Source organism: Muntiacus reevesi, chromosome 14 (genome assembly GCF_963930625.1).
Source record: "Muntiacus reevesi chromosome 14, mMunRee1.1, whole genome shotgun sequence".
Taxonomy (NCBI): Eukaryota; Metazoa; Chordata; class Mammalia; order Artiodactyla; family Cervidae; genus Muntiacus; species Muntiacus reevesi.
The window spans coordinates 34,004,984-34,126,879 of NC_089262.1; the positions used below are offsets into that span (position 1 = coordinate 34,004,984).

At 35.0% G+C, this 121,896-nt stretch overlaps 1 protein-coding gene across 5 annotated transcripts; it reads right to left on the reverse strand.

Moving 5' to 3' along the window:
* Positions 1–2,286: 2,286 nt before the first annotated feature.
* Positions 2,287–121,195, reverse strand: RICTOR (RPTOR independent companion of MTOR complex 2). 5 transcript variants are annotated; one of them, XM_065905121.1, is made up of 39 exons: positions 121,113–121,195; positions 120,894–120,941; positions 86,863–86,960; positions 66,853–66,917; positions 65,977–66,108; positions 64,329–64,392; positions 58,636–58,762; positions 56,030–56,199; positions 51,627–51,694; positions 48,324–48,391; positions 44,718–44,800; positions 43,148–43,235; positions 42,423–42,513; positions 42,244–42,310; positions 42,033–42,113; positions 40,330–40,430; positions 38,407–38,572; positions 38,017–38,118; positions 37,848–37,894; positions 36,265–36,400; positions 35,674–35,873; positions 34,380–34,506; positions 33,820–33,984; positions 33,571–33,647; positions 33,059–33,137; positions 28,848–28,957; positions 28,324–28,411; positions 26,998–27,090; positions 26,295–26,401; positions 25,598–25,827; positions 23,159–24,167; positions 22,811–22,882; positions 19,290–19,467; positions 18,325–18,409; positions 17,384–17,503; positions 8,935–9,090; positions 8,475–8,598; positions 6,904–7,042; positions 2,287–6,777 (listed from the first exon to the last, which is right to left on the reverse strand). In XM_065905121.1, exons 1-39 carry the CDS (start codon positions 121,159–121,161, stop codon positions 6,703–6,705), a joined length of 5,085 nt encoding a protein of 1,694 aa, XP_065761193.1. In that variant the 5' UTR covers positions 121,162–121,195; the 3' UTR covers positions 2,287–6,702. The 5 variants fall into 5 exon arrangements, with proteins under 5 accessions (XP_065761193.1, XP_065761191.1, XP_065761195.1 ...); XM_065905119.1 differs by having other exon boundaries at positions 17,384–17,617; XM_065905123.1 differs by lacking the exon at positions 22,811–22,882.
* Between the last annotated feature and the right edge of the window lie 701 nt (positions 121,196–121,896).

A 121,896-nucleotide genomic window follows, 5' to 3' on the forward strand; every position in this document is an offset into this window, starting at 1 on the left:
TCAGCCTGGTCCTCAGCTGCAGGTAGGTAGATGGGAAGCAGGGAACCAGTCACACAGTTCTAGTATCTAGTAGTCACACAGGGTTAACTAGCATTACAGTGATATTGATATGGAATATTACTAGGTTTTAGATGTGATTTTAATTTAAAAAATTTTTATATTGGAGTTTATTGACAATATTGTGTTAGTTTTCAGGTGTACAGCTAAGTGATTCAGATATACATATATCCATGGACCTGCTGGAAGTGCCTGCTGACATTCCAACACCTGACCCATACTAAGTCTAGTGAAACTTTCTCCACTAGAATGTCATTTATTAAGAAAATCAGGTTGTATTAGACAATATCTAGTATTTCTTCTAAGAACTCTGTGGAGACCAGCTGGCTTTCATCTCAAAGAATTTACAAAACATGCTAAGCATTTTGCATAAAATAGGAATTTTAAAACCTTCAAAGAGGGACTTCCCTGGTGGTTCAGTGGTTGAGACTCCGTGATTCCGCTGCTGGGGCCGTGGTTCAATCCCAGGTAGGGGAAGCAGGATCCAGCAAGGCATGGCCAAAACATGACAACCTTCAAAAAGATATAACTGAAAATATAAAGCCTTCAAAATTAGTAGTTAAAATAGTATGTACAATAACATATTCCCATTTAAAAGACATTTGCTACATTTAAGCAAATGTAGTTATCTTTGTCCTCTAAGCATTAGAGAAAGTTTTCATATATATATATATATTTTTAATCAATGCAGAATTAGTTGCTATGGTCTGAATGATCAACTCCCTCCCCAAATTCCTACATTGAAATCCTAACACCCAGGGATGATGGTATTAGTAGATGAAGGTCTTAGGGAGGTCACTCTCATGAGTGGGACTGATGTTCTTATAAGAGACACTACAGTTTCCTAGTCCCATCAAGCCATCGAGGACAGAAGACAAGAGAAGTTTGGGACATGAAGAGGGCCTTCACCCAAATATGTTCACACTCTAATTTCAGATTTTCAGCCAAAGAATTGTGAGAAATAAATTTGTTATTTATAAACTGTCCAGTCTTTGGTATTTTGCTATTATTGTTGTTCAGTCGCTATGTCCAACTCTTGGCGACCCCATGGACTGTAGCATGCCAGGCTTCCCCTGTCTTTCACTATCTCCTGGAGTACTTTATACACCAGAGAGTTTTAAAAAATGAAACTTTCTGAAGCTCAGCTATATTGTCAGTTTTAAAAATGAGCTGTGTGATGATGATTAAGTGTGCTTTTTAATTTGAGGGCCAACTACATTTTTGTTGAAAAACATATATAGAGAAGGCAATATGAAAATGATACACATAAATGTTTAAAAACCAAACTATCCAAAATAAATCTATTTCTGAATACATTTTACCATATTCAACCAATGATAACAGACCCTAACTTTGACACTGAATTTTATTCTCCAGGATTGACCATTTATTTCCCTTGTGGTATTTTCTTTTGCCACTAGGTGGCTGTTGGCTAGCTTACCTGATCCAGTTTCTGTGAAAGTGAAAGTCGCTCAGGCATGTCAGACTCTTTTGCGACTCCATGGACTCTACAGTCCATGGAGTTCTCCAGGCCAGAATACTGGAACGGGTAGCCTTTCCCTTCTCCAGGGGATATTCCCAACCCAGGGATCAAACCCAGGTCTCCCGCATTGCAGGCAGATTCTTTACCAGCTGAGCCACAAGGGAAAGCTGAGTGAAATCGAATAGCTTACACAGAAAAGTTACCACCATACCATCATTGCTCATTTTATATATTAATCACTAAAGTCAGAATTGTTCTGAAGATAGATCTACATTATCAAACCTTTCACAATAACCTGAGATTAAAAAATAATAACTGTAAAGACATTTGATTAGATTATGAAGTATTCAGAAAGTATAAATACCTATTTTAAAACATTTGGGACAAGTCACTACTCATTTGAAAAGACACTGATGCTGAGAAAGACTGAAGGTGGGAGGAAGGGGACGACAGAGGATGAGATGGTTGGATGGCATCACCGACTCAATGGGCATGAGTCTGAGTAAACTCTGGGAGTTGGTGATGGACAGGGAGGCCTGGCATGCTGCAGTCCGTGGGGTCGCAAAGAGTTGGGACAGGACAGAGTGACTGAACTGAACTGAACTGTTACTGAACCAGATTCTTATCTGTGGTATCTAAAACTCACTTTTACCTAGAGTTACATGTAACAGCCTCAGTGGTACATAAATCAACAATGATGTTTTTAAAATTTGAAATAGAATAATGACACAAGTTTAAGAATTTTTAAGTACATTTTATTAAGAATGTATCCCTTTGATAAGATTATGCTTCAGGAGGCTTTTAATGCCCTTGACATAAACTGTACACATTATACAAAAACAAGAAAACCACGAAAAAAAAATCAAGGTGAGCAAAACCATTTAGGGACAAACCTTATTTAAATTATACACAACTCAATGAAATATTCTTACGGAAAATATATAAATACTTTTCTTTCTATGTTACAGTTATACAATATAAATCAGATTTCAATGTCTGTTCAGTGACCTACAAACACCAGAACCTCCAAATATGTAGCAGCGTATTACTAAATAAAAAAGAAGAAAATTATGTGGTTAGGGAGCATTAAGTCTGAGATTTTTTTCACAGTCCCTTACCACTTTTCAAAACTAATTTACATCATTTGTTTTACAATGCAGCTTTAGAGTTTCTGACAGGCCAATAATGGAACATTTTTCAACTATCATCTATGAAAGTTTTAAATCTCCCCCCTCCTCTTCCCAAAGACTTTGCATTTTGTGCTAAATCAATCTATTAGTGGCAAAATTACAAGATACACTTTTTTGGCATAAATTATATTTTTCAAATTAAATATTTTATAAAGAAAGTCAAACAAAATGTGCAATTTATGCGTGCAGTGGCATAGCTATCCGCCTACGTTACAAAAATACTCTAAAGGGGAGAAAATCCACATTCATTAAAGAAACCTACTATGAATGAAAACTACCCTGGGAACCTAGAACTAAAAGAAAAAACAAATGCTCCTAGAAAGATTCTCACAGATGTTAATATTGTCTGATAAGCACTGCTATTAATTTTACTGGTATGCTTTTATAATCAAACTCTCACTGTAGTGACAGTCTTGAAATGAAGCTGGTAATAATGTAGTTCCTAAATGGAGAGACAAGGGAGATCTTTCCCAACTGACATTTTGGAAGATCTGAAATGTTCTTTTTATTCCAACAGCTCTTATCAAACTCTCTCAATTAACTTTCTTTTTTCCCCTAATTTAATGGATTGTTGAATCTGAGACAAAACTGGAAACATAGGATAAAAGGGGAAAAACCTTATTTCCAAAGGACCTTTCCCAAGGTAGTTAACACAACTCCTCTCACACAAAATTAGCACCTCACTCTCACCATGCAAAGTAATTGCAGTTATAATTTGGATGACAATTTGATTGCTTTTTATTGCTTAGTGATCTGTGCTTTAATGTGGGGATAAAAGGCATCCTCTGAATGGAATGAAAAAAATTTTTTATATAAATAGCAGTAGACTAGTCAAAATAAGCATTCACACCTCACTGTTGAACACTTTGCATCTGTAATATGCCCTGAAAAACACAGCTTTAATTACTTCAAGCTCTGGATAAAAGAGCTGAAAACTATTAAAGCCACACCATTTCAAAAGGTCTTATACATATGATGTTAGAGTAACTAGTAAAATAAAGTATATACCTCCAAAGAGCCTCTTTTAATGTCAATGTCTTACAGAATGCCCTTATGCTACCAATATTTATTAGAAAATTTTTTATTAGGGAAAAAAGACTTTTTCCCCCTTCAAATCTACCTAAGCATAAACAGGAAGTAAAAGTATAAGAAATTTTAGACCATGTTTAATTACAAATACTAATTTCTAATTTCCTTATTTATCAGTATTTACTTAGTATGTGAAGCTGAAATCTGTTCTTGAAAAAAATTTCAATTAGAAACAACAATTCACTTTACAATTAGAAATTCACAGTTTATAACCAGCACAACTGCCCAAATTCCTCCAAATTATTAAATAATTACCAGTAGTACAAATTTATATGGACTAAGATTAATTCTAAAATCTTGAAAAACTACAGTATTGACATTATTTTGGTATTTTATAGTCTGGTAATATCTATTACATATAGATGCTTTTCTCAATTATTTCTATTACCACTGACAACATCCCTAATCTTTTCTGCTATAATTTAACATTTTAAACACCTAAGTAAATCACTTGGCACTGCATGTGAGCATTTTTCATCGTAAAAGTCTACTTTTATACAAATAAGTACTTAAAGAAAACGTATTAGACCTGTCAGTGAAACATGGATAAACCAAATAGCACTATACACTTAATATAGACATCTTTTTTTTAGATTACTGAGAACCACAAAGCTCTGTCTCCCCAAACTAAGTGCTAAAGGCAAATATTATGATATATACATACATATCTTTCAAAGTAATAATCCAAAAAACTGTTCAGGCTAATAGTAATAACAAAGACTTCATTTCAGGTTGGATGAGTGAGGTGGGGTCCAGGGATGAAGGGGTGTGTGTGTGTCACAAAAAAGAATTTACTGTTAAACTTTTGAGGGATTAAACCACAGATTTTATACTCTATATTAACTGAGGTAGTGTTTAAAAATGAATGTCTAAAATATGTTAATCCCATTATTAATAAGATTACTACATTACCTCCTTTGGAGTTTTTAACCACTATTTGGTCTAGTATCTCTGACATTTGGTTCTCTGGAAGGTAGTTTCATCATCCAAGACCAAAGACCAAGGTGACAGGCAACGTTCTTAGAAGTACTGTTGACATTTAAATAAACACTTGGGTTCAGTGATAAGTTAAAAAAAAAAAAGCATCTGTTTTATCTTCAATTGGATTTTATGAAAGAAAATCTGAAGAACCACTTTTTAACATAAGCAGCAGCTTACAGCCCTTATCTGCTTTGTTATAATGTAAGTCGCTACACAGTGCACATAAGAACAATTCACTGAAGTGCAGTCAAAGAGGTGTTACGAAGTGAGATGAAATGCTTCATCTCAATTGGAACTTTCAGTGCCAGTAAATTAAAAAAAAAAAGAAAAAAAGTATCTCTGTGAGTTATGCTTTCTAGTTCACAGGGTTCTTTACAGAGATCTCAAAGGACAAGTCCATTATAAAAAAGAACTGTAATAAGGGAAAATGCTAGTCCCCGTAATGTGACTGTGTCAGAGCTGATGCCTAACTGTAAAAATGGTCTAAACAAATCAATTAAAAAAGGGTCCTAATCAGTCCAGCTGGATTTTTTTTCTACTTATATATAGACCTCAAAAAAGATCCTTTCATTTACAAGCATTCTAATGATGATGGCCATGCTTTTTTTATATACAAATTTGCATATATGTTTAATTCCTGTAAAGATTTCCAAATATCTTTAGACATACACAAATTAAACAAACAAATAAAACTTTGCCCTCATCAACTTTAACAACTTCACAAATGTGATAAAGGCAACTACTGTACTCATAAACTCACCTATCACTGCATTTAGTCTGTGCAAAACAAGAACACTGATATAAAAACTAAATTACTGCTGCTTTAAAATTTGGTACTTAAGGCTTTTCACTACAATTTTTAATCATAATAATGTTTCACCAAGGATTTTTTAAAAAATAAACTATGGCTCTTCGTTTCCCATGGAATGTATAAATTATAGGCAACCTTATCTTTTCCTCAAGAGATCCAAGGTGTTATTTAATGCTTTCTTTCACTTTAGTTCTAAATTAATAGTGCTTTGTTCAAGTTCCTGTTAAAATGGTGATGTGGGAAGCTAATGGAAATAGAAGTGCACTGAAAACATATGCATTTTATAAACGAAAAATACTCTGAATTATAAAATAATTTTCTGATTTTAATCAGGAACTGTAGTGAAAAACCTTAATTGGTTCAAATAGCCTATAATAACACATTGCAACAAAACTGAAGAGATGGAAAACAAGTAAGAAATTTTATGTAAGTCTAGTCACATAAAAATAACTTATAAGTCCTGGTTGGTGAGGCTCTTCTTTCGCTTTGAGGTTAAAAACCTCTGAAGTAGTGTTATAAACATGAAGAAAAAAGTGGAAGGGCCAAAGATCCCCTTCTAATACCAGCAGTTACAGAACATCCCATTGTGCTAACAGGATGCAGCCTCAGAGACACTGATTCCTGGCTTCCAAAATTAGTTAACAAACAAGGCATCTTTATATTTACCCTAAAAAAGGAATTCAGAAATAACGGTGCGTAGGGTGCTTCTGCATACCGTACTGTTCCACTGTTATTATGCTCTTAAAATGAAAAGTAGAAAACCCATGTAGGTACTCAGTGCTTGGATCTTGCATACAATGGTAACTAAAACTCTTAAAACTGTGGTAATGAATAATGAACCCTCAAAGGGGCTCCACAGAGGGGAGAGGAAGTTGTTTTGGTTAGGGAAGTCCGCAGTTCCAACTGTTCATGTACCAGTAATTGCTGGAACAGCGTTTAGAAGATACTCCTGTCTTTGCTGCCCAGTCAGTCGGCTTTTTTGAGGCTTTTAGAAGTCCACAATATGAATATATATATATATATATATATATATATATATATATATATATATATATATATAGTCTACATCTATATACATCATAAATATGAGGTCAGGATTCAGCAGATGTATCAACTATAGGTTGCTTTGGTGGTGTTGCCAAGACAGCCTCTGCTTCTTCATGCATCTAGGGAAGAAGTGGTAAATTATTAATGACTTTCTAGTGTATCAACAGATATAATCTCAAAACTTTTAGTTTAATTCAAACAAATATTTTTGAAAGATAAAATTCAGAAGTACAAATCCTACTTACCTGTAAAAACTGTACATCCTGAAATAATTCTTGTATGAACCTCCGACATGGAAGTCTAAATGTGCAGTGTGATAGCAAATGGGAAACCTCAGAGTAAAGGCATATGTCATCAAATGTTTGAGGATACTTCTCTTTAATTCTAAAATGAAAGAAAAGACTAGGATGTGATAAAAATTGTAATAATGACTTGCTTATTTTCTTTCAAAATATCATTTTTAAGTATTTTTTTCCTCTCGATATATAGATCAAGTGACATATCTGGGGTGAGGGCATAAGAATATAAAATAGTAAATATTCCTATCTCACACTTAAATTATAACTATTTTAAGTTTGGGCTATCTCTTAAAATGATAAAAACCCAAATACTTCTTGGAAAGTGAGAAATATTCTTTTTCACTGGCTTGAGAAATTACACAATGTATTTACTGGCCTAGAATAACTCAAGTATTTTTAAAACTAAGCTTTAAAATAGAAATAAATTTTTAAAGTTACACTGAATTTGAACTTTGGGCTCTATCTTTGTATCTTTCAGCATTTACTAGTGGCTCTCGCCTGGTCCAGCACCTCAGAACCAGCAGTGGGTGGGCTAATACAGGTGAAGGACCCTCTACACTTAAAGCTTCTGGCCAGGAAGTCTGCAGTGGGGCGCTGGTGTATGTGCTACTACATTTTGTAAAGTCCCACAGGAGACCCTGAAGTGCATTTCATTTTTTGAGGACCACAGCTTTAAATAGTGCATATCAAAGATGTTGAAGATGGCCTGAATATTCTTTTATCATGTTGCCGTGATTTAGAAAAGCGAAAAAATTCTGCAACTTTTAAAAGGAGTAAAAATAGGGAAAAATTAAGCCAAGAAAATGTCACTTATTTTTATGAATGCCAGCTTTTCTTGAGCTTTATGGTCTCAGAATTCTTCTACTTCTTAAAAATTGTTGAGAAACCCCCAAATCTTATTTTTTGTGGGCCATGAAAGTGAAAGTCACTTAGTCGTGTCCAACCCTTTGAGACCCCAAGGACTATACAGTCCATTGAATTCTCCAGGCCAGAATACTAGAGTGGAGGAGCCTTTCCCTTCTTCAGGGGATCTTCCCAACCCAGGGATCGAACCCCCATCTCCCACATTGCAGGTGGATTCTTTACTTTTACTTTTGTGGGCCATAGCCATCAATAATTACCATACAAGAAATTAAAATTTAGAAAATTTCAAAACATTTATTAATTCATTTAAAAAATAAAATCATTACATGTTAACATAAATATATATATTTTAATGAAAAATAACTATATTTTCCAAAACTAAGAGTGAGAAGAGTCATCATTTTACATTTTTACAGATCTTTTTAACATCTGGCTGAATAGAAAACAGTTGGATTCACATACCTGCTTCTGCATTCAATTTGTTATCATATGCTAGTTTGGTTGAAGTAGATGAAGAAAATCTAGGCTCACTAAGATAAGCCATGCAGATGAGAACTACTGATGTAAAGCTAATTGATCAAACTTTTTAAGTATTTCAAGTGTCTTTTTCACCATAAAAAAGCAAAGAATACTCATGCTCAAAGCTTACTTACGTTAAAAGCCCAGTTTCATGACATTTAGTTGAAACTGAACTACTCAAATTAATGACTAATCTCAGAACTTCTTTGCGAAGGAGTATTCGGCACATTGGTGTATCATCTGGAATTGTTTTAACACCTGAAAAGAAGATAAAAATATTTTATCTGTATCACAATAGAAAACTACTATAACTCATGGAATTTGTTTTAAACTTTACCAAAGATATATATAAAACTGAGATAAACTGCACATGACCTGCCAATCATTTTGGGATCAAAATTCTTTCTAATGAAAGCAGACAACTATGTGAGTATGCATCAGCAGCTGATATAGGTACAATAGTTGATTAAATATACCTCAATAAAACTAAGTTGTCATAGATTTGAGACAACTAATGAACAGCACTCATCATTAACAACAAACAACTAAGTACAGTTATATTAACAAGGTTTGGATTTAAATCCGAAAACTTACCTAGTAGTAATTCTGTACTTTTGGTGCTGCTGGCTGAGCCTTCTTGAGACACTCCATCACTGCATCCAGAAATGCCAGAAAATTTAGAGGGAACTACTTCTAAGGGATTATGGATAGTCTGCTCACACCAATCAGAATATGGAATGTCTTGAAGGTCTGAAGAAATAAATTAATTCAATAAACAGATCAAAACAGCTTAATTCCTATGCTTATACTGTATACCACAAAGGAATGGTTCCTTGTAATTTCCTTCCAGTCTCTTCAATAATTATTTTCCAAGATGAAGATTTTCAAAGTAAATTTACAGACTGCTCAAATAGTAAAGTGTTAAATTCTAAAGACATTTACACATAAGATTTTTTTTCCTAAACTACAAAAATAATAAATATGTGTTTAAAGAATTCATATAAAGATATATATAGAATAAGTGAAGATCTTTTACCTACCCCCTCTTCCATGCCTCCCACCCTTAAACTAAATAGCCCTCTCCTTAAATATATAAAAATTCAGATCTTCTGCTATTTTAAATTTCTCTCTCTTGCTCTTTAGGTGTATAAATGAGATTACACTGTATCTATTATTCTATCACTTGCTAGTCTTACCATTTAATAATCACCAATATAACAATCATAGTTCCCCAGACTTATCAGTTCCTTTCATAGGGTTAAACTTATCCATGCATTGCTAAGGTCTACTCCTAGATGGGATTTTAAAGTCAACTAAACACCTTAGTGTGGCTAAAATGACATCAATGTTTTTTATTTAAAAACTGCCTGAGCACTTAGACTAAGTGATTAGAGCAAATGGAAATCAGAAAGTCTTCAGTTATCCTTTTAGGAGATAACACTGGGCAACCCAGAAAATCATGCAACCTTAGTACGCTAAGAAGAGAGATTCAGAGAAAACACCATCAGTCAGAAGGTAAGACCTCTTGATAGTTAGTCCTATCCTTTTTCCATTACAGTACATTGTCAGAATAGTAATAAAGAGTTTTTTAAAAAGTCTAAGAAACTAGACCTACATCAACACATACTATTCTCCCTATGCTGCTTTCAGTAGAATAGATACCACTACCTCATCTCACCTTTAAGTACTTCCTAAGATTAACAGTGACGTAATATTAAGCAGAATATGTTCTGGTTCCTCAGGATATCAACTCAGCATAGTTTTAATATCTTGGTTACTAAGAAAATCATGCATCTGTCAGGTACTTAAAAGTAACATATGCTACTTAAATTATACACTGATTTTAAAAATAAAACTACTGCCAAAAGATCTGAAAACTAAAGATGTACTTAAAAACCAGTAATGCTGAATAACCAGGTAAGAAATGGCTATGTTATTTTGGACTCAGTAAGCTTCCCAGGAAGTAAAAAGACAAAAATATTCCAGCAGAAAGAACAATAAGAAAATTATACTTTCTGTGTCAATATTGTTTGTGGAAGGTTATAAACTTATTCATTTCAGCCTCATCTTCAACCAGTGATGACTCCTAACATTTCTAACCTGTTATAACCACATTTTATTTCTAAAGATATCATCCATTCTTATTTAAAAAAAAAAAAATCACACCTCTAACTAAACAAAGCCAAAAGGATTAGTTTCTCCCACTGTGGTGGTTTAGTTGCTACTCATGTCCAACTCTTGCCCCATGGACTGTGGCCTACTAGACTCCTCTGTCCATGGAATTCTCCAGCCAAGAATACTGGAGTGGGTTGCCATTTCCTTCTCCAGGAGATTGTCCTGACCCAGGAATTGAACCTGGGTTTCCTGCATTGCAGGCAGATTCTTTACCAACTGAACTACAAGGGAAGCCTTGCTAGAGTCTTCTTCACATCTTCTCCCACTGGAAGATGTGAAAAAGCATCCTAAGAATAGTGGTAACAGAAGGCTTTTAATCCATGGGCTATCTTTTGTATGAAACTTGCTAAACCATATGAATAAAAATTTTTAATGAAATAATTACATGTGCTAAATGGAAACTTCAGAGAACATGTGGGTAGAATATTGGCACTATTTATTAATCAGTAGGATATGGAAAACCAAAAGTTCTTGAAATTGGGAAGCTAGGTGACCTACTTCTTAGGCATAGAAGATCTGCTAAAGGCCAAAACTGCATACTAGACTGATATTGACTTTTAGGGACATTTATTTTGAAAGCTATTCAATGCAATGAAACTTAAACACACTTTTACTCAACACATTTCATGATTATTTTTAATTTGGATGAAGCATTATGTCCATAAATTGAACCTTTTTATCTGTGTAATTGACGTTTAGTCTCTTAACTGTATCTGTTGCTTTTATTGTTTCCTCTCTTTTTAATTAATAATATTCTGTACTGTCCTTAGTTGCTCAGTTGTGTCTGACTCTTTGTAACTTCGTGGACTGCAGTCCGCCAGACTCCTCTGTCCAAGGGGCTTCTCCTGGCAAGAATACTGGGGTGGGTTGCCATGCCCTCCTCCAGGGGATCTTCCCAACTCAGAGATCGAACCCAGGTTGCCCTCACTGTAGGCAGATTTTTTACTGTCTGAGCCACTAGCTCAGCTTTATTTTATCTTTTAGTTAAAAATGGAGACATGAAGTATAAGATAGATCAGCCTCTAAGAGACTGCATACCTTCTTTATTCCCTGTATCTAGGCATAAGGCTGAATGTAGCCTTATGTGAGAAAGAACAAAAAGCTCTAGGGAAAAAATTATGCAAGTCCATATGGGTTAACTCAGAAAAATCATAAGCTAAATTCTTCCTATCAGAAAGTGAAGTCTCCAAATAGAATATATTAAATGTTGAAACAATTCATGAAAAAAATCAAGAATTTCTGTGAGGAGCTCTGATCCACCTGATCATCATTTCTCCTGGGCAGCAAAAACAAGGAGACTATTGTTGAAATGAACTAGGAGATTTTCCTTAGGTACACAGTAAGATCATTCTAACTGAACTATCAGAATTTATGAAAGAATATTATTTCTAATGTAAACAACTTAGTGTGAGTCACCATTAATGGATAAGCTTAGTGAATGCTAATCTTACATGTTAGTAAGTACCAAAACTACACCATAAGGCAGGTATCATTATTCCCATTTAGAAATTTAAGAAAAAATTAAAAGTAAAGCTCAGTGAAACTAAGTATATTGCCCAAGATCAAATAATAAGATGGAAAAGTTTGGCTTTGAACCTAAGTGCTCTTGACACCAAACCTCACACCCTGCTATGTTTACACCAGGGGTCTGAGTATTCCCTGGAGCTCTGGCATTTCCCAGTCTCCTCCATCCCCAGTTGTACATTTGGGCGAGGACAGGGAGATGGGATACCACCTGATGTTCCCCTTACACCGTCATCTGCATACCACTGATCTTTTGTATGTACTACTATTGAAACAGGGGTTTTACAGCTAATATTTTTGAAAACCAGCACTGTCTCTTTAGGGCCCTCCTTTACTCAATGTAATCTCTACCCACTCCTCACAAATCTGCCAGTTTAATTATCCAGACATTCAAACCAAACTCCTTGCTATTATCCTTTATAGTCTGATTTTTTTCCAGGGCTCTCTTTCACAGATGGACTAGTCTAAAACACTAGTCTAACCCACTTTTAGTTGGTTAGCTACAATATGGCAAATGCAGTGGTATACATGAAGTGCACCCCAAAGAAACATATAATGCGGCCAACATTTTGCCTTGCATACTTAACAATACACTGCATACACATCTGAGAAGGTGGTAGACACAGAATACAATGTTAGGAAATATCCTAATCGCCTTTCCTCGGAGCTTCAACATTTTTTTGAACAACTGCCACTACCAACATTACCACCGGACTGCAAGTTTTAAAGAATGAAAAGTCTTGTGTTCAAGTCCTGATGTCTCTTTAAAATTATCATTACACAGCAGAGGCACGACTTCAGACTACTGCAAACTACAGTAATCCAAACAGTGTGGTAATGGCACAAAAACAGACATACAACATACAGATAAAGGAAACAGAATAGACAATCCAGAAATAAACCCATGAACATATGGTCAATTAATCTAAGAGAAAGGAGGCAAGAATATACACTGAGTAAAAGATAGTTTTTTCAAAAAGTGGTGCTGGTACAACTGCAGAGCTACATGTAAAAGCATGAAATGTTCAAATGAAACATTAGAACGTTCTCTAGCACCACATACAAAAATAAACACAAAATGCATTAGAGACCTAAACTTCTAGAGGAAATCATAGGTACAACACTGTTTGACATAAACCATAGCAATGTTTTTTTGGATCTGTCTCCCAGAGTAATTGAAATGGAAATGAAAATAACCAAAATAAACTTAAAAGTTTTGTATAGCAAACCTTCCCCCCACCAAAAACACCACACATAAAACAAAGCGAAAAGACAACTTACAGACTGGGTGAAAATATTTGAAAAGAATGCTTCTGACAAGGAATTAATTTCCAAAATATACAACAGCTCATACAGCTCAATTAAAAAAAAAAAAAATCAAAAAGTGGGCAGAAGACCTAAACAGACATTTTTCCAAAGAAGGCATAGAGATGACCATGAAACGGCCAACAAGCACAGAAAAAGATGCTCAATACCACTATAAGAGAAATGCAAATCAAAACGACAATAAGGTATCATCTTACACCAGTCAGAATGGTTATCATTAAAAAGTCTACAAACAACAAATGTTAGAAACGGTACAGAGGAAAAATGAAACCTCTTATACTGTTGGTGAGAATAAAATTGGTGCAGCCATTGTGGGGAATGGTATGGAGGTTCCTTAAAAAACTAGAGTCACCATATGATCCTGCAATCCCACTCCTGGCATATACCCAGAGAAAACGATAACTCAAAATCACACATGCACCCCAATGTTCAGAGCAGCACTATTCACAACAGCCAAGACATGGAAGCAACCTAAATGTCCATCGACAGATGAATGGATAAAGAAGTTGGAATATTACTCAGCAATGAAAAAGAATGAGATAATGCCATTTTCAGAAACATGGATGGACCTAGAGATTATCGAATTAAGTCAGAAGAGAAAGACAAATACGTGGTATCACTTACATGTGGAATCTAAAAATGATACAAATGGACTGATTTACAAAACAGAAATAGGTTCACAGACATAAAAAACAAGCTTATGGTTACCAAAGGGGATGGGCAGAGATAAATTAGGAGTTTTGGATTAACATATATACACTATTACACATAAAATGGGTAAACAAAAAGGGTCTACTGTATAGCAGAGGGAACTATATTCGGTATTGTGTAATAACCTACAGTGGAAAGGCACCTGAGAGAGAATACACCCATACGCACATGTATACCTGAATCACTCTGCTGTATACTTGAAAGTAGCACAACATTGTAAATTACTGATACTGCAATTAAAGAAAAGCAGAGGAACCATTGTTTAGTTATCTGCACACAGATAACAGGGCTTCCCAGGTGGCTCAGTGGTAAAGAAACTGCCTGCCAATGCAGGAGATACAGGTTCGATTCTTGGGTTAGGAAGAACCCCTGGAGGATGAAACAGCAATCCACTCCAGTATTCTTGCCCAGAAAATTCCATGGACAGAGGAGTCTGGGGGCTACAGTCCATGGGATCACAAAAAGTTGGACATAAATAAGCATGCATGGATAATAAAGATATCTCCCTTCTGATACATAAATTCCTTAATATGGCCAATAGCAGTGTTTCTCAAACATTAATGTATACATGAATAACCTGGGCATCTTGTTAAAATGTTGATTCTGATTCTGTGTGGGGCAGAGTTTGAAACGACATTTCTAACAAGTGCTCAGGTGATGCTGATGCTGCTGGTTCATGGACGACTTTGGGTAGAAAGAGCTATGCAGTACCTGGTCTCTACCTGTCTTTCCAGGCTGATCCTGTATTTCCTCTCCCTTCACTTTCTGAGTTCCATTCCCATGGGTGTCCCATGCTTCCCCCATCAGAGAAGACTTTTGCTCATGTTCCTTCCTCTCTCTTAAAATTCTCTATACTCCAGTCTTCATTTAGTTAGGTTCTATTCACTCTTTCAACCACTGCTCAAGAGCAATTCTTCAGAAGTCTCTTCTTCGATCTGCCTATTTGATGATGTTTGTTGTTTAGTTGTCAAGTCATGTCCGATTCTTTCTGCGATCCCACAGACTGCTGCCCATCAGGCTCCTCTGTCCATGGGATTTCCCAAGCAAGAATACTGGAGTGGGTTTGTCATTTCCTTCTCCAGGGGATCTTTCCAACCCAGGGACCGAATCTGCATCTCCTGTATTGCAGGAGGTCTCCCGCACTGCCATCAGATTCTTAACCACTGAGCGACCAGGGAAGCTCACTAGGTTCTATTCCTTTGCTAATACCAGGCAGGAAGTAATGGTGGCTCAGGCGGTAAAGACTCTGCCTGAAATGTGGGAAAACTGGGTTTGATCCTTGAGCTGGGAAGATCCCCTGGAGAAGGGAATGGCTACCAGTAGTTTTGCCTGGGAAATCCCACGGACAGAGGAGGAGCCTGGTGGGCTATAGTCCATAGTGTCACAAAGAATTAGATATGACTGAGGAAAAACAATACTTGGTACCTACCCTTGATGGCACTTGTTGCAAATATGGTTATTATTTTGTGTATTGATTGAGTGGTTGATCAATCCATTTCCTTCTCCATTGGATATACAATATAAGAATAGTGTCTTTTTATTTTTTCCTCTCACAACTGTCTTCTTAGCATATAGAGCAATGCCTGATCCCCAGAATGACATAATAAATATTAAGTTGACTGCATGAATGAGTAGAGGTTCAGTGTTTTCTTAACAACTAGCCTGCTTCCTTTCACACCTCTGAGAGGATATCAGTAGTAAACTGTAATCATTTCCCAATTAAGAGTTATTCTCCCCACTTCATATCACTTGAATCACAAGTCAAGGGGTTCTAATGGCTGAGCCAAGGTGAGAGCCTCATTGACGGCAGCAATTCTTCCACAAGTCCCAAACTTGATGCGTCTCAACTTGATTACTATACTGGAGTGGGTTGCCATTTCCTTCTTCAGGGGATCTTCCCGACCCAGGGATCGAACTTGGGTCTCCCACGCTGCAGGCAGACTCTTTATTGTCTGAGCCACCAGAGAAGCCCAACTAGCTCAGCAATAGATCACAAATGGATTAGAATTTGCTGGACTGTCTTGTGACAGCATAATTAGACAGCTGGCTTCCCTATTTCCTGTTTGATAAAGAGAAAACAGTATAGCAAAACTCCAAAGTAAGTGCTTCCTAAGTATTTGCTGAATGAGTAAATAAACAGAACTTACAAGAACTAAAACATCATAAATAATGTATAGACAAATGACTTAAAGTAGCATCTTCTTTTCTGTGTACATCAGAACAATACTGACCAAACCTTTCACTCAACAGAAAATGAAAATAATATAGCAGGCTGAGTCCCTGTTCGCAGTGGGAAGTGCCTTGTCCAAGGGTTTGTCAAACCCAGGCCCTATTGGGAGAGGATTAATCTCTCAGCACATCCATAACCTACTCAGTTATCAGTGTGCCGAAATCCATCAGTTGGGAAGCTTTTAATCAGAATACCATGGAGAAGTGGAGATGAATGGCCCAGAGAACTCTGGTTATCACTACATTTTTCTGAGGGTGGCAAAGTGATATTCACCAAGAAAAGGTATCTATGGTTATATTTTAAACATACATATCATATAAAAAGGCTGAATCTGGGTCTGATTCACTTTCTACCTCACCAAAAACATACTGAGTGCCTAGTATATAAAGCAGTATGTAGCTAGGTGTTAGAAAATAAAAATGAAAGGGCATGACAGACTATACCCTGAAGCACCTTACTGAATGGAATGGGAAAAAATAACCAACAATAATTAACACAAGAGATCTATGTACAAAGGGCAATAAAAGTAAAGAGGAAAAAGTGTCAGTATCTGACTAAGAGGGTCAGACAAAGTTGTGAAGATAAAACATTCCCGTCTCTGAGGATGAGGTGGGCTTGCCAAATGGACTCTGTGTGGCTATGTGTGAGCTTGCATGTGTGTGAGGAGGGGAAGGTACAAGAGGGAACAGCATGGAAAACACACTTTTCAAGCCCAGAATCATGAAAAAGAGCATAATCTGTTCAAAACCACCAAATAAGTCAGTAATGGCATGTCAATCACAAGATAGGAGAATGGTGATAAAAACAATCGACAGATCAGAGTCTTGTGTGCGAGACATAAAAAGTCAGTTAAGAACTGTTAACAGACTAATCCAAGGCAACAGTATGAAAGGTGAACTGCAAGGGGACAGAATTGGAGACAAACACTAACACTCCACAAGTAGATGCTGAGGGACTGCACTGAAGCTGAGGGAAAGAGACGGAGAAAGAAGGATGATCAGTAGGGCTGGGAGAGGTCTTGTGACTGGAGCAGATTCAAATTCAGGTGGATTCATCCAGACAGACATAATCACTCACCTGAATGACTACATATTGCACTCAGTTGGTTACTGGGCTGGAAACCCAGAATTTCAATACAGACACAATAAAGGCAGTTATCATCTGTATGTTCCTGTAGTCCAGTGTCTTCTGTACTTTCTAAAAACAGAGAAGCATCTGAATGGATTGAATTCATTATTTCCGTAAGACTCATCTGCTGTCGTAGCAAGTGAAAAGAGTTTTTTACAAGACCTCCAGTTCCAGATGGAAGACCTGTGTGTGAATAAATATAAAACATAATCTGAGGAAGATGGCATCACTGACACTTCTTTCGAGGTGCATTAAACTATGTGGAATTTTAAAGAAGGGAAATTAGGGAAGAAAATCAGAACACCTTTTATGACTCAAAATCTAACCTTAATTGGGGAGAAAAATAGGATAATTTGCTTTAAATTAGGAAAATAATTAACATCAGCAGATATAATTATCTTACTTTAACATGAGGTTTTAAATACAAAATAAAAAAATAAAATTATACAATTAGGTATCATTTCAATTCTTCTCAATATCTGCATAAAGAAAAAGTAAATAATTCGGGGTCTAAAGAGGTCCTTGTTAAGAAAAAAATCAAGATTATAAAGCTTTAAATCTGTGGCTGATATGCATATATTAATTAGAATACTACAGCTCATAGCAAAGAGAGATCATGCATATAATTATTTTCTCTCTCTCCTGTCTCCAAAAAGGGTAAGTGCTAAATTTTTTTTCATATATTATATGTTTAAAACAGAAATAACTGATCTGGTTTTTGTCTTCTTGAGAGGCTAGGTACTTAGTTCCCCCTCAAAAAAAGTTATGGTTTAATTTTAAATTGACTCAACTATTTTTTTACCCAAAATTAAGTACATGTGAATTTTTAGTGTCATCCTACTGATAAGAATTTTCTTTTTAATATAAAGAGAACAAAAACCATACATTACCTCCAGCATCATGGGCAAATACTCTTGCACCTCGATCATCATGTGGAGGTATATTTTTTGTTTGAAAATAAGGAATATCCTTTACCTGAAATAGATATAAGTCACGGTAAGTCCTATTATAAAAAGAAATTCATTTTATGAATATTAGCAAAATTAAATGAAATATAATTTAAATGGAATTACTAGAGCACATGAACCTATAATGAAAAGATACTGAAGGAAGTTATATTACCAAAACTTGACAAAATAACATAAAACCATTAAGGTCCTTATCTATCCTTAGTTACTTAAATGGATATTAGAATAATTATTTTAGAATTTATCTCCAGTGTTCCTGCCTGGAGAACCCCAGGGATAGGGGAGCCTGGTGGGCTTCCGTCTATGGGGTTGCACAGAGTTGGACACGACTGAAGCGACTTAGCAGCAGCAGCAAAATGTTTTTGGTGTTCTAGACAAATGTGTATTCTTAATTCTGTCTACCATCTAGAGATTTGTATTTTGTGGGATTACCACAGTACGTGGCTGCCATGTATGAGATAAGCAGAATCAAAGGATTAAATAAAACAAGGGATATACTGTACATTTCAAACTTAAACCTTGTTTTATGTCACTTATATATCAATTAAAAAAAACAGGAATAAGTCAAACGTGACTAAAAAGCAAGATTAGGACTTAAAATTTCTATAGAGAATATACAGATAAAGAAATCAAACAAGATGTTGATTTAGTATGAGAAGAGAAAAAGGATAATGTTTTGGGGACTTAGAGGTGCTAAAAAGAGTACAGAATAGTCAAGAAAGGTGGAATAATTCTTATAGTAAGATTTCTTTAACTAAAACTGCCTAAGAATATCACCTTCCCTAAAATTAGTATTTACTCTAAATTATAATTTCCAGTAAGCAATTAATAGAATATGAAAAAGAACAGTAAACTAATTCAAAAGAAACCAAAAGAATTTATGATACCTGGAATATATCATTGATATCTACTGGAAGAGCAAGACCAATATAGTCATCTGAGCTACCGTAAGTCGCACTGGACACCATGGACCTCACGGAGGAGGATCGCTGCAGCGTATTCTGATTAATAGGACTTAATAAATCTTCTTTATCTAGCGAAGCATAACTTAAAGCTTTCATGAACCTAGAATATCATTAAAAAAACTGCATTAGTTTCTTGATTTGTTATAACAATCAGATAAATAACTGTAGTCTATTTTCTTTCATATCTTCAAAAAGGAGAGAAAGCACATCAAGTACTAAACAGTGCCATCTTATGCACCGAGAACATATAGAACACTTGAAAATATTTATCTCCTATAAATTGATATATAAAAGTTCATTAGTAATGTTGACTGTTGACCAAAAACAACTGTTATGGTCTCTCAGGTAAAAGTGAAAAGGTGAGCAATTAAGGTAACTTTCAACATCTAGAAATAAAAATAAAAACAAAACTGACCTCAGAAAATAGAGGTATTATCCAAATATTAACATCACAGTCACTTGAGACTGCCAGATTTGCTATCATACAAGTAAGGGCACATCTATTAATTCTATTTAATACTACTTTTATTAAAATAAGCTTAATAACTTATTCTTTTGTATAGTAATTACTTTATCAACATAAGATTTTCTAATATAGCAGACAGACACAAAACAGTAAAAATGGTATCATATATAAATACTACAAAAGATAGTTTATATGAAGCACTGATGTTTCCTCAATACATTCCTTACCAGTGATTCCATGCCATGGACTACTAACATTTCCACAAGATATACCTTCCTTATACAGATTTTCATTCATGCAACAGACATACTAAAATATTTTATTATATGCCTGCTTTGTATATACAAGGCAGTACTCAAGGTTCTACAGTATATGTATACTGCTATTTGAAAATTCAAATCATTTAAAATGTAAAAATGTAGCCTGATAACAAAGATTTTGAAAAGCATACAAAATAAATGCTTTATAAATAGCTACTAAAAGTAACATAGGAAAAACCACTCCTAATTCCCAACTAAAAATCACTCAGAATTGAAATTAACAAATTTTATAAACTAGGGCCGCAGTTTTTAATTTGTACTTTTATATCTTTCTAATTCCAGAGAACTCTTCAAAGACTACTGGACTGAAGGGGAAGAAATTATTGTTATACTTGCCTCCACAATACCTATTTCAATCAGAGTAGCTCCATTTTTACATATTCTTCACATTGGATTTCCACAGAAAAGTTTTCTGAAGAAAGGGGTTCTCTACTTAAAAAGTTAATGCTTTAAGAAATGCTTAAAATCACTGATCTACTCCAATTACATCCAAGCAAATGAGGCCTACATATTTCAAAATTCATGAATTTTACTATATAGATTTACAACAGTAAACAATTGAGAGGTTTGTCTGCCTTTGTTCTGGATTGATAAGGCTTGCAAAGCTTTTGAATTCCAAGGAGATGAGATACTACAGCATAATTATGGAACTTTTTCCAAGTTCCTTCACTTAGTGCTGAGATTAGATCTCAAGAGTTCAGGATTCCTACTTCAGTGTTTTTTTCTGCTATGCCTCAAAGAAACACCTCAGAAAGATACGGTTTTTAAGACTGCTGGATTCATGCTAATCATTATACCACAGTATGAGAATGACTACTCTTCTAATTTTATAGGAAAAAATCTTTTCAGCTTCGATCCAAACTAGTAAGAGTAAATGTATAGCTATCTTCCATCATTTTCATTTTCTCTGAATTAACCAAAAGAAAGAAGTGGGAAAAGGAAGACTAATATCAACAAATTTTTCCTCCATGGACCCTGGTTAAATATTAAATACTTAACACAGTTTGAAGAATAAGTGGAAGATTTGAAGAACGTAAGATTTCTGTTCGGCATTCATTCCTTTGTACAGTTGTTCTTGTTTCTCTTGACTGCTTTTTCTCGTTTTCATTTTTTCCCTCTCCCAAGAAATGAAAAATATATAGCAATCCTTTATAATGTAAATAACCTGGAATTTTACTCTGGGAGTAAAACTTCCATATACCCTCTCTCATTCTAACAGAGAGTACAGGAAATAAGATCCTAAGAACCCAGACTGATTAGGAAATAGTGATTTGGAGTTGTTGTCATCTCTCATTTATTCTAATGAATAGTTAAGCAATGAAACTTTTTACCTGTGCTGTAACCAGTTTAGATAGAAATACCTGCTTCAACAAGATAGAATGATTCTAAGTGGGTAGAATAATCTTAACTGGGTGGTTCAGAGTTAACAGCGCTTTTTTTTTATTGTATTGAGCTGTAAGATGGTGGCGTCCTTACTACTTATTTTGGGTGCTACATTACTGCCCCTGGCTGAATGCTACTAGCTGCTATAATCTGAGTTTTCAAGTATTTTGCTTTAGTATAAAAGTTTCCTCTTTTGCTACCAATTTCAACGGCTGTTCTTTCTTGTCACAGGGTCCTTAACAGTAAAAGGTTTTAATTATTGTTCTATAGGCCTGAAAACCTGATATCCACACTTGTTAGAATACACACTGATAAATTTTGAATGTGGGTCAGAGGTACCTCCTCTGAATAAAATTTGTGAATGTCACTGCATAGCTTTATACTAGTGAGTTGTGGAGAGGGATGATGTTGTCAGATAGATAAGACAGTATTGCATAATTTATGAAATCTTACCAAAGGGAACATAATTTACTATCTGCTGCAAGGAGTCTCTTCTAATAAACGTGTTAACATTACTGAAAGAAAATTCCTTCATAACTTCTTAACAACTTGATTACATAAGAGCCAAATGGATTACATTAAAGAAACAGCTATCAATAATAATAGTGATAATGATGATGATAGCTAACTTTTTTGAGTGCTTAATTTGTGCTAGGAACTAGGATGACTACTTGGCAGTCACTTAATAAATGTAAATGAATAATCAAAAACTACAGAAGATTTTTAGAAGTACTTGACTCAACAAAAAATTAGGTTGTAGAAATTTTTGCAAAAATCAGAGTTAGCAATGAAAATCTTTTATAGATAAAATTTACTACTTTGACCAACTTGATATAATCTTTAGATACAGCAGAAATCTCCCAAATGTTCTTGAGCACAGGCAAACTGCAATGCTGAATTCTGAGGACCAAGTAATTCACTGAATGTTCATTTGGTTCCTACTTAGTTATCACAGCTACTTAAACTGAGGGTTTCCCTTGTGGCTCAGTGGTAAAGAACCTGCTTGCAAATGAAGGAGACGCAGGTTTGATCCCACGGTCAGGAAGATCCTGTAGAGAAGGAAATGGCAACCCACTCTGGTATTCTTGCCTGGGAAATCCCAAGCAGAGAGGAAAATGGCGGGCTACCAGTCCATGGAGTCGCAAAAGAGTCGGACATGACTTAGCGACTAAACAACTTAAGCTGGAAAGACTTGTACTGAAATTTTGTTATCTTCAAAAAAAAAAAAAAAAAAAAAAGAAAAGGTCAACTTTTGGAGCCTTAAATTGACCTACCTGAAAAAGTTGTTTGTTATTGTAGGTCTTAAGCTCCTGATTCCCCCGACATGCTTCTTTTTAAAATCGATCCTTGCAGAAGCGAGAAATAAATAAAAAAAGCTTGTGACTTGTGTGTCCTTGCAAAGCATGTATGTTTATTTCCAGGGCCTAAAGGAGTTTCTTTTCCCCCCTCGCAGCTGCAAGAATCCATTTCAAATCATATCCGGGTAACTAGGAGCTTATAGCCTACTACAGTAAACAGTAGGTCAGTTCTGAGGCTTATGTAGATATAAAACTTAGCTAAGGCTTTACATTTAAGTCTGTTAAAATTCAACCATGTTCATTTTAAAATGTTTATTTGCTCACCTGCTTGGTGTTAACCTGGACTCAAAGCTGTTGGCCTTCATGGTGATGGTATCAGTAAACAGCACATCCTTTGCTGGGGATGCCAAAGCTTCAGAATGAGATAAGGATGGATGCATTCTTTGCTGCTGTAATCTTTTCAGGGTAGCGTAGCCAAAGGCATCTCTAGAACTTGTGTAACTAAAGTTATAGTCTGCTAGACTTTTAATTGTAGCAATAGAGGGTGCTTTAAGGGACTGTGCTCTTCTAGGAAGTGTATGAGAAGAACCTGGAGGCACCAGGGACACTGAGTTTGATTTAGAGAGAGAGAGATGGTTAGACTGTGGCGTCAAATAGTGGCTTGTCTTAACAGTTTTAGTACTTACCACAGTACTCATACTTCCACAGTCTGTGTCCACAGTTGTAGCATCTACACCTACTGTCTCTCGTGAAGGACTTGAACTCATTGAACTTATGCCACTTGTTGTAGTATCTGTATTAAAACTCTGGCTACGTATCTTCATATGTGAGCTCGATGAACTTTCTACAACTAATTTTTCTCGGCTTGTGTTTTCTCTGTGATTCTCTGTACCAAGACTTTTGGTGAATTTTAAGTCATTCTCTCCAATACTTGGAGTACTACCAGTGTCTTCAATGTGTTTATTCCCAACAAATGAAGTTTCTAATTGTAATGTTTTCTGTACTGTGGATATGGGTGTGAAATCATCACTATGATTAAAGTCAACACTGGGCTCTGTAAGCGTTCTGATCCGCCTGTTGCTTGTCTTATTTTCAGATGACAGTTTCCCTCCTTTTGGATCACTGCTGCTACGATGTTTTTTATTAGGCAAAGTAAGAGAATTTAAGATACGATTCTTCACAAGTTTACTAGAAGCAAAGAAAGGGAATGGATTTTTATCCTTTATAGGTCCAGGTCGGTCATAAAATGCTGGCTCTGCATCTTCATTGATGTCGAGGAAAAATGTACTAGTAGAGCTACTGCCAAACCGGTCATCCTCCATGATGAACATACCTATGATAAAAGGATTGATAATAAAAGGACATTAAAAAGAACAAATAATTATGGCAACTTTAAGTGACATAGCTGAGGAAATTTTTGTCTAATAGTCACCTGGAAAAAATATTTTCAAAAATAGTTAACACTGCTGAGCCAAATAAACAGAGCTTCCTTGAGATCCAGAATTTGTATTTGAATAAAATATAAAATTATGTCATTATGAAATCTTCTGTTATTTCCAAAAAAAAAAAACTACAGGACTCATTATGTCACAGCTTATCTAAAGTTTCTTTTGTTTCACAGTAAGTTTCTAAAACCTCCAAATATTCAGGATAAAATTAAAGGCAGAGACGAGACTTGACTATGGATGTTTATTCAGTTGGTACAGGTTCCTGGTGGTTTATACTTCCAATCACAACAGGCAAGAGAAATCAATCTTATAAGAAATGAATGTCCAATCTTGAACAACATACACTTAGAACTGAGTCACAACATTTTAAGTTCATGTTTAAACAAATTACATTTATTTCTCATTTTGTCTTAGGTACTAAGAAACTCATCTAAATTCAATGCCTACCTAAAAGATTCAATCCAGGTGACTAATGACATCTATGGGATTGTATTTTATTTTTCTGTTGAATACCTAGAAATGATTTCAAATATATTCTGAACAAAGGCAAAACAAAATCTTAAACTTGCACATTGCACTGTTTTTCCGTATTATGTCAATTTTAAGATGCACATGTTTCACACGCTAAAATCAGGATGTATCTTGCAATAGGCATCTTTTTTTCTTACACAGTGGTGTGCGTATTATAATTTAGGATATCTTAGATCTCGTGAAATATGTTTGATAAATATTGTCCTATCCTCTTAAAAAAAAAACTGTGTCTTAAATTTTTGCACCTAGCACCGTTTAACACAATGGTGTTTAATGCAATACATTTTTCATTTAGCTGATTTTTTAAAACTTCATTTAGTTGATTTTTGATACTTCCTTTTAGCAGTTTCACTATTTAATTTTAAAATTTAGTTTTTCTTCTAAAAATGAGTACATCAATATAATATCTCTTAACAAATGTATTCTAGCTCAAAAACCCTATATATGAAAAATGAACTGACGAATTAGGTAAAAGATGACAGTAGGTGAATAAACATTTACTTATTAGAAACTGCAAAAAAAAGCAGGGGGATGGTTCTTCTGGCACATGATTTATTATTTAACTCTGTAAGTAGGAATTTCCAACAGCTATTTAGAAAGCAAAGGGAAACAACATAGGTTGATGGCTATACTCCCTGTTGTGAAAAGATACACATTCTCCAAGAGGCTATTACTGCGAAATTATCTCAGAAAGAAGTAAATTAAGAATGTAAAATTCATTTAAATTTTTATATCGGCAGTGTTAGTTTTGGCTAACTTCATATGATGCTGTCATAACACTCACTTGATGGTGCAGATTCACTTTCACTATTATGTCTAGAGCTTGTTGACTCCGAGTTCAAACTTAGGGTGCTTGGGACAGATGAGAGTTCATTACAGAGTTGTTCTACATCATCTGGAACCACTGGCCACAGATGTTTACGACTGTGCCTTACAGCATCCCAGTTGTGACATTTTAGAATATCACAGCCTTGCTTGGTTTTGGCTATGAGCCCAAGAACATATACACAAGTCCTGTAAGTAAAAAGTGAAGTAATGACAGTTTAATTTCAAACTGAGATTTCTTAAAGCAACCATAAAATATTAGTTTGCTATATGTACATTTGCATTTTATTTAATAAGCTATTAAAAATAACATGAAAATCTTCCTAATAAAGCTATTAATTACAAGGAAATAATTTCAAAGAATTATAATCAAATAAAAAACATATGTATACACATACACTAGCTTTTCTGAAATAAATTCATAATATTTAGGCTAATGGTATACTGGACTATTTGGACACATGCTAAACTCTCACTGTTTACTTGCAAGGTAAATGTCAATACTATAATACTAAAAAATAAAGTAATATTAAACAAGGAACTCCATAAGAGGTTTAATCTAATGCACTGAAAAACTATAATCATACACTATTTTTCTCACATCCACATGTGAACAACAGTACATCCAACAGAGATTTCTGAGTTAGATCACACACCCTCTGACTGAAAGAACTTCACACTGCTTTGCGAGTCTCAGTATGTCTGGAATCACATTCTCTTCTTGTAGCAGATTGAGACCCCAATTAGATGAGCCAATATTTCCCTGAAAGAAAGAAAATCACATGACAAATACATTTACGAGAGTAACTCTTAAGAGATTTGAAGAGCTAACCACATTTGTAAGAAAGAACTGTGAGAGAAAACCTCACATAAGGAACTTTAGGAATTAAAGTTCCATTTGTCTTATCAAGGGGCTTCCCTGGTGGCTCAGATGGTAAAGCGTCTGCCTGCAATGCGGGAGACTCAGGTTCGACCCCTGGGTCAGGAAGATCCCCTGGAGAAGGAAATGGCAACCCACTCCAGTACTCTTGTCTGGAAAATTCCATGGACAGAGGAGCCTGGTAGGCTACAGTCCATGGGGTTGCAGAGTCAGACACAACTGAGCAACTTCACTTTACTTTTGTCTTGGGGTTGCAGAGTCAGACACGACTGAGCAACTTCACTTTACTTTTGTCTTATCAAGAAAAACAATAGTTTAATTATTTACTTTTTAATATTTAAGTGGGCAGAAACAATCTTGGCTTTAGAATACTAATCTAAGAACAAATTCCAAACAAAATAATTTTTATTTAATATCAATGGGAAAATGAGTAAAAATCTAAAAGTTTAGAAGATTTCATAGAAGTGTTTATTACAAACCAAGGCCCAAAGAGATGCTTTCAGTTTTTTAATTTCTTCCCATTTATCCAAATCTGGTGTACGAACATTGTGACAGAGTTCCGTAATAATATTCTGGAGAAGGAAAAAAAAATGCCATATGATTTAACAATACATTTTTAACATATTTTCTTATTGTATATTAAAATCTATTTAAGGTTTATATTTAGTAATTTCTATATATTTAGAATCTTAAAATAATTTTATGCAAAATTTCTTAAGAAGCAGCATTAGGACATGGGCTCTGAGCTCATATACTAGAGTTGGAACTTATTAGGCAAGTGGCTTTCAGCATGTTACTCTATCTCCCCATGCTTTGATTTCCTGAACTCTAAAACAGGGATAATAATAGCCTCTGTTTCATAAAGTTTAATGATTTAATGAATTATTACATATAAAGTTTAACAAAGTACTTAGGACTTAGTATTATAAAATGTTAGCCATTAATTATCATTATTTCTTTTAGAAAGAAAATAATAAATTAACTAGATCTTCTCATACTATGGAGGTAATGACACTGAGAAAATCATTTAAATTTTCAGCAAATTAAAAAAAATTAATATAAAGATACACACCTCAATAATCTTCATGGATAATATAAAAATACATGAAATTATGGAATATATTTACATAAAACTTTTGCTCTTGAGATGAATACTGATATGAAAAGGAACTGAACATCTAGGTTACTACTGTTAAGAAACACACACAAATACTTCTGTAACTATTCCTAAAATAAGAAAATGGTTATACTTATTGAAAAGACCTAGTAGCAAGACATATTCCCAGTCAAAATTTGATGTGCATGCTATACTCAAAGAACAGCTGGTTGCCTAAGCCTTCAAGATTTCATGAAGTATATGAGAGAAGTTAGATACTAACAAATAGCAGCTGATACTTTCAGTTTGTTACTCACCAAAGGTAACTGAGTATGTTTCAGGTTCAGTTTAACTTTCCAATGAGAGGAATGAAGAAATTCAATTTTTCAGCATGTTTTTTTTTACTAAGAAGATGAACTTTCCCAACAAACTAGAAAGGAAAAGATCTCGGAGCTTGACTGGGTTACTTATTCTACATAGCAAATTACATATGCAAAAGATTGTAAGTCAGGGAAACGTATGCAAGCCTGTTTATTTGTGTAAGGACTGCAAGCACAGAATGCCAAAGTCAGTTACAAGATGGAGCTTTAAAAGCAATTATACCACTGACTTTAAGGCTGTTGAGAAGTTTTTGCAAAGATAACACTTTAGTAATATTAACTTTTTTCTATTACTGTAGCTATTTAAAATAAGCAAACTATGTTTTTACCTGTACTTCCAATAAATGACAGCCTGTTTTATGGTGTACCAGTTGTCCATAAAGATGTACAGGTAGGTAGACATGAGGACGCTGTAATCTAGTATGATAAAAATGACTGATAAACTTACTGGCTCATTGTAAACATACTAATTTACAAAATGACTTAAAATATGAGATAAACAGACAATCACTCAGCATGAATAAAAATATGGAGGTGGAAAGGCATTAGAATTCTTCTAGAAAAATAATAGTTTAGCTGGTTTCAGAGTAACGGTAAGAGACCTAAGACCAGAAAGACAGACGAGGGCTAGAACATGAAAGGATCTAAACGCTCTACAAGTCAGGGAATGCAAGTTATGAATGCCACTGAAATTTTGTACTTTCAGTGCTGTGCTTTAAAAAGACTTTTCCTATGTCAGTGTAAGAATATCCAAGTACTCAGAAAACTTTAAAAAACAATGATTTATAACAACATGATTTAAAATTTTATGTTTGAGTACTAGCAATAAATTATTCCATTAACTGGACTATACCTTTGGTTACTCCGACGAACATAGTTGTCACCATCAATTGGCTTCCGGTAAGTGGTAAGTGCTTCATTAAGCTGTTCTTCAATCAAGTCAACATATTTTGAATTATATTCCTGGAAAATAATATTGTTTAAATTATATATATTACCATAACAACATTTACTAAATCTCTAATATGTTAGTTACCTAGCAAATCTTGGAAGCACAAATAAAAAAGAATGAACATATTTTTCTTTGTTCAGGAAACTTGAGAAATTCTTGAAGAGCATATATATAACAAGCTATTATGAATGCAAAAATGTTCTACCATATCCATAAACTTTCTGTTTATACTCTTTTCCCATTTTCAATTAATATTTTGGGGTCCAAATAATTAAGTTAAAATTTTTGTTTTTCATCTTATTTGAATTCCTTTCCTCACTAAAAACAAACAAAAAAAAGTTTCTTAATATTAAATCCTGAAGATATTTCACTAGGAATTTTAAAAGGAAATTAACTGAGTTCTATCATTTTAGAACCTTTTGGTGAAAAATAGTATCTCTTTCTTCAATGATTTAAATCAGGTCAAATGTAAAAAATATTTCCAATTAAAACCTGGAAAACTTCTAGTCAAATAATTTAAACTGAGACAGTCAATCACACTACCATCTTCATTGCAAAAGATCTCCACTTCAAACTGTTCAGAAGAAATTGGTAGAACCTCTGAAAAGCAATTTGCCAGTACTTATCCAAATTTTAAATTAATATACTTTTTGACTCAACAATTATACTTTAGAAATTTGTTCAACAAATATATTTGCACAAGTACGCAAAGAATGCAAGAATATAAAGCAAATGCTGTTTACAAAACTAAAAAGCTAGAAACAATCTCAGTGCCCAAAATACAAGAGTGATAATAAGAATTAGGGTACAGTCATATAATTTACTATGTAGCCACTGAAGAGAATTAGATAGCTCTAAATGCACAGCTCTGGAAAGATATCTCACATATACTGCTAAAGAAAAAAATTAAATACAGTCCTATTTACAGTTGTGAATGAATTCATCTGTATTTTTAATTGAAGAATATATACTTATAGATGTACAAAACATCTTTAAATGTATACAAAATGTTAACAAACATTACCTTCATAAAAGACAGTAAGGGGGCAGGGAGATATTTTTCATTTTAAACCATTTTATACTACTTCAGTTTGATGAGTTACCTTAACTCCCTACTTAGAGACTCTAAAAACTTACTTTTCCTGCTTTTCTTTTAGATTTTTTACTGTGCAAAAGTAATGTTAATAGTCTAATTATATTATCAGCAAACCAAATTATTACTACTGCTATAACACTACCATAATTTCCTCTAGACATGAAAATCTCAGTACAAAGATACAAATTAAGGCAAGTATTTTGAGCTTTATGCAGGAATAGTTACATTCATGTGGTACTGTCTGGCTAGTCTTTTTTTGACCAGTGGTAACCATGTGGAACACGCTAGCAAAGGTCAGGGGTATGGTCTGTAACGATGAAATGCAGTGAGTTTCTGGTGTGGATCATCTTGAGGATTCTGCCTCAAGGAGGCAGAGAGGGACAAGACCCCAAATGTGGGTATACCTCTAGATACTAGGAGGTACTGTAAGTAAGAGAATCACAGATGAGAGATCTCCAGAGTGAAGTCTGAGGAATTTATGAACAAGAACCCTGAGTAAAAAGAAAAATCAACATTTGAAATCTGCCCTCCCCAAAGCTAATAGCCCCAGGTAACAACTGCATCAGCTGGGTAAGACTGTCCATGAATTCTCATCCCTTCCTCCATCTCTTCCTCCTGCTCTAAAGCTGGAGAGGCCCTAAATCTGCAGCTGGTAAATGGAGAGGAGATAAACAATAAAAAGTGATGAAATGAACCATACCCCCTCTTTTATCGCAGGTTTCTAAGTCTGTACAGAGCCTGGGCTAGGAAAGAAAGTTTTAAATCAAATGAGTGGATTCTCAGTATGATTCTGGTCTGAATGTTTTATTACCTAGAAAAAGAGTGCCAACTTTATCATGGCATGCTACAAACTACTGGGAGAAAATCAAACACAGAGGAAACAGCATCAGGGCTCTGGAATCAAAAAGTGCCCCTGGCTCTGTTATTTTCAAGCTTTGTGACCTAGGATAAATTAGGTTACTCAGCTTCTACATTTTCCTTCACAAAACAAAAATAATAGGAAACATTTCACAGAGATGCTGTGAGGATTAAATAAGGTAATACTTGAAAAGCACTAAGTTTAATGGTAGGCAATCACTGTTCACTAATTAATTTCCCATTCGCTAATTCATTTGTGAGATAAATTGTCTTTGTTTTTACACCTTCCATTTACTGGCTAAACTCACTATAGCTGCAAGTTAGCATCTGTTTGCAACTTTCTACTGAAATTGCTCTGGCAAAATTCACCAATGACCTGTCACATTCAACAGTGTTTTTTCTAGAGTTTACCTTATCTGACCTCTCTCAAGAATATATACCACTGGTCTCTCCTTCCTGAAGCATCCGTTAGTGAAATCATTCTGATAGTTTTTCCTCAGTATCCCCATCCTTTTGTTCCCCTCTGCAGAGTGTTCTCTAGGGAGCAATTTCCAGTTTTATTTTTTTTGTTCTTTACGTTTCCCTTGGTGATCTCACTCAATTCAAATTTCAACTACTACTATTCACTGACAACTCCCAAACTGCCATCTTCAGGTCCAGATCCACATTTCCAAGTATTTTCTGGATATCATCACTGGCCATCCCATAGGCAATAGCAGTTCAATTTATTCAAAATTTAGTATCCTCAATCTTGCAAATCACAATCTCTTAATGATGAGCCATTATTTACTCAGGCATTCAAATCAGAAACCATAAGAGTCACAAGTAGTCCTCATTTATTATATCCAATCAATTTATGAATTCTGTCCATCTTATTTTAAAAATGCCCAGAAAATGTATCCCTATCAAATCTCACCACCACTGAAGTTCATGCTCTTACCAATTTTGCTTCTAAACTAGTCTCAGTATTCCTAGATATTTTCACTTTTTTTTTTAAAGTGAGGATAATCTTCTGTTTAGGGAATGAAACTATTACGTCTTTATTTCAGTTTTCCAATTCACCAATTACTGAAAGACTCCATGCCTGAAGTTGTATGCTTTACAGTTACAGTATTTCTTTTCCATCCAGTTTTATTGAGAGAAAATTGACATCCAGCAGTGTGTACATCCAGCATAATGATTTGACTTACACACATCTGAAATGACTATCACAATAAGTTTAGTGAACATACATTATTTTATATAGATACAAAACTAAAGAAATAAAATATTTTCCCTTGTGATAAGAACTCTCAGGATTTACTCAACAACTTTCATATATAACATTCAACAAAGCTAATTATATTTATCAAGCTTTATATTATATCCCTAGTACTTATTATAAGTATATAAATGGAAGTTTGTCTCTTTTGACTGACTTCATCCAATTTCCTCTACCCCCACATTCCACCTCTGGTAACTATAACTATAGCTTCATTATTTTTTTTAAATGAGACTATCTTATGAAATATGGTTCAACACAGACATTATAAACAATGATCTGAATTCAACAGAAGACTATCTGGGAATCATTTATGTTAGGACTGATTATTCTATGAGCTTCTAAGATGCTTTGATGATTTATAATGCTTCAAGTTAACTGAAGCCACAGTGATGACCAGCTAAAGAAAAGCTAAAGAGATAACCAATACCTTCAAACTAGCCCCTTCTTCCTAGATTTCCCTATTATGTACAATAGCAAGAAGTTTGCTCTCAGATTTATGAAAAGTCTACCCTAAAATGAAGTTTAATAATTAGATTATTATATCTGCTTGGTAGAACTGTTTTATAATCTTCAGTTAGGAAAACTGTTTCAGTTCAAAAGGGCTGTAAAAGGAACCCAAAATAAAAGAAATGATGATGGTAAATAGGGTTGACAAATGATGCAGTAGATTAAAACTGAAAGAAAAATTTCAACAGAAAACAAACAAAATCAACAGTTCACACTATAAATTAACTGTAGCTTAAAAAATGGATAAGTATGAATATAAATAAGTAACAGAATTTTAAGACCTGACTTCATATGAATATTTAAATATTTAACTTTAATTTCAAAATCCTCAAATTTATTTTCCAAAATAAAAACATATAAACTGAAACTTATTCAACAGAAAATTACCTTGTGCCACTTTTCCAACTGTTTTGTTACATAACCCCTTTCATTCAAATAGGAAAACCCTTTTGGAATGGAGAGAAATCTGTAAAGTGCAACAGGCAACAGTTTAACATTGGGTCTCACAAAAAACTGTTTAAGAAGCTAACGTATCTCAAACCAAATACACTTAAGCCCAAGGACTTTAAGAACAGTGCCTTAAAGAAGTCAATTATAATTTCAAATACAAATAGTTTTATAATCTTTGCAAAAAACATGAATCCAATCACAGTAAAGAAAATGTTATGAAAAGAATGAGGACACACAGAAATGAAAAAGAAACACTATGGAAAACAATGACAGGCCAGAGTCTCAGTACTAAAGGAGGCCCGACATTCTGAAACAGGCCTCTGTTCAGAAGTTAAGAGCTAAACTCTTTACAGTGCTTCCTTTACAGATTTGAAGCCAGCTTTAATACACACTGCCAGAGAGCACACAAAAGAAAACGTAACTACAGGAAAAATTTTCTTAAAATTTACCTCAGGAGGAGAAGCAAACCCTTGTCCCCAAGGTGAGATAAAGCTGGCTTCATCTGAATAAGTGCATGAAGATTGGCCTAAAATAAATAATTATTAGGCAAATTAATAACTGCATGAAGATAGTAAATTCTCTACTTCCAAAACCACTATATTACATACACTATAATTTCACACAGTTTTCTATCAAGTTTGAATATTTTCATAAAAACTCACATCTAAGTATTTTATCATAAGATAATGAAACTTTACCTTGTCTTCACATGCTTCATCAAGAATATCAAGGGCCTCAGAAGAAATCGTTTTGTTTTTATCATGCAGCTGGGTCACAAGTAATTCAATTCCCCAATTATTGAAGAATTCAACATTAGCTCTCAATAATACTCTTAAATGTTTTGTTGCATACAGTCTGCAGGCCTATAAAGATAAATGAGAACATTAAAAAAAAAAAAAACCAAACCAACCACCACCATCAAACTTCACTATAGACAGTCCATCTGATTTTGTTTTAGAATAGTTTTACACTTGAAAAGGGCAGAAAGACTAGAATTGACAGTTTGAGCCCTTGATACAAACATGTTTTTTAGTCCCAGTATAATAAGATACTGTATCTATCTGGCTGCTTCAAAGCATTTCTCTAGATATAAAAATATGGGTACTGTAGTTGAGTTCTTTGAACAAACTAAAATTTAAAAATAAACTCAAATTCCTTCCCATAGTCTTAAAATGTATAATTTTATGAGGCTAAAGTTTATAAAATACTGAACTAACTAGTTATGAATTTATAGTTCTACTGCCTATGTTATACTCACATCAGTGGCTGCTGTTAAGATTTTGGAAAGGATGACCCTGGCCAAACCATCTCTGCTATAGTCCAAGCTTGAAACAGTCAGTTTTAGCAAGTGATCTTGGTTTTTCAAGGAGCAAAGGTTAAGTAAACTAAAAAAATGATGAAAATAATAAAGGTTACTAGAAATTACTGTACTGATTCATTAATTCAACAAATATTTTAAACTTCCTAATAAGCATTTCTAAAAGAAAGCAGTTAAGAAATATTTCATTCTTAAAAAAGCATCAGAGCATCAAGACAACTCTAATTAAAATTTTTTTGTATTTTAACAAAACTTTTTGCCTTTTTATACTATTTGTGGGGTTCTCAAGGCAAGAATACTGAAGTGGTTTGCCATTCCCTTCTCCAGTGGACATTTTTTCAGAACTCTTCATGACCATCTTGGGTGGCCCTACATGGCATGGCTCATAGTTTCACCAAGTTAGACAAGGCTGTGGTCCATGTGATTAGTTTGGTTAGTTTCCTGTGATTGTGGTTTTCATTCTATCTGCTCTCTGACAGATGAGGATTAGAGGCTTGAGGATGCTTCCTGATGGGAGGGACTGGCTGTGGGGAAAATTGGATCTTGCTCTGGTGGCAAGGCCAAGCTTAGTAAATTTTGAATCCAGTTTTCTGCTGATGGGTGCGGCTGTGTTCCTTCCCTAATCGTTTGGTCTGAGGCAAAACTATGGTAGGGGTAATAGCAGTAATGGTGACCTCCTTCAAAAAGACTTATGCCAGCAGGCTCTCAGGACTGTTGTAGTAAGTGTCCCTGACCCTGCAGCAGGCCACTGTCAACCCATGCTTCCACCAGAGACTCCAGGACACTCACAGGCAAGTCTCTTGGACTGCAAGAAGATCAAACCATCAATCCTAAAGGAAATCAACCCTGAATATTTATTCATTGGAAGGAGTGGTGCGGAAGCTGAAGCTCCAATACTTTGGCCCCCTGATGAGAAAAGCTGACTCATTAGAGAAGACTTTGATTTTGGGAAAGATTGAAGGCAGGAGAAGAAGGGGACAACAGAGGACAAGATGGTTGGATGCCATCACTGACTCAATGGACATGAGTTTGAAGAAGCTCTGGGAGATGGAGGACTGGGAAGCCTGGCACGCTACAGTCCATGGGGTCACAAAGAGATAGACATGACTGAGCGATTGAACAACAGCAATAAAACTTACCAAATACAGGTGCACAGACTAAAAAGCATAGCCTTTCTGATCACATTAAAAATAAAGTTTAGGTATACATTGAGACAGAATCTAGGAATGCTCACCATTGAAATACGCTGCATTTTTCCAGCATTTTGACGCCATGAGGGTGGCAAGAAAGTGTTCCAATAAATAAAAAGTAGTGTTGACTAAGAGTAGTCAATAAACCATTATTTTGAAGACTTCTTTCAGGTTTCATTCCAGAAGAGGCATTGAGCCACTGAACAATATCCTTTACTAGATCTTCTAAGTATCCCTGCCCATCCTAAAAGCAAATACATTATGATATTGCTAGAAAAGCAGTTAGTGTCTACAACTAGAAAAATCAACTCAATTAATCAAGTCCAAAACATTTAATAATAATGAAGTTACTAATAACAGACATTAATCTCTGAGTATCTGTTCTTTTTAATCCCATTCAATACAATGCTGCATGAGATGGTATTACTTTCCATTTTACCAAAAGAAAATCAGGTCTTCTAGAAGGCAAATAACTTGCCCAAAGTCATATAAATAGCTAGTGACTAAGGATAAAAATCTAGGTCTAGGCTCATTCTATGTCTCTAAATATAGCTTATACATATTCAAAAATAAAAGGAAGGGGGAAAATTCAGTGAAAAACATGTGCTCTGGAAAATACTGAAAGTGTCTATTACCTCTTCAGACTCAAGAAGAAATTCTGTAAACTGACAACCCACAACTGTGAGCTGCTTGGACTTGGCAAAATCCAGATCCAGATTGGCATATAACTTACTACTGGGCTTGTAAAAATAAAGTAGTCTTCTTACAAACCTAAGATTAAAATAAAAAATCAGCAACAAAGTAATAAACCAAACAGTTATTTTAAAATCTTAACCATAGCTTTTGAATATGTTTTGGGTTTAAACCATTGGGGTAAATGGCAAGAAATTTAATAAACACATTTGGTACATTCTACACATGCACACACACACACATGAATAATTCCCTTCATTATAAAAAATATCTTCATGAAATAAGAATTCTATGGTGAGATGCCTGATAGAAAATAGTGGAGAAGAAATATGCTAGCAGGAAAAATGCAAACATAACAATTCCAGAAGATACACAGTTGGATAAATATGATGAAACCACCTGGATATAAATTTTCATTCTTCTTTTTCTTTTTGACAAGTATCCATTTTATTTTAATGTTAGATCTCTTTTTTTTAACCTTATTTTAATCTTGAATATATAAATTTTCTTCTACTATATTTTATGAATTTATACTAGATAACTGCACACAATATGTTACTATACTATGATTTTGTCAGTTTTTCACAATTAGGCAAAAAGTCAACCATAAAAGCTTCAGGTAAAATTTAAACAACTGAATTTATAAAGCAACGGATGCTATTTTCATGTTATAATTTTCAACATTATGTTCTAAGCTTCCATTTAATTTAGTTCAATTTAATTTCTACACTATTATCCAATCTAATAAAGATGCCAGACTCAGGAGTTGGATAAACAAAGTTGAATGAGACTTCATATCTGTTCTCACAAGTCTGAAAAGTCAGTGCTATGCTTCTTTATCCCAACGTAATTTATATGCTCTATACATTTCTCAAAATGTGAAGAGATGATAATAATCAATAATAATACCAATGATATGAACTTCTCAAAAACATGAAGTAAAAGCTCTCTTACTCAAAGATATCAACACTGGTGGTTGGGTAATCTAAACTCAGAAGGAGTAAAAATGAATGGGGTAGTAGAAAACAGCATAATACCCTTTTAAGTACTGTATATGCTATAAACATAAACTGTTTTATGGAAGGTGTGGCTGGTTAAGGGCAGCGTTAAGAGGAAGAAGAATGAATAACCCTCCAAAGTCACATGTGAAAGAAATCAGAATATTTAAAATGCCCATCTCTTTGAGAGGGAGATATTATGCTCTTAATATATCATTTGCATATGTTAGGGGTCAGGATTAGTACATGGCTGATACTCTTGATTTGAGAAAACTTTTATCTTAAGTACTTCATTTGTTCCAAAACTAAAACCAGAATGTAAATAACCAGAAAAAAATTAGTTGATGCTTTTTGGTTATAAAACACAAGCTATGTATAAAAATATATATATAGTATGTACCTACTGAATACCAACAATTAAAAAGTAAGAATGTATGTTTAAAACATCAATTATTACTTTTAACAGTTATCAGACATAATTCAAATTTAAGTTCTTTACATTTAAATGCAAAACAGTTCTTACATACCTGTGCAACTGTTCATCTTTATAGTTTCTTAGATTTACATTTGGCCACTAGAAAAACATAATATGTTATATTACGGACTTATTAATTCCTAAACATATAATTATGATAAATTGCAAGGAATAATAAAATGAAAACAATCAAGCCATTACCAAGAAGTATCCTATCATACCTTAAGAATGGTCCCAATAAGATTCCAATTCCATTCAAGATTCTCTTTATGTTGAAGGACTTGGCTATCTCTAAGGTTCATTAGAAGAGCTTCCTCTGTATCCTAAATCACCAGAAAATAATAAGAAAAATTAAGAAAAACTGGCCTTACATCAAATGACAGTTGAAATTTTAAAAACAAAAAGAAAAATTTTTCATTTAAGGAGAATTATCAAGGTTCTTTAAAAAGTTTAAAAACTCAGCTCAACTGCCCAGTCATTATAACTTAGAAGCTTTTTGAAAATCCATATGCATCAATAAAACTGCTAACTCAAGCATGTATATACCTACTAAAATACAGTGGTTAAGAATTAGGAAATTAAAGTAAAAATCACATCTTCTGCATCAGTACCTTAAGAACAAATATATCTTTCTGAGCTCGGAGATATTGATCCCGTTTCTGATGTGTTGCAATTGCTTTCTGAATAATGTGATCTAAATGAAGGCTATAAGGTTTAGGTCCTCGTTTTTTCATTTCATGGAAGCGTTTTAAACAGTTCAAAGCTGCACTGGCTCGCCTAAATGAGGGGAAAAATTCAATTAACACTGTAGGAGGGATAGCATAATTTTAAAGAGATCACTTTGGTAAATTATTCTATTGAAACTTACATAAATGCAGGCTAGACACTGTTACTAAGAAGTAAATGATTTAATCAAATTTGGAACCACAAAGAAAAAAAAAAAAGAACACTGCTGATTTGTATGAAGAAACACTAATTATTCCGATTCAACAAAACATATTAATTTTTTCTTACAGTGGTGGTGGTACAGTTGTATGTTAGTTTTAAGAACTCCCTCCTCAAGGTCCAAACTGAAGTTTTACATATTTTCTTATTTTAAAACTCTGCTTTTCACATTTAAGGCCTTGATCCATATGAAGCTGATTTTTGTTTAAGGTATGAGGTTGGATAACCAATGATTCCAATATTAACTGAACAGTCTGTATTTTCCCTACTAATCTGCAACTGTAAATGGAATCCTTTTAAAAATTATTTTTAATTCCCTTCTTGTGATATGTAAAAAGTACAGTTTTCAAGAATTTGGTGGCAGTCAAGTCTCAACTTCAGAAATTGTAATAAATACAAACTGGATTCTAAATGTAAAAACCTTGAGATGTGCCCAGATTGGCAAGTACTTATCAGTAAAGACAGCTTACCAAGCTCAAAAAAAAAATTCTATTATTATTATTGGAATTTTGAAGGTAAATTTGAATTCCTGATGAATGCTAAAATCCATGGCCATAAGCTGACTCAGAGAGTTCAGGTCTACCAGGTTTTGAGAAAGTACATTTTTCCATGAAGAAACTACTAAAATAAGAGCTGAATGCCACCAATACCAATGTAAGCCTGAAGTCAGAACTGATGATCCCTAATGCTCTGTTTATAATACAGCTTCAATCTGTTAAATAATAGTATTCTCATTGGTAGATTTTAAATTAATAAAAAAATACTATTTATTTATAGTGAGGCCCTTATGTGTACTCTTAAGTTAATAAAGCTAACTAAACTTATGAGAATTATAGTATAACTTAACAAAAATTCCTTTGAAGAACATTTTAAAACTTCATGAAAAAAAAAAGAAACCTAAATATATAAAATTTTTCTGATCATAAGAGGAAAAAAAAAAAAAGACATCCCTGGACGAGACACAATCTTTATCAGATGAAAAAAGATTTCTACTATCACTGTACAATCAAGCTCCTCCACCTTACATTTTAAATTATATTTTATTATTAGTCCTCGAATTCCAGCAGAGTTACAGCTATATTACCATACTTTAGTTTATAAATTCTGTATTTGTAATATTTCCTTCAGCATTAAGGGTTTAGCTTACTTCAATGCCTAAAGTATGGGCTACTAAATTCCAAAATTTTTCTCCTCAACATTTTTAACCCCATATATTAAAAAAACTACACTTAGTCTTATGTGCTTTAATCTGATACAACTTAGATACTGAGAAAGAGACTGAATTGTTCCTCAAAACATACAATAGTCCAAAAAACTCACAATCCCAATATTTTCACTGATCCAGTAGAAATTTTATGTCCTTGTCCAGAAACACATGAGAAAAGGTTGACTTCACCAAGCCAAAATACTTTGTAGCCTAAAATACAAATTATTTTAAAAAACTACAAATTTTCCTCTTATCCAAAGGCTTCCCTAAAAGAATTCTCAGGAATAACCTATATATACTACTTTCTTAAAAAAAAGATAAGGACATCTAAGTGGCTAATAAATATACTAGGCACAAACTTTGCTAGAACTTGGATACTTACAATCTCTTTTCCTTAGGGATATCAAAGGATGCAGCCATATTCATTAGGGTTGGCAGGCAGTGCAAATGATGGCTATGTGAATGAGGAAGAATTGTGTTTGCCTAAAACGAAAAATAGTATTTTATAAAAAGTTGAAAAAGAGTATTTTATGTTATAGATAATCCACAGATATAATGGTAAAGACTGAGATTTTAATTATGAAGTTAATTATTTACTTTCTAATACATACTTACTATTTTTATCTTATTTACTTTCATCAAGGATGACATGTAACAAATACAAGGATACAGGCTCAGATTACGTTAATAAAACTCTAAATTTCATAGATCCTTTATCATAACTTTAAATTATAATCTTAAGTGGTACCCAATTAAATTCAATTCTTAAATAATGTAAAAGGATGATAGGTCAAAACTTAGATTCAGTGCTATAATGTTATGTTAAAAGTAGGATTTAAAATGCTGGATGCAACATCATAATTTATGAGTTTACCTCTTAGGTTTAAAAGCCAGCTTCTCAAAAGAGGTTTGTCTCATAATTCCAACAATCTTTAAAATAAGAAACTTGCCTTCTGCTTTCCAAACAAAATCTGCAATATTAATTCTTTCGTAGATGGGCTTAACAGAGCAAGTGGCTAAATAACTTACTGATAAACAAGACAGTTATCATTAAACTGCTTAATTCTCTTTTCCTCACTCACAAAGCTGAACTTCTATATAGACAAAACCCTGGTGATGGAGGGGACCAAACACAACTATAAAAACAAAAAATAATCTGCCAGTAATAACAAGCCATAACATAATTTCAAAAGATTTGCTATAGGGTTACTTCTTCTTTAATGAGTTCAGAGTGGTTCTTTTTATTTAGTATTTTATTAACTAATGGGTTTCCCTGGTGGCTCAGATGGTAAAGAATACACTTGCAATGCAGGAGACCTGGTTCAATCCTTGGGATGGGAAGATCCCCTGGAGAAGAGAAAGGCTACCCACTCCAATATTCTGGCCTGGAGAATTCCATGGACAGAGGAGCCTGGCAGGCTACAGTCCACGGGGTTGCAAAGAGTTGGACATGACTGAGCGACTTTCACACTTATTAACTAACAGACTTAGAAATATAAATTTCTAACTTGCAAATGATCAAAGTACCCTCACTGCTTCATCTGCTAGGAGTTGAAAATGATCAGATCACTTGGCTAGCTCCTTGTTTCCACAAGTTACTGATGTCATAAAACCATGTCCCTCCAAAAAGATTCCCACCTTTCAAAACAAACCTCAACTGACAAGTTTACAAAGACGTACATGTTCAAATAAGGCAGTTAAATTTAGATTTTTCCTTCACAAAGTTTTCTAAAATTCAGGCACTGACTGTTACCAATTCGATCCCTAGCTGACTGAAGTAATATCTATAGTTTTGTAATTTTTAGGAAGGAAGTCATTCTAAAGATTCTAAAGAAACGTATTTAAGGACTCAAAATGTCAACATTGAAAATGAGTATTCAGTACTTTATATTTTTTCCATTTAAAAAACTAGCCTATATATATATGATACAAAGTATCAAGGGGTCTTTGTAATGTAAAGCTATATATCCAAATAAATGCAAATTTATGTTTTTGAGATAATGCAAAGTAACACTGCTAAAATAGCCTTGTTTCATAAATTAAAACATTAACGTACAAAACATAATTAAAAGTTGTTAAACTTACCATATGTAAAAGTTCTCCTAAAAGGATGGTGGCTCTAACTGAGATATGGTCATCACTGTTTGTTATTACCTCAACCAAACCCTTTGAAAATAAAAAGAAAACAGCATAGCTGCAAAATAGCATACATGAATGAACACATCTATGCATCATGTTTGTTGCTCTGAAAGAACTATTAGAGGAAATAAAATAGAAAAAGGTTTATAATTCTTACTTCTAAAAGTCCATTACGAATAAATGCTGAGAGTATGAGTGCCAAATAATTATCCATGAGGTCTGGCCTGGAAATAAATACAGCACAGAAATATTTAAATCTTGTTCCATACACTAGAAAATTTAACATAACAATAGGAACTGTAATAAATCTTTATTATTTCTGTACTTAAATTCTACCTGGATCTGGCACGATGAGGAAGAATAGTTTTTGCCTCAGCTGCTACAAAGCCATCTGAAAGCCTCCAACTGTCTTGGAATCTACCTGGATCTAAAATAAATTTAGATAGAAGAAAATAATACATCAACGAAACACTCTAAATAACCATCAGCTAAACAGGCTATCCATGGACAGAGGAGCCTGGCAGGTTACACTCCACAGGGTCGCAAAGGCTCAGACACGACTGAAGTGATTTAGCACAGCGTAGCATACAACCAGGCGATAAATAATTTTAACTGTCGGCTAAAAAAAAAAAAAAAAGACTCAAAAAAGCATACAGAAAAAAAATTATTTCTATAAATGAAGGGTTTACATAAATCTAACTTTAACTTTCTTCATTGAAGGCTTTAGAGCCATTTAGCTAAAATAAAATTTTAAAAATCAAATAATCTGAGAATTGCAAACAGTTTCTTATTATCTCCTCTCTTCCCTTCTTGATCCATCCTTCTATTATTAATTTCACTGCTAATTTCAGGAGGTAGGGTGATGGAGAAGAAATTAAAATTTCTTTTTAGAAATTCACCTGAGATTTTATTTTTATATTAATTTCATACCACAAATATGCAATAAAAAAAGAAAATGATATTCAATACTTATTTTAGTACCTTGGAGGGACTCTGCCTCCATTAGGTAAGTCATTAAAAAAATTACAATATATGAACAGTGAATGCACTTCAATACTTACCTACACTGAGTAGTGCTTCTATGAACTCTTCAGTCACAACAGGTAGAGGAAGACGAAATATATCATAAAGCACTTCAAGGAGACCTCGCTGAAAGTAAAAAAAAAAAATACAGTTCATTTATTTTTACAGAATAAATATTCACTTAAAAATTTTTAAATGCCCTATTCACAGATTTAAAAATTGGTAAAAACAGAACTACTATATTTTAGAAAACTACTGTATCTGCCTATATTAGAGAAAAGTACTGAATGCTTACTACATATACATGATGTAACTTTTTCAATAAATCTTATATTATCCCCATTGTACACATGAATAAATAGATTTAAAGGTTAAAAATAATTTGCCTAAGGTCATAGAGCTATAAATAATAAAATTAGGAGTCAAACCTCAGTCTGGCCAAACTCAAAAGAGCATGTTTTTTTGCTGAACTGGACCTTTAGTTCCCTGCTTATAGATCTTTCCATACTTAGTAACATCATTCCATGGTTTAGATGCTTTTATTTTTAGTTCACATTTTAAGCAAGGCACCTCTAGCTAATATTTATACTAATAATTAGAAACAGGGGGGCAAATTTTGTTCCTTTGAACATTAAAAGAAAAACGTAGAACGGGAAAAGGAAGAACCTTGTGAAGAGTTAATTTTTTTCCCCCTAATTTCAATCTGTTTTAGCTGTTTTATACAATTCTTATAATTAATAATTAAGAAAGTGAAGTGTTAGTTACTCAGTTGTGTCTGATTCTCTGCACCTCTGCGGACTGCAGCCCGCCAGGCTCCTCTGTCCATGGAATTCTCCAGGCAAGAAAACTGGAGTGGACTGTCATTTCTTTACCCAGGGGATCTTCCCAACTCAGAGATAGAACCTGGGTCTCCTGCATTGCAGGCAGATTCTGTACCATCTGAGCCACCAGGAAAGTCATAATAATTTAGGACTATGTCTAATAATTAAGCATATAAATATCCCAATTTTAATCAAAACCACTACTCATAACACAAAAATAAAAGTTAGAAGGTGTAAGTTGCATAACTATTATGTTTACTTTTCCTTAAGTATAGTTTTCTGTATTGCTTGAAACTTTTACAATGAGAATGCCCCTGTGAAATGTCTATGCCTTGAGTCAAGTGCTCGGGCCTGGTGGGCTGGGAAGACCCAGAGGAATCGGGTGGAGAGGGAGGTGGGATGGGGAATACATGTAACTCTATGGCTGATTCATATCAATGTATGACAAAACCCACTGAAAAAAAAAAAATAAAAGAAAAAAAAAAAAGAAATGTCTATGCTTTTTAATAAATAAAGCGTAGATAATTTCAAAGAAAGAAAAGGCATAATTAATGTCATATTTCAATCTAATTTTAATACATCTATAGTTCCTACAACAGCATTGTTTCAAATGATTCATATTATTATCCTTAGTGTTCAACTAAGTGGTAAATATTTATTCCTGTATTTTTAAAATGTTCTGTGATACAGATTAACAATTCATGAGGAAAGACACCACCTGAAACTTTTCTCCAATTAATTTCCTCCACTAAAATTCCAGGAATGATACAGAGTAATTTTTACCTACCCTTATTTCCATATTTGGAATGCAAAGTACTCCAATTAGAGACTGAATCCCAGAGTTTCCAGGTTTACATAAATTAATAATACCTATAAAGGATAAAAAGAAAAAAAAGATCACTGATTTGAATTTCAAAAGATGTATTCATAATACAAAATGTTACATTTTTCTAAGCTAAATTACACTATTATATTATTTGATCATCATAAGTGATAGTGTATTTCAAATATTCTCTGAATTTTCCAACTAAGTAGAGATTATGAATAATTTTACCATTTAAGTTACATCCAAAAAGGTTCTCAAGAAATTCTGAGCTACTCGGCAATAGAAATAAAAGCAAAAGTATGGCTTTCTCTGGGTATATGCTCAGGAGTGGGACTACTACCATCATATGGTAGCTCTATTGATATTTTTAGTTTTTTACGGAAACGCCATACGGTTCTTCAATAAATAGTGGCTGTTTCAATTTACATTCCCAGTAACAGTGTAGGAGGGGTCCCTTTCTCCACACCTTCTCTACATTTACTGCCTACAGATTTTTTAACAATGCCATTCTGATCAGTGTTAGGTGATACCTCATTGTAGTTTTAATTTGCATTTCCTAATGATATTGAGCATTTTTCCATGTGCTTTTTGGCCATCTGTATGTCTTCTTTGGAGAAATGTCTATCTAGACCTTCCACCTATTTTTTGCTGAGTCATTTCAATTGGGTCTTTGATATTGAGTTGCATAAATCGTTTATATATTTTGGAGATTAATCCCTTGGTCAGTTGCTTCATTTACAAATATTTACATTTACAAATATTACATTTACATTTACAAATTACAATTACAAATATTACAAATATTTACATTTACAAATATTACAAATATTATATTTACATTTACAAATATTACAAATATACCTCCCAGTCTGAGGTATGGTTCCCTTGGCTGTGCAAAAGCTTTTAAGTTAAATTAGATCCCATTTGTTTATTTGGGTTTTTTTGCTTTGGTTTTTTCACTACTCTAGGAGAAATGAATAAAAAAAAATTAAAAAAAAGATCAGGATGTGATTTGGGTAAAACGGGGTTCTGCCTGTTTTCCTCTAAGAGTTTTATAGTGTCTGGCCTTAAAGGTCTTTAATCCATTTTGAATTTATTTTTGTGTATGGTGCTAAGAATGTTCTAATTTCATTCTTTTATATGTAGCTGCCTAGTTTCCCAGCACCAACCACATATTGAAGAAACTATCTTTTCTCCACTGCATATTCTTGCCTCCTTTGTCATAGATTAATTGACCATAGGTGAGTGGGTTTATTTCTGGGCTTTCTATCCTTTTCTATTGATCTATATATTTCTGTTTTTGTGCCAATACCATAACATTTGAATAACTGTAGCTTTGTAGGATAGTCTGAAGTCAGGGAAACTAATTCCTCTAGCTCCATTTTTTCTTTCTCAAAATTGCTTTCACTTTTTGGGGCCTCTCTGTGTTTCCACACAAATTTTTGTTCTAGTTCTGAGAAAAATGCCATTGGTAATCGAGACTGCACTGAATCTGTAGACTGCTTTGGATAGTATAGTCATTTTCACAAACTAAGAACATGGTATACCAAGAGTATGTGGTACATATATACAATGGAATACTACTCAGCAATAAAAAAGAAAAAACTATGCCATTTGGAACAACGTGGATGAACCTGGAGATTGTCATGCTGAGTGAAGTAACGCAGACACAGAAAGACAGATATGATATTGCTTATATGTGGAATCTAAAGAAAAGGGGACAGGATACAAATGAACTTACTCACAAAACAGATATAAAGTCACAGACGTAGAAAACAAACATGGTTACCAGGGGACAGAGGTGGCAATACATTGGAAGACCAGGACTGACATATAAACACACTGTGTATAAAGTAGATGACTAATAATAACCTACTGTATAGCACAGGGAACACTGTTCAATACTTTGTATTGGCCTATTTGAGAAGAAAATATTTTTTTTTAACGGACATGTGTAACTGATTCACTCTGCTGTACACCTGAAACTGACACAACACTGTAAATCAACTGCAGTCCAATGAAAAATTTTTACAAGAAAAGCAAAAATGAACAAATGAGACCTAATCAAATTTTTAATCTTTTACACAGAAAGGAAACCATAAACAAAATGAAAAGACAACTTACAGAATGGGAGAAAGTATTTGCAAATGATGCAACTGACAAGGGATTAACTTCCAAAATATCTAAACAACTCATATAACACAGTAACAAAAAAACAAAGCAATCTTAAAAAAAAAAGGGAAGACCTAAGTAGATAGGTCTCCCCATAACACATGCAGATGGTCGACAGGTCCACAAAAAGATGTTCAACAACACTAATTATTATTACACAAATACAAATCAAAACTACAATGAGGTATCACCTCATATCAGTCAGAATGTCCATCATTAAAAAGTCTACAAATAATAAACATGGGAGAGGCTGTGGAGCAACAGAAACCCTCTCACACTATTGGCAGGAAAGTAAATTAATGTAGCCATTATAGAAAATAGTATGGAGATTTCCTTAAAAAAAAAAAAAAAAAAACTAAAAATAGAGTTACTATATGATCCTGCAATTCCACTCCTGGGCATATATCCAGAGAAAACCCTAATGTGAAGAGATACATCCACCCCAGTGTTCACTGCAGCACTATTTTAATAGTCAAGACACAGAAGCAACTTAAATGTCCATCAACAGATAAAGAAGATGTGGTATATATATAAAATGAAATATTATTCAGTCATAATATAGAATAAACTAATGTCATATGTAGCAACACAGATGGACCCAGAGATTATTATCATACTAAATGAAGTCAGACAGACAAAGACAAATACCACATGATATCACTTATATGTGGAATCTAAAATATGATACAAATGAACTTATTTATGAAAACATAAACAGACTTGCAAACAGAGAAAACAAACATATGGTTACCAAGGGGCAAAAGAAGTGAGGGAGCAATAAATTAGGAGTTTGGGATTTATAGATACACACTGCTATATATAAAATAAACAAGGTCTTACAGTATATGTATAGCACAGACAACTATATTCATTATAACAAACCATAATGGAAAGAATATGAAAAAGAACATATATACACATATATCTATATACCTATATAGATATATATCTGAATCACTCTGCTATACACCAGAAACACATTGTAGATCAACCATATTTCAATAAGAAATTAAATTAAAAAAATACATCCCAAAACACAATAAAGAAACAAAAGGAAAGATATTCGAGACTACTATCTTGCTTATAAGGTGTTTATAACTTTCTACATTATAGTTTAAGGTAGGAAACTTTAGCTATGTATTCAACTAACATTCTTAAAATCTTTTTTGGTATAGATCATGTTCAAATTTTTTATTTAAATGCCCAGGTTATCATCAGCAATGTTGACTTACAAATAGTCAATTTTAATACTATGTATTAAACCCCTCTTGGTTCTAATGATAACACACAAAAAAAGACCATGTTAACATTTAAATGAGATGCTACAATAAGTTAACATTTGAAAAAATAGTCAAGTTTGTCTTATACAATATAAAGTAACACAGAGGAACTTACCTGCCCATGACCGGAATGTTGCTATGATTCCCATTTTACTGGCTAGAAACCTTGCTTCTCTGTCTTCTCTATTGGGTGGGGTGGGGGTAGAGTCAAAGAAATTAAATGTTTAAATAAAAAGTAAGTTTTTCCCTATTACTATATCAGAGTAAGAGCTATCACTACTTAATATTTAAATATTTACACAGGAAATTTAAAATACATTAAAAAAAATAAAGACAAAATCTACCTCAAAGCAAATTACTCAATTATGTACTGATCATGCCTTCCCACATGTGAAATTCACGTCTTAAATTATAAATTCTGCTTTCCTGAGTTCTACTTTTCCTGCTCTTCCTAAAAACTATTCAGGAAGCTCATCAACACCTGTAAGCATTAGCAATACCACCAGCTTGCTTAAGAAGCATCTCTGTCAAAAGACTCCCCTTTAGCAAAGAAAATGACCACATAAACTTCTTACTGTTACTGCACGTGTTCTCTTTACTTCAAAAATCTTGTCCCAAACTTATCTGAGCAAGCTTATTCTATTTATTCTACCAAGCAAGCTCAACAAGCCATATATTCACTGATTATTATTAAATAATTAGATATTATTACTAATTTACTTCTAAGTTCATTCAGGTTGTTGGCAGAATTCACTCTCTTGCTGTTGTACAACTGAGGTTTCGGTTTTCTGTCAGCTGGGGCCTACTGACAACTACTTTCTTCTTTTATAATTGGTTTCCAATCATCTCACTTGTTTCTTTCTATGTAATAGTTAATGAAAATCAATTAACCAATAGAACTATTTATACTGTCAAACACTGTTCATGTATGGCATATTGCCAGTTTTAATACTTAATTAGCAATCATGTACGTTTATGCTACCTCAACCATCTCTACCCTGTCAATGGTCCATTTCTTTTCCGTGCCGTATTTTTCACTTTTCCAATAAAGTTCTTAACAGTTTAAAAATAGAAAAATCCAGAGAGTTGGTAAGGGAAAAAAAAACATAAAGAATAAAGAACAGTGAAAGAAAATCAAATTAAACAATGGTAGGCAAGCAGTTTATAAAAGTGGAACGAAATAGTTAAAAATCCCTCCCACACATACAGACCAACCACTCTGAGCTCTGCTTTACTAATCAACACGAGACTATAACAGAAACTAAAATGGGGACACCGGGTGGTGGAAGAAATGAGAATTAGTTAACTGTGTGACTAAGCTTTTGGTGCTCCATATCTTAAAAATGTTTGTGATACACTTGTATTGACTGCCTGGTAACCCATTTTCTAACCTATTTCAACAAATTGGTAGTTTTATTGAAAAAAAAACACAAAACCCATCCATTTCCTTATGCCCTAGCCATAATGTACCCATGCTATAGAAATTGCCCATACTCCAGAAACTTAAAGAAAGCAAAGTATTGAACCAAACAGGAAAGATAGGATTTTGGTGGAATATACTCCCTATCCAACCAGAACTCTAAGTACCCTGGTTCATTTCTTACTTATCCTGGTAGGCAAAATTCGAAAAATGCCCCTGTCTTCTCAAGACTCCAGGTCCTAATCCCTGGATCCCTATGAATATGGTATCACTGCCATGACTGTGATTAAGTTTATATCATACAGCCTAACAGACCTTAAGATACGGAGATCATCTGGTAGGTTGGATCTGGAGAGCTTTCTCTAACTGGAGGGAAAAGAGGGTGTCAGAGAGAGATTCAAAGCACAAAGATTCAAGGAACTTCTGTTGTGTTTGAAGATGGAGAGTGTCATGTGCCAAGAAAAGAAGGTGGGCTTTAGAAGCTAAGAGAGGCCCCAGTTGACAGCAAGAAAATAGAACTTCAGCTGTACAAGAGCAAGGAATGAATTCTGCCAATAACCTGAGTGACCTTAGAGATAAACAGATTCTTCACTAAAACCTCCAGATATGAACCATGACAGACCTCTAACCTACTGAATTGTGAACTAATAAACTGATACTATTTTAAACCATTATATTTGTAATGGTTTGTCACACAGCAATAGAAAATGGATACATTCTTCATCAGTAAGGAGAATGCCCAAGTGTCATAGGGTGCCAAGAAAGAAAGGGGCTGAAGAATTACAGTTCATAACTTAGCAAAAATAAAGTCTGAGAAATCTTAACTAGAGAACAACTATTCTTAATTTCTTAGCTCAAGAAATGATGTTAGTTAGCATGCAATGTATCCACAGTGATGGAGGTATTTCAAGATATGAAAGTGCTATTTTTAATTCTGGAAAAAAATGAAAAACAACAAAAATATGGCCATTTACAATGTTCCCAAACTTAGTGGAGGAATTTAAAAAACACATTATCTCTAAACATAAGTATATCTGCAATTCAGCAAACCTACTATGCTACACCTGATAGCCTATTTATTGGAATTGTGTCATTGGCAAAACTCCACAGATAGTGGATTATTTGACTTCTAAATCAATTCAAATATAATTATTCCAGCATTCCTAGTGAACACGTACTTTTCTCTCCCAAAAGACTCTGAAAAATCATCTTACTTCGTTTCTGGAAAATAATATTTCTCTCTTTTTATTTCCCTATTAACCTTACTCTCAAAATTCTACATGGCTTATCTTTCTGCACACTCAATTTAAGGCAGCTGTTCATTCTACTCATTATTATTTGATCCTTTTAGTCTTTCAATGTAATTATGCTAAAAATATGTACAATGGTGCTGGAGAAGACTCTTGAGAGTCCCTTGGGCAGCAACATCAAACCAGTCAATCCTAAAGGAAATCAAGCCTGAATATTCATTGGAAGGACTGATACTGAAGCTGATGTTCCAATATTTCAGTCACCTGATGCACAGAGCCAACTCATTGAAAAAGTCCCTGATGCTGGGAAAGACTGAGGGCAGGAGGAGAAGGGGGCAACAGAGCATGAGATGGTTGGGTAGCATCACCAACTCAATGGACATGATGAGTTTGAGCAAACTTCGGGAGACAATAAAGGACAGGGAAGCCTGGCATGCTGGAGTCCATGGAGTCGCAAAGAGTCAGACATGACTTAAGTGACTGAACAACAACAAATGTACAATAGAGAAATGATTAAAGGTCTAGGTTTCTACTGCCACCTACCTTAGATTTATTAAAATAAGAAACTAATTCCAAGTCTTTAAATTTCCCAAAAGATTACTTTTAATTTTTTAAGCCATAGTTAATTACGAGAGAACTACAATATAACTCCATGAAATAGGAAATTTACTTAAACTCATTTTGCTCTGGCTTGACATACAAATCAGGCAAATCTAAAAGTTTTAACAGCAACACACATGGTACTCACTTTAGCTGTCCTTCAGCTGTATCTGGACTATGTCTGTAGTGAAAATCAGTATAGGGTGCTAAAATTCGCTAATAAAAGGAAAAAGCAAGAAAAAGAAAAGAGTCCTTATTATAAAATGCACTCTTCCTTGAACAAGCTAAAATTCATCCAACTTCTCTGTATCTCTAATAATCCCAACTAGAGCTTATTTGAAGAGCCTATTTCTTCAAACTCATCATCAAGGAATATATTTGAGTGATTTCTTTTAATGTACAATTTTTGAATTTTTAAATTGACAGGTACCGTACCTATTAAACAGTGCATAAATCACGAATGTGAGGTTTGACAGATTTTTCTCAAACTAAACATACTCACTGTGACTAGCATCCTCGGAACCTCCTTCTTCTCCCTTTTGTTCTCACCCCAAGATTACTACACAGATTTCTAACACTATGAGTTAGTGTTGCCTATTTTTGAACATCATTTAAATGTCTTTTATAAATTCCATTCTTTTTGTTGCTAGTATAAAGAAATCCAAATTATTTTTGTGTATTGTCCTTTGTATTTAGCAACCTTGTTAATAAGCTCATGTATTTCAGAACTTAAACTACTATAACTCATTTACTTAACCCCCCTGCTCTGCACTGATTACATTATTGTGGTCTGAATTTTATTTTAAAATACTTAAGACATTACAAATACTGTTTTTGACAATAAATAGTCTTTTATATTTAGTCATATGTGTACCTTTTTTTGCCACCCTTCATTCTTTGCATTTCCTTGTCTCAGATCATTTTCGTTCTGACTAAAGGTTCCCTTTAACCTTCCTCTGTGTCTGTCTCATTTTTTAAACAACAATAAATATTTATTATCTCACATAGTTTCTGTGAGTCAGGACTCTACAAGAGTTTAGCTGTGCAGTTATGACTCAAGGTCCATCATAATATCGCAGTAAAAATATTGGTCAGGGCTACAGTCATCTCAATGCTTGACTAAAGCTGTAGGATCTACTTCAAAATGGTTCACTCACAACATGCAAACTGTTATCAACAAGGCTGAGTTCCTTCTCATGTGTGCCTCATTATAGGCTGCATTACTGTCTTCACGACATAAAGGCAAGGAATCCAAGAAAGAATAGTGTTTGTTTCTTTAGATTTCCTTGGGTCTTTTTATGTTAGTCTAAAAAATCTTTTATTTTACCTTTGTTTTTGAAAGACATTTTCTCTGGGGTGCTGCTGCTGCTAAGTCGCTTCAGTCATGTCCGACTGTGCGACCCCACAGATGGCAGCCCACTAAGCTCCTCTGTCCCTGGGATTCTCCAGGCAAGAATACTGGAGTGGGTTGCCATTTCCTTCTCCAATGCGTGAAAGTGAAAAGTGAAAGTGAAGTCGCTCAGTCGTGTCTGACTCTTAGCGACCCCATGGACTGCAGGCTACCAGGCTCCTCCGTCCACGGGATTTTCCAGGCAAGAGTACTGGAGTGGGGTTGCCACTGCCTTCTCCTTCTCTGGGGTAAGTGACATTATTTTCTTTTGCACTCTAAAGATGCCATTCTACTGTCTTCTGGTTCTAAAATTTCTGTTGGGAAATCGGCTGTCAGATTTGTTCCTTTGAAAGCAGTCTTTTTTTCTCAAGCTGATTTTAAGATTTTTAGTTATCTTGGTTTTCAACTATCTTACCATGATGTACCTACTAGTTGTTTTCTTTATCTTGAGTTTTCTGAGCTCTATGAAGTTTCACCAGTTTTAAAAACAAAGTTCTGACCACAGTTTCTTTGGATATTTGCTTCTGCTCATTCTCTCTCTTCTCCAAAGACAACAATTATGTTTCATTCCTTTTGTTCTGTTCATTTACTTCCTATTACCCACCTAGAAATGCTTTGATTTTTGACTTCTTTTTCAGTTTACTAATGACACCTTCTTGTCCAAAATGAGTTTTTAATTTCATCTAGTTCAGAATTTCAGGTATTATATTTTTTGATGCTAACTCCATTTGATTTATTTTTCATATTCCAATTAGATGGTAAAATTCTCCATTATTTCATCTATTTTCTTCTTTTTCTCCATTTTTCTTAATAAGTTAGTCATGGGTGTTTTAAAATCTTTTCCCTCTGGCTCCAATATCTGAATCACCTGTGGATATGCGTCTATGGAATTCCTTTTGAGTTTTCAATTACACAGTCATAACCTTTTGCATGTATCCTTTTTCATTTACATAGTCAAATTTTTGAGTGAATGATGGACACTGTAAATTTGATTAAAGGTTCCAAATGACGTTATCTCCATTAGAAATGGTTCATCCTTTCCTCTGTAGTCAGGTTAGTTAAAGGGAGTGATCAGTTTATTCTAATCACTGAGTTAAACTGAGACAACACTACAATTTTGTTCAGATTTCAGTGTACTTTGGTTTTCCTGTTTCTAAAGAATGGACCTCCAAAACTGTAAACAGAGATTTTAGCAAACTTTTTTTTCTCTTCAGCAGTGAGAGACTGGGTATTTTCTCTACATACTTCATAAGTTTTGAACTTAAATCTTTAAGTACTCATCCAGAATTGCTTCAGAACTTGGAACTTGTCAAGAACAGGAAAAAGTTATCAAATTAGAGTGAAAATTTGTAAAAATATAATTAATAAAAATGGGGACAATATTCTCTTAACAGCAGACTCAAGGATGAAGATAACGATAAAGTAGAAGATAATGATAATTAATGATTTACTATCCAAGGCAATCAGTATTTATTGAATATTAACTATGTGTCAAGTACTAACTAAAACATTTATGTAGATTGGACTGAATATATGTAAAACACTTGGAAATATTACCTACCTAATTTATTATAAGCTTTACAAGAATGCTAGTTGCTATTACTATTACCAATATTATTATAGTATTTATTCTTCACAATAATTAAAGTAAAAACCATGACTTTGATTTTACCTAGTGAAAAATGGATCCAAAAGAAGTTAATAACTTGCCCCACATCATAAACCTAGTAGGTTGTAGAACAAAAAAATCAAAACCAGATCGGTAAAGCCTGAAGTCTATGCTCTCAATCACTCTGCTATACCAGGGGAATCTTGTTAAAGAAAAAAGAACTAACATTTGTAAAAAAAACAAGAGAGAAGCAAAGATGGTAGTGTACTTAAAAAGTTTACTGTATTTGAGGGTTTTTTCATATACCCAAAGGCTTTGCTAATCTGCTGTACGATTATAGAGGTAAAAAAAAAAAACAGGTCTATACACATCTTTCTTTATTGTGATCATCTCTCCAATCTTAAAAGCAGTTTCCCCACTTGTTAAAGAAAAAACTTAAAGCAAAATACACTATGAAATATCAAAAATACCAGCTCATTCCCACTGGACGCCCATGAATAATGTATTTAAAATCATTTATTAAGGAAAAAATTGTACTGAAATTTGTTAATGATACAAGCTAATGTCAGTTTTATAGTATCAAAGTATTTCTAGTAGCCCTAATAAAACCAGAACTATAACATTTAAGACAAGTTTCATAAAATGATCTAAACAGGCAAAATAGGGAACAATAAATCTTTCATAATTTGCATAATTTCACACCCAAATACAAACATAGTAAGCTTACTCTGAATAATGTCTGCAATGGACAACAATGTGATATTGAATATATTCACACAAATAAACTATAAGAATACAGTCTGTGGGAATTCTCTGGTGGTTCAGAGGTTAGGACTCTGCACTCTACTGCCAAGGGCCCAGGTTCAACATCTGGTCAGAGAACTAAGATCCCACAAGCTACAGGGCAAGGCCAAAAATGATGGGGTCGGCGGTGCGGGGGGGAAGAAAGAACACAGTTTGTGATAATTTTATTCCAAACTCTACTAACAGCTTATTATAGAAAAATAGCCTTACTATTTTAGACTAAATGAAAAAACAACACTGAATTAGTAAAAACAAAAAACTTAGTGTGTTTTTAAAAAGATATTTATTATATTTCTTTCAATTGTATATGGCCATTAGTTGCCAACAAGTGCTCCCAAGTTCAGAAAATTTTAGCATGGTTTAATAAATAAATAGTATATATTTAGCAGGAGCTATTCCCACACAATTAACACACTACAGTCCTTAAAAAGAAATTGTCTTCTTAAATAGGTAAATGTCTATGAAACCTTAACTGTGCTCAAATTTGCTCAGTCAAGTTTTCACAAATAATAAAAAAATGAATAAACTTCACATGTTGATGAAATATTCTTGAGAATTCTTTCAATTCAATCCAAATTGAATGAGTGATAAAATATTGCTGGAATAAGCCAAACTTATTAGTTAATTTAGGTTTAATAATTAATGCTGTGCTGCATCTATTAACTTTAAAATTTCAAATAAAATTTCAAAGTAAGAGTACATATTTAAAGTCATATTTTAAAATTACAAGAGAATAATAAGTTCCTACCTCTAATTCTACATCAGCTCGTACATACTGTCGGGTCTTTGGATGATTAAGAAGGTGCAAAATTGTAGTTATGAGAGCCTCATTTATTCGACTTAATTGGCAATCAATCACATTTTTCAAGATGGTGTTCAGTCCACCTCGAAGGGCAACCACCTCTGGATTCTGAAGTGCTAAAATAAAAAAGAAAAACTTAACATATTATACAGGGGATAATTAATAAATAATCAGAAATCTGGGGTTTTATTTTAAAACTGAGCTTTCTGACTGAAAAAAGCTTTCTACTCATTTAAAAGGACACGTGGATAACTTATCTAATAACTGCTTAGTCGCTCAGTCGTGTCCGACTCTTGTGATCCCACAGACTGTAGCCTTTCAGGCTCCTCTCTCCATGGGATTCTCCAGGCAAGAACACTGGAGTGGGCTGCCATTTCCTTCTTCACACCTAACATGATGATGAACTCATTTAAAGCACACATGTATGTGTGTGTGCATACAAACAGAATGCCTAATCTCTAAGTAAGGGAGGAATTTCTGAGCTTAAAATCTAAAGTGAAATTACAAATCAGCTAGAAGATTTGAAACAGATAAAGGGCTAATCTTTCCCCTATATAAAGAACTCCTGGCAATTGACAGGAAAGAATTATTCAGTAAAACATGGACAAAAACTTTTTTTCTTAGTGTCCCTGAATTGTTTTTTCATATCCTTTCTCCATGAAAAAGAGTCAATAGTTGCTTACCCTTACATATAGAAAACTTCAGAAAGCGTGCTGGGATAATTGAGTAAACATTTGAAAAAAAAATTGAGTTTATCAATATTAAACCAGAGTCTATTTCCTGAGAGATTTAAAACTGAAATGTTAACCATGAATTCATTTAAAGCACACGTGTGTGTGTGTGCATACAAAGAGAATGCCTGATCTTTGAGAGAGGGAAGAATTGACTCTTTTTCATTTTTTTCTCTCCCAATAACCTAGTTTAAGATTTTTTTAAATACATGTGGGAAAAAAAAACCTTCCCCTCCATTTCTTATTATCAAAAACGTTCTCATACTAGTATTTTAATTATTTTGCTTTATGTAGGTATGTGTGTGTTTATATATTTAAAATGTTACTTTCATTTTAAAAATTGCTAAATTTACACATTTTAATGCTCTCAATCTGATTACACTTTATGAGAATTATTTGTTCTTAGAAACAATATTTTAAGACAGAAGTGATTGAATCTTTTTTGGAGGTAATCAATTCATCAAGTACTTCTATGATTTGTGATCCATCATGTGTTCTACTTTGAGTCAACTGGAAATTAAAATCTTTGACAATCCATTCATTTCAATAAGATTTTCAATTATATAAAAAGTTTATCTCATACTTTTCAAAACTCCTATTACATTCTCTTCCTTATCCTATTAACCTTTTCTTTCCCTGATCTTTGCATTTTTCAAACAATAGTATATGTTTCCCTATCTATGTATCTAAAACAATAGGGTCTGTGTGTCATTTTCTTCCTCCAATTAACACAGATTAGATTAAGTTATCTTGTTCACTAAGACTGAAAATCATTATTGCTTTCCTTTTGCTTATCTTAAAACTTGACTTTTTTTCTTCTTTTTCTATTTCTTGGGTTCACTCACTATTTTCATTATGTTTTGCATAATTATAAAAATATCTTCTAATGAAAAGTTAACTTGAGTATATGACTTTCCTGGAATCCCACTTATTGATAGGCAGTCAAGTTTTCATGATTTTTAAAAAATTTCCTTAATCAAATTTCTGACCTTCTCTTTAAACCAACAGGTATCGTGGACAGTATTTTTTAGACTCTCAATTAAAGGCTTGGCTCTTCTGTTCCTTTAAATTTTGTTATTTATTTTTTTATTTATCTAGAATGAATGTAACCTATACCATTTGGGTGGGGAAAAATATGATCTCTTATCATTTAAAATTATATTTCTTTGGTTATAAGGGAGGTTTAACTTTTGAACTTTGAAATATTTTGATTAGCCATGCATTTCTTTGAGAATTACTTATTTTTCCTACTGATCTGTATATAAATAAGTTCTTTACCTATCATGTTTGTCATATTTACTTTTTCTTTGTTCTGGCATTGCATGTTTTCTTATCCTCTTATAATAAAATCTACAGCTGATGAAATGTTTGATTTCTTTCGATAATTCAAAATTCCCTTTCCTTACAATTATAAAAATAGTCATCCATTTTTCTCCCTATATTTTCCAAATTTAACTCTTTAATCCCGTATTTAGAATTCTTTTTTTAATGTTAGGGAATTGTTTTTCATTCACATCAAGATACACGGTGTGGTTAACTAAGGTCTGAGAATCACACTTTAAGAGATTTTATTCTAATTACTGGAATTTGGACAATTCCTTTATCTTAAATTTCATGATGAGTAAAACTTTTAAAATTTGTAGAATTTAAATGTCTCTTTGAAATAATCTGTTTAAACAGCAAGTCCACTACTTCCCTATCAGGAATGTCCTACTTTTTCATATTCTTATTTTTAACCAATACCTAAAGAATTTGCATTAAAAAGTGTTATATATTCTTTCTAAAATACTGTATTTTTATTACTCAAAGAATAATTCTGACCTAGTTCACAGATAATGGCAATGCATGCTCGAACCATTCTGTCTCTTTCTTGAAGTCCATCATTTCCAACTGCTATTAATGAGTTGGCCACAGAGCTAGGAAACAACGAAGCATTCACAGTAATCATCTGTAACAGGGAGAAATCAGAAAAAGAAATTATTTCCTAATACATTTTTTAAACCTATCTTGTTCAGACAGAGGTGTTTAAGACCACAGAATATTTTTAAGACCAAGGCATCAATTTTAATCTTCTGCTTCATATGAACATGTCAAAGGGCTAACACAACAGATAGTTGATACAATAAATGTTAATAATCATTACCATGGAAAACAGTGTAGGCTTTTTTCCCATAGTAGTCCAGACTATAAATTAGTTGACTAACAAGATATAATCTTTCAGAGACTCTAAGGTCCTCCAAAATAGGAGCTTATTCTAGAGGAGAAAAGGAGCTTTTGTTGTTGTTGTTCAATCGCTAAGTCTTGTCTGACTCTTTGCAACCCTATGAATTGCAGCATGCCAGGCTCCCCATGAACAGAGTGAAAAGGCAAAAAGAAAAAAGCTTAATTCTATTTTAAACAACTTTTCAGCAACCAGACAAACTAAACTAGTGGTGACAATAGCTGTCAACATACTTCTGTACTATTACATTCCTGACCCTTTCTTCATATATAATCACCACTACATTCTATCAATTTACCTCATTAACCCAATTCTTCTCACTTTCAAACTCTGATTTGGGCCCTCATTCTTTCTTATTTTGACTGCAGTAAAATGAAACACAGTAATCCCCTATCTCTAACTATCATTTGTTGCTACACTGAATGGCAAAGTTTAATAATCCATATTCTATTTTTTTTAAAGTCTTCATTTTCTTTCGGATTGTTGTGGCGACTGCTCTCAGCTTTTAGAGGCCACCCTTAGATCCCAGTCATGGAGAGCCCACTTATGATTATTTGCTATTTCAGAGCAGGAAGGAATCCCTCCATAATCTATTTCTAATATTTCAAAAACTGTGCTGGAAACATTATACCCCTGGTGATAAAAACTTTTGTTGAATCTCACTTTAAATGAAAAGTTTAATTGGCAATAACATTTGGAATACTGAAAACAGATAACATATATCTTCCATTTGGAAAACAAGGAAAAATTATGTAGTTGTTACTGTTTAATAAATAAAAGACTATTTGTTAGATGAAGTATTTCAAAACAACAGGTCCTTAGAGTGGGAGTAGAAGAAAATGTTTCCTTCAGTTTGGGTGGTAATAAATATTGGGGATAATCAACCTGTCCTAGATGTAACTATATTCAGAATTCTTCTGAAAAATAAGACTTGTATCATGACACAATTAGAGGATACAATATAACTAAATTAATATAGTTAGGTCCTTTAGAGATTCAAATGAAAGATCTATGTTGGGTAGAGTACTTGTAAATGTATGACAAGGTTCATATGAAATTACAGAATACTGCTCCATGACATAAAGTATCTAAGTGTGCAATAATTTTTCTATAAAAACTTCCACATGTTTCTAAACAGTATCTTTCATTAATTAAAAATGTTGGAGAAGAAAGGAAAATGGTATAAAAAACTGATCTTTCTGGGTGAGAAAATTCTCATATCCTATGACTATAATTTGTATTTTAATACTTACTGATCTATTATTACACTTATAAGGACGATAAGACGTATGCAACATATTCTAAAAAGAGCTGGCTAGAATCCAGGCCAACTGGCTTTCAGGGCCAAATCTAACATTAATAAACTATTACCTTGGGAAATCAGTCCTCTTAATGCCTTAGTTTTCTCATTTGTAAATGAGGATGCATATGATCCGATGATTTCTAGAATTTCAAATATTAAATTCTAATCTATGAATCTCAAGTGTAGTGCTATAAAATGGGTATCTGTAATTTAAAAGTTTTTACAGATGAAATCATTCTTATTTTCCAGGAAAAAATACATGCAAAGAAACTCTTAAATTCTGTATAAATTGGAGGATGTTTTTCTTACAAATCAATGAGCAATCAGTGAGGGAAAAGTCATTCAATTTAATATCTGTTGAAATAAAAGTTTAATCATCTCTTGATAGAACAGATATATATATGTAACAAATATAAGATCGTAAGTATGTAATAAATTTGTAGAACTGTTATAAAGGAAATTTCAGAAACACTGACTTTTATAGGGGAAATATTTATAATTTCAGCTAAGACTGTAAGATGAATATAATGTAGAAAGGGGTGGAAATGAAAAGAGTAGGACACAGGCAATGATCATAACAGTGGTGAAAGGCAGCTTGTCTAAAGCTAATGGCATAATGAGATAGGTCATAACTAGTTGGCCAAAAAGTGAGCTCTGAATGTCAAGATAAGCAGGTTGTGCTTAATACCAAGAGGATTCATGAGCCAGTGCAGGTTTGGAAATTTGGAAAACTGGGTTTTTCACTCTGGTTTAGCCAATATTTTGCTGTGTATCAAGGGCAAGTGATTCCTTTAACTGAATCCCTTTCAACCATTTAAAAAAATCTGTGATATATTAAATTCATGAATGTTGAACATGAAAGTCGCTCAGTCGTGTCCAACTCTTTGTGACCCCATGGACTATACAGTCCACGGAATTCTCCAGGCCAGAAAACTGGAGTGGGTAGCCTTTCCCTTCTCTAGGGGATCTTTCCACCCCAGGAATCAAACGCAGGTCTCCTGCATTACAGGTAGATTGTTTATCAGCTGAGCCACAAGGGAAGCCCAGTAAATTCATACTGCATGAATAAAGAAATGATGTATGAATAATAGCATAATTAGGCAGGAAGTAAGAGCTTTCCTAGTGGTTCAGTTGGTAAAGAATCTGCCTGCAATGCAGGAGACCTCCTACAATGCAAGAGACCTGGCTTTGATCCTTGGGTCAGAAGATCCCTGGAGAAGGAAATGGTAACCCACTCCAGTATTCTTGCCTGGGAAATCCCATGGACAGAGTGTCCTGGCAGAGTACAGTTCATGGATTCACAAGAGTCAGATAGGACTTAGCAACTAACCCACCACCAAGAAGAATTTAAATTGGATAAAGAGTAGCAAGGGCTGCTCAGTGGGAGGATAATAATAGAAAATGAGAGAGGTAAGAATCAGGAAGGATTATCTGGATTAGAGAGAGGAAAAAAAAAAAAAAATTAAACACATTGAAAAAAAAAACCAGCAAACAAAAAAAATCCCTAAATGAATGAAACAGGTGAAAAAGAAGAAAAAGTAACATGGGTATTCTGAATTGTTCATAAAGCAAGTTATCCAAAAGCAACAGGTGTTTTTGCTTTTCCTTTAAAATATAAAAGATTAATTGTTGTTTAGTCACTAAATCGTGTCTGACTCTTTGCAACCCCAAGGACTATAGCCTGCCAGGTTCCTCTGTCCATGGGATTTCCCAGGCAGGAATACTGGGGTGGGTTGTCATTTCCTTCTCCGGGGAATCTTCCCGACCTGGGGACTGAATACAAGTCTCTGGCACTGCAAGTAGATTCTTTACCACTAAGCCACCCGGGAAGCATAAAATATTAATACTTTCACTGAAAATTTAAAAACTGTTCTAAATGCATACAAAAACCCCACAGTTGACCTAGCAATTATATTATTAACATTAATTTCTACTAACTCAGTTGCCAAGATGTTGCTGCAAAAAAGAAATACATGCTTTGATTGTTAAAAGTATTAGTGAAATTATAGTTCCTCTGGCCAATAGAGGCCACTGTTCAGTCAGCAAGCATGCTTTCCCTTTTAAACTAACTGCTTTTAGCTAAACCAAGGAGCCCCGCGACACTACTCTCGCTTTGAGCCTGTTTTTACCACCAGGTACAAGCAATTTTCCTGTCCTTGGATCCACAAATGATACCTGCCTCAAATTACTCTGTTCTTTAAAAGACAACAAAATTATATTTTTGTTATGGCATTACTAAATTGTTTCCAGGGTCTGTTTACTTTTACTGGGCTATTTACAGATTAAATGGTAACTTACACAAAACACTGAACAAAACTGGAAGAAAATACTTAGTGAATAATTCAAAGAAGCTGAATTGAATCCATTTGGGTTTGTTTTTTCACCTGAATGCAGTTTCTAAGGAGCAATTCTCAAGTTGTGGTACAGAAAACTGACAGTCCCTAGGATATTTTCAGAGATTCTGCAAAGTCAAAACTATTTTCATAGTAATTCAAAAATATTATTTGTCTTTTTTACTCTCACAAGTACATATGGAATTTTTCCAGAGGCTTCAATGCACATGAAATCACAAGAGATTGGATATAGAAGCAAATATGACAATCCAGCTATCTTCTATCAGGACAAACACTACAGAAATTTGTATAAATCTAAAATAATGCCGCTCTAGTCATTAATTTTCTTTTTGAAAAAGTTTATTTTTATAAAAATGTTATTTTTGTTTACTTATAATGAGCTTATTTTTAATATATTAATATACTTTTAAATTTCTCACTTTAAATTCCTAGTAAGATAAATACTGACATACATAACTCAAATAACCAAAGAGTTATTCTAGGTTTTTCAGAAAAATATTTTGTTTTTTTATCTTGAATTCTCAAAATTACTGCAGTAGGAAATATTGTATGAGTAAGTAAGGAACCATAAATCTAATTTTTAAATTTAAATATGAAGAGTCAAATCATGATGCCAACATAACAATTTTTACCCTATAACAAACTTTTTTTAGAATCTATCTCCAATATCATGATTAACTAGAACTACAAGTTTCTTTGAAGACAACTCATCCATTTGCTTCTTTCTTACTATGCTCACCTGTGGGTACTATTACTAACCATAAGGTGGACAACTCGAAGAAAAAGGAAAAAGAGGGGATCAAGTTAATGCACAAACTCAACATTCTGCAATTCTGGAACATGTGGTGAATTCAAAAGTAGGGAAAGAGGAGAAGAGTTAAAAAATGTTAACTGCTAATTTTAGATATTTTTACATTAAAACAAACATATACTGCATGAGTCTTACAAATTTTTAAGATGAAACATGATACTTCAGAATGAAAGAGGATAAAATTCTTACATAAGCCGTACCCTAACCAAATTAACTCTCAATTCAGTCTATTCCTCTGCCATTTGGGCATCATCTTAACAATTAAAAAAAACTCTTGGAAAGCCTATCATTAGAAGCACTATGGATTATCCTCAACATCTTCTTTTGCAGAGTTTAGATTTTGACCTTTTATTCTGTACAATGGCCTGAATTCTTTACTGCAACTGTCTACTGATGTATCCAAATTCATCTTCAAAACAACCAGCTGGCAATTCCTTTGACATTCATTTAAACAGTTAACCCCAAGTATATAATTAAGACAAAACGGGGGCACCACACAAGTAATCCTCTTTCTCCAATAACATATCAGAGCAACAATTTCTTTATATGTCTAATAAAGGAAGAAATATTCTTTACAATGGACATTTTATAAAAAAAAAAATACTGTCCCAGCTATACCCAATCACATAGAATAATTACACAAAATATCTATGCTTACCTTGAAGTTTGATAGACCTATTTAACTCCTATCATTTCAACAAAATAAAAATGTTTAATGAGAATTCAGTCTTTAAATTTTAATAGATTTCACAAGACAGTCTAAAACTGTAAAATGCATAACATGAAAACCATAAATCTGCCTTTACTCTCAGACATGGAGCCTACCTTTCTGACTAATCGAAGTGCTTGTGTCCTCTCTACCTCGTTGCTCTGCTGTATGTCAATGCACCTAAAGAATATATAAAATATGTAATTATTGATAAAAATCTTATTAAATTTTTGTATAATACCATGATCAGACAGACCCATTTTCATGTCAATACAGTATTTTTAAATGTTAATATATTTAATTTTTCAGTACCAGCAGATATTTAATTTAATACCTCCAGTAATAAATACTTGTTATAAATCAAAACTACTTCATTTAAAACTCCAAGAAAGAATACAGTAAGTAATTTACAGAATTATCTACATCTATACAGAAATAAACATATTTAAAAAGCAAAATATCAGAAATCTACTGAAAGAGATATTCACCTATTTTTGATAAAAGTTCACGGATATTTTTAAAAAACTGTGAAGGAAAAATATTTCAAGCCTACGTTTTAGTTTAATTGTGATTTTAACCGCAGCCTAAATTTTGCATGTTATGACTACATTAAAAGTCTTACATTAGTCATAATAACTCTATTTTACTAAAATATAATTTGAAATGTGAAGGTACTTCAAAAATTAATGCTCAAATACCATTTAACTGACATTTCTCTGTAAAGTTCATTAAATTATTCAATTTCTAAAGAGCTTTGGTTTATGTGGCAGAATAATTCATTCTTACTTATGTTTAGACAGTTCACAATTCTAATCAACATTTTATATATTGATAAATAGATAATTTGCTATTCAAAAAGCATTTCTGCTATCTGAATATAATTAATCTATAAAACAATTTTATCAAAAAGTAAACAGACACAGAATTCTATTTCTGGCCACAAAAGATCTGAACAATCCTCCTGCCAAAGATAACTATAAAGGTTAAATATGTTAAGCAACTATGAAAAGGGCAATGGATAATAATCCTTGGAAAAAAGCGCAAGCTCCATATTCACTCGGGTTTTGTACCTGGGTACACTTGTCAATTCCCAGTTTTAAGTGAATAGGGTTGTACCTATTACAGGCTTTACACTAAAAGCTTGTAAAATTATAGGCTTTACACAAAAAATCTGTATACTTTATGATAGGCATGCTAAAACTTAATATACGATTTAAAAAATATATAAAAAATGGAAATAGAACTGCCACATGACCCAGCAATCCCACTGCTGGGCATACACACCGAGGAAACCAGAATTGAAAGAGACACATTTACCCCAGTGTTTATCGCAGCACTGTTTATAATATCCAGGACATGGAAGCAACCTAGATGCCCATCAGCAGACAAATGGATAAGAAAGCTGTGGTACATATACACAATGGAGTATTACTCAGCCATTAAAAAGAATACATTTGAATCCGTTCTAAAGAGGTGGATGAAACTGGAGCCTAATATATAGAGTGAAGTAAGCCAGAAAGAAAAACACCAATACAGTATCCTAATGCATATATATGGAATTTAGAAAGATGGTAACGATAACCCTGTATGCCAGACAGCAAAAGAGACATATATATATATATATAGAGAGAGAGAGAGAGAACAGTCTTTTGGACTCTGTGGGAGAGGGCGAGGGTGGGATGGTTTGGGAGAATGGCATTGAAACTTGTATATTTAAAAAATAAATAAAAAACATGTAAAAACAGACGGCTCTAAGAAAATTACCTAGCTATTAAATAGTCCACTTTCAATTTTAGCACCTTCTGCAGAATACTGGAGTCTTGGATGAGATACCGAAGAGCTCGAAGTCCTGCTGCCCGCACTTCTTTTGCTTCATTCAATAAAGCTAACCTCAAGCTGTATGAAAACAAAAAGTCATGCTACATGAGTTTCAAATATACACAAAATTGTGGTATCAAATACTTCCTCAGCTGAAATAAGCAAAGCTACTTGTCATTTTACATATATAAAAATTATTCACTGTAAGCCATGGCACTTCACTAATGCTGTTTTTTAATTTGTGCCTCTTTGGTATATTCCTACCTTCTGTAGTTTATAAAAACAAAGGGAAATTATATATGCCTTTTCCAGGCTGTATCACATATGCCTTTACAATCTATCACTCTCTATTCACCTACCTGTTTCACTTGTTTCTTTAATTCCTAAGCATACCAAAAAGATGGCTATGAAACTGTAACACTGCCTTTCTTGGTAGGCTTGAGCAAATCAGGTTTGCCATAAGCACATGTTGTCTTAGGTGAGATGTAGAGATAATCATACAGGTTCTTCTTGCTCTTGGGAATAACATGAGAACTTTTACTCTTGTGTTTAATTTAGAAGTTAAGACTGTAGAAGTCCAGGTACTTTTCAACATGAGTTTTGATTATTTGTATTTGAAAATTATAAAATACCAATAAGAACAATAGGATAACAGTTAAAAATGTTAAAAATGCTGGAGATCCTGTATTTTTCTAACATTCACACAACTCTTTCTATAAAATCAATACAAGGTGCTACAGTAACCTATTTTTAGTTTAAAATTACTAAAACTGAAATTACTAAAATTCAGAAGGTATGAAAAGGGAACTGAATTATACTTACCAAATTATGATATCCTCATAGTTAAAACCCAGTTTTTCTTCACTGTGGCCAATATCACAAAGCAGCTGTCAGAAAAACAAAATAAGTATACAAAAATGCATTATGTTTTTGCCTACTTACACACATTACTTTTTCATACTGGAAAATAAGATCTTTGTCTTTAATAAAATTTTTAAAAATATATGTATGATTCAACTGTCAAAATATGAATATTTATATCTATCATCTAATTGTTTTTCTGACTTGACAGTTCTAGATTTCATGACTTTGTTTGAAAACTAAACAATTATTTTCTATTACTCTTTTCCCCCGTCATACTTCTACCGTTTTAAAAACTATTCTTTCGGTGGTTACCACTGAGATTACAACATGCATTTTTTTAAATTACTAGAGTCTAACAGAAATTACTAGTTTACCATGTCCTCAATAAAAAGACTCTTTAAACACTTCATTTCCATTTATTCCTCTCACCTTTCCCTTTGTTTCTGTTTTTTCTACCTATCTTTTAAACCCTATAAAGTTACTTCTGTTTTCAGTTAGTTCAATTATCAATTTATATTTACTCTCAAATTCACAGCATTTCCATTATTCTTCACTCCAGTGATACCTTTATGGGGTCTTCTCTCTTCTCCATAATGAACCTTCAGTTCATTGTTGTTGATCTGTTTTACTGGTGTCTTCATTTGTTTTATAGTCAAGGTTGCTGGTAATGAATTCAAAACAATTTCAAGATGGCTTTCATTGTTTGTTGAGAAGTCTGATATCAGTCTTATTACTGGCTCCTAAGAAGGTCATATTCTTTTTTTTGTTCTCTTTTGATTTTCGCATTCTAACTGTTCAAGTGTGGTTTTATTTGTATCCCTGCTTAGGGAAAACATAAACTTCTGAATCTCTAGGTTGATATATTTTATCAATTTTTAAAAACTCTGCATATCTTCAAAATTACTTTTGGCCAATTCTCTCTCCCCTTTTCCTGATACCCAAATGTTTGAAAATCTTTTTGATATAGCACAAATCTCTAAGCCCTCGTTTTCTGTTTTCTCCTTTATCTTTTATTTCTGTCCTTTAGCTGGGTATTTTCTATTATCTTGTCTTCTGATATGTCTAATCTTCTATTACACCTATCCAGTGAGTTTTTAACTTGACATAATGTGTTTCCATTTGCTTTGTACACATCCAATATCATAATAAAAAATCGTTTCTCACCTATTTTCTCCAGTTTCCTCTATGTTCTTGATGTATTAACCACACTTTAAATATCATCTAAATGGATATGAATAACGTAGATAATCTCTGAGTCTGTTTTTATTATTTGTTTTTCCTTTTGTTCTGGTCATGCAGTCCTATCTTGGTGGATTCTATAATCTTTGTACATAAAAACTTGCAGAGATTCCTGATGACATCTTTCTCCACAAGGGGTTCACCCTTCTCTCTCTTCATGAGGTCAATGGACAACAGCAAGTTCAGATTAGGCTGCTGCCCTGGGAAGAGTGAGTCATCCTCTGGTTTTTCCTTTCGTCCCCTCCTTCCCCCAGGTTTCAACTAAAAGTTTGCTGTTCATGAGACCAATCTCAAGAGAATGACACATCTCATTTTTGCTTTACAAAAACATGAGGAGCTCCACCTTGATTTTCAAAGGTTTTCTACTTAGGATTTTAAGTTTCCCATCCTAGGATTCGACATATGTACTGAGGAAAGAATCTCTTTTACTTGATTTCCATAGGTATCCATCAAAAGCTCTGTGCTGTTTTTTGCATCTTTCAGCAATAGTACTCCTGGGACGAAAGTATGAATTTTTAGATTCCTGTCCACATTCCACATTAGTCAGTACTTCCCAGGTAAATATTGTTGGAGAAGTTAGCTCATTTCCGCAAGATTCTTCTCTGAAGTCTTGGTTCCTATACCACTTACAGTCTGAGTAACTGCCTGATGCCTTCACACAGGCTCTCCTTGTTTTTGACCCAGTCTGTTTTGAAAATTTATCTAAAAGCTATATGCATACATGCTAAGTCACTTCAATCATGTCCAACTTTTTGCAACCCTATGGACTGTAGGATGCCAGGCTCCTCTGTCCATGGGATTTTCCAGGCAAGAATACTGGAGTAGGTTGCCATTTTCTTCTCCCAGGGATCTTCCCTAGCGGGGGATGGAACCCGTGTCTCTTATGTCTCCTGCCTTGGCAAGCAGATTCTTTACCATTACCGCCACCTGGGAAGTCCCATAAAGTTTCTCAAGTTATTTACTGGACCTAACCGAAAAGAATTAAAAAGAAAATCAATCATTTAAGTAACATGAAGTATCAGAAGGGTCTTCAAGTGCTACAGTTAATCTTCCTAAGTATGAAGTTACAAGGACTTCCCTGGTGGCTCAGATGGTAAAGAATCTGCCTGTAATTGAGGAGACCTGGGTTTGACCCCTCAGTAGGGAAGATCTGCCAGGAGAAGGGAATGGCAACTCCCTCCAGCATTCTTGGCTGGAGAACTCCATTGACAGAGGCACCTGACATGCTACATACAGTCCATAGGGTCACAAAGAGTCAGACACAACTGAGCGACTAACACACACACACACACGAAGTTGCAAACATCTTATTTAACCAAACAGAAAAAACCAAAGTGACCAGCACAACTGCCTTTGTGAAAAGCACAATACTGTAGCAAACAAAACCTAATGATATAAATTCACTATCCTACTGGTAGGATCCTTGTAAAATTTCCTGTCCAATTTCCTCTTCAGAGACAAAAAAAAACCAAACAAAAACAAAGAGATGTACAAATAGAACAGGGCCTGGGCCGGAAAGGGGGGAGCGTGGTGAGGAGCAGAGAATAGACTGTGTGTCCACAGGGCTGCTGCGAGGTGATCCTGTCTTTCTGAGTGTGGGTGGCAGCCATGTGACCCCCAGACCGAATCCGGAGATCCAGGGCCCACCCACTTCTGTTCCACACCACCTCCCACTGCCCAGTGGCTGGGGGCTTCCCTTCTCATCACGCCTGGTGGCTGTCTGCATCAAGATATCCTGGAGAGCTGGCACCTGTGTCTACAGAGGGAGGCATAAGGTGAATGTGCCAGGTGAGGCATTCAAAGGGACCCTGGCTTTGGGGACGCAGTTCTGGGAACCCAGGTCTACTGGCTCTAGGCCAGGAAACCTTGAACTTTGGCCTGCTTGGTCAGGATGCATGTCCTCTCCCCAGGAGATGTGGCCTTGGAGCCATGTGTAGAGCTAGAGTGCCTGGGTGTGTGTCTGCTTCTGCAGCCAAGATTGTCCTAAGAGTGCCTACTTTTGTAGATAGTGCTGTGGTTTCAGAGGTGTACCCATGTGGCGCTAGTGGTAAAAAACCTGCCTGCCAATGCAGGAGGCATAAAAGACAGGGGTTTGATCCTGGGTGGGAAAGATCCCCTGGAGGAGGAAATGGCAACGCACTCCAGTATTCTTGTCTGGAGAATCCCATGGACAGAGGAGCCTGGCAAGCTAAAGTCCATAGGGTCACAGAATTTGACACCACTGAAGTGACAACAAACAGGGGATCAGTTCAGTTCAGTTCAGTTCAGTTGCTCAGTCGTGTCCAACTCTTTGAGACCCCATGAACTGCAGCACACCAGGCCTCCCTGTCCATCACCAATTCCCGGAGTTTACCCAAACTCATGTCCATGGTGATGCCATCCAACCATCTCATCCTCTGTCGTCCCCTTCTCCTCCCACCCTCAATCTTTCCCAGCATCAGGGTCTTTTCAAATGAGTTGGTTCTTAACATCAGGTGGCCAAAGTATTGGAGTTTCAGCTTCAGCATCAGTCTTTCCAAGGAATATTCAGGACTCATTTCCTTTAGGATGGACTGGTTGGATCTCCTTGCAGCCTAAGGGACTATCAAGAGTCTTCTCCAACACCACAGTTCAAAAGCATCAATGCTTCGGCACTCAGCTTTCTTTATAGTCCAACTCTCACATCCATATATGACTACTGGAAAAACCATATCCTTGACTAGACGGACCTTTATGTTTAGGAATACAGGAAACTTAGATACTGTAACATTTTCACAGCAGGGAGAGACTACAAAAATGATCACTTTATGTGGTAGGAAAATGCTATATAAATAGATAAATAGGCAAAATAAGCTAAAAAAGCTTTCCTTCACAGGGCTCTATCCAAAATGATTATACCGGTATTCCTATAAAATTCTTAAAAAGTCTGAAATATGATAAACAAAGCTTTAAAGGGTCAAAGAATATGAAAAATTTATTGTTTTTATCATGTTCTGCTGTATCATATTTTAAGTACTTTAATACTGAGAAGGATGAGACTTTTTACACAGCCATATAGATTTAAAGTAAGAATGTAAAATTTCCTAAGCTTTGGGACAAGAGAGGACATTTTCCATACCTCTAAAAGAGCAATTGCATACCTAAAATTAAAAGTTAAAAAATATATTCTGCTATGTCCTAAGTCATTTCAGTTGTGTCCGACTCTTTGCGACCATGGCCTATAGCCTGGCAGGTACCTCTGTCCATGGGATTTTCCAGACAAGAATACTCAAGTGGGTTGCCATTTCCTCCTCCAGGGAATCTTCCCGACCCAGGGATCAAACCCGTCCTTATGTCTCCTGCATTGACAGGTGGGCTCTTTATCACTAGTGCCACCTGGGAAGTCAATATTACTAGCAAATAATATATTATTTAAAAATATTTATAAAAACATGACAGGCAAAAAGGTTTAGGCCCTATATTAGTTTGCTAGGGCTGCTGTAACAAATAAGCAAATTGGGTGGTTTATACAAATAAATTTACTTTCTCATGATTCTGGAGGCTAAAAGTTCAATATCAAAGTGTCTTGACAGAGTTTTTTGTTCTTAGGGCCTCACTCCTTGGCTGGTAGATGGCTATCATCTCTCTGTGTCGGCACATGATCTTTCCTCTGTGCATGCTGTGTCTTTATCTTATCCGTTCACCAATCACACTGGATTAGGGACCACCCATAGGATTTCATTTCACCTTAATTACCTCTTTAATGGACAAAGCTCCAAATGGAGACACATTCTGAGGTACTGAGAGTTAGAACTTCAACAAACAAATTGGTGAGAAGGTTGGAGGGGAGACGTGCAGCACAATTCAACTCGCAACACCCCACCCTCACAGTAAACTAATACAGGCAGGTGCTTAGCATGTGAAAGTTTAAACAAATTGCAAAAAGATTAATAAGAGGCAAAGAAAATGCACAAAACAATTTACTGAAGATAAATAAACATGTATCCTATTTCCTAAAATCTGAATCAAAGACACTGGAAAATGCTATTTAAGTAAAGCTTAACAAACAGGCAAGAAATTGTCTTTCAACATGATTATACTAAATAAAAAAACACACTGCTGATGGAATTATAAACTAAACACATATGGAAAAATAAGTTGGAAAAATGCAACAAAATCAGGACTTACTTTTGATCATTTCTACTAATAAAATAATTTAAAAAGTTAAGTAGGTTCTTTCAGATGTTCAAGTTGGATTTAGAAAACGCAGAGGAACCAGCGATCAAATTGCCAACATCCACTGGATCACAGAGAGAGCAAGAGAGTTCCAGAAAAACATTCATTTCTGCTTTACTAATGACGCCAAAGCCTTTGACTTTCCAACAAACTGTGGAAAACTCTTTAAGAGATGAGAATACCAGACCCCTTACCTGCCTCCTGAGAAATCTGTATGAAGGTCAAGAAGCAAGTTAGAACTGGACAAGGAACAATGGACTGGTTCCAAATCGGGAAAGGAGTACGTCAAGGCTGTATATTATCAACCTGCTTATTGAACTTATATGCAGAGAACAACATGCGAAATGCCAGGCTGGATGAAGCACAAGCTGGAATCAAGATTGCTTGGAGAAATATCAATAACCTCAGATATGCAGATAACATCATCCTTATGGCAGAAAGCAAAGAGGAACTAAAAAGCCTCTTGATCAAAGTGAAAGAGGAGAGGGAAAGAGCTGGCTCAAAACTCAACGTTCAAAAAAAAAAGATCATGGCATCCGGTCCCATCACTTCATGGCAAACAGACACAGAAACAATGGAAACAGTGACAGACTTTATTTTCTTGGGCTCCAAAATCACTGCAGACGGTAACTGACACCATGAAATTAAAAGACACTTGCTCCTGGGAAGAAAAGCTATGACAAATCTTGACAGCATATTAAAAAGCAGAGACATCATTTTACCAACAAAGGTCAGTCTCGTCAAAGCTATGGTTTTTCCAGTGGTCATGTATGGATGTGAGAGTTGGAGTATAAAGAAAGCTGAGCGCCAAAGAATTGATGCTTTTGAACTGTGGTGTTGGAGAAGACTCTTCAGAGTCCCCTGGACTGCAAGGAGATAAACCAGTCAATCCTAAAGGAAATCAGTCCTTAATATTCCTTGGAAGGACTGATGCTGAAGATGAAAATTCCAATACTTTGGTCACCTGATGCAAAGAACTGAGTCACTGGAAAAGACCGTGATGTTGGGAAAGACTGAAGGCAGGAGCAGAAGGGGATGATAGAGGATGAGAATGTTGGATGGCATCACCAACTCGATGGGACATGAGCTGGAGCAAAGTCCAGGAGTTGGTGATGGACAGGGATGCTTGGTGTGCTGCAGTCCATGGGGTCTCAAGAGTCAGACGTGATTGAACTGACTGAACTGAAAGTAGGTTCAAGCAGAAGATCCTCATGACATGATTTACAACAATAAGGAACTAGAAATAAATGTTCACAAAGGAGAAACCTTTGTAGCAGTATTAATATTACAGAATACTTAAACACAAAATATGCTAAGTCACTTCAGTCGTGTCCGACTCTTTGTGGCCCCATGGACTGCATCCCACCAGGCTCCACTGTCCATTGGATTTTCCAAGCAAGAATACTGGAGTCGGCTGCCATGCCCTCCTCCAGGGCATCTTCCCAACCCAGGGATCAAACCCACATCTCTTACATCTCCTGCATTAACAGGTGTGTTCTTTATCACTAGCACCATGTGAGAAGACCGGAAACACAAAGAACAACCTGCATAATGTATCAATGAGTTAGGGAAAATATTCTTTAAAATATACATTTCTTAAAAAAAAAAAGGTATATACTTTTTTTTAAGAAGTCTACACATCACCATTTTATCACCAAAAAACAAAGTACAATCACAGGTGATTTATTTTTCTTCCTGTGCTTTTCTGTATTTTACAAATGTTTACAATGATTATCTATTACTTACATAATTTAAGAAGTATTACATATATAGTATTCATAAATAATAACAGAAGTAGCATTTATCAACTATTAATCATGTCAATCCTAGAAAGGAAGCAATATTTTAGTAATAAAGACAACGAGACGAGACTAGAGATGGTGTAAGACTTCCAAACACCACGAAGCTATGATTAAACAGTAAAGCCAGAAATGAAACCAAACCAGTCTGAGTTCAGAGCCCGTTGAAATGTGACTCTACTTTTGTATTAACATTATTTTCATACAAAAAGCAAAAACAAACACACACACACAAAAAACCAAAAATTTACATGGGGGAGGCAGTGGATTTAAAAACAGAATAACTGAACATTATCATTTCCCCAGCCTCAAAAATGGTATGAATCAAGAATCTGGAGAACCATACTCTTGGCTATAAACACATAAAATGAATTAGTGAATTCATTATATTTTTCTAGAACAGCTAGCAAAAAACACATACAAATACTGCCCATTTCAAAGGATTAACAAACACATAAAAAGACTGCATTATTTAAAGCCTTAAAGATTAAAATACTTAAAACTGTATTACTAGAAATATGGAGTATTTGAGATTTCACAAATATTTTCGATTACTATCATTGTCACTGTATGGTATCATATATTAATAAAAGAGAAAATTAAAAGGACATCTTATCATGGTGTTATCGCTTAGATTTTGGATATGTTCTAATCCATAAACTTAACAGGAAAATGAAACTCAGAATTTGTTATTAAAACATAAAATATTGTGCTTCTAAAATGGGGAAAATGTTAGCTTCTTAAAACATCTCCATTTCTGAAAAGGCAGTATTTCTATTCTTCTGCTACATCATGTTAATAAAATGAAATGCTTTGAAACTCAAAAATAAAGTATAAAAAATCTTATCCAGTCAAGACTTAGTTTCTCACCTAAGTATGTACTTGGTTCTCCTTTCCTGCATTTTCTTTTTCACACTTACTAGATATTCTTGCCGAAAACTATAGACTCAGTGAAACATAATTTCAAAATTATCCCCCTTCTCAAACCATAAAATATATGACTGTTCACCATTAAACATTTGCTAGAATTAGCAGTTTTGAAAGGTGAAAAAAAAATTTTGTCTAAGTTATTATTTTGATTTCCTAAAAGCATACAAAATTTGGAAATTACTTAGAAAGGAGTTTCATTTTCTGCTACCTAATATAAATGTATTTATACTGAAAGAAATGTTTCTGAGAAAAATGTCCACTCAGCTGGAAAATGGAAAATCACAAGTAACTTAAAACAGTTTTCAGTGAAATGTATTTGTCATAATCATCTGCCTATTCTCCAGGGACAGTAACAGATACTAAGGCTACCCTTTCAACAGTGGCTAAATTGTGCTTTCATATTGTCTGAAGAGGAACTAAAGAGACTCTTGATGAGGGTAAAAGAGGAGAATGGAAAAGCTGGCTTGAAACGCAACATTAAAAAAAATAGTGTCATGGCATCCAGTCCCATCACTTCATAGCAAACAAAAAAAGTGGAAACAGTCACAGATTTTATTTTATTGGGCTCCAAAACCACTGTGGGAGGTGACTGCAGCCATGAAATTAAAAGACGCTTGCTCCTTAGAAGGAAAGCTATGACAAACCTAAACAGCACATTAAAAAGTACAGATATCACTTGGCTGCCAAAGGTCTGTATAGTCAAAATTATGGTTTTTCCAGTAGTTATGTACAGATATGAGAGCTGGACCATAAAGAAGCCTAAGCATTGAAGAATTGATGCTTTGGAATTGTGCTGGAGAAGACTCCTGAGTCCCCTAGACAGCAAGGAGATCAAACCAATCAACCCTAAAGGAAATCAACCCTGATTCATTGGAAGGACTGATGCTGAAGCTGAAGCTCCAATACTTTGGCTACCTGATGTGAAGAGCTGACACAATAGAAAAGACCCTGAGGCTTGAAAAGACTGAAAGCAAAAAGGAAAAGGGGGAAGAAGAGGATGAGATGGTTAGACATCATCAACCACTCAATGGTCATGAATTTGAGCTAACTCTAGAAGACCGTAGAGGACAGAGGAGCCTAGGCTACACTGTCCATGGGATCACAGAGAGTTTGACACAACTTGGCGACTGAACAATTGTTTCCAGATATATAGAAGAGGTTTTAGTAATCAGTCTTAATGAAAATATCCCTTTTGAATTAGAATTATCCCAAGTAGAGATTAAACTTTCTATATGTAAATAATGCACATATATCAGGAGTAAGAAATTAGAGAAGACACTGATAAGATTCTAAATTTTCCACTATCAAAGAAACATTACACTTTTACTTTTAATCACCAGGAGTTCATCTGTTGTTAAGCTTCAAAATATTAGGAATAACTTATTTTAATTAAAAAAATTTATAGTGATTTACTCTCTTACCAGTCACCTCCCAATTTAAATAAACAAATCTTACAAATCAAATCCTTTTACTTTTAACTCTAGCAAAGAGGTGGGCAAAAATAGCAAGAAGAATACTGAATTGGTAAATTTAAATAACAGGAATCTCATTCTGCCTCAACTACTGACTGAATTACTAATTAACCTTCAATCATTATGTAACAAATTTTTTCAATTCTATCTTAGCTATTATTGGTAACTTCCGTTCTCCTGTGTAAAATATTAAAATGTAACAATGCCTGCCCTATTACATAGGTTTGTTAATAGTAAGAAAAAATTACTGTTTGAGAAATCATTGAAAAATCTTTCAAAATATAAGAATTAGAAACTTAATAGTCACTTAAAATGCTAAATTATTAGACATCACGCATTTCATTGGCATTCTGTTGCTTCCCACCCCATGTGTTTTTATGATTATCAGTCACAAAATACCTAGTTTAATATCACTAAATAGAAAAAAAAAATCACTAAATAGGATCAGAGTTCAGTCAGAAGTTGTAAGAGAAGGCTAACCTCTTATTATTGAAAGCTGTAAAGATGATGTATCTTAGTCATATGGAAAGTGTTTGAGAATGAAACTAACCTAAAAGAAAAGAGGTGAGAAATGGAGAGAGAGAATACAATTAACATATTTTCAACTCTTAGGTCATTCTGCCTGAAATTACTTTTGGTCTTGCTTGTCATGAAAGCAAATAACTTCCTTTTTAGCTCAGTTGAATTAGGTTTGTTAAATTTGTTACTTATCCATCAACTTAAGCATTCAATACCATCCGAAATTCACAACTATTTCATGAGCGTAACTATTAAGCTTTTTAATATAAACAAAAATACTGATACATGATATCTTATATCTAAATGGGGTATGGGATTTCCCTGGTCCAGTGGTTAAGACTCCAAGCATTCACTGCAGGGGGCACTGGTTCAATCCCTGGTCAGGGAACTAAGATTCCATATGCCACATGGCACAGACAAAAAATAAATGAATGAATGAAGAGGTAAAGGTTTCGATAACATGTTACTGGTATAGTGAAGGACAGGGAGCCTATAGTGCTGTAATCCATGGGGTCTCAAAAGAATCAGACAAGACTTAGCGACTAAGCAACAACCCTGGTACGTTCTGCTTAATAAAATCCACGTGCAGCATCAGTCAATCCATTTGTTATCCTTAACTCACAGAACTTCCTTACAAATTAAGTATCTCTGACAAATATAAAATATTCAAAGGTGGCTATCAACAATATTATATTTTGATAAAGTCAGAAGTCTTAACCATTTCTAGGTAATAAAAATCCCTGAGATGCTTATTAAAATTATTAACTTTAAAAAACATAATGATCAGCTAAAACTGGACAGTTAAATGCTATGACCATTTTACTTACAGGGCTTTGAGGGTTAACTGAACAGTTCTCCTAAAGAAACAACAGAGAGAGTAACCCAAACTTTAAAAAATCTTGCCACAAATTAGAATTCCACAGCATAGTCTTTTTAGAGGGTAATTTATAAGTAGGTTTTAAAATAAAAAGTACAAATGCTCTTGGTTAAACAATCACACTTTTAACATTCTATTCTGCATGAAACAGTACATAAGAGTGTTACTAATGCATTATTTAAAATGCAAAAAGAAGTAGGGAATACTTGCATTTTCTAATGATGGAATAATTAAATTACAGTATATGTATTATGCATATGCATGTATATTTGGACACATAAACATATATATGGATGGATAGATATGCACACACACATCTATCAACACACATATGCAGCTACAAAAAAGCAGTGGATCTACATTTACAGAAAAAGAAAGGGCTCATGATATCCTGGGAAGTGGAAAAAACACAAACCACAAATCTCGAGATCTCATTAAAAAAAAAACCCTTATGAACACATGTAATAAATGTTAAATAAACTGAGCATTATAGCAGACACTTTTAGTTTAGCTTAATTCTTACAACATAGTAAAATACACACACATACACATTTATAATTATGCCAAAGAAGAATAAGAATAAATACCCTCTAGTGGTAACTTCTGAGAAATAGTCCTTTTGTTGGGGTGAGGAGGTGGATGGGAAAGAGATGTGAGACAGGACTTTCATTTTTTACTGTATATTGTTTAATATCACTATTATTTTTATATATAATTTATATAATTTTGAAGCTTTTTTAAACAGAACAAGATTCCTCTGGAGCTTTTCATATATGAGATTAAATATAGGCAAAGTTAAAATGTAAAAGAGCTAAAATATTTTCACCTTTAAAAACAGGTCTTTAGATTATCAGCATGTTGTCAGTTTTAAAAATAGAATGCTAAGATTATTTTCATCAGCAGCCTGTTATACACAATACTTTAGTGAAATGATGTCAGAAGGCAAGCATGGGTGTGTGACATTCACATGGTCCTAGGATCACATCACTGGCACCCTCTCTTCATACCTTAAAAGGAGGTTTAATTCTAGAGATAAAGCCCACCCTCTACAGCATTTCAGCCCCACTGATCTACTAAATTAACTTAATCTTAACAGGCACGCTATACTTAAAACAAATGTTAATACAACAGAAAACTCTTATTTAAACTGCAAAATCATTCCAATGTAATACCTTTAATTAAACACTTGCAATGTGCCAAGATTTGGGGAAGAGAGGGATATAAGAGTGAAAAAATAAATACTACATATTTCTGATGCTTAATAAACTCAGTTTAATAAGAGCGCAACACAATAAATAGTAATGATAACAAAAAAACATAAAATTCAGTAGACACGTATAACCTATTACAAGAACACAATGAAGGATGACCAACTAATTCCTGTCTAGTCTCCTGGAATCATAACCCTTTTTCTTATTTTCTTATTCTGCAGAGCTATTCTTAGAGACTTCTAAGAATTTCTAAATATTACACTGCAAGTTAATGAACTTATAGATTGTACCCAAAAAACACCAACTCTGTAAATATTTTTTAACCTAGCTTGAACAAAATGGAATTCAAAGATACATTTTATTATGATTTAAATTCAATAAGCATTTACTTTGTGCTCAGTATTTGGAGAAATTTTATAATAAAACCTACAGACACTTATTTACAGTACTGGCTCTTAACTGAGATGATTCTGTCCCCTAAGAAACATTCAGCAATGCTTGGAGACATTTTTGCTTGTGACAACTGGTGGAGGTGTCCTACAGGCATCTAGTGGGTAGAGGCCAGGGGTGCTGCTAACACTACAATAAACAAGACAGCTTCCCCAAACAAATAATTATCTGGCCCAATAAGTTGCCACTGCTTAAGCTGAAAAACTCTGTTACAGTAACAGCTTACCAATCTCCAACTCAAGCTATTAAACAGACTCACCTTTTTATAGTCAACAAAAATTCCTGAAAAGTAGCAAAAAAATGAAAAAGAAAACAAAAAACAAACCCTAAGTTGTAAAGCATTATCTGGTATGGAGCACATATTATGTGCCAAGCACTGTATTGGGACCTTGCCTCTAACTGCAGCAAAACTATGTCTGAGCAAAGAAATCTGTCCAACATTGCCTTGCTAGTTAGGGTCAGAGATGAGCTATTAAGACCTCACTCACTTGATCTAAAGCTCACACTTTTCTCACTGTTATCACCAGGCAGTCAAAGCAGATTTTACCAAGTCTCATGTTTATGGACTTTACTAGTGGAAAAGCCTCTCACACACTGACCCAATGGTTAGGCTCTCATATTCCAGAAAAATTCTTGTAAGTTTGCTTATCTGATTGTTAAATCCATAAATAATTTAAAACAGAAAATAAAAGGGCAGCTACAAGCTGATACTAGAGCCAGAGAGAAATGTGAAAACTGTACACAAAGGAGATGGCAAAACAAAAGATAAAAGTACAAGAAGCTCAAAAGCCTAGGGCCTTCAAAAGCCTAGGGACTTTATTACAGAGATACGTCATTCTATACAGTGATACGATGGGGCAAAGGAAGGAAGAAAATAGAGAAGGAAGGAGCACTGAGGGAAGGAGAGAGGGGAAGGTGTACGGAAGGGTGAAGAGAGAGGAAATGAGCCAGGGAAGGAGGTAAAAAGAGGAGTAGAAGGAGAAAGCAGAGGGAAAGAGAAACACGAGATGAGCCTGGAAGAACACAGATCAAAGAAAGACCAAGTGGAGGGAACAACTTCGTGAAAAACCATGGGAAAAATTCAAAAGGAAACATAGAAATGGAGGGGGGGAAAGGGGAAAGAGAGCAAATGACTTTAACCCATAAGAAATGGAGATCCAGACAGAAATATATGGAGAACAGAGAAGGGAAAAAGAAAGCTATCCAACAGATTACAAGAAACAGATGTTTAAATCACTCCTAATGCAAAAAGTTCTATACACACACTGTCTATGTTTAGTAGTTACTAGCCACAGACAGGTGGCTATAAGCACAGAAATTTGTTTTAATCTGAACAGAGATGTGCTATAACATACACAAATAGCACAACAATTATATCAAAGAAATTCTCACACTGTTAAGAAAGTTCTAGGACCCACAACAGATTTCCTAACCTGGGCATCTTGCAAAGGGACTGAGAACTCCCAGGGAATTTGACCTTGGAGACCAGTGGGAGACTGAGCCACTGGGTGCAATCTCAAAAATGACAAAATAATCTCTGTTCGTTTCCAAGGCAAACCATTCTATATCACAGAAGTCCAAGTTGGTGCCCCAACCACTAATGCCAAAGAAGCTGAAGTTGAACAGTTCTATGATCACCTATGAGACCTTCTAGAAATAACACCAAACAAAGATGTCCTTTTCATCATAGGGGATTAGAATGCAAAAGTAGGAAGTCAAGAGATACCTGGAGTAACAGGCAAGTTTGGCCTTGGGAGTACAAAATGAAGCAGGGCAAAAGTCTAACAGTTTTGCGAAAAGAACACACTGGTTATAGTAAACACCCTCTTCCAACAACACAAGAGAAGACTCTACACATGAACATCACCAGATGGTCAACACCGAAATCATACTGACTGTATTCTTTGCAGCCAAAGATGGAAAAGCTCTATACCATCAGCAAAAACAAGACCGTGAGTTGACTGTGGCTCAGATCATAAAATCCTTATTGCAAAATTCAGACCTAAAGAAAGTAGGGAAAACCACTAGACATTCGGGTATAACCTAAATAAAATCCCTTACGATTCTACAGTGGAAGTGACAAATAGATTCAAAGGATTAGATCTAATAGATAGAGTGTCTGAAGAACTATGGACGGAGGTTCGTGACATTTTACAGGAGACAGTGATCAAGACCATCCCCAAGAAAAAGGAATCCAAAAAAGGCAAAATGGTTGTCTGAGGAGGCCTTACAAATAGCTGAGAAAAGACAAGAAGCTAAAGACAAAGGAGAAAAAGCAAGATATTCCCATCTGAATGCAGAGTTCCAAAGAATAGCAAGGAGAGATAAGAAAGCCTTTCTCAGTGATCAATGCAAAGAAATAGAGGAAAACAACAGAATGGCAAAGACTAGCGATCTCTTCAAGAAAATTAGGGAACATTTCATGCAGAGGGGCACAATAAAGGACAGAAATGGTATGGACCTAACAGAAGCAGAAGATATTAAGACGAGATGGCATTTAATGCAAAGAACTATGTGACCCAGTTAACCATACGGTGTGATCGCTCACCTAGAGCCAGACATCCAGGAATGCAAAGTCAAGTGGGTCTCAGGAAGCATCACTACGAGCAAGCTAGTGGAGGTGATGGAATCCCAGCTGAGCTATTTCAAATCTTAAAAGATGATGCTGTGAAAGTGCTACAGTCAATATGCCAACAAATTTGGAAAACTCAGCAGTGGCCACAGGACTGGAAAAGGTTAGTTTTCATTCCAATCCCAAAGAGAGACAATGCCAAAGAATGTTCTGCACAAGTTCCGCACAACTACACTCATCTCACACGCTAGCAAATGTTCAAAATTCTCCAAGTGAGACTTCAACAGTACATGAACTGAGAAATTTCAGATGTTCAAGCTGGATTTAGAAAAGGCAGAAGAACCAGAGATCAAATTGCCAACAACCACTGGCTCATCGAAAAAGAAAGAGAGTTCCAGAAAAACATCTACTTTTGCTTTATTGACTATGCCAAAGCCTTTGACTGTGTGGATCACAACAAACTGTGAAAAATTCTTCAAGATGGGAATACCACATCACATCACCTGCCTCCTGAGAAATTTGTATGCAGGCCAAGAAGCAACAGGACCACACATGGAACAACTGACTGATTCCAAACAGGGAAAGGAGTATGTCAAGTCTGTATATTATCACCCTGCTTATTTAACTTATACGCAGAGTACATCATGCGAAACGCCAGACTGGATGAAGCACAAGCTGGAATTAAGACTGCCAGGAGATATATCAATAACATCAGATATGCAGATGATATCACCCTTATGGCAGAAAGCAAAGAGGAACTAAACAGTCTCTTGATCAAAGTGAAAGAAGAGTGGAAAAAGCTGGCTTAAAATTCAACATTCAAAAAACTAAGAACATGGCATCTGGTTCCATCACTTCATGGCAAACAGACACAGAAACAATGGAAACAGTGATACTTAATTTTCTTGGGCTCCAAAATCACTGCAGATGGTGATTGCAGCCATCAAATTGAAAGATACTTGCTCCTTGGAGGAAAGGCTATGACCAACCTAGACAGCATATTAAAAAGCAGAGACATTACTTTGCCAACAAAGGCCCTTCTAGTCAAAGCTATGGTTTTTCCAGTAGTCATGTATGAATGTGAGAGTTGTACCATAAAGAAAGCTGAGCGGCAAAAAATTGATGCTTTTGAACTGTGGTGTTGGAGAAGACTCTTGAGAGTCCCCTTGGACTGCAAGGAGATCAAATCAGTCAATCCTAAAGGAAGTCAGTCCTTAATAGTCACTGGAAGGACTGATGCTGAATCTGAAGCTCCAATAATTTGGCCACATGATATGAAGAACTGACTCACTGGAAAAGACCCTGATGCTGGGAAAGACTGAAGGCAGGAGGAGAAGGGGATGACAGAGGATGAGAATGTCTGGATGGCATCACTGACTCGATGGACATGAGTCTGAGCAAGCTCTGAGAGTTGGTGATGGACAGGGAAGCCTGGCGTGCTGCAGTCCATGGGGTCGCAAACAGTCGGACAAGACTGAGCAACTGAACTGAGCTGAAAACACACACTTATCTTCCAAGATTTAGTATGAAAAAATATTAAATATCTCATTGATATTTCATGCTAATTACATAAAATGATAAGTTGGATATAGTGTATTAAATAAAATTATTAAAAATAAGTTCACACTTCCTTTTACTTTTTTAGTGTGACCTGCTAGAAAATTTAAAATTACAAAAGTGGCTCACATGTGTCTACTGTATTGTGCTTCTCTGGAGTTTAACACCGCCTCAGGACTCCTTCTCCAAGCCAGGCTTCAACAGTACGTGAGCCAGGAACTTCCAGATGTTCAAGCTGGATTTAGAAAGCATAGAGGAACCAGAGATCAAATTGCCAACACCTACTACATCACAGAAAAAGCAAGAGAATTCCAGAAAAACATCTACTTATGCTTCACTGACTAAAGATGATGTGGATCACAAAAAACTGTGAAAAATTCTTAGAGAGATGGGAATACCAGACCACCTGATCTGCCTCCTAAGAAACCTGCCTGCAAGTCAAGAAGCAACAGTTAGAACTAGACATGGACAATGGACTGGTTCCAAATTGGGAAAGGAGTATGTCAAGGCTGTATATTGTCACCCTGCTTATTTATATACAGAGTACATCATGCAAAATGCTGGGCTGGATGAAACACAAGCTGGAATCAAGATTGCCAGGAGAAATATCACTAACCTCAGATATGCAGATGACACCCACGTTTATGGCAGAAAGCAAAGAGGAACTAAAGAGCCTCTTTATGAAAATACAAGAGGAGAGGGAAAAAGCTGGTTTAAGTTCAACATTCAAAAAACTGAGATCATGGCATCTGGTCCCATCACTTCATGGCAAGCAGATGTAGAAACAATGGAAATAGTGACAGACTTTATTTTCTTGGGCTCCAAAATCACTGCAGATGGTGACTGCAGCCATGAAATTAAAAGACGCTTGCCCCTTGGAAGAGAAGCTATGACAAACCATGACAGCATATTAAAAAGCAAAGACATTACTCTACCGACAAAGGTCCATCTAGTAAAGGCTATGGTTTTGCCAGTAGTCATGCTGAACCATAAAGAAAGCTGAGTGCCGAAGAATTGATGCTTTTAAGCTGTGGTGTTGGAGAAGACTCTTGAGAGTCCCTTGGACAGCAAGAAGATCAAATCAGTCAATCCTAAAGGAAATCAGTCCTGAATATTCATGGGAAAGACTGAGGTTGAAGCTGAAACTCCAATATTTGGGCCACATAAAGCCAATTCATTAGAAAAGACTCTGATGCTGGGATAGATTGAAAGCAGGAGAAGAAGGGGACAACATAGGACAAGATGGTTGGAAGGCAACACCAACTCAATGGACATGAGTTGGGGCAAGCTTCAGGAGATGGTGAAGGACAGGGATGCCTGGCGTGCTGCAGTCCATGGGGTTGCAAAGAGTCGGACACGACTGAAGGACTGAACAAAAAAAGGACCCATTCTGGTGCCAAAGTGAAATAACAGAAACCACTGCCATTCTTACACTCATTCTTCTTTTAGAATCCCAGTTGTAAATGATATGGAAGTACATAACTAGATGTCTACCTGATTATGACATGAACCAGGAGATCAAACAAGACATAAACCTCTATTAACTGTTTTTAACAGTTAAATGAATGCAAGTGCTAAGACATGTTACTATTAGACCTGGGTGAAGAGTGATGACATAAAACTGGAAAATTTAATAGAGCAAAACCAGGAGATGCAATTTGTAACCTTAAAATAACTCTAGGTCTTAAAAACCTGACATTACCTGAGTAGTACACTAAAGAAACATATTTGAAGATTTTTGATACATTCATAAAAATGAAACATACAAGGACATTTTTGAAAACCCCTTCAAAGGACTTATTCAATGTTTCTGAAAGTTTTTTAAGAAATCACTGTCCTCACTCATATAAGATAATTTTCTCATGTTATATAAAAATAAATCCCAGAATGTTTCATTAAGAAAAAAATAAATGTATATTTCACTAACTATGAAAAGAAAAAAACGAATCTACTTTTTATTTATTATATAACATCTTACTGGAAAAAAAAATTTTGTTACATAGTGACTATATTCTTACCCTTCTATTTGTATGAAATAAAATCAAATTCAAACCACAGTCTAACTACCAAGTAGCAAAGAATTAAACATTTTGGAAAGATTAAAACAGTGTGACTCAAATTTTAATGTACACCCAAATTCATCTGAGATGGTCATTAAAATGTAGATTCTCATTCAGTAGGTCTGGGGTAGGGTTGAAAATTGTCCATATCAAACAAACTCCAAGGTGACACCAATATTGCAGGTCTATGGATCACACTTTAAGTAAGCAGCTAAAACACTTTTTCCTACATTTAAAATGTATAAGGCACTATACTCAATATTTTTAACAGCCTATAAGGGAAAAGAATCTGAAAATGAGTATATATAATCTGAATCAAATGCTCTACATCTGATACTAACATGATGCTGTAAATTAACTAAACTTCAATAAAATATAAAAATAAAACGTAGAATAATTTATATTTAGTAAAGTAAAAATGCAAATTTTCCCAAAGGAAGCATTCTATTTTCTATTTGTGGCATCACCTCGAATAACATGTATTTTAGTGTTTCCATGAGTTGACTGTTCAGCATTACCAGGCTCCCAACCATACCAATCCATCTATAAAACTTGGGAATTCTTGGTGGCTAATAGAGATCAGGTTAATATTTATTTGGGATAAGTGCCCTAACATTTATGTTGAGTTCTGAGATCCAGATAATGGGAAGAGAGTATCAGGGAAAGGAGAGGAAGTGGTAATATTTCTCTGGAAATTATTACATCTATGAAATGCAACACACCATACTCATGTACCGACATATTTATCATATGATACCACAAAAAATGAATATTAAAAGGCAACAGAACTACATCCTTATGTGACTAATAGTGGAGACTGAATTACTGATTTCTCAGTGATTTCTTTTCCCTTTATTCTCTTCTGAATCTACCAAATATTTGACAACAAACATCAAGTACTTCTCATTATTCAAATATACTTTTAAAATTAAAAACATATGACAAAAATCCATGAGAAAGGGCCAAGGAAACACTAATATTGAGGGAATACTGAAGAATTTCTTGTTAACGGTGGTTAAGATATATCTTTTAAGTACAATAAGGAAAAAATAACTTAGGATGACAATGTAAAGACTGAAGTTACTTACCTTAGTGAAGTTATTCAGATGGCCTAGCTTTCTCATATTTGATACTCCTTGCAATTTGGCCACATTTTGGAGAATCTCCCTTAAGTTATCAGAAGGTTCTAGAACAGATAAAATAATTTAACATAATTTTAAAAGATTAAGATAATTTTAAAATAATTTTCCCTAACAAAACACATGAAATGTGCAGTATTAAAACTTCACAACTTTGACTCGGTTTTTTTAAAGTCTTACATTCTGTCTCTAACTTACCTACTTAGGAGACTTCAAAGTTTATGTGGATGGCTCACTGAATGACCTTCACCTTTCTACTACATTTATACCTGTGGTCCAACTCTCTACATCACCTGGAACTATTTAACCACTAATTCTAAAATTTCAACCCCAACTGCAGAACACCTCTCACTTCTGGCTATAATGTAGTAACAGAAACCATAATGTCTTATTTGAATCAACCCAAAAACTGAAAAAAACATATAAAACAACAGTTCTCAAAACACTGGACATTAAGAAGTAAATAAAAATAATCATTGAGAAATGAAAAAGAAAACAAGAATGCTTTACAACTGCCCTCAGTTTACTGTCATTAGAGTGTTTCCAGGCCTTGGTGCTGAGAGGAGATACCCAGGCAAACTGAGTTCAAGAGACAGAGCTCAGAGTCCAGGGAGAACAAAGAGCATCAGAGAACAGCACACTGCACAGAGACAATACTGAACGTCTGCAAAAGGACCCTTTGTGTAGCCGTTACAGCAATAACTGGTGCATGTGTGTGAGGAAATTATCACTTGAAAAAATTAAAGGGATGAATATCAGTGTTTACACAAGACAGGGAGCAGTGCTTGTTTCTAACGGCCATACTGTGCATGGGGCATTGGACAGAGTATTCGGAAAAGTCTTGGCTCAGTGGTAGAGAACAATCATGCACAGACTAAACATTTCTTTGATTCTACCTAACAAATCTTTGGGCTTCCCTGGCAGTTCAGGTGGTAAAGAATTCACCTGCCATGAGGCCCCATTTTGATTCCTGGATTGGGAAGATCCTCTGAAGAAGGGATAGGCTACCCACTCCAGTATTCTTGGGCTTCCGTGGTGGCTCAGATGGCAAAGAATCTACCTATAATGTGGGAGACTTGGGTTCGATCCCTGGGTTGGGAAGATCCTGGAGGAAGGCATTGCAACCCACTCTAGTATTCTTGCCTGGATAAACTCCATGGACAGAGAAGCCTGGGAGGCTACAGTCTATGGGGTCACAAAAAGTTGGACACGACTGAAGCGACCAAGCACACAGCACACAACAAATCTTCAAAGGAAGATTTGAAAGAATCAAACTGTTTCCAAATAACTAAAATGTCTCAGACCAAAGCTCAGTAAGAATCATAAAAGAAAAATAGAAAACATCTAATGAAGCAAAATTTACAATGACTAGTATCCAAATATCATCAGACATGCAAAGAAGCAGGAAAACATGACTCATAGTAAGCAGAAAAATTAATCAACTGAAAATGACCCAGAACTGGCAGATATTAGGTTGGTGCAAACATAATAGCGGTTCGGGGCTGTGAATTTTAAATCATTATAACTAGGTTCAAACACATCTTTATTAATCAAAATAGGAACCATTATAATCAACACATTTTTGTCAACAAAAAATAAGTTTGTTTATTCCTTTGGCGCAAAAACCCATGCTTCAGGATTTGATGAACTCTTGGAAAGCATTTTCCACATCCTGCTGGTTGTGGAAGCATTTTCCATGCAAAAAGTTATCGAAATGCTTGAAGAAGTGAATCAGTTGGCAAGAGGTTAGATGAATGCAACAGATGAGGCAAAACTTCGTAGCCCAATTTGTTCAACTTCTGAAACGTTAGTTTTGAGACATGTGGTCGGACGTTGTCATGGAGAAGAATTGGGCCCTTTGTGCTCACCAATGCCAGCTCGAGGCTTTGCAGACTTCAGTGCCTCTCTCATCAATTTGCTGAGCATTCTTCTCAGAATGGTCTCAGGGGTATTTAGAAAGCTGTAGTGAATCAAACCAGCAGCAGATGGACAAACGGTGACCATGACCTTTTCTGGTGTTAAGTTTGGCTTTGGGAAGTGCTTTGGAGCCTCTTCTCGGTCCAACCACTGGGCTGGTAATTGCAGGTTGTCATATAAAACCCACTTTTAGTCACGCATCACAATCCAAAAAAAAAATGGTTCTTAGTTGTTGCACAGAATAGGAGAAGACGACACTTCAAAATCATTTTTTTTTGTTTGCTGACTAGGCACTCACTTATCAAGCTTTTTCACCTTTCCAATTTGCTTCCAATGCCAAATAACCAAAGAACAGTCGATACTGAGTTCTTGGGCAACTTCTCATGTAGTTTTAAAAGGATCAGCATCGATGATCCTCTCAATTGGTTGTTGTCAACTTCCGACAGCTGGCCACTGCACCCCTCATCTTCAAGGCTCTTGTGTCTTCTGAAAAACTTCTTGAACTACCACTGCACTGTACGTTCGTTAGCAGTTCCTGGGGCAAATGTGTTACTGATGTTGCAAGTTGTCTGGTTTATGTCTGATGTCTCTGCTGCTTTATGACCCATGCTGAACTTGAATAAGAAAATCACTCAAATTTACTTTTTGTGTAACATCATTTCCCTAGTCTAAAATATAAACAGCAAGTAATAAATCATTAGCAAAAAACCAAAGCAAGAAATGTGCATTAAAATTATGCATAACATTATCACATTTATTTAAGACTATTCCAATATCAAATGGCAAAGTCCAATATCAAATGACAAACCTCAATTACTCTTGCAACAACCTAACAGAATCAGCAGAAAAGGACATTAAAACAATTTTTATAACTGTAGTCTATATGTTCAAAACCTTAGGGAGAGGCATGAAAAGTGTAAAAAGCACTCAAACTGAATTTCTGGAGATGAAAACTATAGTGTCTCAGATGTAAATATCCTGGATGAGATAAAAAGTGTAATAGCTTTTATAGAAAGTAAGAGTTGTGAATTTTGAAGACAAAGCAATAAGAATTATCAAAAATATAACACAAAGGGAAAAAGGAAAAATGAAAAGACCATCAGCAAACTATAGGGATTCAAGCAGCTTAACAAAATTGCAGTATGTGTAACCGGAGTCCCTAAAGCAAAAAGTTTGGAATAGAAGAATTAACTGAAGAAATAATAGATGAAAACTTTCCAAGTTTGACCAAAGTAAGCCAATAAATCCAAGAAGTTCAGTCAATCCCATGCACAAGGAAAAGGACCAAAACTAGGCCAAGGTACACCATAATCAAATTACTCAAAATCACTGGTAGAGGAAAAATCTTAAAAGCAACCAGATTAAAAAAACACTGCATGGAGAAGGAAATGGCAACTCACTCCAGTATTCTTGCCTGGGAAATGCCATGAACAGAGGAGCCTGGTGGGCTACAGTCCATGGGGTTGCAAAAAAAAAAACCACTGCAGCCATGAAATTAAAAGACACTTGCTCCTTGGAAGGGAAGCTGTGACAAACCTAGACAGTGTATTAAAAAGCTGAGACATCACTTTGCTGACAGAAGTCCACATAGTCAAATTTATGGTTTTTACAACAGTCATACACAGATGTGAGAGTTGAACCATAAAGAAGGCTGAGCGCGGAATTGATGCTTTCAAACTGTGGTGCAGGAGAAGATTCCTGAGTCCCCTGGACTGCAAGGAGACCACCAATCAATCCTAAAGGAAATCAATCCTGAATATTCATTGGAAGGACTGATACTGAAGCTCCAATACTCTGGCCACCTGATGAGAAGAGCCAATTCACTAGAAAAGACCCTGTTTCTGGGAAAGATTGAAGGCAAAAGGAGAAGGGGATGGCAAAGGATAAGATGGTTAGACAGCATCACAGACTCAACAGACATGAATTTGAGCAACTCCAGGAAATAGTGGAGGACAGAGGAACCCAGCATGCTACAGTCCATGAGGTCTCAAAGAATAGGACATGACTTAGTGACTAAACAACAAAGAGAGACAAGTTACATACAGAGAAATAAAGAGAAGAAAGACAAATTTCTCTGGGAAAACAAAGCAAATGAGAAGACAGGGGAACATCTTTAAAATACTGAAAGAAAAAAAAAAGCTTTTAAAATGCAAAAACAACCCTTAGTTCACCTGTTTTAAAAAATCAGGCCAAAGCCAGAAACTGCCCTGTGGTTGAGAATCTACCAACCCTTGGATACAGTGTCAATATTCAAGTTATTTTTCTATTAACATATTCAGCATCTTACTTGCTTTAAACAAAAGCACAATCTAAAAAAGAAAAAATTGTCACATTATTGGTATTTTACTTTAAGACCCGTTATGACTTTCCTTTGAGATTTTAATGTTAACATAAACTAAGGAACTATTTGTTTTGAATAAGTGTTTTCCTCAACAGATGAAACATCACATTGTTCTATAAATTTAGCTTGCATCTGCTTCTCTCCATTCTGTTATACTCAACATGAGCCATGACAACCACACACTGGTTAGTGTCAAACCACTAAGCATATTACATATCCTAGCTATCTCCAATCGCTTTGAAATTGCTACATACTAAGATCAAACCCCACCAGGGTCTCCCTGGTGGCTCAGATGGTAAAGAGCCTACGCCTGCAATGTGGGAGACTTGGGTTCGATCCCTAGGTCAGGAAGATCCACTGGAGAAGGAAATGGCAACAAAACTCCAGTATTCTTGGCTAGAAAATTCCATAGACAGAGAAGCCTGGTGAGCTACAGTCCATGGGGTTGCAAAGAGTCGGACACCACCGAGGGACTAAGACACAAGATCAAAATAGTCAATCTTAAGGGAAATCAATCCTTAATACTCATGAGAAGGACTGATGCTGAAGCTGAAGCTCCAGTATTTTGCTGATCTGATGTGAACAGCCAACTAACTGGAAAAGTGCTTGATGATGGGAAAGATTGAAGGCAAAAGGAGAAGATGGTGTCAGAGGATGAGATGCTTGATGGCATCTCAGATGCAATGGATGTGAATCTGGGCAAACTTTGGGAGATGGTGAGGGACAGGGACCTGGCATGCTGCAGTCCACGGAGTCCCAAAGAGTTGAACACAACTGGGCAATTGAACAACAAGATCATTCATTTGATTTCAGAACATTTCCTACAAATACTAGATATATTTAACTTCAATGAAATTTGATCTAATATTAGATGGTTTAGGGTATGTCTTTATAATTAGTAACTCTTTCATCTTAAACATGGAATGAAAACAGCTTATCACTGTGTGGTATCAGAGCTCATATAAAAAAAACTGCAAGGAACTATGAATAGATCACTATTAGTAATATCTTTTTGTTATAAATGGTACCCGTTTGGAGACACTGAAAAAGAAAAATTATAAGTAAGCCAATGATTTTTAAATGATTTAACTATATTTGAGAACATAATACAATTTTTAACAACACTTGCACTAATTCAGAACCTATACCAGTTTGCAAGTCAGAGTTTACTAAAAGCCAGTGTGAAATTCACCTACTGTAAATACATAATTTAACCATCTTACATCAATTTATAATTGAGTAGTCAGACATCAAACAGTTTCACTAAAGTGAGGACCCAGTTTCTGCTATGTAATATGTAATAGGACTAATACTTACAATGATTAGGTTGAAGATATAGTTTTCAAAAAGGCTTGCATATTTCTAATTATTGCCTATTTTCTAGGTACAAACTGATTGCAGACATTTTTGAAAAGCCACAATTTTGTGACAAAAATAAAACCTCAAGTCTAAACTGACTCACTCAAGAAGTATTAACTAAACACCTACTATGGTCAAGTACTGTTTTAGGTACTGGGAATAATACATCAATGAACAAGAGACATCATTTCTTACTGGACCTGACATACAATTGAAAGAAAACTGAAGATTAACAACAAAAAAAGCCACAAAATGAAAACTGACAGGTAGTCAGAAGCCAATATCGTGTCAAATGTTTGCCTAATAAATACAGATATAAAATGAACCGACTACACTTTAATGCACTGTTGTTGTCAATCCAAATCAAAACAAATCAGCCTTTCTTCTTCTTTCCCCTCCTCATCCATTTGTCTTATATGTAATTGCCATCTGAGCCACCAGGGAAGCCCATACAATTACCAGGAACCCCCAAACAGAATTGGAATATGGAAGAACTTCAAAGTTTCTTCATAATATATTTCCTCAAAGACAGAACATGTTTCCTCCCAGAAACCCATATTTCTTCCCAGACAAATTCAAAAATAGCATTAGGGCCATTTTAAACATCAAATTATACCTTTGCTCATATGTTACAATGTTCTTATGGGGATCCATAACTTCAAATAGGAGGGTAAATTTTCCCTGGTTAAGTGAGAAGTCCCTGGTTTCTTCTTTATGTGCTAGATCAGGAGTACCTAAACATTTTAATTAAAAAGACCCAGGCAGTAAGTATTTTAGGCCATACAGTCTGTTCTGTTGTAACCTCAATTCTGTTGTAATCAAGAAAGAAACAGAGAAAATAGGTAAGTAAATGAATGTGGCTATGTTTCAATAACACTGGCTCATGAGCTGTCAATTGTCAACTCCTATGCTAGAGAGTCAGAACTTAAAACTACATGAGCAAGCTGAGATCAATGGGCTTTTTATTGGGGGTGCGGGGGATGGTGCACAGGGGAGAGAATTTAAGGAGGAGTTTACCTCTCTTATTTCTTACTACTTTCAGTTAATGTTTCCAATTCAGCCTCTCAAAAACTGTGCTGTGTGAAATGTATAAAGCACAAATGAGATAATCCACTAGGATTTCCCTGAAGCTCAGTAGTTTAGCCCAGAGTTGCATTAAGGAAAAAAGAGAGGGTGGGGGGGGGGGGGGAATGTGGCTAGAAAAAAAGACAGAAAAAAAAAATGTGGCTAGAAAAAAAGAGAAAAAAAAAATGTGGCTAGCTGGCAATGATGGCCAACCATTCAAATGCAAGGAAGCAAAACACAAAAGAACCACTAAAATCACAGTTGCTCTTTTCCTCTTATTGTGTAACTTGTAGTCCTATGCATGTTCCCAGTGACTCTCTGGAAGTAATGAAAGAACTATAGTCAATATTCAGCAACTTAATATTATTTAAGCACAAACATGCACACATAGATACAAATATATATACAGAAAAACACCAAAAGAAAACTACAGTAAAGAAACCTTTATCTCTATACATCTATAGACACATACATATATATATATATCATTCCCCCTTTAGCTTAATTCTCCATATATGAACATATACATACATACACAGATGTATATATATATACATGAGTAAGCATGCATTTATTTTTAAATGTTTCCAATATATACTGCTTTGTAATATACTGTGATAAATCATATTATTAATAATATCCTTACCTGTCAATAAATACACAGGATAAAAGATACTTTAAATTTTGGTTCAAGTACACAGAGTAAATTAATGACCAAATACTAGTGGCATACATTTATTTGCAAGTAATAGAACAATTCTAAAATAAAAAAGAACTGGATTTGAATCTAGCTTGCTGCTGCTGCTGTTTACTCGCTAAATTGTGTCTGACTCTTTGTGACCCAACAGACTGTAGCATGCCAGGCTTTGCTGTTCTTCACTATCTCCTGAACTTGCTCAAATTTATATCCATTGAGTGGTGATGCTATCTATATCTATATCATCCTCTGCCACCCCCTCTCCTGTTGCTTTTAATCTTTTCCAGCATCAGAGTCTTTTCCAATGAGTGCACTCTTCGCATCAAGTGACCAAAGTATTAGACTTTCAGCTTCTTCATCAGTCCTTCCAATGGATATTCAGGGTTGATTTCCTTTAGGATTGACTGGTTTGATCTCCTTTCAGTTCAAGGGACTAAGAGTCTTCTCCTGCACCATAATTCGAAAGCATCAATTCTTCAGTGCTCAGCCTTCTCTATGTGCCAACTCTCGTATCCGTACATGACTACTGGAAAAACCACAGTTTTGAAAGATATCTAGCTTAATCACCTACAAACCATGTATCCTTGACTAAGTTATTAAACCTCACAGGCACCACTTTCTTATACTGGGTTGGCCAAAAAGTTCATTTTGGTTTTTTTCCATAAAATGTTAAGATTATAGTGAATAAGTAAGTGAAAGCCACTCTGTCACGTCCAACTCTTTGGGATCCCATAGACTCTGCAGTCCATGTAATTCTCTAGGCCAGAATACTGGAGTGGGCAGCCGTTCCCTTCTCCAGGGATCTTCCCAACCCAGGGATTGAACCCAGGTCCCCCTCATTGCAGGCAGATTCTTTACCAGCTGAGCCACAAGGGAAGCCCAAAAATACTGGTAGCCTATCCCTTCTCCAGTGGATGTTCCCGACCCAGGAAATGAACCAGGTCTCCTGCATTGCAGGTGGATTCTTTACCAACTGAGCTATCAGGGAAGCCCAAGGTTATAGTGAATATATTATACTAATTACCTAACCTTGAAGGCACTGTTTCAAGGTGTGAGGTACAACTTACTTAGCAGAGCACCTAGCCCATAACAGATATTCAAAAAATAGCAGCAACTATCATTAAAGTTAGTTATTATCTGCTTACAAAAACAATTTTTATGGATCAATTAAGTGAAAGTTATGCGGCCAGCCCAAACAAATGTTTAATTCGCATATTAGTGTGTCTAAATTAATTAATTTTGGCTACATATTTTAGCGTATTACTTTTATGATCCAAGATTTGCTCATTTTTGAAGTAAAATCCTTTGATCTGCCTTCTTAAAAATGGCAGAGTGATGAGGAGTGGGAGCAGAGTTGGACAATATTTTCTGTGTTTTATTTGTGAATATACATGAACAAATGCTAATAAGCATTAAGCTAGAAAAATTGGATGCATAAAATAACAAAATTAAATGTGACTACATAAATCTGATGTGTATTACTTAATTACATCTTAATATTATCTATGTTTATTGTGAGCAGACATAAAGGATTAAAAATACATGGCAATACCTATAGCTAGTATTTCCTTTGTAAAAGCCAGCAACAAATCTGTCTCCTCCATCAGCAAGGACAGTGAAAGTACATCTTCTCACCCTTACCCACAGGTCCAAAAGGTAAGGAAGCACTGCTTCAAATTATTTAACATTTTCTGAAACTCTAACAATTATTAATACCAAAGAGTTATATAATTTAGGAGAGAAAACATCTATCGAAATGATAGCATCCTGGGAAAACGGCCTTCCTTTTACCTTTAACACAAAGGGACTAAAAACTTCTTAGGAGACCCTATTCTATTTTTGATAGAGTAGTAGAATATTGCCCCTTATACTGATGCCAAACTCTGTCCCTTTGTAATCTTCATCCATTTGTTCTGGTGTAACAATCTGGAATGCGGAACAGGAAATATCTACCCTCAGTACTGAAAATTATCATTTTTCCTCATAAGCAACTGAAGCAGACAATAATCTATTAATCACTGTTGTATTTTAAATATAAATACTGTAATAGAGATGGGCAAGGAAAACCTATCAATTACTTCTGCAAGTAAATCAGTTTAGTTACAAGCTCCTTAAATGTTAGATTCATTATAGTAAAAATTGAATAGCTTCATAGGGCTACTTTAGAAGAATGATGGACATGAAGCACCTCTTGAGAGGGAATAATTTGTTTAGAGGCAAGACTACAGAGAGAGCAAGATGGCACTGGGATTCTTTAGCCAGGCATGCCCCTTCTTTCCCTACCTGATTTGGAAGAAATTCTCATTCCTCAAAAGCCTTACTCAGATGTGTAAAGGTTTTCCTTAACCTGCAAGCACCCCTCTTTATGTTCTCATGATACATTCTTCATACCGCTATCACAACAGTTATGACAGAACACGTATCTTATCTAAGTTCTAATTTACACCTATCATGCCAGTGTGACTAATACCACCTCCTTTCACTTCCCGAAGTATACTAGGCTGTACTGTAAATGATACGACCACCAGAGGTATGGTTAGTTAAAACTCAACCACCATTTGTATATTTTCTTACAACTAAATCTTTTCTCTATCTCCTTTTCCCAGAGACTGAAAGAGAATAGTTTTGTTGGGTTCTTGTTCCAACATCCTGGGAACAATATAACAGGAACACATTTTCCCCCTTTAGATGGTATTTAGCCATTTTATTACTTATATAACTAAACATACAATGATATCCTATAAAGTACACTTTTGATTTATCTTGGGAGTAACTTTAGATATTCTAAGTTTTCTGTTGGTTTTTTTTTTTTCTTTCTTTTGGTTTCTTTTGGTCATGCGGCATGTGGGATCTTCCCTAAGCAGGGCCTGAACCCATGGCCCCTGCATTGGGAGTCTTAACCACAGGATCACTAGGGAAGTCATCTAAGTTTCATTCAATTGTACATTTCAGGGTTCACTATGCCAACTGCTTAGATGAGAAATATTACTAAATATAAGACATGGTCTCAGGTCTGGAGATGAACATGAAATGAGAATAGGTGTATATATATGTAATACTTACTAGTAATACTCTGGGAAAACAAAAAATTTGATAGACTTCACTAGACTGTAAGACAAGTACTACAACATATTTTGCTAATATTTTTACATGAAAAAATTTGTTTTCATCTCTATACCAACCACACAAGGTAGATGCTAATATTATCATTCTCATGTTAAAAAAATGAACATTAGTTCATTGGCCTAAAGTTCATATAAAAACCAGATATGGTAGTAAGATCTGAATCTAAGTTATCTGACTCTAGACTCCATCTTATTCCATATGCAATCACCCTGCATATGCAATTCTTCTGTCTTTCATCAGTATTCAATGTACATTCTAGTTTGTAATTACATGATAGTCTGACCTTTAGTTCACTGTTATGATACCATCCTAATGGCATGATACATAGTATCATGTCTGATACACAGTAACCACCCTAAAAAACATTTACTGAATAGATGCCCCACATCACACTGTGAATATTAAAATGTAAGAATTTATAATGGAAATGCTATCTTGTGATTAATTATAAAAATGATAATAACTATAGTAGAGATGCATATAAAAAAGGAGCAAATAAGAAAGATCACACTGCTTTAATGTATGTTTTTCAATTACTACTGATCTGAAAAGGAATCACACTTTCTAAGGTAAGAATAAGCTTATTTAATATGATTAACAATGAACTGCCTTGATCTTAACTATTTACCTTACCTAATTATCTTCTAATCATTTCATCATCATCTATTTTTACATGGTAAGTAATTTGTGAATTTTTAAAGATTTTCTGGTAAAGATAACTTAGATGTTTGTGGTAGAAAATGAAGAAGAGTTGGGGAAAAAATATGAAGTACTTTCTTAAGAGTTCATCTCTTTCCCTTTTTTACAGTAAAATTAGAGATCAGAATACTTAGGCTTACTAACACTTGCTATGAGATAATTCCTGTACAAAATAGTAACCAAATTCACAAAGTACTTTCACTTTGTGAACACATACAAAGTATACACAAAAGCCATTCACTGGGCTACAAAAAAGATTCAAAGAAATCTTGGTCATCACATTATTTTATTGCTGTTTTTCTGCAGAAAATCTATGAAAAGTACTGTCTGCAATAAGAACATTTTCTTAGATGGTGAGTAACTAAAATCAATTTCCATATAAAGATTACAATCACTGGATGATCTGCTAAAACTTCTATGTCTTAGTCTGTTAAATCATTAGGTTTCCACAGTCCTCTCGTCAGAAATCTTTCATCATAAGAAAAAAGTTGTTTCTCTCTGAAATAATTCACTATGTAAATGACCTTGCCAAAGAACAGAACAGCTGTGCCTAAAAGGTGAGACAATTAATTGTTATATACCCCCAGCCTATTAGATTTATTTACAAACTCAGATGTACGTTTTGCTTGTACAGCTATTTTCATGTTTCTGTTTTTCTCTATGAAATGACTATTTATAGATAGGATCACTTGTCTGACAGGTGGCTTCTATGAATGTAATTAAGGACTTCCCTCTCAGAGACTGAGGAGCAAAGGGTACAAATACACCGGCTGCAGGGCACAATCTGAATGTGAGCTAGAAAGTTGAAAAATGCTATTACAATGTTATTTCTAACTTTTCCATTTGTATTCTTGGTTTCACACCTTACTAATTCCAGTATTTCCATCATCAATTACTCACTATTTCTAATTGACCTGTCTTTTACCCGTCTTAAAAAGAAAAAATGCTTCTGCCCATTGTTTCCCATTTTTAATGTGACATTACTTCCACCAAAACTCTCTGAGACTCAAGTTAATTAATTCTTACCTCACCTTCTAAATTCTACCAATTAGGTATCTAGGCTACCATTCCAATAAAGTTGTCCTCTACAAGTTCACTATTTGCCCAATGCAAAGGCTTTTTCTCAGCTTTTCAAACTCCCTGACTTTTCTATTATAGTACTATTGGCCAATGATAACCAAACCTACCTTCTTTCTCTTGGTTTCTAAAATCACACTATCTTGGTCCTCTTCATAGCTATTTCTCACTGTTGCTTACGTACCTCTCTTAAAGGTTTGCATTCCTTCCTCCTATTTTATACTCTTTAATATTATCAAAAATTCTATCATTTGCCCTTAGGTTTCTGTTTTCATTGTGCCCGTAACACTAACAAATTCAATTTTAACCTTTAAATAAACAAAGCCTCAAGGTTTCAATTCTACATTTTATCTTCATTATTCTACATTTGTTAAAAAAACAAATCTGTCTTCATGTTTGGTGATCTGTCATCTCAAATTCAGTATGTCCTGTAATCAAATTAATTCATCCTTTAAAAAAAAAAAAAAAACTTTCCAAAATTTCCTTCTACAGCCAACAGTAATAATGTCTGAACTAGAAAATTACATCCAGGACAACAAATACCACTGAGCCATCTTATACAGACTGCATCACAGTAGTATCTTGTTTTCATGTACAACTAAGTTCTGAATCAGTGCCCTGTGGATATTACCACATGTAGTATCCTGTTTATGCTTTTTATGGCTCAGTAAAATCATTTATACACATCAAAGAAGACACACCTCATCAAAATTATCAAGACAAAAACATATTGACTAATCTGGAGTCCCAGACATGAGGGAAACACATGATACATTAAGCTTTTTCATGAACCTTGGTCAATGGTGATTTTAATTATGCAAAAATGCCATAATATACAATTGTTTTGTGTAATACAAATGTAAAAAAACTCTCTAATTAAAAATTTATTACTTGTTATTATTCTTCCATACATTTCACTCTGGCACGCATAAATAATTGAATTAGCACCAATAATCAAAATCTAAAAGTAAATTTACAAATGTTGTTTGAATTTAACCTTAAAAAGCTCTGAACTATTATAAATATAACAATATAAAACAATATAAAATATAAATATAACAATACAAAGCACTTCTTTGGTTATCTCTTGCATGAACAGCACGTCTGAATATGATCACACTAACTGCTAATATTTTTATATTTATTTATGCTTTCTGATAATGCCTTTAAATATAACTGCTTTACATACTTCTACTACAGGACCTTCAGAAGAGCCTTTGTCTGACATGCTGGTTAGACACACTGAGATAATACAAATTCTGGTCAGGTTTTGCTGCCAAATAAGTTTAGGTCAGGTTAGGTTTTGTCAGGTCACTTTATTTACAAAAAACAGCTTTCATTTTCAGAGTTTTTGGTGTTTCAGAACTGTGGATAATAGGCTATGGGTCTGTACAATTAATATTACCAACATCCCAGGCTCTGCATTCTTTTCTACAACAAAGTCATCGAAACTGTCTTTCTCCCAGTGACACTGCCAATGTTGAAGTACAAATTTAGATCTCCTTAGTCAAGCTGAGTAAAGTTCAATAAGGAAAAAACTTGTCACCAGAGAGAATTTAATCCCCAACAAATAACTTTTCTATCAATTCAGAATAAAAATTTACTGATTAAAAAAAAAAATTGGAAAGAACGACTTCTGCTTCAGGGCAGCTACCTGGCTACTAAAGTACATCTGTGAACTACCAAAATGAGTACTACCTCGAAGCAAGTTAGAAATGTAGAATCTTGCACCCTCCCATACCTTCCCAATCTGACTCATTCAATCAACATCCTCAGGTATTGCATTTGTACATTTATGCATAAAAAGCTAACCTAACAGGCCCACTGCTTTTCCTTAAAAAGGTCTGCTTACCAGGTAGGTTGTTGGCTTACATCTGGAAACAAACTCAGGGAATGTTTCTACCATCCTAACTGGTAAGAGTGACTTCCTGGCCCTAAACCATTTATACAAACAGTATGGGTTTATGCTGACCATCTGCTTTCATTCTGTGAGTCTGGATACACTTAGAACACTTATTCAACAAAGGCAGAGAGCAAAGAAAAGTATTTCTAGGTAAAGCTGAAAAATAAAAGGAGACTTCCCTGAGACTCTGAAGCCAACTGCAGGTGTCTCTGGAACCTAGATACATTCTTTTGCACAATCAAAAAAATCTCAACGAGAAAATTTTAATTTAAAGTATTCCTTGGCCTACCATATTCCCGGACAAGAAGCAGAGGCAAATTCAACCATTAACCACCACTCCAACTAAGAATCCACCCTTACCTTGGTTATAAACACAGAAGGAAAGATGAAAACAAGTCAGTATCAACAGAAACAAACAAAACAAAAAGCTAAAAAGTCTTTAAATATTAGAATTACCATATACATAATGCAAACAATGAAATAATATTTTATATATCTAAAGTGAGGGGGGGCACTTCCCTTGTGGTTCAGTGGCTAAGACTCCACGCTCCCAATGAAGGGGGCCCAGGTTCAACTCCTGGTCAGCGAAGAAGACCCCGCATGCCACAACTAAAGATCCCGTGTGCTGCAATGAAGATCCTGTTTGCCACAACTAAGACGCAGTGCAGCCAAATAAATAAATACTAAAAAAGAAACTACAGCAGGGGGTTTGGAAAACTTGCTCCATTAAGGGTCAGACTAAATATTTTGGGCTTTGAAAGCTATAAATATAAGGTCTCTTTTATAAGTAATTAACTCAGTAACAGTAGCACCAAAGCAGGTATAGACAATATTAAATGAGCATGTCTATGTCTGAATAAGATTATTAGAAACGCAGCTCTGTAAGCCTTACATCACAAGATCTTCAAGCTACAACTTGCAAATTTTTGGTTTAAAAGAAAGAAAGGACCAGAAACATAAGATTCAAAATTTACAATCATTTAAGCAGAACTTCTTAAAATAAAAAGACCATGACTGAAATTTTAAAAACTCAATGGGGGGATAAAAGATACAGTTGTGGGGAGAACTAATGAACTGAAAGATGTATCTAAAGATATTATGTATCACTAATGAACTGGAAGATGTATTTGCAGATGATATGTATATGATCCCCAAGAAAAAAGCAGACAAAATACATGAAAGAATTTTAAAAACAAGAATGATAATAAGAAGTCTAACATGCACTTAATAAGAATTCCTAAACAAGATAAGAAAAAATGTAGGAGATGCAATACTCAAAACCCCAAAGATTGAGAACTTTTCAAAATTCTTCAAAAACTTAGAATCAGGACATACAATGAATTTCAAAATAGTACAACCAACCATCTAAACACATTTTTTCCCAAGATATTTAAAGGCAAAAGAAATAATAATCTGAAATGACAAATTATGTAGAAAGAAAAGCAATGTGATATATATTAAAAAAAAAAAATTAAACCAAAAGTGTATGAATCCTGACTCAAAATTTCCTATCTGTAAGATAGGAAATCTGAACACTAAATACTAGATGATCTAAAGAGGATTACTACTAATTTACTTAGTTGTGCTAATAGTATTGCAGTTAAAAATATTTAAAGTCCTTATCCCTTAGAAATACACAGATGTATTTACAAATGAAAATAATATATGCCTAGGTTTGCTTTAAAATTATCCACAAAGAAAAAAGGAAAATATACAAATGAAGTAAGACTGCCCTATATGTTTATAATAGTTGAAGGGGGATAAGGAATATATGAGGGCTCCTTATATTTTCTTACATATTATGACCAAAATTTTTCATAATGAAAGTCTGATAATCCCAAGTATGTGGATCAAGAACAACTCTAACATATCTCTACTATGATATATAATTTTTTTCATATAAGCAGTAATTCTACACCAAATTATACAACCTAGAGTAACTTATGTATGAGTACCAGAATTCATATACAAGACTATATATAAAATTACTCTTTATAAGAGCAAGGAACTACAAATGACCAAATGTCCAAGATTAAAAGAATGAATAAATCGCTATCATTTATTTAATAACATTTACCTTCTGGGTTTTCACCCTAATACTTGACAGACACTATGCTAGGATCTTTGAACAAATTTTTTCATGTTATACTGTAATAATCTTGTAAATGCCAGAGCATTACTAGGTTGGTGTAAAAGTAATTACAGTTTCAGACCCGAATTTTAAATCATTATAACTAGGCTCAAACACATCTTTATTAATCAAAATAGGAATCATTACAATCAACCCATTTTTGTCAAGAGAAATAGATTCGTTTATTCCTGTAGCATAAAAATCAATGCTTCAGGATTTAACAAACTCTTGGAAAGCATTTTCCATGCAAAATGTTGTCAAGATGTTTGAATAAGTGGTAGTCAGTTGGTGAGAGGTCAGGTGAATATGGCAGATAAAGCAAAACTTTGCAGCCCGATTCATTCAACGTTTGAAGCACTTGTGCGACATGTGGTCAGATGCTGTCATGCAGAAGAACTGAGCCATTTTCTGCTGACCCATGCTGGCTGCAGGGTTTGCAGTTTTCATTTCATCTCATTGATTTGCTGAGCATACTTCTCAGATGTAACGGTTTCGCTAGGATTCAGAAAGCTGAAGTGGATCAGGCTGGCAGCAGACCACCAAACAGTGACCATGACCCTTTTTGGGGCATGTTTGGCTTTTGGAAGTGCTTTGGAGCTTCTTGGTTCAACCACTGAGTTTGCTGTCACTGGCTGTTGTATAAAATCCACTTTTTGTCACACGTCACAATCCAATCCAGAATGGTTCATAGTTGCTACATAGAATAAGAGAAGATGACACTTCAAGATGATGATCTTTTTGATTTGTGGTCAGCTCATTAGGCAACCACTTATCAAACTTCCAATTTGCTTAAAATGCCGAACAACCAAAGAATGGTCAACACTGAGTTCTTAGGCAACTTCTCGCATAGTTATAAGGGGATCAACTTCAATGATCCTCTCAGTCGGTAGTTGTCAGCTTCCAATGGCCAGTCACTGAGCTCATCTTCAAGGCTCTCGTCTCCTTTGCAAAACTTCCTGAACCACCACTGCACTGTACATTCATTAGGAGTTCCTGGGCCAAATGCACTGTCGATGTTGCAAGTAATCTCTACTGCTTATGACCTATTTTGAACTCAAATAAGAAAATCACCTGAATTTGCTTCTCGTCTAACATCATTTCCATAGTCTATAATACATATAAAATAAACAGCAAGTAATAATTCATTAGCAAAAAAATGTAAAGCAAGAAATTCACATTGAAATGATGTGTAATATAGCCACATTTAAGAATGTATTCTAATATCAAACGGTGAAGCTCAACAATGCAAAAGCAAAATCACTTTTGTACCAGCCTAATATAACCCTTCCCACAATAAAGAAAACTGAGGCTCAGAAAATTAAATATCAAGTTAGGCATTTCCCTGCAGATTATGGAGCAAGAATTTGGATCAAGATCTTCCCTATTACAAACTGAGTTTTCATTTCACAGAATAATTATGAATGTATATTTTCGAAAAAGAAATGTCAGTTTTCTAAGCAAAATAGTTTAATTTGATAGTATTAAAAATATTTTTTTCACAGCATCATAAAAGTAAATTGTGGTTAATGCACAAATTACCAGTAAGGTCTGAAGTAATACTGTTTCAATTTGTAATTTCTATTTTATCTCTGCATGAGTCTGTAAGCATATAATAAAATCAACTGGGGTAAAGGAGGCAGGGTTTGACAAGTTTATCTCAAACAACCTTCTTAATATTGTTACAAGTCTCCTCATCACTGATGTACCTATAATATTTAGAAAGCCCTTTTCTTTTCTTAAGTCTCACAACTTTAAGTGATCTCTAAAGTTTCTGCTACCTCTAAACTCTCAGTACTTACTAAGCTTCAAGCTTCCATACCAATAAACTTCAACTACACTATTTCCTGCCTACCTCTTCTGGCTTCTAGTTCTCCACTCTCCCTCTCCCCAAGCACGTTCTATCTATGGTTCCTTCCTATCTCTGGGCCTTGGTATTATATACTCTTTCCACTTGACTCTCCCCCTACATCTTCACTTGCTGTCTCCCTGTTAGTCCTGAATTAACTAAATATCAGAGTTTTCCCTGACAATCCCCCAACCACCTATCAACTACCTTTTGCGTACTCCAATTTTACATTATTTTGAGCATTTATTTCTACTTAAAATTCTGGGTTGACTTGCTTTTATCTATGTTATCCCTACTAGAACATAAACTCCTTAGTGGAAGTAGTCCAGGTTTTCACCACTGAATCACCAGCAAAAGAAAATTACCCAGCACATAGTAAAGGTAAATAAATATTTGTCAACTATGACTAAGGGAGGCAGGAGTAAACAAATTACATCAATATTATAAGGAAGGTAATATACAGTATATTATAGAAGCTCAAATAAGGAAGATATTCAACCCAGCTGAGAAAGTAAACATTAACTTTGTAGAAAATGTGTTCCTAGTTAGAGTGAAGAGAACAGTTTGGAAAACGATAGAACTAGAATAGGGATAGTAGTTATGAAGTCAATGCAATCACCCAAGAAAGAAAATGAGGCCTCTGTAATGGTACGGCAATAGAAACGGAAAAAAAGATTTATCCAAGGAGAAGGATATGGCAAACCGCTCTAGTATTCTTGCCTGGGAAATTCCATGGACAGCAGAGCCTATTGGGGTATTGTCTATAGGGTTGCAAAAGAGTCAGACATGACTTAGCAACTAAAATAACATATTTTGTTTTATTTTTAATTTTATTGAAGTATAGTCTATTTACAATGTTGTGTTAATTTCTGCTATAGAGCAAAGTGAATCAGTTATAAATATATGTATTCTCTTTCATATTTTATTCCATTATGGCTTATCACAGGATATCAAATAAAGTTCCTAGTGCTTATAAAAAATAAAAAAGTTTTCAGTATTTCAAAGATAAAATCATTAACATCTGGTCACAGATTTCACATGCAGAAAAAGGACAAGGAATGAGGTCAGAATGTTTCCTGGGTGTTCTCTTGGGTGATTTGGCCCATTAAAGTAATGCGCTGAAGACCCAGATGGAAAATACAGAAAGATTTTTATAAGAGTAAGGTAATCATTAAGTGTGAAACATAGAAAGCTTGATATACATGACCACATGGTTAAGACACTTGAGTAAGTTGTTGAAAAAATTGGTCTGGAGCCCTCAAACTAAAGACAAATTTGATGGTCATTTATTCAGCCAATAAATGATTTATGGTCACTTATCAAGCACATATACTGGGGCTTTGCCAGGCATGGAGGATACAATCGTGAACACCACAAAGTGCTTGTCCTCACAAAACTTACATTCCAGGGAGATAATAAATAATACTGCAACTGGCAACAGTGACAAGAGCTATGGAAGAAAACAAAACCAAATGTAACATGATGGAGATGATGGTTACAAAAGATGATCAGAGAAGGCCTCACTGATAAAGTGGTGATCAGAGAAGGACTCACTGATAAAGTGGTATTTGAACAGAGTTAAATGAAGTTAGAGAGCAAGCCTACTGAGATTAGGGGAAGAATAATCTAGACAGAATGTAATAAGTACAAAGGCTCTGAGAAGAGAATAAGAGTAGGAATGAATAAAGAGTGGCTGTTTTCCCAAATATAATGAACAAAAGGAAGACTCAGGAAATGAGAATAGTTGTGAAGAAGTCACTAACTAGATTATAATGGCAGTCATCACATATAGTGGTTGTGCATTTTTAAGAAAATCTATTTTGTCATATATATTCTGGTATTTAATACAATGCTAAAATACAGCAGATGCTCAATGAATTCTTTTCAAATTAATGAGTGAATAAATCAAATGGAATTCCCACTACGCTTGAACCCAATTTATATTTAACCACTTCCTGAACTCCAATTCATCCCAAAGAAGAAACCAAATACCAGTCTCAAAGTCTATATTATAAGCTTTAGTAATCTTCAGAAGCAGAATTTTTGAAATAGTTTTAACAGTGACATCATCGCTAAAGCAAGTACGTGCCCTTTCAAGAGGACTGCTTAGAAGGAAAACATCTACTTCATAACAAACAATTTCTAGACTGTCTGCTAAACAACACATCATTTGATAAATCCTTCACACAACTGGTAATGTTTTGATAAAATATCATTTAGACCAAGTTCTGATCATGTTAGCGAGCCAGCAATTTACGACAGTAGCTCAGCTCTATGCTAGGAAAAGTCATTAAAAATAGTCTGGAAAAAAAACTAAGTACCAGTATTACAAGAGCAGTAAATAATATAGTCCCGAAAAGCATGGTTAAAAATATAGATTTACTGCATTTAACCATTCCTAATTAATAAAATCAAACAAGCAATCACTCAAAATTCACGACTAAAAACAAGCATTCTTTTGGTAACTAATAATCCACACAGTTAAAATCTGGTTCAGCGAACTAAATATTCTAGACTCAGAATAAACAAGGATATTCCAAGGTTATTAAATGTTCCCACCTTCAGGGAATTACAAAGTCACTGTTTTCCATACTTTCAAAGAGTATATGCATAAGAATATTTTAAGTGGAGTGAATATTAATATCTTTAAAATTACAATGTTTAGAAAACTCACTTCCTCAAAACTTCTTCACCTTCAGTATAGTTGAATATTGCTTCACTTTCACATTTACTCTTGTTTCTGCATACTGAAATAAGTAAAATGTTATTTTATTTTACTCATCTATACTAACAGAGAAGGCAATGGCACCCCACTCCAGTACTCTTGCCTGGAAAATCCCATGGACGGAGGAGCCTGGAGGGTTGCAGTCCACGGGGTCTCTAAGAGGCGGACAGGACTGAGCGACTTCACTTTCACTTTTCAATTTCATGCATTGGATAAGGAAATGGCAACGCACTCCAGTGTTCTTGCCTGGAGAATCCCAGGAATGGGGTCGCGCAGAGTCGGACACGACTGAAGCGACGTAGAAGCAGCAGCATCTATACTAAGCACATGTTGCCAAATTGCTGTCAAGTATTTAATCAATTTCCTATGCAATACTCTCTTCTACTTTCTTGCGGATACGCACACCAAGAGATGGGCAGTAGAATCTTCCTCACAAAGCACTGCCAACTCAGAGGAAAAAAACCTAAAATTCAGTAAAGGATTGAGTAAAAAACAAATAAAAAACAATTAAAACTTATCTTAAATCAAGAAATAGGAAACACTATCAAGTATACACAGGAAAAGAAAAACTAGTCCATTTCTATAGCATGTCTTATTACAGCAGAGTCACCAGAAGACTAGAAATGGAATAAGAGAAATAGAAATCAATGAAAGAAATTGAAAAAACAAGGGAAAAACAGAGAAACAATCACATGAAGATACTTTGTAACTATTAATGAGGTCTTCCACTGAAAATATTATTGCAGTGAGATCCAAGAAACGCTTACCATCTACCCTTTTTCTCCATAAAAAATACTAAAGCCAATTTTCATAATCATTCTATCAATTTAATTAGGTCAACACAAAACTTTCATTGGATTGGAATTCTAGTTTTTCCAACTTTCTAACTGGTAGTTTTGAACTCCATATAGTGATCTATTAATTTTTCTTTAAACAGTCATTTTGAAAAAAATTAAAGAAAAAAATTCACCTATCCAGATGTGTTAATGCCTAAAATCTATCAAAAGGTCAGACTGAAGAGGAAAAAAAGACATATTCAGAAAACGATTTTAAAAGTTTTTTTAAAGTTGGAATTAGTGGAATTATTCCAAATTCTATTTAATCATACAAATTCACTTCCCTTTCAAATTAAAAAAATCCTATATATCATGATACACCTGACACACACAAGCAGACTTGGATTAAAATAACTTCGACTTTACATACAACACAGTGATACAACATACTAATGAGCAAATGAAGCTACATACAAAAGGGTATATGTAATGCAGGGGAAAATCACATAAACTTCAAAAACAGGCAAAACTAATCTATCGTATTAGAAGTCAGAACAGTGCTGTCCTTGATGGGGGAAGTAGTGTCTAAATGGAGACAGAATGGGAACTTCTAGGGCATTGCAATATTCTGATTCTTGACCTGGGTTCTGATTATCAATATGTTCAATTTGTTAACTTTCATAGAACTGTAAATTTATGACAACTCTCAGATCTACATTTTCTTCAATTATAAATAACATTTACTGCTTTCTTACTATAGTAAATATTTTAACAACAACAAAAAAGAGGTTTTAACAGCTCCACACAGTTTTTCAGTACTGTACTCTACATTATCCCCATTCTACAAACCCAAAATGAATATTAAAATTCTTTTTCTTATTCTGCTCTCAGTAAAATACTTTGTCTTTTATTTATGCCCTATTTGTCTTGATTTAACCACAACTACTCAAAGCTGAAACAATGTCCCATTTTTTTTACAGTTCACACTTAAAACTCTCCCTCATCTCCTTTGCTTTAACTGACCATGTAAAAAACACCTAATATCTATTTATAGCTACCTGCCAACTGTAATATTTTACAAACATTTCACTAACTCCTCCAATAGAGATGAAAAAATATGGTCAGAAAAGGCAGTTTGTCCAAAGTGAAAAACCTTCCATGAGGCAAGGTTCCAAAGCTCAGGTGCTTACAGTTTCAGACTGTTTATGTATCAAGCAATTGTTTAGTCAGTAAATGGTCTCCGACTCCTTTGCGAACCCAAGGACTGCAGCTCGCCAGGCTCCTTTATCCATGGGATTTCCCAGGCACGAATACTGGAGTGGGTTGCCATTTCCTTCTCCAGGGGATTTTCCTGACCCAGGGATCAAACCTGTGTCTCCTGCATTAGCAAATGGATTCTCTACCACTGAGCCACCAGGGAAAGCATGTTATTCAATGTTGTCCACATTAGTACCACATACCACACTGTCCATATTAGTAAGGCAATATATTTTATATATTTTTTACCTTATTATCTATCTTATACATATAATCCTACTATTCAAGTTGTAGACATATATAATAACTTTATCAACTCATATCTCACCTACCTTGAACTATGCTATGAAGCAATTACCTGTCTTGAAAACAACCAAGATGCAAAAGAAAGCACTCCAAAAGATGTCAATAAAAATTTAAAGTATATATCATCAAAGTTTACTCACTACAGTTCATATGTTATTGACAGTAAAGCCCTTTAATTCCTATAATCACAACCCATTTATCCCTACTTTCCATATAGTGTTAACAAGTACAGTTACAGTTTCTATTTTACATCACAGTAACATAAAAAAAATTTCTAAAGTAACTTCAAATATGCTAAAAATAGACATAATATTTATACACACACATACTTCCCCCAAATCCACTAAAATTCAAGTACCCCAGGTGAATATTTAGTGGCAATAGACTTATTTTAAAAATAATTATACTTTTTTGAGACACTTTTATAATATAGAAATAATTACTGATCTAAGTAAGAGAAATTTCCTAGGACTCAAAAATTAAATCAAAACTTTATTAACAAAACAACTATTACAAGAAACAATAATATAGCAAAAGGTAACTGCTACAGTTTATCCAAATCTCTTAAGCTTTTTATTTCCTTTTGAAAACTAACCAGCATTTTTTAAAATTTCTTCATTCTGCCAGGTAAAACAATATATACTTACATATTCAAAACAATGTGGAAACATGAACACACAACACTGAATTCTCCCATGACAAAAAAGGGCTATTTTAAGGTTTTATTAAAAATACAAAGTGATTTAAGACTATGCCAATCTAAAATTTAGCTCATTACAAAGTTATAAAATTTTATGTTAAGAATTATTCCTACATGAAGTACAAAATCCTATACAATATAAGAATTAATCCAATCCACTTTATACAACATTATAGTATTCAAAATAACACAAATTACAACCTGTAGCAATAAAATCACAAATCACTCTAAATAAACAAGGTATAAAGGTATTTGCATTCAAATACCCCACTATCATGACTTTATACTAGCGATCTGTGACAGATATGAATAAAATCATATCTACAACATACTGTTAAATAAAACATTCCACAATATTCCACTTGCTACCCCAGATAGTGCCACATAGCTAGAGGTTAGAGTTCATAGCTCACCTACCTCCAACCACTGGAGTCTTCTCACTCTTTCTGCGACTCTATTCCCCTCAGTTTTTCTTTTTTTTTCTTGGGGGGAGGGGGTTGGTGGTGATGGGGTTGTGGTGAAGGTTAGGGAGTATATTATACAGAATTGTGAGTGAAAGAAAAACCAAGGGAATTAAAAGTTTTACTATATGAGGGATGAACATTAAGCATGAAAATAACTAGCAATATTAAGATGTGATTTCTCAAAATATGAAATTATTGATAAAAAATATATATGTATACACATCTAAAAACAGTTAAATACACTTTTATCTGGCAAGCTGTTTCGTCTAAGTAAGAAAAAAAAAAAAGTACATTACTTGGCAATCTTCTTTGTTTACAGCTTCTGTGTCTCTTCACCATTTATTCATTGTAAGAAACACATGAAATTACACTGGGTTCTGAACAAGATTACTTGCAATCCCTGCAAGTGGCAATTCAACTCTTGTCTTGCTCCTTTTAATGGGGTGTTAGATTTCCCCAAACACTGTTCATCCTTTACCCAAATAACCAGAGGGTAGGATGTCTGGATTTGGCAACGAAACAGTCCATGTTTCTCAGGATAATTTTAATTTCAAATATTCTCTTTCACCATCAGGTACATGTTTAAAGTCAGAAACGTTTAATACGTTTAAAGTCAGTCATTTTAATGTGGAAAATAATAAAAACACTTCTGGTATCTACTTCCAAACTGCATGTATCTAGAAGTAAGTTTGATACAAATTTACAGAGCCCTTTGAACATGTAATATTAATGAAGGGGAGATATACTACAAAACAGTGGAAAGAAATTATTTATGCTTAGGTTTGGAATGCAGCCAAACATCTATATACTCATAATCAGAAGCACACAATTACTTTACAACATATCTAAAATCTCTCAGTCTAGTCAAGCACTACCTTCAAAGGTTTGAAAAGCGCTGGTCTGAAATATAATCAGCCTTCAGTAGATTTATATACAAAGTTCATCACCAATTTTTTCTCAACAATACACCAGGAATATGTTAGTTCGGAAAAGAAAGTACAATTTTTATTTAAACACTACCCTTTTATGCAAAGGTCTTACAGGTGTCAACAATTTGATGAGGATTCCCCTCTAGGTCATTCCTTATCTATCTCCCATTTTTTCCCTGAATTCCTCTAGCTTTGGATTCCTTTATAAAGATAACTGGCAGGTGCTTCAAATACTATGTCCTGATACAGGTATATCCTAACCATAATATAAACTCTGTAAAGCCAAGTATTATGCCTTCCTGATTCACATTAACATTTACTACAAAAATATGCTGACTTAATATTAACAAACCATTACAAATCCAAATTCTTCAACATTTTAGGATAAACAAAGTGGCAAAGTAATTGAAGAGGCCAGGTTCTTTAAAATTCAGGTAATTAAGGTTAAAAACTCTTATATATTGCTTACTAATCTCAACTGAATGCTCGAACAGGTATGTTTGAAGCCTTGGTACATCCTCAATTTTATTATATTTTATATAAATTTTGTCATTACTAGTCACATCACTCAGTTTATGCAATATGTCTGGCTAGACAACTCCATAAGAGGAATATTAAGAATGTACTTAGGTTTAGGTTCTCTTTGAATCTGATGATTCTGAATGCACGAATGTTATATCTAGCTAGTTTTACATAATTATTTTCAATTTAGTTTGGCATCTGTATAATCTTCTGAGTACATTCATCCTAGCAATGTAACTTTGAAGCAGCTATCCAGCTTTAACCCGGGCACAGTAACAAAAGAAGCACAGATAATACAGAACAACGGATGATCCAAAAGCATTAACAGTCAACTCTCACTTGGTCATCTGTGGATTACCTAATAAATATTTCAGCCTGTTTACATCCACTATTCTAAGAGCATTTGCTTAAGAAATAAAAATTGATGCTAACAATTCAAATGAAAGATACATCAATCTACAGTAGGGGATGAAAGAACACAAAATCTTCCCCAACCACATATAAAGTTATTTATATATTTAGAATTCTTCCACTATTATTTACCTTTTTATGAACTATGGATAACTGAGAGTGGACTGTATTCAGCTTGGTGATAGAGGTACAGATACACAGGCATGCAAACCATTCACTCACCCCACTGTGCTTTTCACAGCCCTATTTTCAGTGGCCTGAGACCTGGGAGGGGGAGGAGGCAGCAAGTCACTGCAGATGATCACTTAAAAGGAAATTGAGAGTTGACTATAATTTACATTTAAAGTACTATGAAATACCATACTCCTACATGTACTCATTGCTGTTTATGGGAATCCTTTTCACAGTAATTTAACAAGTGATTTAACAAGACTTTCTCATTAACCTTTCCATATCCCAGAAACACCCTGATATCTGAGAATCACAAAGACTGAAGGTGAAAGGGCTATGTATGTAAAGTAGTATGCATTTTGGAGATCAGGAAACTGAAGCCTAAAGAGGTTAAATAAGCGTGCCAAGATCAACCTCAGATTAAGGGAGAGAAGAACTGAGTTCTCAAGAACTCAATTTCAATGCTATAGCTCACCGTGCCTTCAACCCAAAGGTCTCCCCTTGGCTAAAGATCACAATCTTGCTAATTTTTAAGCTTTCTTCTCTTGTTGGCCTCTTTCCTTTTATAGATCCCTGTGCTGTGACATACACTCTAACCAGCATATACTCTAACATTCAGATCTTTAGTTTTTTCTCCATTTACATTCTTCCTTCTCTCAAGGCCCTAAAGGAGAGAACAATCAGATCACAAGTTAAAAACAATTACAAAAACATTCATGCCAGAAACTGCTGCTACCTCTTACACATCTCTGACAGAATCAACCATCTGAAACTCAAAGTGCAAAGCTGAACTCAGTATCATCACTTCCAAAACAATTTCTCCATTTTTTAGCACCAATGCTTTCACTGTCAAGTCTGCAAATTTAAATACTCTTTTACTTCTACTCTCCCTCATATTGTGCCCCTTTTCTCATCTCTCTCTCTCCATTCTTCCTTACAATACACGTTTCAGTTATTATTATATGATATATGCTGAGGAAGATGTTTAAGATCCAGTGAAAAAAGAACTGAGCAAAGAACTTAAATAAGGCAAGAGTAAGTGATATTTAGAAAGGAATAAACAAAGATGTGGAAAAGTAGAGGAGGAAGCAATGAATTCCCACTGGGATGATAAGGATTTTCCCAGAAGTGGCATATGACATAGACCTTAAAGAATCAGGATTTTCTCTAAAGAGTGTTGAAAACAACCTATGCAAAGTAAACAGAAACTGCATGCCATGTGCAAGGAATAACAAACAGTCTTCTCTGACTAAAGCAGAGAGTCACAATCAAAGGCACAACACAATCTCCAAGGAGAAACAACATGAATGGGGAATGTAGGTGCTTAGACTAGCAAATTCTCCACAACCCCCCTTTGAGAAGCACTGTGCGAAAAGAAGGGAGTGCTTTACCCAAGTGAACTATGTGGAGAGACAGACTGACTGAGAATAGTATGGTTAAGATAGTATAGAAGAAAATAATTCTGGAATCACGAAAGGCCTTCAATGCCAAGCTAGGAAATCTGGACTTCATACTGTGTGCAAAAATGAAACTATTAAATGTACATGTATTGTTGTTATTTTAAATAAGAGAAATGAGAAGATCAGATCTAGATTTCAGGGAAATAATCCTGGCAATCATATAGCAGAGAAAATGAAAAAAGTGAGAGAGAAGAATATTTTACCATCATCCAAATCAGATAATGAGGTCATCCAAATGATATAATGTGCAGGAGACCAACGACAGTGAAAATAGGAGAAGCTGGATTCAGTAGGTATTTCAGAGGCAAATTGGGGAAACATGGCAAATGGACAAGGTAGACAAGCAATAGGTCTCTAGCTTGAATATCAAAGGATGGTGGTGGTACCAAGAAAGTGAAAAATGGGTAAGTTTTGGGGTGCAAAATTTTATACACCACAATCTGAGACAATTACCTATCACACATACACGCTAATAAGTTTCACAAGTTTAGAAGAAAAAGTATGAATAAAAATGTAATGTTTGTAACCATCTCAATTCATGGATTTTTTTGAAGCCATGTGTGAAAAGGCTGCAGAAGGTAGCATCACTAAGAGAGAGGACAAGAAAGTCAAGAACAGAACCTTAGGGTACACTTGCTTAAGGAGCTGGAAGACCAGCCAGTAAACAGAGAAAGAGTGGCATGAGAGTTAAGGAAAAGAAACAGAGTTTTAAGACTAGCAACAGTATAGTAGCTAGAAGTGCATAATCTGCAGTTAGTCACTCACTAGTTATTCAGGTAAGGCTGAATAACTTAACTTTCTGAGTTTCAGTCATTAGAATTTTAAAAGCCTGTGTCTTTAACTGTAAAACAGGGTTAAGAGAACCTCAAACAGTCGTTGGGGCTTCCCAGGTGGCACAGTAGTAAAGACTCTGCCTGGCAATGCAGGAAACACAAGAGACAGGGTTCTATCCCTAGGTAGGGAAGATCCCTTGGAGAAGGAAATTCGAGAAGAAATTTCCACTCCAATATTCTTGCCTGGAAAATCCAATGGACATAGGAGACTGGCAGGCTACAGTCCATAGGGTGACAAAGAGTAGGGCATGACTGAGCATCCATGCACAGAAAGAGTTGTTGAAGATTAAGTAAAATAATATCTTTTACTGTCTGGAACAAAACTATTAATACAGTAGTAGTACTAATAATAGAATGGGGAACTTAAAAATGCCAATGAATTTTGCATGAGGTTACTAGCATCCTTTAAGAAAACTATTTAAGTACGGGGGAGAGCTGTGCTTACAAGACTGAAGGAGTTAAGAAAGAAAACTGTGGAGTGAGGATAAACTATTCCGTGTGTAGAGCCTATGAAAAAATGACTGTTTTAAAAATCTTTGTCTTTATTGTTCCATATGTCTCACCATCATCCCATGACTAGCAAAGTGATCCATAGGAAGAACACAACAAATGTTTGCTGAATACGAGAAAATTAACCTAACAGGAAGTAAAGAAGCAAGAAATCTTCCACAAAGAATCTTAGGGGAAACAGAATTAGGAGCATAAAATTCTTTTCCAGTTTAGTCTTGGAAACGAAGAGAGATGCTTTATCCTCTGATTCGAGAAAACAGAAGGCAAGTATAGGTGAAATATAAAGGGGAGAAGACCAAGTAGATTCACATTAGACAGCTTCTATCTTCATAATAAAGAAATAAAAGAAACAAAATCCTCCTCTACGCAGGGTAGGAGGATTCCACAGTTTAGAATTTGGAGAAAAAAATTAGTGGGTTCATCCATTTCAAGATATATTCAACCTAATTTGCCTCCAATACCCTGGTGTAGTGCCCCATCATCTCTTAGATTCTATCAGCGGCCTACAGAGTAGCTCCTCTTCCTACTGCCTTTACTCTTCCCAAGATGTGGTATATTCTCCTGACATGAGAGCCCACATTTCCTTCCACTATGTCCACTACTATTTTATAAGAAGTCAATCCCTCTGTGAAGCTGCCTCTGAGCCTCTCCTCAAAGTGTTAATCATTCTCTCCTCTAGGCTACTTCTGTTCCTTGTACAGTTTGATTATTTATTTTTCCATAATGCAATCACCCCTTTATATCTGTTCCAGTAAACTCCAAAAAAGGGAGTAATATCTTCCTCAACTTTAGTCCTCCAGCACTTAATTCAGCATTTACGATATAAAAAGTCGTCAAATGTTTGTTTCGTCTAACTGAAGTGATTAAACATGAGTTTAAACCTAACTAGAAAAAAAATCACAAAACACAAAGTGTTCAAATCTGCATCATTCAGATAACCTTCCTGCTTTTCTAAGTATTAAAGAGCAGCTAAGACAGTCAACATTTTCATTCCTACTTAATGGAAAAATAAAAGGATTGAATGGTCAAAAATATGTAAGACTCAATACTTAATAAATTATATTCTTATATTTATATTTGAATATACATGTTTCCATGTCCTAGTAATTCACCTTGAACACAATAATTAAATTATACTAGTAAGGGTTTCTTATTCCAGGAAGAATACTCTCTCTTCAAGTTATTCAGTACCAGGAAGAGATGCCCTAGTGGACTGATTTTAAAAAAAAAAAAAAGAAAAAAAGACTATCCTTGCAGTGGAAGTGGTTAAGGGAAGCATTTCAGTTTCAAAATAAATTTTGGCATGCAAAACAGAGACAGCATTGAATGATACCAACAGCAGTTATCAGGGACTTTCACAATTAAGTAGAGTAATTGCCTGAACAAAACTTACAGCAACAATTACCAATAAATCAACTATAGATTCTCCTACAATGAAGTTTCTGAACTCAAAATTAACCCATAAACAATTTTTAACTGAAGCACTTTCATACAAACCATAGCATCATCAAAACATAGCAACATCAAAACAAAAACTAAAGAAACTTAAACCTCTCCTGGGCTTCAAGAAGTTTGCAAGGATGGCCAAGTCTCATTACCAAGAAATTTTCTGGAATCACGGAGAAAAACCATAAAGTAGAATATTTAATATTTTAAAATAAAATACCATATTTTATCTTAAGTACATATAATAATAGACTGTTCTTTACTTAGACCTAATACTGGTAATATCACAGTTTTTTTTTTACAGTTGTTATATTCAAGGACTTAAACAGTGCTGTATGCCAATTATCTCTCAAGAAAAGAAGAAAAAAATGATCACAGTAGGGGTGGGGGCCTAAGAAACAAACTACGTGATGGGGACATACAAGAGTTTCTTATAACTTACTATATTCATGTATTCACATATGATTTATATATTTTGAAGCTTTTCTTAACAAATTGAAAAACAATAAAAAAGAACTCCAGTTCAGAGAGATTATACCCAATTAATTGTATGTCTCAAAAAAAATGAAAGCTTCAATACAGTGATTCCTGGTTAACAAGTTCATAATATTCAAAACAATCATCTGAAATACTTTAAATGTGATATCAAGAAGTTTGATTTCATAGTTTAGGAAAGCAACTAACATTTAGTTAACATCATTCACAAAGTCCTAGGTTCCACTCTGAGTACTATATGGCCTAGTTCATTTACTTCTCAAATTCTTATCAACCTTCAAGAATAACCTGAAGTTAGTTTTTTTTTGAGCTGAAGAAACCAAGAGCTAATGAAGGTTAAATAAACTGCCCCCACTCACCCAGCTGAGATTACAACTCAGAACTATTTGATTTTATACTACACACTGATGGTTCCTCTAGAAATTACAATGACCATGGCCTCTATTTTATAATGAACTTTGTTAGACAGCTACACAATGACTTTCTCAAAGGTTACATAAAAATAACAACAATGAGAGCAAACACTGCCTTAGCATTTAAGAAATTTTTTCGGTTACTCAAACTTTATCTAAAACATGCCGTAATCCAATCCACAAACAGCTGCCCTTCAGCTGCAACCCAGACTGCCCCACAGTTCTCAAATGATTACAGAAGCTTAATTCCTCATGAACTTTCTTCATGTTAGATCCACAAGCCTTCTGCTAACAATGAATGTTTGTCAGAATAGCAATTTCTCAAACAATAGAGTCACTATACAATGAATCTAACTCAGATTATTTTTCTTATTCAAAACTTCCTTAAGACTTAGGAAAAGTTCTCACATGTCCTCTCACTCTTAGTTGCATATTGCTTTTGCAATCAGTTTCAACTAGCTGTGCATACTTCATTCTAAACTGAAATACATCTTGTCAGGGCAAGGGTTTTCTGCACTTTTTGTATTGATATTATCCTAGAAACACCTATAGACACAGATGGTTACTAAACACTCAAGGAATATAGCATTCTAAATAGTAAATATACAGCTATCTCTGTACTTGAGTAAAATTGGAGTAAACAAAAGGTATCAACTCAAATTTGTACATAAGCTCTTTTACTACCCCAAATTTTGACTCCAGACAAACCACTACATATAGGAGATCAGCAAAGTCAATTTAAAGCACAAGTATAATTCATTTTCTAGTACCACATCCAAACAGATTTTTAATGCACAAATTAGACCCAAGATCTATCGAAGGTCGTCTCACCTTCATCTAAAACATATATGCACATATATAAATAAAATCACTAAAACTACATCTTTTACAAAACTCAAATGCTAAATTGAGCCCTGTGGGAATCTTGCTTATTTTGTTAGGAAATTTACTAGAAAATCATGTATTTCACATAGACTTTTCATATGCGTGTTATGGTCAAGTTTCCAAACACACAAAAGTCAGAGGTTTTACACCTCTCTACATTAATATTCAAACCCTATCTGCTGAAAAAATGTGTTAATTTAGTGCATTAGTGATCTAACTAGTTGCCATTTCTATTACTTAAGCCCTATTTTATTGTAGAAACTCCGCAAAAGTACCTTGTTCACCCGAAACTAAGTCCCTGAACTTTCGGAATAAAATATTGTTACAAAAATTTACTGTAGCTAAATTAAAAACTAGCCTTTCAGTCCACAAAACAGTAATCTTACATTATGATATACAAAATAAAACAAATTAGAGAATGCGCTATGCTTTAAATAGAAATGATCCTCAACAATGAGCCCGCATCTAACAAATACTGTAAATAAGTTATCACGCCAAGTAGAACGTAGTTTAAAATTTTTATATAGAATGTTTAAAAAGACTTTTTTTTTTTAAACTTCCTAAAGTGTTTTTCAAATCTCAAAAAGGAAACTGGTTCTATACAGCTGAACCAGGTTACACGCTAAGTTACAGCGGGTGTGAAACGACTTCATCGGAATCAATAGACTCAATCTTGTTTACCGTGGAAGAGGAAAGAAAAACCTTATATATAACTACCAAATCCTCGGCGAGATATTGTCGAATAAACTCCAGTTATGGTGACTGATGAAAATATACTGGCCTGTAGCCGGATTAGGTCCTTAAAAACATAACCCGGGTTTACCCAGTTCCGAAGGTGTAAACAAACCCGTCGCCACTGCAGAAGGTAAACAATGAACCTGCAGCGAGGGTGAGGGGGCGGTCTTTGCCAACTACAGTCTCAGCGGCCCGGGAAAGGGAAACAAGAGGGAAACACACACACTTCGCAGAAATCATGGGCTCTGGGTTTCGCTACCGACTTATCAATGCTGCGGGTCCCCCGGGGCGGTGGGCAAGGAGAAAAGCATCACGCAGTCGGAAAGGACCGAGCAGGTCCGGCTTTGGCGCTGGGGGACGGGGAGGGCAGGATGTGGTCGCTCTTCCCTCAGACATCCTCTAGCAACCTAAATAACAGCCTCCACCTCCCTCCGGCCGCCCCTGGGATTCAGCTGCTTGAGCTCTGGGATAGGACGACTACGCTCCCCCCGCCGGGGTCTAGAAAACCCAGAGGGTCGGCGACTCCGCTGAGTCCCGCCTGGTGCTCCCGGGCACCCGCAGCACCCAGAGGCCCGGAAAAGGGCTTGGGGAGAGGAAAGCAGGCACCGGGAAGGGGGATGGGTCCGGGGAGACAGCCCCCGGCTAGCTCCCGCGGGCCGGCAGGCGGGGCTCGGGCTCTGTCTCTCGTACCCCGCGGGTCCCGTGCGGGGTCGGTCCCTGCCCGCGGCCCCCAACCCCGGCTCCTCCCCAGGAAGACGCCCTCGCTGGAGCCCTGCGTTACCTCGGGTCAGATCCAGCGGGACGTTCTCCTCGCCGCTGTCATTCCGCCCTGCGCGAAACAGACACATAGCCCCAATTAGGATTCGCTCCCAGGCCAGCGGTGGCAGCCCTGGCTCCGACCAGCGCCTCGGCTCGCTCCCCCCGCCCAGGGCCCGGGGGAGGCAAGTGCCAGGGGTGGCGGTTGCCGGGCGGCGAGGGGTGAGGGCTGCAGCGGACTTACCTCGTATTCGGAGGTTCTTCAGCGAGCGGCCGCGGCCGATCGCCGCCATATTGACGGGTTTCAGTCACAACACCGGAAACCTCGCCCAATCGCGCGAGAACCCCTTCCCCTCCCCGCGCGCCGCGCCTGCCCCCCCGCGGCATCTCTCCCGCCCCTCGGCGGCGGCTGGCGGCGGGCAGCGGGTGGTGCCGGCTCACCCGGGGCGCGGAGGGAATAGGATGCCGACTCGGGATCCAGATAGAGCTTTCGACGCGCTGGTCCCAGAACCGGAGGGTGGAAGGCGCCGCGACGTGCTCAGCACGTCCGCCAGGAGGGGGCATTTCCCACGAGGGGAATCCCATTGATGCGAATTTGCAGCGTGGAAGATGCTTCCCGTCCAGCCGCCGCGGAAACCGTAATCTAAACCGACGCTAGGTGGGAGGAGGCCGTGATGCGCCGGACTGGCCACCTGCTGAAACCATCCTGGATGACTGTTTTCAAGTCCTGAAATAGACAGCCCTTCTTCCTTATTCATCAATTAAGACGATTTTATTAAAACAATAAAAAAAAAAAAAACACTGCACCGTTTTAATGTAACTAAATTCCGCCTAGAATCGCTTTGCTCCAACCAAGTTAACACGTAACAAAGTTTGTTTTCCGACCTCGCTCAGACCACCGTGCTAGCAGCCTTGCATTTGATCTTCAAAGACACACTCAGCCAGGCTGGCTTCTTTAAGTGGAAGTGGTCGGGTGGAAGTTTTGTTTTTGACCGCCTGGAGCAGAACCCGAGAACGGGATGAAGAAG

Bases quoted from the DNA above. Each gene is read 5' to 3' on its own strand.
- RICTOR (XM_065905119.1), bottom strand. From the start codon at position 121,161: ATGGCGGCGATCGGCCGCGGCCGCTCGCTGAAGAACCTCCGAATACGA. The intron at 66,109-66,852 runs GTAAGTATAATT...GTTTTCATACAG, and splicing joins TATGAGGATATCATAATTTG to CTTGAGGTTAGCTTTATTGA. The intron at 6,778-6,903 runs GTAAGTAGGATT...CTTCTTCCCTAG, and splicing joins AGGATGTACAGTTTTTACAG to ATGCATGAAGAAGCAGAGGC.